Source organism: Phycodurus eques, chromosome 16 (assembly GCF_024500275.1).
Source record: "Phycodurus eques isolate BA_2022a chromosome 16, UOR_Pequ_1.1, whole genome shotgun sequence".
Taxonomy (NCBI): Eukaryota; Metazoa; Chordata; class Actinopteri; order Syngnathiformes; family Syngnathidae; genus Phycodurus; species Phycodurus eques.
Window position 1 is genome coordinate 17,543,178 of NC_084540.1, and position 119,248 is coordinate 17,662,425.

Below are 119,248 nucleotides of genomic sequence, written 5' to 3' on the forward strand. Positions count from 1 at the left end.
CGCGCCAACCAGTTGATCACCGTGCCACGTCTAAATCATCCCCGCAAAATGTGTTCTTTTTTTTTTTTTTTTTTTCCTAAGGCCCTAATGAGGTATGCAAATGTATGGAAAACATTATCATGCAAAGAGATGGTACGCCTTGTTATGTTAGAAAAATGCAACAGTGCCATCTAGTGACACTGCAGCCATTACAGTACAGCAAAAAGTGGGGAAAAGGGCTTTCTGTCGTTGACGATACAATGTTAATGGCTCAAAGAAATTCTTTTTTGGGGTTTCCTAGAAATAAAAAAAAAAAAAGCTTGTTTTGGAGATGCAAGGATTCCGCCCAAAACCCGCAATATCTAATAAATATTAATATAAATCTATTAATCTAATTATTATCTTAGAGTATGAACGACTCATTTAACTTTGAAATGTGCTCCAGATTTATTTAGTTTCGAACCAAGAAAATATCTTGATGCAAAAATGGTGAATATACAGACACGCTTAAAAATACCGTTGATGATTCTAACCTGAAAGGCACCAAAGACAAATGCTTCCTCCAAAACGTAGCTTAAAACAAACGCAAGACAAATTAAGAGCAACACAATAATAATTAGCGTATTTTACTTCTCTATCACATTGTAACAATCTTAATTTGAAAGGTTAAATAAGACAATAGTGGTCTTGTGGGTGCCTTAAGCTATTTTACATAAATACAATAGTCACTACTTTTCGTGTGCATTGATCAGCTCCCTTTTGTGACTACATTGTCCGCTATGTGTGCAAGGTCATAATAAAAAAAACTACTAAATTCAAAGCAGAACATCTGACAAATTAAAAAAAAAAAAAAAAGTACATACACGTTTACAATAAATTACATGTAGTAGAAAACACAGCAAAGGGAACCACTATGTCCTTGCTTTCGGTTGGACGATGGCGATATGCCTGTGATTGTCTGCTGTCAACCAACAAATAAAAAACACACAAGGTGTCACTTCGTCCTGTTCCCACACAATGGAAGTCCAATATTAGACTTTGCTCGTTTTAATGCAGAAGCGAATGCGTCACTGTGTGTTCTTGTACCGTAACGCGATTGAAAATGTGTGTTTTTCGTAAGTGGGATTACAAGAAAGAGCATTTCATGTGGAACACATCGTTAGCACCGTGCTTTTGCTAATTTGGGACTACACTTGTATTAGCCAACCCATTAAACCTACTTCCTGGATGCACGTCTGGTCCCGCCCATAAACGCTGTAGCGTCTTCGTGATGGCTCCCATAGCGACGCAATCCATAACAGTTTTGTTGTTTTTAAGGGAGTCCTCTCCCGTCGCTCTCGCCTGCGTGTGTCATTTATGGAGCGAGATGGAGACGTAGGACGTCGGGATGTAGCCTTCGTCCCCGTTGCTCCTACGGACGCGTGTCCAACCGTCGCCTTTGTCTTCCTCCACAACGGCCAGCACCTCTCCTTCCTGCATGGCGATGGTGCCTTCGCTGGCGCCTGCAAAATGGCCACAACCTTGATGACTAAAACTTCATTGCTTTACAAATAACTGTCACTACATGGCATTCAGAACTTTTAGTTTGATTGTTGTTTTTTTATTTAATTATTTGAATCACAGTGGTTATTTTCCAGACTGACAGATGTCAATTACTTTATTTCTCGACTGTTCTGGAATTTCTTTAGATTGTGTCATTTTGTTGCATCTTTTTTTAGATCTTTTGTCTGACTTGATTTTGTTGGGACAGATTCTGATGAAGTGATTTCTTGATTGAACAAGTCTGGAGGTAATCACGCTTGGGTGTAATCAGTGAAAATTGGCAAAAAAAAACTGTGATTAGCCACAATTAATTTATTACTTAACAAGGGGCATAATTACTTTTTCCACACAGGGCCAGGGAACTGATTTTTTTTCCCCCTCTCTTAAATTAATTTAAAAACAGCATTTTAAATTCACTTGGGTTATATTTGTCTGATATTTATATTTGTTGGATGATCTTAAACATTACAGTGGGGAAACTATGGAAAAATCGAAGAATTTGAAAAGGGGTCCAATACTTTTTCACGGAACTGTATATTATAATAATACAAAGAGAGGAAATGGGCGAAAAGGAAGAAGAGAGTGAGGATACTTCAGAGGGTGTTAGCAATGAATGAATGAACATTGTACTCATGCATTTTGGTGACAGAGACTCCCCACGTGTCACTTTTTAGCTAGAGGTATATATTAAATTATTATTCTAATATCGTTTCAATAAAAGGTAAGGGAACGCTGCTTTAAGAGAAAAATGTGAGCAAAACACAGCACCAGCGACATACCAGGAAAATTGTACATGGCAGTGCAGTTCCCAATGGGAGCCGCCAGTTCCTCATCTTCAAAGTCGTCGTCAAACTCGGCATAGATGGCGTGGGAAGAGGCGTCGGGCGTCCCTCCGTCGGAGTGAGCTCCATCCGGGCTGCAGAGAACGCACACACGCGCACACAGACACACATGTAGGAAATCTCAACGCGTCAAACATTGGTGAAAGGAAGAGGCGAGAGTCACCTGAGCGGTTCGTGAGTGTCATTGTTGCTGAAGGAGTGAGATTTATATCGTGGCGTGTCTCCTCGACCTCCCGCCTCAGCCAGCCACGTCTGGAAAATTGTCAACCAGATTAGGCATTAAATTGCAATTACGTTCAATGCATGTGCATTTGGAGGGCTCGAACATGACACCTTTAACAACTGTGTGGCTGTTGCAATGACTCTACAACGTACATTGAATAAAGTAATCACAAATGTCAACTTATCAAGTTAAACCTAACGAGTAATGAACGTTTCATTGTCGACGTATGTACGGTTAGAATACAAACTACCTGGCTTCTACGAGGTGTAAGGCATTTATTTGTACAAATTCCTCATAAAACAACAATCAAGTATTGTATATTTTGTTTTATCCACAAGTAAACAATTATGTATGTATGTTGCATACATCACTGTCCAATAAAAACTTTTTTTTAATTTTATTTTATTGAAAACACACAAACATTGAGTTTTTCATTATATTGCAGTCCCTCCAAAAAAGTAGACATGAATAGATGTATGAGTAACTACATGTCTTAGATGGATGAAATAAATATGTTTCTTGTATAAAAGCATATTTGCATAGAACAACAAAGGTGATAGCTATTGCACTTGTCTTCGACTGGAAAAAAAATGAAAAAGTAAAACTTAATTAGTTTTGACACATCACATTAAAATATGAGCTAATTTGAGCAAAAGCTGGTAATGTTATTAGACACAATTTCTTACACCGTGTATTAATCTACATTGTGTAAAGGTCTGTGTCAGTCGCTTTCTCCTTAACCGCCACCGTAAATGTCAGCTTTCAACAGATGCCACATCTGCTCAGTTAAAGGGAGGCGTTACTTTGAGGTGCGGCGTCTAATTACTCAAGCGGCTTGTGATTTAATTGGCATCTAATAGAATGGAGGCCACTATTTGAGGAAATACTTCACGTTCATATGTTCCGTTTTCAATTCTGGTTGAAAATCATATTCAATGTAAACCAGGTAAAACAGGTTATTCATAAAAATAGAATTTATTCCATGAAAATGAAATACAGTTTGATTACTTGCGCAGATCTAGTGCAAAAATTTTTTTAAAATTTAATTATTTGTCAATCCATTTCAACCTATATTCAATTGAATACACTCCAAAGATATTTAATGTTCAAATGGATAAATTTAGTTTTGCAAATATTGACTCATTTTGAATTTGATGCCTGAAGCACGTTCCAAAAAATTTGGGACAGGGGCATGTTTACCAATGTCTTATGTCACACCTTTCCTTATAACAACACTCAACAAGAGTTCGGGAACTGAGAACACTAAATGTTTAAGCTTTGGAGGTGGAATCCTTCCCAGTTCTTTCTTGATGTACAACTTCGGTTGCTCAACAGTCCGGGGTCTCCGTATTTTGAGCTTCATAATGCGCCGCACATTTTCAATGGGAGAAAGGTCTGGACCACTGGCAGGCCAGTCTAGTTGTCGCACTCTTTTACTACGAAGCCAGGCTGTTGTAACTCGTACAGAATGTGGCTTGGCAGTGTCTTGCTGAAATAAGCAGGGACATCCCTGAAAAAGATCTTGCTTGGATGGCAGCATATGTTGATCCAAAACCTGTGTGTACCTTTCAGCATTAATGGTGCCTTCACAGATGTGCAAATTACCCATGCCATGGGCACTAACACACCCTCATACATCACAAATGCTAGCTTTTGAACTTTGTGCTAATAACAATCCTTGGATTGTCCTTTTCCTCTATGGCTCAAAGGACACGTCGTACATTGTTAAAAACAATTTGAAATGTGGACTCATCAGACCAAATCACACTTTTCCACTTTGCACAAGTCAATCGCAGATGAGCTCGGGCCCAGAGAAGCCAGCAGCGTTTCTTTGTGTTGTTGATATATGGCTTTCGCTTTGCATGGTAGAGTTTTAACTTTCATTTGTAAATGTAGCGACAAACTGTGTAATCTGACAATGGTTTTCTGAAGTTTATTTTTAAGTTTATCAGTTTGAAGATTAAATATCTTGTCTTTGTAGTGTAGTCAATTGAATATAGATTGATAAGGATTTACAGATCATTGCTTTCTGTTTTTATTTACATTTTACACAACTTCATTGGAATTGGGGTTTGTACTTTTACTTAAGTTGCACAAGCAATGCTGTTAACAAGATGATTTGCAAAATAATCATTACCACAGAACAGCCGTGTTGTGCTACTAAGGTCCTGTGGGTGAACTTAATTCAGAGATTGTAATACGTTGTACCTGCTCCCATCAAACTAAAAGGCATAATAGCCTCTCTCAGTAGGTTGCTCAAAATACTTCATGTTCAAATTAATAATTCAGAGCGCAGCCCATCTACCTTTTAATGGCCAAGGTAAATTATCAGAGCCCTGAAGTCACCATTACCTCATACTTGTTTTGCTCCCCCCTGAGGCGTTCTATATTCAGATTTGTCTGATTGATTTGGGGTGCCAGACTGGCGGCGTCTCCCAGATCCGGATTCTTTTCATACACATCCTTCATCTTCCCCAGGGCCTCACTGACAGCCAGACACACAGAGAGAGAATTTTAAGAGTTTCATTCACAAACACCATTGTGTCACTACTATGTGAATACTCCATTCACTCACAGCCACCAGAGAGGCGCTAACGGAGATGTATGGGCACACATACAAACCTCTGATCTATTTCCTTCTGCAACTTTCGGCCAGTTTCCTCCAGTTTCTCGTGCAGCCTCTTCCTGCGCTGCTCCGGAGGGAGGTGGGTGAAGTCCTCAGTGACCGCGGGCTGCGAAAAGGTCACAGGAAGTCAACATTAACACTCCGGAACTTACAGAAAGAAACAACCCCCCCACCCCCACACCTCTTTCCCCCGCCCTAAGGAAAAAGATTATACACCAAGGCTCAAGTTTGAGTTCAGCTCACTTTCCAAAAAGAATTTGAATCTAGTCACAATTGGTCACTCTATACGAAGGAGTATTTAGGCCACACCGAAAAGAATTACATGACGATCTTGAAGTCATATTTTCAAGATTGCAGTCATAGTATTACCAGAATAAAGTTATTTTCAAAGTAAAAACTAATTTTTGTTAAATTAGTTGTAGTATTACAAAAATAAAACTATTTAAGAAGCTGTATATTTTTAGATGAACAATGTATAATTCCGAAATGAATAGTTATAATATTACAGGAAAAAAGTCATACCTTTTCTTGTAAAATTGCAACTTTAATCTTGAAAATGTAAAAAATTTTCTCGCGAAATATTTTACTTTATTCTTGCAAGTTACAAGTTTAACCTCAGTGTTTTTTTCCCCATTGTGGCCCTTTTCTCCGAGAGAACATTTAAAAGTAATATTTAATCAGCAATATTCTATTGTCACGTACAACAGTGAGCTGAACCCCAAGGTATGGAATAGTATCAGTTTATTGTCAGTCCTCAATATATGTGGAACATGACTATTTTTTTTTTTCCTTGTAATCAGTGTGGCCCTGACACTCTTCTATCATGATCCTTGGTGCAGAAAAAGCACCATTTTCCTTAAGATTGACCAATTGTGTCCTCCTCTCCTCCACCAACAAGTGACCACCTTTTCAATGCAAAAAAAATAAAAAAATAAAACTTAAAAAGCCAGCTGCAGTGGTTTTCCCTCTAGCGTTTGCTGGTCAGATTTGTTTAATCTTTTTGTATCGTATCCAAATAAGCATTTGCATGGGGAAGGTGGCCACTTTATGAGTCACCCGCTTCGCAAACCCGCGCCACTAATGCACTCCATATTACCGGAATCCTCTCTGGTGTGAACTTCTGAAGGGGAAGGAAGCAGAAAGAATATATCGGAACACATTCCTAGTAATTGTAAAAAGAGGCTTTTTCCCTCTGCAATGGTGTCCAATACATGACGGATTTATTAAAGTGTGATGTGTATAACATTCTATATAAAGAATACACACACACACACACACACACAACACAATACATATGGACATTATGGGTGAAGCATGTGAAACAAAACATTTTAAGGATGAATCAAATGTATAATAAAAACATGAAAATTAGACTTTACACCGATTTTATTGGGCTGATCGGTATCGGCCGATATTTAGCATTTTATGCTGATCGGCTTTAATGTCATAATTCGCTGATCCCATCCATGATGTCATTGATCGGCTCCGCAAAAGACATTTACTCCGTGCCACCGCATGTACAGTATATTTGAATCCAAAAGCTAGTTTATTTGTAGCCTTGTCGCGTGTCTTTTGACGTAGTATTGGAACTATCTGACGGACAATAAAGTTATTTTTAAAAAATAAATAAATAAACGTTGGCGGTGTGGAACAGACTAACATGTCTGAGACAGGCAACACGTAATGCCCGGATCAAACTAAATAATAAATAAATTAATTTGCTCTTTCACGATTACACTGTCACACGTTACACTGTTACACGTTCGTTTAAGGCTTGCTTGAGGTATGTATGTTCACGTACTTTTAATATGATACGGCTCACAAGCAGGCAATAAAATGTTATGTAGCCTAGCAAGCTAGTGGTACCACGAACGGTTGGACGTAAACATGCCGCCGTTCTCTCGAATCATGCTCTAAAGTTTCGGTGTGGGTGAAGTAATTTAATTACAATGAAGTAATTTAATTACAGTGAGTAAGCACCCATTATTTCTCTCATGTAATGTTGGTTTGACCTGACTGATTAGAATACACGATCTGACTAGAGCAGTGATTTCCAACCTTTATGGAGGCAAGGAACATATTTTACAATTGAAAAATCTCTCAGAACACCAACAAACAGAAATGTCACAAAAAGTGGATATGTTAATTACGGTATTTACTTCCTGCCATCTAATAGAAGACCATTAATTTGTTCCGTCTGTTACAATGCCTCATTGGCATACATAGAGGAACAAAGATACATTATTTATTGTAAATATAATTTTTGGAGCAATTAAGTATATACAGTAAATGACCAGGTCATTTAAATAGACACATTCCTCCATCTTGTGATCGGATCGGTTATCGTTTTTTTTATAAACTTGCTGATCGGCCCCAAAAATCCTGATCGTGTAAAGCCTAATGAAAATACAACAAAATGAACAAAGTGGTGCTTAGGTAGAGAGACAGCCCTGTGGAGACCCCAGCGAGTGACCGGCTCTCCTTTCGGGAGGGACTCACCGATCTCCTGAGTGTGCGGAAGGATGCGATTCTGGGTTTGACTGTCTTATTGATCTCCTTCAAACAGTACGACAGGGGGTCCCGGCCAAACTTGGGGGACAGGGGTCCGTTAACAGGCGAGGGGGCGGGAGGGGTGGAGAAAGGTGGGAGCGTGGAAGGGGAGAGCTGGTAAGGGGAAGTAACAGCATGACGCAGGCGGGTCGATGTACAGCAGAACGGGTGAGAGAAGGAAGAGGAAGGAGGGGTTGGAGGGATGCGGAGGGGAAAAGGAGATCAAAAGACAAACAAGGGGACAAGAGAAAGAAAAAGACACCGTCAACACCTTAAAGCACAACACGAAGCGAGAAGACAACATGACAGCAAACACACACACAGTCACATACACAAGGCCTTTGAGCTCATAACACATACGCACATAATGAAATAAAAAGAACAACAGTAAGGCAAGCAGCAGTAGCTTCCCCCCCGCACCCCAACTGTGCAGCAACAGCCCAACACCTGCAGTCACACTAATCTACCACTGGAGGCCGAATACACCTCTATTCTTGTATTACAGCTACATTAAAATCTAATGATAATTTTTATTTGGTTTATTTATTTATTTTAGTGGGAATATGCACTAGGCATACACACTTCAATTCTCATGTGCCTTAGGTTGAGAAAGGGTTCTCCCCAAGATGGCAGCATTTCCAGTATAAACGGTCGTCTTCTGTGAGTATATGAATAATATCATAGTCAATATCAATCAGATTCATAAATAAGGAATATCCGTGAATCCAATGAACTAAAAAGCTGTGTTTGTTTAACACAGGTGTGCATGTGCAGTAATGCAATCTGTCACTTAAATGACACAGGATACTTTATAGTCCCAATCTAAAACAGACCCACAAGAGGCCTCGGTATGGACTCTGAAACCCAGACACTACCATTAAGTGGAGGTGCCCGTTACCGCGAGAGTAATGGCGCTTTAAGTACAGTTGAGTGCTTGAAGTGAAGGGCTGGTGTTTTCAGGGCTAGATCCACAAAGTCCCTTCAAGTCAGCCTGCTATTCATCGGGCTGCGGGCCTAATTGGGAGAGCATGACTGATCTCACACACACACACACACACACACACACACACACACGCACGCACGGCCGAGCGCAGCCTTGGAAGACATGCTGAGAGGAGAGAGGCGTTGAACAAGCAAACAAGGAATACAGAGGGGATCATTTAGTGTTGTGAATGGAACGGAGGGGGCACATGGAGTGGTGGTGGGAGGGTGACTAACCATATGACCAGCTGAACACCTATAAGAGAGAGCCACTCTTCGTGCCCTTTGAGGATAATTAAGAAAATGCCCTCCCCATGGTGCAGTTCCACTCCGCAGCTGTAGGTGGTGATAGTGCATATTGCATTGTGAGCACCAACTGTGAAAACTGAAGATAAATTCCTCAACCTGCACCATATTTGTACCACCATAACTTCTAAAAATGATTGGTGGAAGTGGCAAATGTATTTTTTACACAACCCCCACTAACTAACTGTACAATAAAAAGCGCACTCCGAACATAACTTCCCGCTTTTGCACTTGGCGGAGGTAACTAAAAGCGACAATTGACCCTGATTCCCGTTTTCCTGACCCGGCAAATAACATTGCGGCTTGCCCTCACAATGCCAACGATTGTCGCGCCAAGTATAATGGAAGCAGTGTGTTTGTGGATGCCTGCTGAGGAAAAATTCAATGTTGTTCAGGCCCTGTGCTGCTGAAAGCACAAGCGCAGCACAACGTTTGACTGCCGCTTGACCTGTGCGCAGCGAGGGAGGGTTGGAGGGTGTGGGGAAAGGGTAGGGTGCTCACTCATGCAAAGGGGGTGTGTTCTAGAAATAGTCCATGGGGTGCGATAGGGCATAATGATTAAAAAAAATAAATTTAAAAAAGATGCATGCTGTGGAGCGTTACAGTAGAGTGAGGTCCGTCCTGGCTCGGCCCGCCATGCAAGGAGTCACCCACTAGTTGACTGCTGTGCTACTGCATTCATGTTTTGTATACACAGGTGCATCTCAATACATTTGAATATTTTAGAAACGGTCATTTATTTCAGTAATTCGCTTTAAAAAGTGAAAGTTATGTTATATAAAGTCATTAAAAGCCCAATTCATACCAAGTTCATTCCATCCATTTTCTACACCGCTTGTCCTCAATAAGGTCTCCGGTAACCGCAACCTATACCAAGTGAATTTGGGCGAGAGGTGGGGCACACCTTGGATTAGTTGCCAGTCCATTGCAGGGCAAATTCCTACCCAGTTTCTATTTTAAAAAGCATTTAGATTGTGCCTAGTTTAATATTTTTATTTCTTGAGATGGGTAATTGGGAGGGCAGCACTGCAGACGAGTGGTTAGTACATCCACCTCACAGTTTTGAGGATGGGGGTTTGGATCTGGGCTCCGGCCTTCCTGTGTGAAGTTTGCATGTTCTCCCCGTGATTGTGAGGGCTTTTTTATGGGTACTCAGGCTTCCTTCCACATTCCAAAAACATGCAAGCGTGGAAGGTTGTTAGAAGAAAACTGAAAATTGGCCTGTAGTGATAACGTGTGTCTCTCTGTGCCCTGCGCTTGAGTCGAAACCAGTCTAGGGTGTATCCCGTCTCTGGCCAAAGTTAGCTGGGAAAGACTCCAGCTCACCCGCGACCCTAGTGAGGCTAAGCGGTATAGAAAATGGATGGATGGGCAATTCAGGGGTTTTCCTTAGCTGCCAAGTACAATCAAAATTATAAATACAATATTCGACTTTATGAATGTATATAATATAGGTGTTTCTCTTTTTTTAATTGAACTGCTGTACTGAAAAAAAGTATGCTTCACACAATAATTAAATTTATTGATATGCACCTGTATGTAGTCAATCATGTCCGCTTTGATGACATGCAAAATCCTACCTTCGACTTTTTCCTCAAAAGCCAAAAGTTTTTGCCTCGGTTCTTTCCCAAAAGGTCAATGGGGCCCTTGGGGGTCCCCAGACTGCTGTCTGACGACGTCCTATTGATGCCTTGACTGAAGTCCTCAAATTCCACATCGCCCGGACGCTCAAAGCCCGACTTGTTCTGCTCGATGACCACCGACGTGTCCTGGATCACACATCGTGAGAGCAATTCAGTAGTTACTCTGCAGTGCTTGTTTAAAGCCAACAGAAAGCATAAGTGACTCACATTTTTCTCATTGACGTTGGTGCCGGCTTTGGTGATGCCCTCCAGGCACTTGCCAATGATGGGCATCACCTGCTTTTCTGTGTCCGAGAACAGGATGTAGCCCTGCGCCAAATTCTGCATTCGCCGCTCATCCAGTTCTTGCATTTTCTGGTTCACACACACAACATCAACAGTGTTTTTGTGTGATGTGAGAATAGTTTTACATTTACTTAAGGCAAGTAATGTGGAAGTGTAAAAGTGAAAGATAAATGAGAGGTATTCATCTAACTTTTAATATGCTGCACATTAAGCAAGTGGTTGGCACGCCTGCCGAACAGTTCTGAGTTCGAATCTCAGCTCAGACCTGTGTCTTCACCCCATACTCCTCCCACATTTAACAAAACATTTTAGACTTATTGAAAAATCTAAATTGTCCAGAGGTAATCTTTGGTGTCATTTTATCAGGTTTGTAATATAATTTGGGTTGGAAATGCCAAAAATGTCCTTTTTTTGAAAGCTATTCTAGTCAGTCTTTTCCACCTGGCATTTGAGACGGTGAGATTTCTCATTATTATGAGACATGTAGATGAGCTTTGCTCTGACAGGCTCGGTCATCTTCCGCAATTTAAATATGGCTCTGATTGGTTCATACCTCATCGTCTGCTAGCGTCACTCGTGAAGCTTGGGGCGGCCAAGCATTTATAGCGATGTCGTATCCTTCGATGCAACATTCAGACTTGCGTTTGATTGCGGTGTTATTTATACACACAGAATGCACATTCCCATCATGTGCACCACATTGATACGTTCCTCCCACCTCTGGCATCTGCGCGCTTGTGTCCGGCGAAGGTGTGCTCTGCGGCCACGGGCAGCACGAGACAAGTCACCCTGGTTGATTCCTTTGATTTTTTTTTTCCCTTCCCACTTCTACTCCCCATATTTTGAGTTTAAGCTCAACATCCGCTCCCATTCATTCGAACTGAACCTGTCGCGATGATCATCGCTGGCGACGGATGCAAACTTGGATTTGGTGAAGTGGGTAGGCACTTGAATAATGAGTTAACTTTTTAAGTCACAAATGCACTTACATCTGACCTTTATGTGACCTTTAAATAAATACCTCTCAAAACCTTGCACAAATTATTATCTTTCCAAAGAAGCATTCTGACTACAGCTCGCATAGCGAGTTTCATTAAGATGACTTACATTAAAGATGAGCGGCATGTCAGTGAAATAGAACTGCTTCTGTTCCTTGTTGAACTTTTGGAGTTGAGCAGCATAGTCGTTCTTACACTCCTCTGCGACGTGCGCTCTCATGTGAGCTTGTTGCTTAGCCTTCCGAGAGCGCACACAAAGAAGAAACGGTCATTGGCTGGATTGCATGCGACCTTAACATTTGCATTGAATGCATGATAAAGAAAATACAAATAAACTCCACTGTTTTCACCTTTTCGACATCCGCCTTGGTAGCATTGATGTCCTGATCAGTCTTCTCAGCATTCTGCGCTGCACGCTCTGCTTCTCGCCATTCCCGCTCAAAGCGCTTTTTACTCTAGAAAGAGGACCGCAAGGAGGAAGAAGAACATAAGCAATGTGAGCATGCTGATTTAATGATATATGGCTTGGATTAAGGCTCTGCTAATTAACTTTTAGAGAGGACATCATACAGAATGGGTCCTTATTGTGGTTGCTGTGGAACGGACAAAAATTGTTTGGCCGCTCTCAGGCGAGAAGCATATTGCTTAATCCTCGTGTTGGGTTGGGCAATGTAACCTGCAGCATGCAATACAAAGTCAACTCATTTTAATCCTAAAATGTGACTAAATTAACAACAACAAAAAACTACATATGTATGTGTAAATTTGAGCTGTAATATAACAGGGGAGTAAAGGCAAAACAATACAGTGTATGTACACTAAAAAATACAGTGTTGGTGTATGGAAATATATCTTTACAAAAAAAATAACTAAGACTGAAGTCAAATGTTACAGTATATGTATATAGTGGTATATCATTGTAATGATGTATTATGATACATTTTTGGCCATAATTATCTTTCATGGTTGCTCAAGGGAGATCCTGCACGTCTACTGTTGGGTCCATTTTGAACTTTCCATTAAAATATCGGGGCCGGCATGTGGAGGAGGAGACCACACTTACGCTTTCTAGCTGTTTGTTGGTGCTCTCCAACGCCTGCTGGGCCTTCTTGGCCTCCATCAGATACTGCAGACATTTGTAAAAATAGAATCAGCGACAAGGGAAGGAAGGGTGGGGCTCGGGGGGTTCATGTGACAGCGGGGGAAGACGGCCATGAGTAAGCACAGGGTAAATAGTGACAACACGATGGAAAAAAATAAAAATGGAAAGTACAAATGCCAGTTTGTCTGCCTGAGACGTCTGGTCTGCCGTCAATCTGATAATCCAATGAGACGGAGCCAAGGAATGACTTCTCGCCGAGAGACAGCTCATCACTGCATATCTAGTTTGGCTTCAATAAACTCCCACAATGTCCACATCACCATGACACACATCAACCGCCCCTAATATCTACTGCAATGAGGGCTAAAGTAACGGAATATGCCTACAGGAAGGTAACTTTCTAGGGGGGGGGGGGGGGGGGGGGAACCTAACAATTGGCACAATCTCTGTTCAAATACATTCTAAAAGTTCAGGATTGGTTCTTGCACAGCACAACTCATCTAAGCATGCTTTTATGGAAAAGCGCCTTCCCCACAAAGTTGGAAGCATTCAACTGGACTGTAGAAGTCAAGTGAAGAATTCAGACTCAGGGGGAACTAAATGATTTAGTCCACTTAACTGCTTAAGGAACTGATTAAGAGGTTTGTTTCAATACCTTTGTCCACAAACACTCCATGGTATGCTCTGAGGCCTGGTCCATATGTCTTGTTAATGAACTCAAATGACCAACAACAGTGTGCGAAATAATGACAAAATAACTTTTGACCCTAAGTCCACATTAAATTGTGACTATGACAAAGTTGAACAAGACCTCAGCTCCTTCTGCTATTGAGTCAGATGTCATTTGAAATCAGTAGGGTTCTTGCTTTTCTTGCTGAAAATTTTGAAGAGGACAACAGGTTCTAGTAATGCTTTGACGTACTTAACATTCAATTGACTCGGATTCACGGGCATCGTCTTAACTCACCGACTTTCGCTCCTGCTTGAGTTCCTGCAGGTACTTGGTGAGGTTAGCGCAAATGTTCATCAGCATGTTCTCGGCCACCAGCTCCCTCTGGCCCGCGTAGTCGTTCATCTCGTTCAGGATGTCCATAAACGACTGGTAGCTAGTGAGCCTAAATGAGAGGAGGGGAGGAAAGGGAAAGAGGGCAGGTTCAGGAACACGGCGATGAAGCTTACAGGTAACACAGTGCACAGTCACAGGGAAGTCATGATTGGACCTTTGTGATATCTTTATTCCTGCTTCTTGCAGAAGCGTTTAAACCTCTCAGACAGAAAGTTACTGTGCAGTACAATCTTGACGGTAAAACCTCACAATTTTTACTGAACATAACCCCACCGGGTGGTGTACAATTTCTAGTGTTGATCCAAATTAGGATTGTTGGGTCTTTGAGTACGTGCTATTCTTAAATGACTGTGTTTCTAAGTTTGCTCACCTGCCATCTGGCTCATCTTTGCTGATCCGTTTTAGACTGAATTTCTTTGAGAGGTTCCTGAGACAAAACAAAAGTGCATCAAAAATAACGTGACCCAAGGTGCGTCAAAAACAGTGTAGACTGTAGACGTACACAATGCGGAGAAAGGTATTGGGACATTTGGCTATTACACCTGCAGTGGAACTTCGGTTGTCGTGTTTAATCTGTTCCAGACAAAAATAGAATCGTACGAAAACCAAGGCAATATTTCCCATAGGAAATACTATAATTACAATTAATCAATTCAAGTGTCTGGAATTTAGACACCCAAAAATATTAACAACATATATTTTATCGAAAATACCTGTAGTTCTACATACAGAAAACTGTGTGAAATAAATATAAATGACTAATGAAGTGGATAAATGAGCTTTTAACACACGTTTACCTTGATTGAAGACTCTTGCTAGGTTATGGAATATTGCAATGAAGGGAGAGAAAAGAGCCATTTTCGTACTTTGCTAGAAGTTCTCTCTTGAATTCTATCGTGTTTCTCGCCTTCTTTATCAATTGGCTGGCACTCGGAACAGATGGCAAGTTGTATTCCACAATTCAAACTTTTATTAAACAACTCAAGGCAATAAATCCTCCTGGTCTGCTCGGCAACACTCTGGCAAGGTGGGGCAACATTGGCGCAACACATCCTGTCAAAAGTTAGGCCATTCAAAAAAAAAAATTTTTTAAATAGTGCTTGTTTATTGAGTGCGACTGCTAAATAAGCCATGACGTGGCCAAAGAAGCTGGGGTGAAACTGTTATGATACTGCTTGCTTTTATTTTTAAGCTCTGACTTTTGACAGGATGTGTTACACCGATGTTGCCGAACACATCGGGAGGGTTATGTATAACAAAAGAATGTGTATGCTTTGCCGTCTGTTGAAAGCTTTTAACACAACTTACGAAATCATTCTGATGAACATGCAGACTAGTCCAACTTCTGAGGCGTGTCCTAATACGTTTGTCCACTTAATGCACATTGCATCGTAGTACAAACTCAGCAAGAGGAAGTTTGGGTCAATGAAAGCAAAGGTTGAATGACATCATGCAGAGGCACATAAAATTATTTTAAAAAAACAGCCCATCCTCTTCCTGGTGCTGCTCTTCTTCCTCATTTCACTCTTCCTCTGACCACATCCTGTGTCATGTGCCCGTCTGCTCCCACTTCCTCAGCGCATGCTCAGCGAGTGGGAGCAGCGAGGATGAGGAGGGAGCAGTGGGATTGCAGCTGGAGAATGAGGCCAGTGTGTTCCGATAGAGTCATGAGACTAGACAAACATGCCATAAACAGCCCTTTCAAATGTGGACGCACACATGCACACGCACTTAAAAAAAGATGATGCAGGAGAAGGACAAGGCCCACCTCAGCTGCTTGGCATAGTTCTGCTCAATCTCCGTCCTCTCCTTCACAAATTTCACATACTTCTCCACCAGCTCTAGCCCGGAGTGAGTGTGCTTCTCGATGACGTCACATCGGTCCTTTAAAAAATTAATAAATAAAAACGTTTACAAAGAGCACAAGGGACAAATTAGGGAAAAGAGACGCTGCAGGATGTGAATCATGTTGAGATAATGTTCCACTGGCTGGAATGCCGTCAAGAATCTTGCTTCATGTTACATACCAGAAGTTCCCACCGCTCCTATTAAAGTAGCATAGTTACTGTTAAACATGCATATAATTGTACATTTGCATGAGCTGCTTGTCCAATATTCCATTCATAAATGTGTCACTAACCCCGGTGCAATTATAGGTTCACGCCCACATCACACCCTCTGTCACAAACTCACTCGAACACTCCCGCGTGTCCTTTTTCAACACCAGCATTCCAAATGTTCAAATAGTAGCCATTTATGGAGCACAGAACCATATTTGGTTACTTGCAAACTCGACATGGACCCCACACAAGTTGTTATGACGCACAAGAACCATGTGATGAAAGGCCATGATGTTAATGGATGCTAGAAAGAAATAATGACAATTATTATACATAAAGAATATATGATTATCATAATTAAAATACATGCATCAGGGTTTCCCACATTTGTGGCACACCGACACAATTACATTTTGGGCACCACGAATAGATTTTGGCTTTTGCTGAGCGGAAATTGTGCCTACAAACATGCATGGTCCAGTGCTACCAATGGAAAAGATAGTGTAAAGCCCTGTAAGTGTTTATATTGAAAAAGTATGCATGTATGTATTTATATGATTGTATTTTTTATTGAAATATGTTTATATATTATAAGATATTCGTTAAGTCTTGCAGTAATTACTTTTCCCCACGGACTGTTACTGCAGAGCAATAAGCACAAGCCAGGAAGAAAGAAGGTGTAAAAGACAATATTTAAAATTTGGGATCCTTTCACACTAAAAAAAGAAGCCCGTGTGCAATGCGCCTATTGCAAAGCGAAACTGGCTTAGGTTACACAACAGCATGTCTACGGTAAAGTAAACATTTATTCACACTATATTTAATATAACCAACCTTTGTTACTTAAGAACGAATTACAATCCCTGCACCATTAGGATAGACACCACCACCGGTGCACTCCCAATCGCTTGATTGAACGAAGGCAACAAAATAAACACAACCCCACATTTACACACGACGCAGAGTCACTCAACACGCAGAGTGGCTAACGGTTAGCCCCGGTCACAGCCAGCCAACTCTGCACTGTCATTCAGACTCCCACGTCCCTCAACCAGCTAGGCCCTACTTGCTAAAGTCACATGCATTCAGTCACAGACACAGACACAGTACTGTAGAACGTAAGGATGCAACCCCAGTTGGACAAAAAAAACAAAAAAACTTGGACCTCACATGCATATAGTATTGGTGTTATGTATAAAGCTCTAAAATATATATCAATAATACAATAAATATATTGTTGCTACTCCGCAGAGTTCATCTGTCACGGGGGTGGTCTGGAATGTAGCCCCATCTTAAAAAAAGAGAGATTACTGTACATTCTTTATTTATTCTATTTACAGTAATGGCGTTTTTAATTGTCATTTGGTTGTCGTGAATGCCATTAAGTAGCAGAAAAAGAAGAGGAACAAACAGCACAAAACTGTAAACTGGATGTTGCCGTGACAAACGTACTTGCTGAATGGCAGCACAACACTGCCAAAACTCAGATAGAATGAATTAAATGTGTATCCATGTCTACAATAATGCAACTAAGAAGCTTAATGTGACCTTGTTAAGCTCATTGAAATATCCTCTTTATTGTTTTCATATCCTGGTAATAAGGCCGCAAGTTATTGAACGAAACCACTTGCTATGATATGAGGCATGACAAAAGCAAATTGCTAACAAATGTAGCATGAAAAAAGGATTTGTTTATTGTGTTTCATTTCAGCTGGAAACCTAAACATTCTCTGTCTGGTGGAACTAGATATTCAATGAAAATAAAAGAGCACGCACAGACAAGCCTTTCAAGAGTGAGTGACGAGATTGCTGATCGTCTCTCACGGTACATTCCTAAGCGTCATTTGCGTCCAGCGATTGTACTGAGGAGAAGCTGGGAGGTACAGGGGAGAGTAAATTTGGAAAGGAGATCCTGACAAGTCGGGCCAGGTCCTGATGCGCCCTTCCGAAGAGGACGTTTCGACTAATCACAGAACAGAATAAAAGGTTAAAACAAAAGGTCATCTCAGCTGCCTCGCTGAGGTCATCATGCACTGCAATACAGTACAGAGCTTTCTGGGAGGACTAAAAATGAAAATTAAAAAGGAGGCCACGAGTGTGGATGATCCCTAATGCCCAATTTAACTGTCAGCTGACTGGCCCGCCTGAGGCCATCAGCATGAAACATCAAAACGTGGTCATATTTATCCACGGTCCAAATAATTAGGTTGTCTGGAACATTTTTGGAAAACAGGGACACATCATTGTTTGTCACATTTTTATTTATTTTTATTTTTAACTAAAAACAAAGAGTTCACACACTTTTTCCTCTCTGTCCTGTTAATGCTTGTGTGGTATTAGTTTTAGCAGACTGTGTGTTTATTCTTCTGACTTAGATGAAAATCAGACGACATTTGATGACCAATTTATGCAGAAATTTAAGAAATTACAAATGGTTGACATACTTTGCCCTCCCACTGTATGTGGTTTAGAGAGCCCAAATGTTCGGCAGCTCACATTTAACATCATGTCGTCACGACATTAGGTACACCTGCCCAATCTAATGCAGAAGCTGTAAAGAAATGCCTTTACAATGATATTATGTATAATATTGCTCAGTTTTGATGAAAGTATTAAGTTAAGAATACATTTGTTCTTTTGAAAATAGTTGTGTTAAGTGTTTCAAATATTTTGTTTAACACATTTAGCTACACGAGAGGGGCAAAACATTAGAAACATCACTGTGTGCAAACTACAAATCAAGATATTAAATTAATGACAAAACTGAGTATTTTTTTTTTAGACGGAATAATGGATACAGTTTTATATATACTAAAAGAAACATGTTCCCAAGTGACACATTTGTGGTTTCAAACTACTTCAATCAAAAAGAACCAGCATTTGCTTACCAAATGCAAAGAATGAGACCGATTGATCTTTAATCACATGACTTAGCATTGATTGCTTAGTGCTCAAGTACGCAAGAATTACAGTGATAATTATCTCTGCAAGTCAACTGAACAGCTCATCAAGACATGACGATATGTATCCGCCCCCCGGTAGAGGCCCTGTTCGCGCTCGTGATCAAGTTACCGCGAGCAGACACACTGGTTTTGCACACCGAGCACCTTTTAATAGCGGTGGGATTAAGCGTGATTAGTGGACAGGTGCCAGAGAAGTGACTGTCGAGGTAAACCTTAACAGAACCAGTGAAAGGGGAACCTCCAAATTGGAACACGTTTCATGATGTGAGTTGACTTCAAAGTTGTTCTCACTTAAAAAATAATAATAAAATACAATTTTTCCCATGGGAAATCATGTCAAGTGGATTGTTCATTCTCACCATCATACATTTTTTATCTCCGCAGGTGTAAAAATAACTAGATAAATAAATGAACTACTGTATAAATAAAACTAAAAGTAAAAGTAAAACTGCTCACTATTTGACGACAGACGTAACAGAAAGGGAATTTCCAAGCCAAGCTTCTCTGATTATTTTAATGCTGGTCCTTAGCCATTATGCTTTCGGCTATATTCACGTTAGCATATTGTTCATAAACCTTATGCAACATAAAGTGTACCGTCAATAATTCTTATTTATGCACCCACCCCACCCCCGCGAATAGCAAAATTCTGTGAAGAATTGAAGCTCATTATAATTGCTACGACAAAAAAAAGCTTAATGCTTATAAGCGAGGGAGGGGGTCAAAAAAAAAAAAAAAACATAAGCAGGGGATGGAGAAAAAATACCACAAATAAGCGAAGGTTCAGCGAATAACGGCGGATAGGTTCCCAAAAAAAAAATCTGCAAATGCCGAACTACAAATATTTGAACACAAATAGTGAGGCAACATATGTAGACAGACAAAATCATCCTCTGCAAAAAATGACTAACATTACTATTATTGTAACTCACTGAGTCAGTTGTGAGACTCTTCAAGTGTGTTTCTATGCATGTATTATACTGCTCTCTGGTGGCCACCACCCACAAAACCAGAAGCACAAGAGCCGGAACAGATTAATGGCATTCCCATTCATTTCAATGGGGATCATTTGAGATACGAGTCTTTTGAGTTCTGAGCGTGGTCGCGGAATGTATTAAACTCATAAGTTGAGGCACCGCTGTATTTACTTTTCGATGAAACTACAACATTTTCACCAAAATCAATCCTAAAGCTGGAATCAGAACCTCTGCTTCATCCTGCCGCTACCACCATCCAATCAAAGTAGGGCAAAACTAATTAGACTGTTGCACAAGCACACAGAATAGAAAAAGGGACGGAAAACGTGGCCCAAGGGGGGAAACGCTGTAATGAGGTTTCAGTCTCCCAGTCTTTATCTCTGCAATGCAATTTTGCTTGTCAGAGAATGTGCATAAGCAAGTTGCATCAGTTACATCACATATGTGGTTACTATTGGGTCTACTAGTGTGCAGTTGTCTTACTAGCTCCAAGTAGCTGCAGCAGCCAGATGCTGACGGAACCATTTATCTAACCACGAACTAAAAGAATCCACTTTGTGGAATAAATGTGGAAAAAAAAGCGGTAAGAATAAGTGTGACAGCATACCACTCGGGACAAGAGAAACATTTCACATTAAAGATGAGCCCAAGTCATTTCCGCATTTCGTTTCTATATAAAAAAAAAATGTAAAAAGCGGTTAAAGGAATGGATGGATGGAGGGAAGGATGTTTGAAGGTCAGTGCTGATATTGTGCAAATGTGACAGAGAACAATTTTGTACTGTATTGTTGAGATATAGCTAAAAACTTTTTCACTATCTCAGCTGGCTGAATTTTTTGGGCAGGGCTTTTAGCCCTGTGATGACAGTGCGCTGGGGCGTATACTTTCTGGCATGAGGCCCTTCCCCACTATATAACTAATGAGCACGGTCTATGGCTATTCGCCGGAATTGCGGGTTACAATAACATCTTGGCCTATTTCTAGCACAACTACATCATACAGTTAGCCATCAAGCTATGCCTACAACCCGAAAAATGCATTTTCCTTGAAGTGTTTTTTTTTTTTTAAACTTCTCTGTGATGTCAAATTTCCAACACATTTTAGGCCTCTTTCGTGGGTTTTTACGTGCTTTGAGGCCATATGCATCTCAGTTTTAGGCTCTGTGAATAGCAAAGGGAAATGGAAACAGGGCAATGAGTGACTCGACTTACACCTTTTTTGGGAAACGGGCCATGGTTCGACCAATTTTTCTGCTTTGACTTGCAAGCGCGGACTTGACATACGAGCGCTGTGTGGTGGCAGTGACTCCTCAACTCACTTCAACCAGCAATTTGGCAGCTACAATAAGTGAACTATTCTACAACATAGAGGCTTTAAGCTGTTTTTCTGCCACTCCCAGTTAACGTTTACTGTCAACTTAACATAAAACAAAGAAGCACCTTGTGTATTGAAAAACAACACATAGCTTAGCCTTTCAGTCCGCTAGCTTAATACCAATACTAAATAGCATCTATGTAGCTGTGCTTTAACCATTTAAGCAATGGATTGTCCACATATGGTGCACATGTAGACAGACATAACAGGACTTACACATCATATATTCTTTATCCTCTGTGTAGAACGATTAATACTAGTGCCATTCTGACGAGCTGAGAGGGGAGTTGGGATGTCGCAATGAACAATATATCCATCTGTCAGTCCCAAAGGTGGCAAAGATGGGCACACCAGAAAGGGCAGCACAATGGCCATTTAACTGATGCAGTGACAAAAACAGTTGAATTGTATTTAACTATGTCATTATTGTATGTTTTTATAAAGCACAATATTATGGAGTGCTATTTTTGCCACATTAAAATTAATACAAAAATTGTTGTTTTGTTTTTTCTTTGGGGGGGGGGGGTTGGAACAGATTAATGTAATTTCCATTCATTTCAATGGGAAAAGATGCTCTCAGTGTTTTAGTCACGCAGTAATTCTCCCTCTCGGGTTCGAGTCGAGTCTTACAGCGGTTAACTTGGTTTTACACTTGCAGGACAGCTACGATTGTTACAATGCACGATGTCGACTCGCCTTAAGCAAGCATCCCTCTCTCCACTTCTTAATCATTACATCAAAGGGTGAGTGCAGTGGATTCATATAGTTTGATTATACAGCAGGTGAGTTCTTTTTACACTTCTGTACTGTTAATAAAGGATTTATGACAATAACAGTTTCAGGTCACTTTGCAAACAAATAAGAGGAATGGACTGCGTTCGGCCTTGTAGGTTCCACTCCATTCAAAACCGTTCAAAAGCAGTCCCGTGTACAATCACTGTTGTGAATTGACCTTTAGATGCAATTGTTTTATTGCCGCTCATAAAGCATTCCAGATAAATCCAGCTGGAATAACTCACAGAAGCCAAGTTGAATGACTGCTAGTAGAGAACTACAATTATTAACTTTCATGTAAGTTGTTTAAAAAAGAACTACTGCCATTGCTGTTTACAGCTCAATGACAATGATCTAATTTTGGCTACCAGTAATTTCTATTTATTTAATATGCATACCTCTATTGCCATGGTTTTCAGGCTTATGCACCTTGAAAAAAAATTGGATTAAAAATATGTACTACTGTACTTACTGTAATATTTGAGATGTGTAATTTTTTTTTTAACTGCTTCATTGCTTTTACGTCTTTCCTTTATGTTGTTTTTATGTGTTGAGGACCACAATGTAAATAAGCTCTCGGGCTTTATTGTGTTTTTTTTTTTTTTTTATCGTAGTTAATTATACTTGACTGTATGTCGGGAAGTGCTATTGTGCTCTTTTCTGTGCCGTCATCAAATAAATCAAATCAAATGTAACATGGAAGACTCCGGTGCACGCGAGTAATTTACAAAATTGTGGAACAAATGAAGGTTGTTTTCAAATCAAAAACGACGCTGAGCATGCGGATTCATCTCTATGGAAGCCAAGTGTCAACAAGGAAATATGTATTCCCATGGGTGCAACGTAACCCTGCGGGCCAATTCTAAATTGGAAGCACGGAATGGAGCACACATAAAGAGAGGACGTCACAACCTTGATGTGCAACTCCACTGGACGTGATGTTCGGACATAACATTAGGTCCAACCTGCACGATCTCATGAGTCAGACATCACAAAGTGGACACGGATTTTTTATTTTTTTTTGCATCACGTGCACCTAATGAAGTCTCCGGGGAGTGTGTCATCGTGCAAACGTGGACTAACTTTCCAAAACTCGTAAATTTCCAACGGGCGATGCGGTGACCGCGAACGCACCATACCGAGGAATTAAAACAAGAATAGCAGCTAGCGAAACCCAACCAAAAGCTAGCAAGAACGAGTCCCCCTGACCGCGTAACTTAACTCGGCAGCGACTCACCCATAGCTCGGTGCCCCAGTCCATGTTCAGCCCGCTGGCCAAGCCCTCTCGACCGCCCCGAATACAAAGAACTTCTCCAAAGTTGTCCCGAGTATAATCCCCCAAAGGCGGACTGCGGAGGAACACTACCCGTCGTCACACTTCCACAGCGTCGCTCGCTTCCTTCGACAATTAAGTCAAGCAAACCGGTAACATAATTGGCCCATTAAAGCCGTCTGACAGCTGTTAGTCGAGTTTGTCCAAATATTTTTCATAGCGAAGGAAAGAAGGATAAACTAACTGGGTTGCATATCCGCGTCACTCCCAAATCCTTAAAACCTTAAAGGGCCAGCGCACCCAAATTTGACGGCAAGGCCACGTCCCGCCGGCACCGCCGTGCGCGTGCTCGAACGTCCTCTGCGTCAACGCGCACGTCGAACGTCACGTGACACCTGACACAACATTCGGTACATCTGCGCTCTTTCATGCTGTCCAGTGCAGATTTTGTTCAATTCATTTTGTGGCGTTTCTCTTGGCTGCGCTGCTTGCAGTAAGTGGATGTTAACCCGATGTAGCAATGGGACTGTTTCTTTAACCAATCAGATTTAAAAGCAAAGCTGGCCCTTATGGCGTCAGCCTTATTCCGTCCTCTGATTGCTTGGTCTCAGCAATATTGTTACAAAATATACAAAATATACTCAGTGCACACATTAAATGTACATTTTATTTATTTTTTTCCCCTTTTTTTCCCTGTTAGATAAATATTGATTCAAAACTGCTCTGGACTAAATACACAAACAGCCGTTTGGACAGACCCCCCCCCCCCCCCCCCCCCCCCCCCAAAAAAAAAAAATTACAAAAAAATTTTAAAAAAATAAACACTGGGCGCCACTAAACCCTTTTGATATCTAAACTGAGAAGAAGGCTGCATGTAGTTTTTTTTATTTTTTTACCTTGGATATTGTTTTATGTAGTGTGTTGCTTTTATGAAATCATTGAACTGCTACAGCAAAGTCAATTTTATTTCTGCATGTAACAAAAATATTTTGAACTCTGAAAAAGAGGCATTTGGTTGAAGCTTACTTTCAAAGAAATTAGTCAATGTCTATTTGGGTCATCCTATTCATAAAAAAATATTAGTTTGAATTGGTCACAAAAAGTGTATTCTGTATGTTGAAATAATGTAAAACATGTGTAACTAATTTAGTGAAATGTTCAAAATGTGGTATATTTAGAAGAATACACAGTTATGTCTTGAGGTGCGAAAGTAATTGTTTTAAAATAATAATTTACCCCCCAACATATTTGAAATATTTTGGGGTATTTTATAGATTTTCAGACCTCCAAAGCTGTCAAAAAGGATTGCCTTTAAAACATTTCATGCGTAACAAATTACTATACTGGACAATGTGTGTTATGATGATGCTGTTTTGTGTCAAAAATCAAGTAGAAAATACAGTAAAACACATACAGTCATCATTTATTGTGGGAGGAGAAGTAACTACAATAGGCTGCCAAAATGATTTATCCAAAACACAATTCCAAATGTTTAAAAAAAAGAACATATTTTATACAGTTTTTCAGCGCTACAAAGCTGTAAAAGATAGCCTTTAAACATCTGTTGTGTATCAAATTATTGAACAATGTGTAATATGATAATGTTCTTCTTTGTGTCAAATAAAGTGGTAAATTTAGCAGAACAAAATCAGTTATCATTTGTTGAAGTGGTGGTGAATTGTAATAGAGTGGTAATATAATAATTGATCCCCAAAAAAATGTTACACATATTTTTAAAACATATTTTATCAATTTTATTCATGGCTTCAAAGTTCTGAAACACTGCCTTTAAAGATTTGATGCATATCAGATGACTGAACATTGTTTTTGTTTTTTAACAACGATGTTCTGTTTTTTTTTCAAAAATAAAGTGGAAAATTTAGTAGAACACACCGAGTTCTCATTTATTAAGGTGGGAAAAAAACAACTGCAATAATATTTTGTATATATTTTATACAGTTTTCTCAGGCCTGCATAGCTGTAAAAGATAACCTTTTAAACATTTGATGCTTCGCCAGTGACTGAACAACTTACTAGTCTACCTCCAAAGTCAGGTGCAATCAAATAAACTTTAAATACAAAACAGTTATTGTGCATGGCGTCAGCAAATATATGCTTTTTTTTTTTTTTTTTTTGCAATGCCACCACGAGAAGGCAATCAGTCAAGGCAAAGAGGAAAAGTGGAGGCTTAGAAAAATATGAGCATATCAAGCTGAAGTTTGAATTATTAACAATATACTCTTGTTTTACTCAGCATATTCTAACATAAGTAGAATGGTAGAATGTAGCCATAAGCCTAACAGCTCTTGACTCTTAGATAATTGACATACTTCCTGTAGAGCAGCCTTTTCATTTGAACACATACAGAATTTTTTGAGGTACGACAGTATTCAATTTCTTTTACCTTTGAAAACATCTGTAATTCATATTCCCAGATCAGCTTTAACATGTTATTTAAACACACTGCTTAATTATTTAAACACAGCTCAGTCTTCAGTCAGAAAATCGCAAACCATGGAATTAGGCATTATTTATTGAGTTGCTGTATGTATTTATTGTTATTAATGGTGTATTTAATTATTATTCATACAATTATAAAAAAAATAATGCACAGTACAATAATAACAGTAATAGATCATCCACAATTAATTATAATAATATTATAATGATAATCATAACAAGAACGATCATTATTATCATATTTCTTCAAATACATACAAATATTAATTTATTATTGTATTAATGTGTTTTATACTAAAATTGAATTGTTATTTAATTGATCATTGTTTTAATATTTTCACATTAGAATTACATTTTTATTTTCTCTATTCCCTAATTTGTCATAGTTTAACTGCACTTGAGTTCTGGAAGGTTCTGGCATTGTATCTCAGTACCTTGTGCACGTGTGCCTAATGTTGTGGCCTCATAGTGAGCGTGATGGATTTGGAAACACCCCAAAAAAGTTGCAGGCAGTGCAATTGTAAACCCCAACGTTGGTCGACGTGGCTCCAGTGATCACAAGAGGGTTGTGGCGCCCCCTGATGGTCCTCACGTTTGGTGCGCGGGGGATGGAATTCCACAAAATGTTTGGAGCAGGGTTGCCATCACAACTGCAGACTAAAGTCACAGTTTCCCCAAGCTCATACTCAAAGGAGTCTTCGGTCACCATCAGAGTCGGTTCATCTGAGGTTGAAAGTCACATACTTGGACAAACATGGAAAAACATAATTTGCTATAATTTATTTTTATTTTTGGACTTGGATAATGATGACTCACGCAAAACATTCAGAGAGCGTGTGCGTGTGTGGCTGTTCCGTGTCTGTCGGTGGCCGTGATCGTGTATTCCCCGGTGCTATTCCTTGTCAAGATCTGACTATATCTACGACGTTGTGTTCACATTTTGTACTGTACGCAGCAAAACCAATGACTGACCAGGCCACGCACGAAGACTAGTCTCCGAACCCCCGCACTGTGCGACATTTAAACTGGTTTTTGGCCTTGTTGCTCGATGTGTGGCGGTCCTTACATGACTGTGTTACAACAGAAAGTGATAATTACTGCGAGTTACTTCCAACAGTGCTTGGAGAATACCACGACACGTGCTGAAGATGCTGAAGGAGGATAGGCTAGTGTCGCTACTGCTGAAGCTAAATCTCGATGAATCTCGAGGTCCATTGTGAGACACGATCAGGCTGCTGTTATATGATATTTAATAATATATTATATGTTATATAATATGATGTAAGCAAGAAAGCCATCCATATCACAGAAGAGGAAGAAATCAGAATCCTGTAGCTTAGAATCCGCAACAGCTGGAGAAGCAAAGGTCAACTTTATCCAACATATGTACCCCCAAAATGGTCATGCAATACGTTGAAACATGCACATGTCATCATTTGCAAAGCCCAGCAATAACCAAGCTAGCGTCCATTTTTGTAAACTGTAATCTATAAACTGTATCTGTCAGAGTAATTTTGAGCTATTTGTCTTGGTCAGTCAGAGAGATTTGTGTCTCGGGCCTAGTCACATGACTGTTCCACCAAAAAAGGGCACTCACACGGAAGTAACGTTTTAGGAGTGATTCACGCGAGGAAACAACGGCGTTGTTGTAGAGAAGACGCAGAACACTGCTGGCCTCACATTCAATCTACACTATGTTGACCTTACGCACTATGATGAAGAATAGCAACGTCATGCGCTGTCTCTGTGTCTGCCGAGCGATGTCCACATTTCAGCCTACAAGAATCCACATTGGGGTTTTCCATGTTATCTCTGCCTGGTGAGCCTATTGTGCTATTTCGTGAGTGCAAACAAAGACAATTAATTTAAGACAATTCTTGTGGTTGAATTTGCCATTATTATTTTTTTTAATTTTCTTTTAATTTATGTTATTTTATAACGATTTAATTCAGGTTTGCTAGTTAAAGTGATATTGTTGGGCAATATGTGAAGTTGCGCATTCCCTATTTTGTATATATGTGTGTTTGACGTTCACGCTGTGATTAAAAAAAATAATAAATCAATCGTAACTCACCAGATCAGTACTTGAGTAGTTCTTTTAAAAACAAACTGAGTACTTACAGTACTTATTGATAGTTAAGTAAATATTTAGAAGCCTACTATTTACTTTTACTTGAGTCATAATTATTTTCAAGTAACAGTACTTTTACTTGAGTACAATTTTTGGCTACAGTTCTCTACCCACCTCTGGCAAGGACACGTTCCATTTTTGTGCATTTCGGGGGGAGTGGGGGACTGTCAAGTGAGAAATGTATTTTCTCTCAGTGGCACCGTCAACCGCCAGTGCTTGCTTATTGCATAAACCACTTTGAAACATGGAAGAGCGCCTTCATATTCATCCATCCATTTTCTACAGTGTATCGCTTGTCCTCATGAGGGTGGCGGGTAAGCTAAATCCTATACCAACTGACTTTTGGCAAGAGAAGTCAGTTGGTATACACCCCGGCCTGGTCCCTTGCCAACTCCAGGGCACATTTAAACTGTTATGCACATTCATTTCACAACTGAGTTGAATCAGAATAGATTGAGTGTACTTACATTCGACTGTGATGTTAATGGCGGCGTTGCTCTGAATAAAGATATGTGGCTCCAGGTCCAACTCAGCCTGGCACGTGTAAATTTGTCCGTTTTCTGCTCTGTTCACCCGAATGCTCAAGGAATCTGAAATGTTCTGCAGGGTCACTGTGGTATCATTGAAACATCGCTCGCTTACAATTGTGTTGCCCCGTAGCCACACGATGGTCACGTTTCGGACCGGGGCCACGTTGACGATGTCACAAATAAGCCTGTTAGTGTTGCCCGCCAACATGGGAGCAGTATCAGGCTCCACGTAGGCCCTCACATGTATCTCTCTGTGTCGTTCCACAGCCTGTTCCAAACACGAATACCGTTTCCATCGCAGTGTTTGGGCGGGGGGGGGGGGGTCACCAAACGTCTCCACGATTTTAGAGTATGAATGTGTTAAAGGGCAAACTGGCATTGGACAAACAGTGTGTTAATTAGTGCACGGTGAGGAGAGTCGCAACTTGTGATGGCCAATACTGGTTCGTACTTAGTTAAAGTCCCCCAAAACAGAACAAAAAAAAATTCAATGGGGCCTTAATTTAGTCGTCACTGAGGTAACTGGATTTGATAACCGAACCCTTCATCTTCCAGGTTACCTTGACGTCCTTAACTGGAGCCACATTGATGATGTCACACTGTATTTTTGTTTTACCGTTCCTAAAGGTAAAGATTCAGTATGTAATAGCAGCTCGACTTACTGAACACAGTTATTTGAAGAGTTTTGTTACATTCATAAGATGCATTATGCTGATTCAGTTTGATTTGGCAATGCATTTTCAGGTTCCAGTCTGAAACATGAACGATCACGTGCAAAGAACTACATTCCCTTTCCGCTTTCATAGTGTTCCCATTCGCATCAAACAAGTATATCCCGTCATGGTTCTCGACACTGCTGTAACATGAGACAGTGACACGCCAGCAGTATTCAGTACCGTCCTCGACATCATTGTTACTCACCATGTAATATAGCCCAAAGGAGGAGAGGCATAAACATCCCAAGCGACATCCTTCCAGGTAATAAAAACGTGAAGGCAAAATGAAGATTTTCACGAGGTTGAGTTGATGGACATCTTCAGGACTACTAGCTTGTCCTGCATCAGATGAAGCTCCTTGGGGATTCTCCTTATAGTAATGGCTCGGCTGGCTTCAGTTGCACAAGGCCACGCTTAGCGAGTCGACACCCTCCTTCACAGGAAACCTTAAAGCAGATGCGAGCTGTGAGGCAAACGACAATGACTCATGGCCTCTTTTAAAAATAAAGCAACATTTTCAGCATTTATAGGTCTTTTTATTGAATTGTACCAAACAGAAAACAATAAAAATACAAGGCAGGGTCATGACATTAAGTTATCGGTGAATGTGACTGGAGGACTTCTAAAGCAGCAAAAAGAGAGGAAGGATTGTGCAACGCCGTACAAGGCACGGACACGCATTCCCTCCCACGGTTGTGATGCAAACACACTATATGGGCTTGAGCATCATGAGGACCCGCTTGAGTGAGTAGGAGCCTCCGTGGAATTCCGCCCAGTAGACGCCGTCTTGATAACGGCTGCGATAGTGCCCGCCCCGATACCACACGCCATTCAGGTTGGAGTGGGCGCACATGTGATACCACCAGCCTCCTTTCTGGTAGTGGGCACAGTTACCTGTAACAACAACATGAAACTAATAAACCCTCAACGAAGCAAGGAACGTGATAGGGATGTGAACCTGTGTAGCCGTCTTTGTCGCGATCCAGAGTGGTGAAGGCCTTGTTGTTGTGCCACGATAGCGAGTCGCCCGCGTTGCCGCGATACTGCCCGACCCGCAGTCGGTACCCGTCGCTCTCCGACTCTAGCCGGAAGCTGTCGTACTCTGCGAACACCTGCCGACCCTGCCAGTCGTCCAGAACCACACGCAGCTTGTATTTGGTTTGTTTGGCCAGCCAGTAGAGGTGCTCCAGGCCCAGCCAGTACTCGCCATCCAGGTTCCCAAAGCCTTGCTGTAATACATTGCACGGACCAATTTGGTTGATCATGTTGAATTTCATCATGTTAACGTTGTAAACAAGTTATGTGGCATCAAGCATCAAAGGGCGGGATAAACTGGGTTGCTGCCCAAACTGGCTGCCACACAAATCAAAAGTAAACGGGAAGAGAGATAAGTTTACTGCTCCGAGCTATGTGCTGATTGTGTGCCCACTCGTGTGTGCGCGTGTGTTTGTGTGTGCATGTGTTGGCACAATGCATGTCCCGCTGATGAGCCCTTAAACTGCACCCAAGTCTGAGAAATGCTGCTGGTGTTACATCTTATAAGTTGAAGTGTTTTGTGCATATCGATATCTTAAATTATGAGGACTGTACGTGGTCATATTTGATGTTGGTTTCACATGATTACTGCACTGCGTCAGTGCTTCGCGAATACAGAAGGCTATAGGATTAAGAAAAATATGTACTGTAGGGTAATAATAATTGTGCCCACCCCATGAAATGTATGTGCCCTCCTTATGGCTGACGTCTGGCGACGGGTCTGAGTATATTATAAATAATACAAATAATCACGAGAAACATACGGTAGATTTATGGAAAGTGAATTGAGTGAGGTTCTCTCGGTGGTGAAGTTTCCATATAAATCACTCTGCATCCTTGGAACTTCTGAGAACGATTTGTCTTCAATGTAACATTTAGTTTGGTAAAGACTACCTTGTGCATTTAAATGTGAAAGGTTTTAGCTCTGAGCCTCAGGCCTTCCATTTTTCCCGCAATTAACCATTAAGGCAACTTTTAAAGGTTGTAAAATCACCTTATACTGCTCCCAGGTCCTGAAGAAATTGACGGAACCGTCCTGCCTCCTCTGGATGACCGTCCAGCCTCCCTGAGCTTGATTTTGTTCACACCAGGCCTGCAGGAGTCGATTGGCGCTCTGCAAGCGGAGCAGGTAGATGCCGCTGGTCGTCTCGCCGGAGTCCAGCACTTGTTGGCAGTCCCGCCACGGCCCTGAGTCGCAAGGAACACATAAGCGGGCGCGGTCCTTTGTCGTTCAATGTCAAAATTGACTTTTCAGTTAAGAATGAGGAAAGAGCGATAAGATTTCGGTATGAGGGAATGCGCGGGCATATCCACAAAGCCACGTCTCCTACACTAATACATAACGATCATTCCAAGGTAGATTCCAGGCCAGTATGTTAGTAGTTGTGACCATCTGAAATGTTCTGCTTGCTAATTTTAAACATTCTGATAAGGGGTGCACGCTGCTATTTGACATTGTTTTGGCATTCCCAGAGAGATAAGACTCCCTCCCAAGGAGGTCAATGACTCCATCGGCCTTTGCTGCTCGTGCAAGCAATGAAATACATTATGGTATGCAGACAAAAACATTGAGACAATCAACCAATAAGGGGTTTAAGTAGGCTTCGTTATTCATTATTCATCTTAGGGAGACATTTTGGACAATTGTATGCTTCTAACTTGGTAGAATAGGTTGGAGGAGGCCCTTTTCTGTTCCTAGTGTGCAAAGCAAGGTCCACGAAGTACAACAGAGATGGCGAGCCAGCAGTCCGCATTCACGTGCAAAAATGCTACCAGACACACTCCAAAGAAGAGCGGAAACTGGTAGGCGAACACTCAATTTTCTTCCAATTTTACCTCCCCTGCGTTCCAATGCTATGGCAGTACAGCATTTACTGTTTATAAAACAGTGTCGAACTATAAGATTGTAGATACCTGGGGTCTTGGTGACAGGGAAGCTAATGATAGGCTGGGCCGTCAGAGGACTGGCGGTGGTGCTGGGAATCAGAAGCGCTCCCAAAGGGTTGTCTTGCTGCAGAGCATTTTGGTCCCTTTGAAGATCGTTGCTGATTTCAGAGCTGTCATTAAGGAGAGCGCCGAAGCGGCTTTTTGGCGGTTCCATCTGCACCTGTACAGGGAAAAAACATAAAACTCGCCGGACACAACGTACAGCCATACGGAGGAATTTGATATGACACAACGGCTGTTTAAAAAAAAATGCTCAGCTCTGATTGTGTACTTAATATGATGACAGTGCACCTTCTTACCGGGTCAGACTGGGAGGCCTCCTTACATTGGCATTGCTTCTCCAGCCGGGCAATCAGTTGACTTTGGGAGCCCATCATTGACGTAAGCGCACCGTATTTTTTCTCCAGCTCCCTGAAGTTGCTGGCCACCTGTAGCGCCTGATGGAATTTCACAGCTCGCATTAGACGCAAGCGTTTCACGAGAAAATGGGAAAACTGGGACCAGGAAGTGGTTGTTCAGTAAAGGGGGAAAGGGACTGAGCAATATCGCTAATAGCGTAAAAATCTGAGTAATTGACACCCCCCAAAATGATCAGAATTGCCTGTATTAATAGTTGAAACCAAAAATATAATCCCAAAACACTTTAATATCATTTCAAACTGTACTTTACATGGCATACAAGTGGTATAATTAGAGTAAAACGAGCCTACATAAAATTAAAGTAGCCTATAATGACGCTCTGACATTATTACTCAGTAAACTTTGGTGGAGTAGTGCAAATGAAATGTTCGTGAGTGCAAAAGTCAACACTTTACAGGCTGTTTTAAGAAATCTAATGTATAAATGTATCTGCCAGAGACATGTTCCTCTCAATATGCGTTCAGAACTAAGATTACACGATATCACTCCCAGTTCTGGAGACATTGGCACAGCTTTGGTTGGTTGGTTGATTGGTACAACGATCTACTGCCTTGACACCAATTACTACTTTCCTACTTGCCAAGGCTTTGGTGCCATCTTCTGTTACAGAAAGAGCACAAAACAAAACGAAACGTGCATGTTTCAACGTATTGCATGACCAAATCGTTGAGTTTTTGGGCAAATAGCTGAGGATGGGTTCTACAGAAAAAAAACAACTGCGAATAAGCAAGGGTTGACTATACTCACATGCGTTGTCGCGTTAAGCAGGAGGTTCTCCACCCTGCGTTGCTCCAATGCCTGGTCCTTCTTGTGGATGACCTCGTGCAGCAGCTGGCTGTAGAGCTGGGCGATGCGGGAGTTCATGCCGCTGCTCTCCTTGCGCAGGATTCTCATCTCCGTAACGAAGCTGCCCTCCTGCTCCAGCAGGGTCTGCAGGCTCTCCAGCTGCTCCTGCTGGCGCTTCAGCTCCGCCCGCAACGCAGCCACCTCCGACTGGTTGGCGGCAGTGCTGGCGGCCTTCGTGTCCAAGCACAGCGCTCCGGATAGTTTCTGCTGGGGAACGATGAACGTATAGGAGCAACGGCCCGCTTTGACGTCCGAGGAACTTGGCGGATGTTTCTCCGTGGTCTCTCTAATGGATCTCAGGCTATTGACTTGTAGCGGGTCCAGACTTAACGCCAAGAGAAGACTCAGTCCTATTACTGGTGCATACTCCATCTTTTGAGAAGACAGAACAATGATTAGGATATTTATAATTAAATGTATTTATATTTAATGCAGAACAACACTGAGTCAAATAGAAAGTTCACATTGAACAGTACAGCCGATTTCATTTTCCTGTTCCTGCACTCTTCTTCATCACTGCGTCAGACAGCCTTGATTTGTGTCACGTATGAATCCAGCCTTCGCGAACATCACCTTACTTGCTGTTCCTGTCCAATCGTGTGACTCAAATCTACCACACAAGTGTAAATCCAGTAATAGTGTGTGCGTGTCACATGACCACCTCCATCTAAGGGCCACATTGCCGTCAGCCACTTGTGCTGACCACATGTTTCCTTACAAATTGACATAATACAACAGTGGCAGAAATGTACTGATCAGTCAACAGTGCAGGCGCAAACACAAGGTGTCCAGAATCAACACACACCTCCATGTCGCAGGCACCTGGACGCATTGTCAAAACAAGCACCGTCAACGTCGTAAACACAACAATCGTAAAATCTCGACACCTTCTCAACACAAAAAGTCTTCTAGAGAGGGGTTCATGTGTGAATCTGAAGCTTTACTTTCAAAAGGAAAATATTTTAAATTCACTGTACTAGTGGTATCTTTAAATCGGGTAGTTTAAAATATATCGATCCATCCATTTTCCATAGCGCTTATCCTCACTAGGGTCACGGGTGTGCTGGAGCCTATCCCAGCTAAATTTGGGCGAGAGGCGGGGTACACCCTGACCTGGTCACCAGCCACAATGCAGTCGAAACCTAATCTACTCTGTTAAATTGAACATATATAAAACCACATTTTAAAAAAATGTCCCAAAATTATATAAAAAGTAATCTAATCCCAATTAAAAACAATGCCAGATATAATTAAAATGTTTGTTTCTCTGTATGAGGTGTCATTATTTCATGTTAAATAGTTAGTAGTTATCGTATGTTAATAGTTATGTTATCGTATGTTAATGAGACACTTCCTTTTTAGTACACTAAAGTCAGCTGTGTAACATTGAAATTTAAAAACATTTGTGAAATAAAAATACTCTTTGCAGGGTAAATATTTTCTGCCATGCAATAAACGTGATAGCTATTCTATCAGCATCAGACTAATTAAAAACTTACTGTGGCCGTTGCTTCTTCAAAATTCAATTGGCCGAATCAAGACAATCCTCCTGAAAATTTCCTGACGTTATGATCCTGAGGAAAATGTGGATAGATGGGGAGTGGGAGAAGATTAACACTGGGCAGCTCGTCCTGCAGCCCCTTGTTTGTGTGCAGGGGTCATGGCCTGTACAGGATGTTGAATGAGGGAGAGGGCTAATTACAAAGTATGTATGTGTGCAAAATCACGCCTCCCAGCTGCATGCTCACTGGAGGAGGTCTGGGATGCGTCTCCTCCCTCAACATCAACCTGAAAGGCTGAAACACACTCCATTTCCCTTGATACAACAGATATAAATCTGATCATATTTGTTTTGTGGTTCAATGCACACTGATATGTAACGTATTTACAACAGGCTATTGTTGTACAGATTTGTTGAGGAATTTAACAAAAAGTAAATTAGTTCAGTAGTACAGCTGCTACCACTAATACTGCTACTGCTACTAATAATAATAATAAAAATCATCATCACAACGTGTCACAATTGGAAACTGTACTACGAATTAACTAAATGTATTGATTGCAAAGTCCGTAACTGATTATCAGTGGGAGGCCATAAATTTACTGAGGAATCAATTAAGTTAATGTTTTTTTTTTTTTTTGTGTGAATAAAAAGGAGTATTTAAAATATATATAATTGACACTTACTATTAATTCTATCGATACCGCCCCCTTTCTAGTTTGTTAAATATATCTTCTTGTGTATATAATGTATTTTTTAAATAATAATACGCCTTTACATTTTTATTATGACAATAATTAATGGCAAAATCAACAGACCACGGTACCACTTAACTTTTTTAAAACATTTTTGACTGAAATTTGTAATGCGTTTAAAACTTGCCACATGGTTCTACATGCATATTAATCGACGATTGTAACACACATTGTATTATTTCGACTGCAAAACGTCAGCGCGCTGGCACAATGACCTTAGCTGTAGCTGGGAACAACAGTGTAAGTGCAAACGGTAACACGGACATATTAGCGTGTGGCACACAGAGGAACCACGTGGATGGAGTGGCGATGTAAACCTCGGTAGCGTTCTAGGAATTGTCGGTTTAAAAAAATAGTCGCTATACATTTTGTATATTAAAACAGTGAAAGAAGTGATTTTGTCCCAAACTGTACGTTTCGCTTCATCATGGGCAAGTCGAAGGTAAGTAGGTAGCCTCCTTGCCATGTGCTAGCATGTTAGCTCTAGAGCTGGCCGAAAGTAAACTAAGATAAAGGTTATATTTTTATACCAAGCAAGACTTATTTATGAACATACATTCTAAATGTTTGGTTCTTCTTATTATAATCGTGTTGATGGTAAAACAATTTACGAGGTCTGTCTGGCCTAAAAGCATTAATTGTATACCATAAAGTAAGTAAAAGAGGATTATTACGTAACAATGCTTCTTTGCCATTTGCTTGATTTTTAGACCAAAAATCAGAAGAAGTCCCGAGCAGAGGCCAACCATGTGGCCCAGGAGACGTACCGATCCGTGCCCCACTCGTTCGTCTTCCATCGGGGTCAGGTGGGGAAAAACGTGGCTCAGCTCATCACAGATGTCAGGAGAGTCATGGAGCCCTACACTGCAGAGCATTTAAAGGTGTAATTTAATGGGTTCCTATCATTGGTGGCCTCTCATTTGCATTGTCAAATAATAACATAAAATTAATATAACCTGTACCAGGTCAGGAAAAAGAATGTGCTGAAAGACTTCGTAGCCGTAGCGGGACCAATAGGAGTGACACACTTCATGATCTTCGGCAAAACGCCCGCCGGTGTTACTATGGTGAGAGAACACAAAAGAAAGCGTACTTGGTGTTAAAGAGAAAAGGGCAGAATGGACTAATTGGATCGAGTAAGCAGTTAAGGTAAAATGGAGTGCATGACTTGGCTGCAACCAGCAGAGATTCTGTTTTCCAACATCTAAAATGCAATTTATAATAGATTTTAAACAACATGGGCCCATATAGATTTTTTGAGTCTATCAAGCTAATGAAAGGTTGTTCCTCTGCATGCTAACATTTTTTTTTAAATCATATACAGAGGCTCGCAAGACTCCCCAAAGGGCCCACGCTCTACTTCAAAGTGCTCAAGGTAAATACTGTATGTGCTCTAAACATAAGAATTGCATATGGACAGGTGCAAGTGATGACACTTTTTTTCTACTTGATTTCCAAGTGATGTTTTTCAAAGTAAACGCACTGATGCACTCGACTGTTCCATTTGTAATTCATTTTAAATTTGAGCTGGTATAAAGAGCCGATTGTCCTCTTTGCAGTACACTCTGGTGAAAGACGTGGTCTCGTCTCTAAAGAAGCACCGGATGCACGGGAAGCAGTTCACGCACCACCCGCTGCTCATCCTCAACAACTTTGGATCCGACGGCATGCACATCAAACTGATGGCCACCATGTTCCAGAACATGTTCCCCTCCATTAATGTGCACAAGGTATTCTGAGAGCCACATCAGTGAGTTCACGTTTCATGGAAGAAGCGTCTGAACAGGCTAGTGCCAGCCCAAAAACCCAGTTTGCTTGCACCGACTGTTTCAGATCTTTCCTTTTGTGTCTGTTCGGACTTGCTGACTAATATGATGAAAGTATAGTCTTCTGAGTTCCACTGTGAAGATTTTTCAAAAGTAAACGCTTTCTGATTGCTCTGCTCAGCACTTATTTAATGTGCTGGTTTGAAGTAGAGTTCTGATGAGTTGTCTCCCCCCCCCTCCCCCTGCCCGCAAGGTGCTCCTCAACACCATCAAGAGGTGCGTGTTGCTCAACTACAGCCCGGAGACCCAGGAAATCGAGTTCCGGCATTAGTAAGTCTCTTAACAAACTTGACTTCCTTATTTCATCACACCATTTAAAGCCACAGACAGTCTAAGTTACAGATATATTATAGTGTACTACGAGAGGATGGTGACTCTAAGTGCACAACATTAATACCTGAAGCCCACATGTTCATTTTGTTGTTCAATAAATCAAAATCAAATTATTTGATTGTTATATTTAATTCTTAACATAGTTGCTGCCCTATTGTATAGTGGCATTTGAATAAGGCCTCTGTATTAACAACACTGACTGAAAAGGGGGGTGGGCGGACTGACACAACAGATTGTCCTGGAAAATAAGGTTTAAGACTTTACTCATTTTCATTTAACAATACATATTTTTTTTGACATTTATTAACAAAATTAAACATTTTAAAATGTTGAGGAAATAAATCCCCTCATCCACTGGATGGGGAGATATGATGCATCTAAAGTAAATATATGTTTTGCTTACAAATATAGGTTGTTGTCCAATGAAAAGCACCATCTTTTCCCCGCTCCAAAACACAACAAAAACTCACCATTTGGAGACGAATGCTTTTCATTGGACAGTGACAAATGTTGTGTGTGTGTGGCCCAGATGATGACAAACTGCGGACTTGACTGCTCAGTGATGTATGTTCAAAGTAAACGCACTGATGGGCCCCACCGCGATCCAAGAGACATTTTTCTGACTGTTTCAAAATTGGAAATGTCAAACTGTCATGGTTGTCTTACCTTGCAGCAGCCTGAAGGTGGTCCCGGTGGGCATGAGCCGCGGTGTCAAGAAGCTGATGCAGGAGAGGTTCCCCAACATGAGCAAATTTGAGGACATCAGTGAGCTGATGATGAAGTAAGGGGAACACAATTCTCTCAGGTTTCTTTCAACGAGATACATGATACAGATATGAGATACATGAGATAACTCCAACCATAGAAAAGGAAAAGGTTTGTTTGCTTGTGTTGTATCTGAGCCATTTGATGCACCTTCCCAGAGGGGCAAACCTTTCGGAAAGCGAAGCCGAACAGGACGGCGAGCACAACATCACCGAGCTGCCGCAGGTGTATTCGGGCCGAGGCAACATGGCGTCCGAGCAGAGTGCCATCCGTTTGACGGAGGTAGGCTCATGCGCATCGATGGGGTTTTTGTGTTTTTAAAACTGAAAGTCTTTCTCATCTGGAGCTCTTTGTGCGTAGATCGGGCCTCGAATGACTCTGCAGCTGACCAAGATACAAGATGGCATGGCGGGGGGGAATGTCATGTATCACGCCACAAGTAAGTGCGCTCGGCTGTCTTGGCCCATCTGCTCGTTTTGGTGCAGAGGATGACGCAGTCTCGATGAAATCTGTGATTTCGCTAAGTAAACGCTTACTGATGCACTTGAAGCTATTTCATGTGGATGTGGAGCCAAGGGAACATACTTATTTAAAGCTAACTCTCCTCGTAGTCTCAAAAACGGAGGAGGACATCCAGGAGATCCTACAGAGGAAAGAGGCCCAGATGAAGGCCAAAGCGGAACGCCGGAAGAAGCAGGAGAAGAACGTCGCTCAGAAGACAAAGCAAAAGGAGGAACACAAGTACGTTATGTCCTGTTTGCCAATTTTTTTAATATGTGAGACCCCACACATGTCGAAAACAAATTTGGGGTGAATTTGTACTGCTTATCATGTGTTATACTTAAGGTGACCAACGTGGTACAACACTCAAAATGATATCTCCAACAATTGTAAGTCTTCTGTCCCAAATCAGATGTCTGGTGTAGTACCTAGACCACCTATGAGAGGCAACTTAGTGCCAATAGGCATCGAGACTGCCCCCAAAAAAAGGGCGAGCTCAATGCCAACATACAATGGGAAACGTCATAGGAACACAGGGTAGCAATTAGCATCTATAACTATCTGAACACAGAATGGTGCAGCTACACATCTAGACAGATAATATAACAATACTCGGTGATATTTCCTTTATCCTCTGCAGAAAAAAAACTTAAGGTGAAACTAAACTCAACTTTTTTATTTTGTTCGGCAACAATACGATGTATGAGCCAACACTAGTCCAAACACAGTATTCTGATTGATATTGTTTTCCTGGAACACAAAATAAACAGGGCGGCACGGTGGCATCTGCCTCACAGTTCCGAGGACTGGGGTTCAATCCCCGGCCCCACCTGTGTGGAGTTTGCATGTTCTCCCCGTGCCTGCGTGGGTTTTCTCCGGGCACTCCTGTTTCCTCCCACATCCCAAAAACATGCATGGTAGGTTAATTGAAGTCTCTAAATTGCCCCAAGGTGTGAATGCGAGTGTGAATGGTTGTTTATGTAGACCTTTATGTGTGCTCTGCGATTGGCTGGCAACCAGTTCAGGGTGTACCCCGCCTCCTGCCCAATGATAGCTGGGATGGGCTCCAGCACTCCCACGACCCTTGTGAGGATAAGCGGTTCAGAAAATGGATGCGATGTTACCCTTTAACATGTCTACACCACAGGATAGTTAATCAGGATCAAATTGGGCCTGTGCTGATTTGGGAATATGTTCAAATCTGGCCCAATTTTAAAAAGATATTGCCTGCAAACAGGAAGAAGAGCTTAGCAGGCATCAAAAGGAAAGCAGATGATAAGGACAAGGACAACGAGGTGGAGGATCCGGGCGTGCAGGGCGATGGAGCGGGGGCGGCCGTGGAGTCAGATGACGAGGCCGAGTACTACAGGCAGGCTGTGGGAGAGGAGCCGGATGAAGGTTAGAATCCATACACCAAAACAAGTGCTCTCTTTTAAGTCAGTCCTTTTGACCAAACCCTTCTTCTTTAGATATGTTTCTCAAGAAGAGGAGAAGCAAAGATGGACCTCGAGGGCCTGCCAAAAAGATGAGGAAACTCTCTGGCGATAAAACATCTCGCCAAGATAAAGGTGCAAAAAGAAGTGTCCCGGGAGGGCGGTACAAGGATAAACAGGCAAAGAAATTTGGCAACCAAGAGAAGAAACCATTTGGAAAGAAACAGTCGCCTGGAGGAAAGCCATTCCGAAAGAAAACCAGCGACAGGGAAAATAGGTTTGGGGGCAAGAAGAAATTTGAAGGAAAGAGAACTTTCTCCGGAAAAATAAATAAAGGCAAAGCGTTCCAGTCCAAGAGCAAGAAGAGCAAAGTGGTCTTCAACAAGAAAAGTGGCGGGGGAGCAAAGCAAGGCTTCAAACACAAGAAGGGAAAAGGATGAGCGCTTTGATTGTTGATAGACATTGACTGTTTGCTGGAAAACTGCAAAGGCGGATGGACAACTTTATTGCAATGTCACTGTACGATTATGGAAATGCTCATTTCTAATAAATTGCTTAAGAAAAATGTATTAACTTAATTTGGGTCACTTGTAATGTAGGGTGTTGACCTGGTGATAAGTAGGTAAGTAATACATCCAAATTTGTTTTAATTCAAATCTAGTGTATTTTTTTTAAGTACAGTACAAATCATACTACTCACTAATATGGAGAAGTCTATAGTTTAAAATATGGCATCTTAGTGACGGACTACATCTCGTTCCGACTTAGAAATTCGGTTTTGCTTTAAGCCGTACCGACGATGCTTGACAATTTTACTGTGAAATAGACTTCGACATCTGCGCTGTTTTTATTCCGAATTTCTAGCACCGGAAGTGATGTCGACGTCATGGCACGTTTTCTAGCACTGTTCCGGTCTTTGCCGTCCTCAAGCTAAGCTAGGCGACCACTCGGGATGCCGTCGATCGACTACGACGAGTGAGTGGTTTACATTAAAAACGTCCACTTTCTTCCTTTTAATTTTTAACCCAACAACATTTTTCAATCTCTCTATTAGCTCCAAGCCCAGCTGGGCCGACCAAGTCGAAGAAGAAGTAGACGAAGGTAAAACACACTCACTCACGTCGTTGTAACTCGGTGTCTTGCGGACGGATGAGGCCAGCTAGGCGGCTTGCGAGTCCACGTGTTTAACCCGGAGCTTTGCGTGTACTCATATTTTTGTTTTAGGAGCTTTGTGTCTGTCGCCAATAAACATGAAAGTTGCACAATTGATGGACGTAGACAAGGAAAAAGGGTCGACCGTCGACATGCGTTTTAGGTTGTGACGTAGGCTACTGTTGGGAGGAAGCTAGCCGGTTAGCATTTAGTTTCACTCTGTAGTGTCCCTCGGTCCAAGCGTTTTGACTTAAAAATAAAATTCACATAATCCGATTTTCGATTTTAATTCATTGTTTTTTTCGCTTATATATGTAAAAAAGAAGCTATGAACAATGACTTTAGAACCAAGTTTTGTTCTCCTGAAAGCTGTGAAACCAAACAGGCTGTTTTTTTTTCACCCAGTCATTAACTCATATAAATATTAATAATAATATTTTAAATTATTTTCTTTACAATGTGTAAATCAGTGCTTCCGCTTGAAAAAAAAGTCCCTTTTGTTCCAACATGTAAACAAGGTGCCTCATGATTTAACATCTAAAAGGTTCAATAATATAGAGGTGCAACAATTAATCGAAAGCCAATTGATTATCAAAAATAATTGACAGCTATTTTGATAATAGATTAATCATTTAGAGGCGTTGCTTGACTTAACATTGTCAATCCTTGCAATTGCAGCTTCTCAACAGTATTCTTATATTTTGTAGTAACTTTGTTATTAATCAAAATAAGACATTTGGAAAATAGTGTTTTGGGCATGCTTATGGCTGACAAAAAGCGTTTGTTGTTTTAAAGAGATACTAATTGTCATACATACTGTAGACAATATTTTGCCATGGGGTGGGAAAGGCGACTATTTTTGCCAGGTTTCAGAAAATCACAAATAGGTGAGTTTTTCCATGAATAACAGGATAGGTTCCAAAAAAATCTGCAAGTAGGTGAATTGGGAACTGCAAAAATGCGGCGGGTCCAATGTAGTTGGGTGCCGTATCATTTTAGAATAATCTGCCAGATTGAAGGCACTCCTATTTGTCTTTTTGACAGGAACGCTTCCACCCCTCAAAGAAACCATCAAAGGAAACATCAAAACTATTACAGAGTACAAAATCGACGACGATGGAAAGAAGTTGAAGGTACTTTCGACTTGTTTTTTAGTAGCATCGCTAAGTAAAAAGCGACATTAATTTCATTTTTCTGTAGATTGTGCGGACGTTCAAGATTGAGACCAGGAAAGCCTCCAAAGCTGTGGCGAGGAGGAAGGTGGGATTTTAAAAGGCTTGAGTTGAGTAGAAATGAAGCACGAATGATGTGCAAAACGTTTCCCTGTCTCCTCCAGAACTGGAAGAAATTCGGCAACTCCGAGTTTGACGCCGCGGGACCGAATGTGGCCACCACCACCGTCAGCGACGACGTCTTCATGACGTTCATCTCCAGCAAAGAGGTGAGGGTCGGCTCTCGCTCTGAGGAAACGCCGCACGATGGGTCTGACGCGCACCACCGCCTACTTTCCTCCAGGATCTGAACTCCCAAGACCAGGATGAGGACCCCATGAACAAGCTGAAGGGGCAGAAGATCGTGTCTTGTCGTATCTGTAAAGGCGACCACTGGACCACCCGCTGTCCCTACAAGGACACGCTGGGCCCCATGCAGAAGGAGCTGGCCGAGCAGCTCGGCCTCTCCACCACCGACAAGGACAAGCCCGCCGGCTCAGGTACCACGAGTGCGCATGGCGCTCGGGTTGCAAATGGGTGGAACATTTTCATGGGAAGTTAGAACATTTTTGTTATCCCCCCCGCAAGTGGTCAATGAGTGCACTTTCAATCATATTATTGGGGGGGGGGGACTACTCAGCACATTTATACATGAGCTTTCAATGGCCACAACTCGCACAGAGTCACTCGACGGGGGGTTGAAAGCAAGCCAGTTCTACTCTCTCATTTGCTGACACCCCGGACCCAACACATTTGAAAATGAACAAAAATGCCCCACCCCCTCAATCAAAAAATATTAGTCAGTACAACAAACCTTCATGCTTACATTGTGACGAATAAGAGACGAGGTAAATGTCACATGGTTTTTTTGTATTGTATTTGTCAAAGTCAATTATAGTGAAATAATGTGTAATAATTATGGAATTTTGTATGTCCTCCATTTTGTCAAATCAGCCGAACCAGAGCCCGTGCAGCCTGCACAGAGCAAGACTGGCAAGTACGTGCCCCCCAGCCTGAGGGACGGTGGCACGCGCAGAGGCGAGTCCATGCAGCCCAACCGCAGAGGTGAGATCAAGAATTTCATTTCAAAAAGAAAAATATTGAAGTTCTCATGGTGGATGCTGCTTCTAAATAAACCCAAATGTCTGTAGCTGACGACAACGCCACCATCCGCGTGACCAACCTGTCCGAGGACACCCGCGAGACTGACCTGCAGGAGCTCTTCAGACCCTTCGGCTCCATCTCCAGAATCTATCTGGCCAAAGACAAAAACACCGGGCAGTCCAAGGTGAGCCGTCACACGGTCACCGTTTGTACTCTCAGCAGAACACCAAAACTAAATCAAACGTGTCCACGTGTCGCAGGGCTTCGCGTTCATCAGTTTCCACCGTCGCGAGGACGCGGCCAGAGCCATCGCGGGCGTGTCAGGATTCGGATACGATCATCTTATTCTCAATGTTGAATGGGCCAAGTAAGTCAACACTGCTCAAAATGTCCAGGATTCAAACTGTGAAGCCTACTGACCACTTTTTTCTTTTGCAGACCATCAAACAACTGAGAACTTCAGAATATTCCATCACAAGGCCACATTTTATTGCTGTGCTAAAATATGGCTGTTACCTTAATAAAGAGAATTAATTAATTTCATCACTTGTCACTTTTCTTTAAAGGATAAAGTACACTTGTTTTATTTCCCAGGTGTCTATCACATACATTAGTCAAAATACATCAAGGATCAAGCATTATAGGACACTTCACTTCAATTCTTGCCTTGCTGAAGTTAGATTTGATAACTGCTCGCGCGTTAGATATCTGGACTTAGATTGATTGTCCCTATCTCCAGTTTGAGAGGGCTACAATTTGATTTCGACTAGTCATGATTCCGGTGACAGATGTCTTCATTTGGATTTCGCCTAGTCAGAACTTGATTTTGGATAGCCGAAAATGGACACGTAGATACCTTGAATTGAGGTGAATTAGAGATATCTTGAACTGGAATTATGACTAGTCAATCAAACTGTAGATCTCTCAAGCTGGAGTTGAGAGAGAGCTACAGTTCCGTTGTAGATATCTGTAATTCACATAGCGGATATCTGCAACTGAATTGGAGATATCTCTAATGACGAACCCCCAAACACAATGAATGGCAACATGGCAATATCTGAAATGCTCATTGTTGATTGGAGGAATCACAATAGGGATATCCCTTATGTTCTTTTTGACTAGGCGAAATTGAATTACAGATATATTCAACAAATATCCAGTCTATTCATTAAATGTTAAGGCTTGCCATAAATTGAGTTTAAGGAAGCTGTGCGTGCGTCTGAGGCTAGGGAAGTCTCGACATACGACGTTTTTAACGGTGCGCCGTGAACTAGTTTGTTTAGCTGCGCAAGAATACGTGAGTTGTGACGTCACGTGGCACAAGGAGACAGTTACCACCGGATTACGTTTTCACCATTTGCATGTTTATTTTTTCCCCCATTAAAATATTTACTATTCGACACACGGCGCTTTTATTCTGAATTTCTAAATCCGGAAGTGTGTCATAATCGCGCTGTGTTCGCGCGCTGTTTCAATCTTTGCAGTCCTGAAACAGCACCTGACACGCCGTCCATTGAATACGACGAGTGAGTGTTTTCCACTAAAAACCTCAACTTTTTTTTTTTTTAAACCCAATAACATGTTTAAATCCCTCCCTTAAATCCCTCCCTTAGTAAGTAGATGAAGAAGGTAAAACACACTCACGAGCGTCGTCGTAACTCGGTGCCTGACGGGCGGCTTGCGCGTTCACGTGTTTGACCCGGAGTTTTAGGTGTATTAATTTTTTCATTTTTTTTTCTTTGTCTTAGGAGATTTATGAATGCCACTAAAAAACATGAAAGTTGAACAATTGACGCAAGTAGACGAGAAAAAAAGGGTGGACCGTCGACGTCTTAGGTTGTGACATAAGCTACTGTTGGGAGGAAGCTAAACGTTTAGCATTTAGTTTAGACCAAGCGTTTTGGCTTGAAAATAAAATTCATAAAATCCTATTTTTTATTTTAATCGATTGTTCTTTTCGCACATATGGAAAAAAAAACGCTATTAACAATGACATTATTAGAACCAAGTTTTGTTCTAATTAAAATTGTGAAACTAAACAAGATTGTTTAGAGGCCTTGTTTGACTTTTAGCCTCTCAATAGTAAATATTCATAATTTGTGGAGCAGACTGATTGTATTTAATCAAAATAAGACAGTTGGAAACATCTGCTTTTACTTTGGAAAACAACGACGGACATTTTATTTAACCATTTTATGACATGTTCAGGGCTTTTCACACTGCACTTGCTCAGTGTGAAAGGCGCCAAAGTGCAGCGACAATGGTGATGGCGGTGTGGCCATCCCATATTTGGAAGTGGTGACGCAGCAGCCTAGAAGAAAGTTGGAAGTGGAGCTGCTAAGTGGACCTCAACTCTGCAATGTTTGTCATTGTTGGAAAAGAAAGCCCTAACTTTGCTTTTTTTTTTTTTTTTTTTTTTTTTTTTTTAAGGAGGTGACACAGCAGCAAAAAAAAAAACAAAGCAAATGGGAATAGCCCATACTAATTTCACGGCAGCATTCCGGAGATTAAATTTGTTCGTGATCATTCTAGTTCAAGGAAGAGTTCTTCGAGGTGTATTTCAAGCTGAGCGAGGATCTTTAAAAAGGAGTTTAAAAGCCTCCCGCAGAGACTTCTTGGTGGAGGTAACAGTGCAGGATGGGTCTGATAAGCACATCTTCCTACTTTCCTCAGGATCTGTACGCCCAAGACCAGGCTGAGGACCCAGAAAAACAAGAGCGAAATGTCACATGGTTTGTTGTGGTGTATCGCAAATTCAATCAAAGATAGTGAAATACATTTGTAAAACGTCCTCGTTTTTTTTTTTGTCAAATCAAGACGAACCAGAGCGCGTGCAGCCGGCGCAGAGAAAGACTGACAAGTATGTGCCCCCCTGCCTGAGGGACGGTGGCACGCGCAGAGGTGAGATCAAGAATTTCATTTCAAAAAGATTCATGGTGGATGCTGCTTCTAAATAAACCAAAACATCTGTAGCTGACGACAACACCACTATCCGCGTGACCAACCTGTCCGAGGACGCCTGCGAGACTGGACTGCAGGAGCTCTTCAGACCCTACGGCTCTATCTCCAGAATCTATCTGGCCAAAGACAAGAACACCGGGCAGTCCAAGGTGAGCCTTCACACGGTCACAGTTTGTACTCGCGGCAGAACACAAAAACTAAATCAAACGTGCCCATGCGTCGCAGGGCTTCGCGTTCATCCGTTTCCACCGTCGTGAGGATGCGGCCAGAGCCATCGCAGGCGTGTCAGGATTCGGATACGATCATCTTATTCTCAATGTTGAATGGGCCAAGTAAGGCGACACTGCTCAAAATGTCCAGGATTCAAACACTGAAACTGACTGACCACTTTTTCTTTTTGCAGACCATCAAACAAATGAACTTTTTACCACATTTTATCACCGTGCTAAAATATGGCTGTTACCTTAATAAAAGAGAATTTCATCACTTTGCATATTCTTTTCTTTGAAAGGAGAAATTATGCTTGTTTTATTGCTCAGGTGTCTAACATGTCTATCACACACATTAGTCAAACTACATCAAGCATTATAGCACACATTTCTTGCCTTGAAGTTAGTTTTGTGTCATGCAAGTGAGTCAGCCCTCATTCCGCCCCAAATGTGTTGGCAACTGTTAGAATTTCTGAAAACAATTCATCTTTGAGCAAGCTTAAACATCCCCAACAAGTGCTGGCATCCACATATTAGTTCAATCGTTGCATCATACTCTTAAGTGATTCCAGTCTCAACGAGTCATAAAATCCAAATGAACACATGACCCATGTCATAAGAGCTTTATTTGAAATATTACATATAAAAACTACATACAATTTCTCCAACATGTTAACTGGGATTAAAAGCACATTTTAAAAATTCTGATCAGTAAACGTGTGCCAACCCGGAATTAAGTCATCCCCACTATGGTCACTTATTGCTGGGAGGAGGAGAACTAGTCTGACACCTCCATCTTGTCTTGTTTGATGTTCTCTGGAAAAACAAAGGGTATGTTAAGTTGCAAGATTTGTTCTGATAATAGACGCAAGCTCAGACAAGCGTGGGCACCTGCTGTCTGTTCTTCCTTCATCCTGTCAATCACGCACTTCTTGATCTCCATTCCGATGGCTCTGGAAAGGGGCGGGGGGACGGCGTTGCCCACCTGCCAGGCGACGACGACGACAAGATGCCGCTTAACACGCTAACCTTGTCTACTGGTGCTCAATGAGTCAGCGTGGCTGCTCACCTGTCTGTGTTTGTCCAGGATGTTCCCGAAGAAGCGGTACGTGTCGGGGAAGCCCTGAGAGCGGGCGCACTCCCTCACGCTGACCACTCGGTGCTGCTCGGGGTGTAGAACACGACCCTGTAATTTAAAAAAATACAAAATGTGCCAAATGGAAAAACATGGGATTAGAGCTGCAGCTCAGGTCTCTTTTTTTTTTTTTTCTTGACCTGTTTTCCCATGGGCTCGGGGTTGGTGACGGTGGTACTGAAGAATCCATCCCACTCCAGCCTTCCGTAGAGTCCCGCCCAGTGATTGTGGCGGTTTCCGGTGTGAGGCAAACACCACGGGATCAGTGTATTAAACTGCCGGTCGGCCGGATCGCAAGGATTTCCTGCATTGGCGGACAAAAACTTGTTCACGTTCGAGCAACTTTACCAAAGCGTTATTCAAGCCCGTGCGCACCTCCGGCGCAGGTGCAGACGCCTCGGAGCGCGCCCGTGCCGCTGCGTCCGTTCTTCTTGTCCCGGTGCGTGTAGCGCAGTTTCTTGGTCATGGTGCCGTCCCTCAGGCGCACCTCGATGTTGGGGAGGTCTCTCCAGTCCGAGCCGGGAGCCAACGGGATGTGACGCATGCGGCCCTCCACCAGAGCGCTCATGTCCTACACACCCAAGGAAGAAGGGGGGGGAAAAAAAAGGCAGCCTTTTTTTGGGTATACAGTTCCACTCTCGTGCTGTATCTTTTTTTTTTCTTCTTAATTATTACCATTTTTATTTTTTTTAAATCAGTCTTAGTCTTGGTTCATGGGAAATGACTAAATACCTTAATTACTGATTCGCACCAAAATTAAAGTACCTTAACTGAAACTTGCACTGGATTTCAATTTTTTTTTTTTGGGGGGGTTGAACAGGTGAAACTACATTTTATGTAATAGTTTGAAAAAGTTTGAATACAAAAAAAAAAAAAAAGATAGCAAGGAGTATGGATTTTTTTTCCCTCCAAGGGCTCCATTCTGAAAAAATTAGATGTAAGGGCCACTTTGACCAAATTAAAAGTCGAATAATTTCAAACTAAAATGAACCCATCAAACAATTATAAAATCGGTTAGTTATTTTGAAAAAGCGCAACAGTGAATATAGAGACTCACCTTGCAGACGTGATCCCTGAGGATGGGCTGGTACTGCGTGCCGCGGATCTGCCTCTGGAACCACGACTGAGGCTCGCCGTTGTAGGAAATCTCCAAGGCGGCGGCGCCGTTGCGGATCTCGGGCAGGTCGGACATGGCGTCGCGGACCGTGATGGTTCTGTAGATGCCGCCATTGCCGCTGTACGCAGGACGCCATGTTACAACACTGTTTGATGAAGAGAGTGGTGTGTGATGCCAAGCTTACCGTGTGACGTTGCTGACATATTTCTTCTCGTCCACCACCACGCTGAGGGAGACCGCTCTGGGAGCGAACACGTGCAAAGGCTCGGGATAGCGAGGCAGCTTCTCTCCGGGAGCGGCGGCCAGGATGATGGCTCTGCGACGAGTCTGGGCCACGCCGTACTGACCCGCCTGATCCAAAAAGGACAACATAACCAACGTGAGACGACGAACAAGAGCACACTGGACACACACAGTTGAAAAACCATTACACTCAAAGCAATAATATTGCTGATCCATAAACTAGAGCTGCAATAATCGAAAAACAATTTGATTACAAAAAAGATGAAAGCAAAATCTCTGCTTCGAAGCATTGCAGGAGTGTCCCCCTCCCCCCCAATGTTACTGAAGTGCGGTAAGCATTACTTAATCGATAACACGATGGGATAATCGGTACACTATTCGATTCTAAAAATAATCCTATGCATAATAATTCTAGTTTGGCTCTTGAAATTTACACATTACTATATTTGACTGTTTTAATCAGTTTATGTATGAAAGACTTGTGGAAAAAGCTAAAAATGTACGCAGAAGTATGACACTGAAATCGTTCCCCCCCCCCCCCCCGAAATATAAATTTAACAGGTTTTAAGCTATATAAGCTAAATGGTTTGTTTAAATTTTGTATCATACAAGATAAATCTACAGTACCTGCAGGACTCCAAAGGTGCACTGGTATCCCATTCTGACAAGGCAGCGCAGAGTCAACTTGAGGACCATGGATTTTTTGAAGGAAACAAAGTTCCTCACATTCTCAAGCAGGAAGAACTTTGGTCTGTAGTAGTCACAGTAACTGGACACAGAAAGCCAAAAGGTTAGCCATTCATCAACATCAAACAGTAATTCACTTTAATCAGCGTTTGCCTTGTCACCTGAGGTAGGAGACCACCAGCGAGTTCTTGAACTTTGAGTACGTGCGCGAGTTGAAGCGATTCATGCCGCTGAAGCCTTGGCACGGGGGGCCACCGCAGAGCATCTCCACGTCGCCCTTCTGCGGCAGCTTCTGGCCCAGAGAGTTGGTCTTCTCGCCGGACATGACCAGCTTGAGTAACACGTTGCAGTCTTCTGTGAACACGGTAGTGCCCGGGTTGTTGAGCCTGAAGGCCTGCGCCGCCGGCTCCCACATCTCGATGGCCCACTCCGTTTCGGAAATGCCTTCAAAATAAAAACTGACGTTCATTTGGTAACCTGTGCGGGTTGGAACGTTTCACCGTGTGGGAAGGAGATCTTACCAGCCTGGTGGAAGCCTTCAGAGAGACCGCCACAGCCTGAGAACACGTCCAGTGTGCGATATTTCTGCACTTTGGGAATCTGTGGTCCAGGGGGCTGCTCTGCTGTTTCATGAACAGCTGAAGCCTTGCCTTTGCCTTGTAAATAAAAAAATAAAAATAACCGTCACATTTCCACTGAGCCATTAGGAACCGCAGACCCTCAACTAGCTTTTTACATGCATCTGTGTGGCTAGAGCTACGAAGGACAACATTTCCAGAAGGAAGGTTAATTGAAGACTAAATTGTCCATAGGTCTGACGTTGAGTGCGAATGGTTGTTGGATTATGTGCCCTGTGATTGACTGGCGATCAGTTCAGAGTGTAGCCCGCCTCTCGCCCAAAGCCAAAGTGACCCTAGTGAGGATAAGCGGCTCAGAAAATGGATGGATGTTTTATTTACCTTTCCCTTTTCCCTTTCCTTTGCTTTTGTGTGTGGCAGAGCGAGCATGGTTTGGAGGATCCTCAAAAGTTTTGGTTTTGGCATTATAAGCCTGCAAGAGAAGATATGGAAAATTGAATTTGATAGGTAGTCCACAAATATTTGGGTCACTGTGTTTTTGAAGGAATGTTTGCATGTTTATTAAGACACCTAAGAACTGTTTTCAATCATCATCAAATATGTTTCTAAACATTATGCACACTATACCTCTAGGAAGTAGAAGCGGTCCGGTCCCCCGTTGGAATATTCTTGGACCGACTCGTTGAGGTCCTCCCCGTATTCTACATGACAGCGCCCGAGCACGTCCGACATGCTGACAGTGACCTCCTCGTCGCTCCAGTACAGTTGATTGACATCCGTGTGGTAACTGGCTTTCACTCCTTTGTGGGTGTTCTCGGGCCTGGCAGAGGAAATCCAGAATCATACTCCATTTTATTTATTTATTTAAAGTCACAGGAGAGCAAAATGGTCCATCTATTACCTGTAGAACTTGTACAGTCGTAGTTTGACCTCCGACAAGTCCACCTTGCCGTTGCTGCGCCGGTGACTGAAGATCTCCTTGATGCGGCCAACGCGGAACGGTTCTGGGGCGTCCTGGTTGGAGCCCTTGATGTAGTCCGATGACTTTCTGTAGTATTCCGGATACAAGTCCTCGTCCACGTCTTCTTTCCTGTGGGAGCGCTTCACAGGGCTGACTGCTTTCACACTGACAACAGACAGAAGACCGTGAGAAATAATAACGCTGCCAGACTACTGATGATCATCACCATTTCTAAATAACATATGCAGAATATTCATTTCTACATTCTCAAATTTTATCAATCTGTCCGCGCTGCTATCTTGGAGCTGTGTAGGCAGAATGAAAGCAGTTTAATTGCAGGACCTTTTTTTATTTTTAGATTATTTTTTAATTACAAAAAATGTATATTGTATATATATATTTTATCATACTATATTTTATATTGAATGTCTGTGTCATTGTCTTGAAGAAATAGAGGCTGAACGGAAAAACATTTGGTGCAGGACCATTTTATAATTTGAAATGTTATTTTTTTTTAATTACAAAATATATTTTAACTATATCCTTTATCATTTACGTTTGCTGCTGCATACAAAAAAAATATTTTGGTCAAAGTAAACTGTTGCTCAGTCAGCCGCCATGTTGGGACCCTTCGTTTTCATCTGCTGGACTAACGGTCAGCGGGATGCTTAAATGTTGTACATGTCATTCAATGATTTTGTTAAAAAATTTCCTTTTAAGTTAGTAGGTTTAATGGAAATTGTCTCCAATTACTGACATCTCGGGAAAGAAACACTAGTATTTTTAGTCGTCTTAATTAACAATTGACGTTTCTTTGAAATTTGAGCATCACCTGAAGTTAAAGGCCTCATGAGGCATGTAGACGCCGTCTCCGACCCGGAACTGCTCGCCTCTGAAGCAGGCCAACACATAGAGCGCCTTAGAGTCGTGCTCTTCGTCCAGCGGCTCAAAGGCACGTGGATTGTCACGCTCCTCGCGCTCTTTAATCCTCACGCAGCTGCTACAAAACCTATTACAATCATTACAAAAACCAAAAATGTGGATTAGAGTGGAGGAATGCTAACGTCTGAATAGAATAAATGCTTGTGCTCACTTGAACTTGCAGTCGTCCGACGGCGTGGTCTTGGGCGGTGTCTCAAAGCGGGCAAAATCCGTGTCGTACCAGAACTGATAGAAGAAACTTTTGCCGTCGTCTTCGATCACCTTGACGCCCACATCCATCCCACCCTAACGCGCAAAAGCGGCAGTGAGCATCAAAAAGAGGAGACTCCTCAGCAGCAAGGTGGACTCACCTCCATGCACCAGTTGTTGGAGGGCGCCTTGTAGGTGACGTTGACTTTGCCTTGGATGTAGCTGAGCGATATGTCCTCGCAGTCGTCCACCAGGAGGAGCTCTAGGGGGTCTGACGACTCACCGAGCACCGTTTGAGTGCCGCGGAGAAACCAGTGGGCGTGAAACATCTTACCGTTGTTGTCCTCCCACATGGCCGTGATCCTGGTGGACAACAAAAACATTTGAGAAAACAGAAAATAAATATTCCTTAAATTTGAAAAACTAGTTTCCGGTCTTGAACCCTAAACCTCCTAACCCAGACTATAAATCCTAATTTGAAGCATCACTGTAATTAGTCAAACCATATCATTAGTAAACGTCTGTTATCTTAATGCTAACACACAATGGAAAAAGCCATAGACTGGCCACTGAAACAAGCTTTGATGTTACAGTAGTTGTAACTAAGCAACAGATATTTGAACACAAACGGTGCAACATGAAGACAGACAATATAACAATGCGCACTCATACAGTACATTCTTTATCCTCTGCAGTCTGTTGTGAAACACTTCATATAGTACAGAATGCCTCTGTATTATACCGCCCCCTGGTGGCCATGGCATGCACACTAAAAGGCGTTCTATCGGTGTGCAATAAAGCATGAAACACAAAACAGCTTCATTCTCCACATTCTATGTGTTTTACTGTAGCACAATACTGCAGAGTGCCATTTTCCTTAGTAAAAACTATATTGTTGGTGTGGCTAGAATGAGTCAAGACACTGCTGTACAGGCTTTTACCCCAATTGGGAACACAAATCCAGTTGGAAAACTATTCTACTAACTAACTATTTTACAATCCTAATGTAGGCTGGCAAACCTAATCCTGGTTTTAAAATCTACTTTGTGATCTTAACCTTATTTAAATAATAAATAAATATTACTTTGAAACCCTAACGCTGGCATAAAATGTCTCTTCAGAGAAGGCCATATGCAAACAGTAAAAGGTGCAGTAAAGCTGTTTAACGCTGGCTTCAAAGCACAAATAAAGTTGGGGCAAATGAGTTAAGTGCTGAATAAGATATCAGCGTGATCAATGTTGCTGTGGCCGCTCTACAAAGTAAACCATCTTTTTTCTTTCCCCCAAATATGTGTGGATTAAAAATAAGTGCTCTACCTAGCCAGGTACAACGGAGTGGATGGATCCTCTGAGGATACCGAGACACAGTCGCCCACCTCCAGCTCTTCCTCATTCACGCAGACCTTTTTGTAGTACTGCTTCTTGTTCTCGCCCTGTAAGGAACAGGAGACCGACTGAGGATGGCTCGGTACTCTCTCTCACACACACACACACACACACACACACACACACACACACACACACACACACACGCACACACACACACGCACACACGCACACACACACACACACACGCACGCACGCACGCACGCACGCACGCGCGTCAAACAGCCAGTACCTGAACGGGCTCGCCGATCCACGTCAGCTTGCACTGGGTCTGCTTCTTCCTCTTCACCCGAGATGCTTTCTTGCTCTTCACGGGCACGTCTTCCTCCTCCTCCATGTTCTCATCATCCTCTGCCTCCTTCACGGCCAGGTTCGGGCACCTGAGCCAATGAGGAAACATTAGAAATGACAGCGGCGCAGCGCTCCTTAAAAAAAGGCGTCTGAAAGGTCATCTTTGCTTTTTGAAGCTACAGATATACTGTATGCAGTTTAAAAATGCTGTGGAATTAACTAGTTTGCAGTGTGGGCACACAGCACAAGGAGGCATACGCAGTTCCCCCCCCCCCCCATTTGATTATTTTATATTTATGGTCCAAGTGTTTTTTTCATATAAATATTTACTATAATTATGACTTCACTGTGTTAGGGTAGGTTAGTGATACACCACGGTGTGTTCTCGTTCTGCCATTACATTACAGGGATGGTCATATAATGTATAAACATTTAAATTAAAATATTCCTTCAAAATGTTTTAAATTACTAATTAAATTAGGACTTTTGCACACTCACCTTCTTTGCTTGCACGCCTGCTTGCTTTTGCCACTTCCTCCAAATTTGATCATGTCCTTGCAAGCGGCACACTTGCCACAGTCAGGAGATTGACAAACCTAAAAGAAGAAGAAGAGAAAAAAAAAAAAAAAAAAAAAAAAAAAAAAACATGGGTAAAGATTTCAACGTACAAAATTTAAATGCAGCAGTGGAGTCTCAGGTTGGGTCCACCGTCTTGGTGCAGTAAAGGCTCACCTCGCAGACGCCGCAGCGCTGCCGTTTGGCGACGCTCTCCTTGTCGTCCTGCTCAAGTTGCTCCGAGAAGAAGGTGTCGAAGATCAGGTAGACCAGCTTAGTGGTGGTAGCTTTGGTTGGACCCTTGCTGTCCTTCTCAATCTTGGTAGGGTGACGGATGGCTTGTCGTCTAGCAGCTCGCCTAGTTGTTTTTTTTTTTTTGAGGGAGGGGAACAATTTGTGTTCAGGTGTTTTATTTAGGAGCTAAAGGGCTGCTGGTGGTCATGTGATGCAATGTCATGATGACGCAACTGGCCAATCATCTAAGGCGTCCAGCCATGCAACACGAAACAAGCGACACAGTAAAGCCGTTGAATGAAGAGCAAAGTGGGGTACACGCATACCGATAATCGGGGCCACAACAAAGTCAGCAAAAGCCAGATTAGCGCAGATATACCGTTTAAAAGATTATCCGAGTGTGGGATCTATTAAGTTATTTTTCCTCCTCAATCCGCTTGGAAAACTGTGTGCGGGCCGGCAATCCTAAACCGGCAATCCTAAACGTTAACGTCAGTCACACGACTGACGTTAACGCTCGCCAATTTGTAAATTTTCTCGCCAATTTGTAAATTTGCTCTCAGGCATAACAAATATTACCAAAAGATATATCAGGTTGTACGGTCCTTTTACAAAGCTAAATTGATACAAAAATAAGTAAAATTATACGCATCATTTTGAGAACATTTATTGTGCAGACATCAAAAGACAAAATAAAAACTCAGCACTTTAATGTGCAGACAAACAAATAACATTGCTGATATAAATATGTAATATACTAATATATAGTATTAGTATATTACATTAATACTATTTCATCATCGTATCATTTTAAAAATCAGCATGCATGTACCCCTCTTTGTCAATCAAATGAAGACTATTACATTCAACTGTTAAAGGAACAAGAGTTTTGTCTATTTGAAGCGTAAATAGTGTACGAGTTAAGTATATAGAAAGCTTAACTGAAAATGGAAACCACCCCTCACTAAAGATAGTCAAACTTGGAATGCCTGCCAACCAATTAGCAAGGCATGGTAATGCTCATGAAAGAAAAGTATACATCTGGAATGTTCCACAACAATGTTCTGGGGTTACAACCTTGACTTCTCGAAGAAAATCAATGAATGTCACACAAACAACGGAGAAGTGAGAAGGCGCTGACTGCAAATTCAAAATGTACGTACTAGTTTCCATGGCAACACTGGGCCGACCACCTGAACCGTCAAAGCACATCACTTCCCATTATCCTGTCTGCTACATGTGTTCTTTACGTGATTTATGTAATCAAAAGCCATTTTCCACACTCAACCTAAGGATCTTTATCTAAAACGCTTTTAGAGGGTCATTGCTCAGCTTCTTTGTGAAAGGCAGAGAGAGCCCTTGCTTTGGATAACACGACATTTCCGTGAGCATTCTTCTGCACCACACCGCTTATGGAGCGACTTGAAATGACAAACCAGATGGCGTAATGACACTAGTACACACAAACTACGATGTGAAGCCATACAAAACAGTAGCAGGGACTTTTCCCCATCACCCAAGCCAACGATGCATTCAGGCCTACCTACCAGTACAGCAGCATGCTGCATTAGGAAATGTCAAAGGAATGGTAGACGTTAGCGAGCGCTTGAAGCCATTTCTTTGACAGAAAAGCTAAAACTTGAAGCAGCTGGAGGAGCCGCAGCGTAAACGGCGGCTGAGGCAGAGCCCTCACGTTAATGGAAAAGCCGCAGCGAAGAAAGTCGTACCTCTTGCCCAGCGTAACGCCGGCCAGATTGATGAGGTCGCGCATGCAGGGCGTGACGATGATCGGCTGCTCGTCCGAGTCGCCGGCCTCGTCGTAGCTCTCCACCTGCTCCACCACGAACTGGGCGTGGCGCAGCAGCGTGTCCTCGGTGAAGCAGTTGAAATTGAGGCCCGGCGGGGGCACAGTGGTCTGAAGGTGGGCAAAAAAAAAAAAAAAAAAAAAAAAAAAGGCACACTAAACTTCAAGTTCATTTTGGTTCAGTATTACAATGTGTAGTTCCTTGTAGTACAAGGAACTATATTTGTTAACTTTAAATCAAAATAGACACCGCTCAACTCATGATAAAAGGCAATCGGCAAGAAAAGAGTCAGGCAAATTCTAATCTAATATGAACGAATTGTCCACCATTGTAATAACTGATTAAAAATGTTGATTTTTCCTACTTTTTCCCCCGCCAATATAAAAATGTCTTTACGGGAACATGAAAATTGAGTATATGGTAGCTGCGCACACATTTGGTGAACATTGCGCTGGAGGAAGCCTCAGGTTCTCTGATAATGCCACAAAATGTTGCTAAATGTGTTTTTACATTTTATTTTTCTTCATAAATGTTGGCCTGATTGGTCAAGGGCTAAAAAAATTAAAATGAACAACACTAAATATAGTGATAAAATACACACTGAACATTTACCCCTTTGCACCTCAATGAACTAAAAATAATAATAATAATAAATAAAAAAATAAAATAAAAAATAAAAAAAAGGATTTGCCAAGTTCCTGTTTAGCTAAAATGGCCAAATAGGCAAGAGTTAAGGCCCCGCAAATGAGATTGAGTGGGGATTTATTTTTCTCCTTATCCAAAGTAGCATTAATTCATCAGTCTCGCCTGACACAAACAGCAGTAACATTTATAAGTATCGAGAATTTGGGAGCCGGTAAAATTCCAAAGCACCCTCATCCCCACCTCAATCTTGTTGAGGAGGTCCTCGTAACTGGCGTCCGGATTCTTCTGGAGGAACTCTACCACTATTTTGCTCATGTAGATCTTCTCCTGCATCAGCGCAAAGATGGCCGAGTACTCCTCGCTGGGATTCATCAGGATGTAGTCGGCAAACGCTTGACAGGGAGGAAACCGGTTACGATCCGTCGGAGAGGAAATACATCATTCTGGTTGGAACAACCAGAACTGTTGCGATACCTGTGGTGAACCCGATCAGAGCTTTTTCTCCTCCATCAAATCCTGTAATCCACCAGGCGTTAATGGGTCCAAGTTTCTTTGCAGGAACGCCACCTTAAGAGGGAACAGGAATTCAAAATACTGCCATGTTTACTTACACCTGTCGCCCACAACATTAGGTACACCAGTGCAATCTACTGTAGTAAGAGGTTCCTCCATCCATCCACTTTCTTTACCGTTTATCCTCACTAGGGTCGCGGGCTGCTGGAGCCTATCCCAGCTATCTTCAGGCGGGAAGCGGGGTACACCCTGAACCGATCGCCAGCCAATCGCAGGGCACATAGAAACAAACAACTATTCTCACTCACATTCACACCTACGGGCAATTTAGAGTCTTCAAATCAACCTACCACACGTTTTTGGGATGTGGGAGGAAACTGGAGAGCCCGGAGAAAACCCACGCAGCCACGGGGAAAACATGCAAACTCCACACAGGCGGAGCCGGGTTTTAAACCCCGGTCCCCAGAACTGTGAGGCAGATGTGCGAACCGACTAGCACATCAATGTCAATATAAAAAAGATAAGAGAAAATATGAATGTCTTAACTGCAAAAACTTTCAAATGTTAAAAAAAATTGTTTCATTTAATTGCCAACAAAAAACAATGTAAAACTGATCCTTTCATTAACCATTTGAAAACGTGCTGCCCCTAGGCGTGCCAAAGCAAATGTCCAGTAAGAGCACGCGAATGTCCGAAATGCCAGGTCTTTACCGTCCAAGCAGGGGTTGTCATCGTAGATCGGTTTGACAACGCAACTGAAGTAGAGCTCCACATTCCTCTCAATCAGTCCAGCATCAAAGGGACAAAGATGGCCATGCTTGTCGTATACACTGCAGGGGCGATACAATACAAATATTTCTTGTTTATAAGTCCACGTGAAGAAACTTCAAAATGATTTTATTATTATTATTATTTTTTTAATATCTAGAATTGCCACCTAAAGTTGGTGATCCTGTGCTGCGGCAGATCCTCGTAGCTCTCGAAGCCGTCCTCGTTCGAGTCGAACAAGGAGAGGCGCTCGTCTGTCAACATCTCCGGCTCGTCCAGCTGAAGAAACCACCGCATCGCTTCCACACGTCATTTAAAAAAAAAAAAAACATTTTTTAATCAAATCTCACGCTTACCGCATTGTCTGGATCCCCTTGAAAGAACTTGAGGTCGGAGTCGTCCAAATATTGCCTGCAATCTTGACATTTGGGAGGAGGAGACTGAAAAGCACAACAAGTTTTAGTGTATAAATCTGTGGAACCTGTAGATGAATAATTATCTGTAGGTGCAATTTGCTTTTTGGGACACTTATTAAAAGGGGGAGATGACTTATTCAAATACTCTACGTGCCAGAGTTAAGGTAGAGAGTTACAATACGGGTAACTAAAAGTTCAACTAGACTTTAACGAGGACATAGGGAAAATTGACCTTTGAGTGGCGTTACCTTTGCAGCAGAAACTGTCTTAGTCTCAGTCATGACTTCTTCAGGAGCAGCCCTGTCAAAGTTTTTCTTTTTAGAGAAACAAATTCAAGGGAGTTCCATCTCAAAGCGTTTGAAGGACTTACTTGTCATCAGACTCCACTTTCAGACGCTTCTGCTTAGACTACAGTATTTTTTTTTGGGGGGACGATAAAAAAAACGATCAGGCTGTTAAAAGTGTGAAAGGGTGAGCTGTGTGAGCAAAAATTAAGAAGATTCACCTCTTCAGTGTCATTATCCTGTTTCGCTTCAGTTTCTCCATTTGTGGCTTCTCCATTCAGGTCTTCAGACTTGCGCTTTTGACTGTAAGAGAGGTGATTTTTCAAATACTTGAACAAGACAACTTTAGCTCAAATTCTCTCTTTTTAATATAACTACATTCACATATATGAAGGAGCTGCTGAGGCAGTTCTACACAGCAGTCATCAAATCAGTCCTGTGTTCTTCCATCACAGTCTGATTTGGTGCTGCTACAAAAAAGGACAAACTCCGACTGCAACGGACAATCAAAGCTGCTGAAAAGATTGCCGGTACGCCCCTACCCACCCTTGAGGACTTGCACGCTGCCAGAACTAAGACAAGAGCGTCCAAAATCCTCTCAGACCCTCCACATCCTGGTCACCAGCTCCTTCCCTCAGGTAGGCGCTACCGATCAATGCAAACTAGAACTAGCAGACATTGCAACAGCTTCTTTCCTCTTGCCATCAACTTCTTAAATGGCTAACCTACAATTCCATTGGAACATACCGCCAATTTTTTTATTTAATTTTTTGTCGAGTTTGTTGTCACATTTCTGTCGGGCCAATTATACATTACTCGTGAAGACACTGTTGTAGTCTTGCCATGCTGCACTATTTGCATATCTGTTGTTGACCAATACTGGCCACTCATGCCAGAGTAGCATCTGCACCACTTGCACAACGACTGAGGAGTATCTGCAACATTTGCACAATCAACATTGTCCCAGATTATCACGCTACTAGTCACTTTAAACTGCATACACTCCTTGAAGTCTCGGCGCCCTTTGCACAATGGTCATTGCACCGGACTATTGCTATATTAGCCATTCAAACTGCTCTAAATGCTAGATGACTCGGCATCTTTTTGCACAATTGTCAAAAAAATAATAATTGTACCGGCATTACCAGATAACTAGCAACCCTTTATTGCTCGGTGACTGTTTTTCTCAATGTCTTTATGTCTCAAATGTGTTCTCTGTCAATTGACTGTCTGTTGCCGTACGAGAGCGGGTCCAACTACCGGAGACAAATTCCTTGTGTGGTTTTTGGACATACTTGGAAAAATAAAGATGATTCTGATCAAAAATTACTTTTTTGCATATCGCATGAGATTGCATTATGATTTGGGCCAAAAAACTTCAAAAACAGCACACTAAAAAAAACGATAATTGGCTTAGACAGCTAACAATCCGTGTTGGACGTATCTTTTCGGATTCAAGCATGTGGCAAGTCTGTTAAATGCACCAAAAAAAAAACGCACACTTTCGAGAACATTGACACGATGGTTGGTTGCTTGCCGCCACTTCTCGTCACCCTGGAGCTGGCTGGAGATGCTGGTGGGGGAAAAGATCAAGAATAAAAGCTCAAATTGACACATAAAATTGATGCATTCAAAAGAAAAGTGCTTTGAACTAACTTTTTGTGTCAGCCTTGCTCTTGCGACCTTTCCCTCGAGCGCTGGGCGACCTGACAGCGTCGTCTTCGTCCTCGACATCCATGCCGGCGTCCTCATCTTTGTGGGAGCCGTTGCTGAGGCCGTTTGTTGTGCCGTTGGACTCCTCGCCGTTCTCCAGATCTAGCTCCTTTCCCAGCAGGGACTTCACCTTGGAGACGTAGTCCTCCTGAGGAAGGAGCGTAATGAAAACACATGAGACACTTGCCAGTTAAGGTCTTTAACGGAGTTAAAATAAAACAGGCTGACCACGGAGATTTCTGAGCTTTTCATCTTTTCATCGAGACTACAGAGGGCGTCCTGAGTCTCAGCGTGCAGGAAGTCCTGCACCAGCTTGAGCTTCTCCTTCACGTGATCCTGGACAAGCAAAAAGTAAAATGAGCAAATTAAGTAGGAGTTAATTAATTTCAAGGTCCCGAACGGTACGCAAGGAACTAGTTTGCGGAGCAGTGTAAGAATACGTGGTGACGTGGCACAACCAGGTTTAGTTACTGCGGTACACAGCGTTTTTTCATTTCACTGTTTTCATATTTATGGCCTAAAAGCATTTTTGATACAAATATTTATAATCAAGAAATTTCAAGGCTACAAACAGCCTGCAATGAACTTGTTTGTATACATTGTCACAAGATGTCAGCCAATTGCAAAGCAGATTTAACAACCATCTAGGATCAGGTCAGATGTTCTCAAATTTACACTTTTTAAGTTGATAAATATTCACTATTCAAACTCTTTGCAGTATGCGGATGTGGAGGGGCCCATGACTAAATATGTCCCTGCATCAGAATTAACCTTCATTTTGAGTGTTTATCATTCAAATATTTACTGGAATTCTGACTTTTGCACTGGCCGTGTTGTTTAGTGATACACCACAGCGCTTAGTACATACAAGTGGGTGTTAGGGCACCGACGTAGGAACGGAATTACGTCGTAAATCGAGGACCCACCTGTAATGTACACCTCTATGAAATAGAACTTACAACTGACATCATTTGCTGACACTTGTGGAAGCCATGTCATTCACGGTTTGACTCTTACCGAAAATTGACGTTAAACGAGTTTGGCACATCGCTGCTGCTTTAAAATAAAAACAACAACACTGCTTTAGCAGTGTCCTGTGACAAAAGAGGTAGACTTTACAGCCGCGTTCCAACTCACCTCGTCTGAAGCTCCATCTTCGTGTAGCACCTGCAGCCTTTAAACGAAGGTAAGAAAAGGAGTCAAATGTTAGTTCATCTTTTGTTTACCACTAGGAGACTGCTCATAGTGGCGCCAAATCCTTCCCCCGCGCGCGCACACACACACACACACACACACACACACACACACATTGACAACCTGCATGCTAACGACGCGAGATGCTAACGATAGCAACAGCGAGGTAGCAGTAGTCGAGCTTCGCTAAGAGCCCAACAAAACTCAAATAAAGACGCCGAAACATAATACATGGTTGTTATTCGAGCGCGACGGAGAGCGTTAGCATCCAGTCTTACCTTTTCCTGACGTCCTCTGGCAACGACAGGGAAGTCCTGGCTGGCATGACGCTCGGCGGGCGATTAAAAACAACGTCGAAGAGCGGAGCTAAAAGGGTTTTAAAAGCGTGTGTGTGAGAGAGAGAGAGAAAGAGACAGCGCTGCTCGTCAGCCTGCTAGCATGTGCCGTCCTGTAACGAGCAACGGAAGGACGTGAGGAAAGCAATTGGCGCGTCTGGGCCGTCTTTTTCGCGCGGAAACCTGGGCGTTTCGGACTGTACCATTGCAAAGCCTCACGGGGGAGTCACCGCAAAAGTAATTAGGTGTTATACCGCAAATGAAAAATAATATGCTATAATAAAAACACAGTATGTTCCATAAAATACCCCAAGTATTAAATTTGCGCGTTTTATTCCCTTTATATCTGATATTATAGTCGTAAATGTGAATTTGAAAAGAAAACATCCCGCCCCTTGTTTTTAGCGGAAGTTGAGGACCACAGCGCAAGCGGAAACGGACAGAATTGCAAGGTAACAACAAAATAATAGAATGTGTACTCGCGTTTTTTTTTTGTTTTGGTTTTTTTTGGGGGGGAGGTGAGTAGTGGAGGTGCATGGAACCCATACTTATATTCGTACATAATAATTCATAACAATTAAAGGTTGAGATGTAGGGCATGCCAACCTCCGTCCAGGGGCGTCGAACGACAATGTCAAAGGGCCCTGACCATTTTGGGGGGCACCGGGTTTCCGACACTGCTTGAAAAACTGATATTGTTACACACCGCAGTGGTTATCTTGTTTTCTAGATATTTTAATGCTAGAAACAAACCCGCTCCTTTGCAACAAAGTAGTACACAATACAATACAAAAACAATGATATAGTACAGTCTAACATCTATACCGAAGAAATAAAACGTAATAAATATATCATTGCAGTACATTATATAAAGTCATTATATTGAACAGTTGAAAACTATATTATATATATGCTGCTGTAACACTTGAATTTCCCCTCTGAGGATCAATAGAACATTTAGCTTATTTTAAATTGACTGGACGTAATACATAATCTGACCACCAGGTGGCAGTGTGACATTAGGATTTCTGCTCCTTTTCGGCGTGACCACAGAACATCAATTAGATCCAGCTGCAAACCTTCATTAACTGACACTTTCTAATGTTTAGAGTTGATATAAACATTATGTATATAATATTGTATATTACTTTAAGTTTGATTTTATTTTTTGGACATTATTTTCACTTCAGATGCACTTGACCACTTTATACACTTGAGCTCTTAGTGCATGCAGTTATTCTGCTGATTTGGTTTTCAATCGACTTCCCCTTACAGGTTTGAGCGTGTGATGTCACATCCTACAAGGAAAAAGGCTGAGCAGAGATCTGGTCGGCTTCCCAGCCCAGCGCAGCCTCCTGGGGCTGATTCGGCCAATGTTCCCACCCAGGAATCCTGGACGTCTGACAGGAAACAGGCCCAACTCTCCCGAGACCGCTGTAAGTCAAAACTCGCCCGAGTCTCCCCCAGACCCAAAAAAATATCTCCGGGGGGCATTTCTCAGATGAGCCAGTTTACAAATAGACATTCTTGGTCACACCCCGAATCTCACTCGCTTTGCTTGCCCTCTGCCCGGCTTCCCATCAACGGTGCCTTTGAGGAATTGAACAATTCTATTGAGTAAGACAGCCGTGATTAACCGACAAGCAGTTTGGCCCAATTTCATGCTTTCGTGTTCTAGCTCGTGTTTTCCCAAACCTTGTTGGAGCTTGTTCAATTTCTGCGACTAGTTGTCGTGTCCCCTGCGATTGGCTGACAGCCAGTAGAGGGTGTACCCCGCTTCTCTCACCAAAAGTCAGCTGAGGTTAACTGAGGACAAATTATCCATAGGAATGTGTTGGGTACTGTAATTATGACTTTACAGCTGCATTAGTGTTGGTTTGTGATAGACTAAGGCGTGTGTGTTAGCACCACTTGCAGTGACATTTAAATGAAAGAAAACACAACTTCTTTAGTATTTCATTTATTTTGTAAAAAAAAAAAAAAAAAAATGCAATAAAACTAAAACAATGTACCTACATTAGTGTTTCAGATTGTACCAAATGGACACAGGCGGCGTGCTACAGGACACAAACAAAAGGCTATTGCACACGAGACACATTTTCATACACAAACACACGCATATAAACTGTACATACATACATACATGTTCATATATTTATAGTCAGGCGACACGACAAAAGTGATACACGTGGCAGACGCCTAAAAAAAAATAAAAATGACATCACTGAAGCTGCCAAAGTGCTTTTCACCATTCCGACTGGGCTGTGTGAGTGTGAATGACTGGGATTTATTTTTAAATTATTCTTTGTAATAAAAATAAAACACACAGGAAGAACGGGAGTATGATCCTGAACAACAGGAACCGGACGATGGGAATAAACCAACACAACAGGACTTCCTACGGCAGCAGGAAGTCGTAGAGAATGAGGATGATGCTGACCTCCCAGGCTCGCTCGGTGTGGTTGAAACCAGATCTGGTCCCACGTTTTTTTAAACATTTTCTTAGTGGAGGCATTTACAGCTCGGGTTGCACACGAGACATATGGCGAGCAAATGAAACCGGGACGCTTTTTCTTTTATTTTAAGACTTCACAGTGAGCCAGGATGAGCAGTAATACTGTCGACTGCGGGACCCCTGCCCCGAAACCTCCTCCTCCTCTTCTTCGCCTTCTTCTTCTTCTTCTTCTTCTTCTTCATGCATACATTCAGCCAAAGTCCCAATTGGGACAGCACAAACAGAGAGACGTTGCTAACAACACTGTCAGAAAAATAAACCAGTTAAAGCGTATCACTGGAGGAAATGTGCTTTCCCTTAAAGGAAACCATTAAGATACACAAGACGAGCGTAAAAATAAAAAAAGGAAAGGGGGGTTAGTGATGCAAGGCTGGAATACATCATACACATGTAATGAGCTACAATTCCATGCATTACAAGGAAGAAGGTTATGGTTAGTCAAATGGGTTTTATGTAAGGTTATATTGGGACTATATAGCGCTGCTTTTAGCCGATGGCGTGCATTGTGGAATGGTTTATAAATATGAAGGCCTATTATGTCCTGTATTCACGTTTTTTGTTTTGGCTACATTTTTGTTTTGTTTTTTAAAGCGTACACGAGTTCATATCTTCATCAAGTACAATACAACGCAGAGAAACAGCAATCATATGGCTCGTGTTACAATCATAGCATCGTCAAGAGTTTTTACTTCTCATTCATTAATTCAGAGGAAATCCCAAATGTAAAACACGACGACGTCGGGCGTCAGGAGCTTGGCCTACAAGCTACAAAAGTGCAACGCTGCAAGCTTTGCGTTGAAGACGGCGCGAAACAACACACTTTCAAATGTGGTATTAAGCGTGTCTTTTTGTTTTTGGCTTCTAAGGCTGGATTTACACTGCAGGTCCAAGTGCTCAATTCCAATTTCATGCACATATGCGTCTATATGTACACACATAGCCCATATGGTAGTGTCTACACGGACAGAACACATGCACAGAAGTAACAACACAAACGTCAACACAGGGCAGTGGCAACAAAGAGCTAAACAATAATTGATCAATGCAAACATTAAACGTTACGTAGCGTTTATGGCCTGCGGTGCCTCTTCCGACCCATTAATTTTAATGCGTGTAACCTTAGCATCACTCAACTGGACGCCGTTGTTTTAAATCCACAACGTTAGTGTGACGGTGAACTTGAACTGAGAGTAGCATTAAATAGCTCTCAGCCTCTTTTTTGATGCATTGTTTAATATTTGTCAAACTGCTGCTTATTGTGAAGTGAGTTGAATTGAGTTCACTGCCACCATACGGCGCTCGTATCTCGAGTTGGCGCTCGCGAGTCGTATCTCGAAAATCTCGTCCGTCGGGTCACTCCTATTTCTAGGCAGCGCTGTACTTCAAAGATGTCGAGCTCACCATGCTATAGCTGATCTGTGCATTAACACTGCACTCGCATTGTCAGCTATCGAATACCGATTGGATTTGAATCCACAGTTGGAAGATTTTTGGAAGATTTTCTATTGTGCTTTTCATCGTTGGGATCGCAGGTGAGCCGGAGCCTGTCCCAGTTGACTTCTGGCGGGATACAGCCTGGACTGGTCGCCAGCCATTTCCAGGCCACGTATAGACAAACAACCATTCACACAGACATTGAAACCTAGTACACGAAGAAGAAATGTCACACAAGCACACAGGAAACCGCAATTCGAACCTGGACCTCAGAACTGCGAGGCAGATGTGCGAACCACTAGGATATCCAATTCTATTTATTTATTTCTATTTAATAACCCAACTGTGCCACTTGAGAGTTAAAACAAATAATAATCATCATATTTGTGTCACACCATGCAGTGTAAATCCAGCCTAACAGAGAGAGGGGAGCATAAATATGATTTCATCAGAGTACCCATGAACAGTTTCACATTTCCAAAGCACCCCCAATTTGTTGGTGTTCAAAAGTGGTCTCACACCCCAACACGGGCGCCATTTGATTGCGAGTTCACACGATTGCATCCGCTCTCTTTTTGTTTCTTTTTTTCGGGCCGCCGTCACACGCAAGTGGTGCAGTCTTGCATGATGGGGGTGGTCTGGTGTTCGTGTTTGTGCGTGCAGTGCTCCAGAGAGCTGGAGCTCTTGAGCGGCACCATGCAGCGGTCGGCGGGCCGCCCGCTCTGTAGCACCCCCCAGCAGCAAAGCACGCGCAGGAACTCCTTGCGCATGTCCTTGCTCCGCAGCGTGTAGATGACCGGGTTGAGCGCCGAGTTGAGCGTGGCGAAGCCGAAGAAGATGTTGGCCTTGTAGAGGATGGGGCAGGACTGGATCGTGCACGACGAATCCAGGAGGAGGATGGTGAAGGCGGGCAGCCAGCACATGATGAAGACGCCCAGCACGATGGTGACCGTTTTCAAGAGGGCGTAGGCGGGGGAGTTTGTGGCTTCCTGGTGGCTGGAGCGCACGATCAAGTAGATCTTCACGTAGAGGATGACGATGGAGAGCAGGATGAGGCTGAAAATGGTCACCACGAAGAGGATGTACTTCTTGGAGTAGAGTGGCAGCACGGCGGAGCACACGGGGAGGTTGTCGATGCAGTTCCAGCCGATGATGGGCAGCCCACCCAGCAGGATGGACGTCACCCAGCAAGCTCCGATGAGCAGGAACATGCGGCACGTCTTGGTGGAGCCGTACACTTTGACCTTGGTGATGGCGATGTAACGCTCGATGGCGATGGCCAGGAGGCTGAAGACCGACGCGGCCAGGGCGATGAAGGCCGTCCCCTCGCGGATGAACCACTGCACGGGCACCAGGTCGAAGGTCCGCGAGCCCGACAGGAAAATGTTGGCGATGTAGGCCGAGCCGGCCAAGAGGTCGGAGAAGGCCAAGTTGCCGATGAAGAAGAACATGGCCGAGTGGAACTTCTTGTTGCGGCACACGGCGATGAGCACCAGCAGGTTCTCCAGGATGATGATGGTGCACAGGACCACGATGATGATGCTGGGGTCCGTCAGTACCTTCTTGTCCTCGTAGCGCTTGTCCAGCTCCTCGATGGTCATGTTCTTGGCGAACACGTAGTAGTAGGGGATCAGAGTCCGGTTGTAGTACTGGGAGTATCTGCTCCTCATGGCGACGGGCTGGCACAGCACGGCGGCTTCACGGAAAAAATTCATTCACTCGGCGAGGTCGTGCTAGGGAATACGCCGGGACTACGAACATCGCCTTGAGGGAAAGTGCCGGAAGAAGGGGCTGGGTGGGAGAACGCCTGTCCCACAGTCACGTCTCAGGAGCTCTATGTGGGTCACCTGTGGACACAAAGAGAAGACAACGTTAGGAATTCTGGCGCTTAAAGGGAGCATATGATGGAAAAGTGACTTTTTCATGGCTCGCATACAAATATTCAGTCGTGTCTTTGGAGTGTCTGCCCAACCATCAAGTGTGAAATTAAACAACCAAGTAAACATTTACTTCTCTGCCCAAATTTTGCCAAACTTTCTTGTCGCAAGTTTAGCTAATTTACAAGTACATAACAACCGCCACACAAGTGGCAGTTTTCTCACAGTGTGTCTGTTTGGCGCAATCTCTGCTTAACGCCCCCCGCACCCCTCCCCCCCTCCCCCAACCCACACACACACACAAAGCTTTTCTGATGCTTTTTGCATTCTAGCAATAGTCCAATGGCTCGTAAGAGACCTTAAATGGCACTTTGGGGTAACATATATTATTCTGCGGAACAGTGCGTTCCCAATTTCAGATGCAGATCTCATCTTCAGGTAGATGAATTGAGTTCAAGATGTAGGAAGAGTGCTGCCAGCTGGACAAAGAGGACTCTTCTGGCTGACTGAAGGACACATTCCACTAACGCCCGGTACGAATGCGCTGCTGTCAACATGAGGCATTGTTGTTGGAACTAAACCATTCCAGCCTCCGCAGGCCTGTGCAAGATCTCGGAAGCCAGATCCAAATTAATAAGTCACAGTAAAGTCATTTTTAAAAAAAAAAATAATTAAAGAGCATCAAATTTTGAATATCTTAAACACAAACATTCAACTAAAATATAAAGACAAATATTACTGATTGATGGTCACGCCCTTGTGGCTAAACAAATATTAGATCCACACCACAAACAACCACAATAATAAACATGTTGTCAAATAATTTTTTTTATAAAATATTCTTAAATTTGAAAAGGGAGACTTTTTTGAGTGGATCATTCAAGGGTGTAGATGTACCTAATGTTGTGGCCAATGAGTGCATGTTGGCATTCTAACTTTTAAACAGCTCCCATGCACCATTCTATACCCGCACATGTGTCATTCAAATATATGTTGATGTATTCTACGTCGGGTTGAAAAACAAGCGTACTGGTGTGAAATCCACGCAGGTGAACTTTGAACTAACAGGGTGTCGGATTTTATGGTTGCGCGCATAAAAGCAATTTGCAAATATTCCCATGACTCTGGAAACAGAGAAATATGTCAACTGAATATTGAGGAAAAAAAATGAAAAACTGGCTCGCAACAAAAGGGACGATCTAATTAGAGGAGGAGTGGCCGGCCTTGAAGCTGTCATAAGTAAGACAACCCATGTGCACCAGCGCCGCTACTCCGGAGGTAATTTAACACTAATGCGTCTCACTTCCACTCGATTGTGAGAGCGCAATTCTGCAAGGAAGAAGAAGGAGTGAGTGAGGGGGGGGCTAAAGCCACACGAGCATGCATGTGGAACGGTATCTGACACAATGGCAGGAATCTGAAGGACCGCACACAAAAAAACTGGCACATCCTGTGACATGCGGAGACCCAGTGAAAGACCAATGAACATTTTCTTCATGAATATACAGTAATATGGACCGAATAGCCAACAAAACAAAAACAAGCAATTCACGTCCCCGGCCTAAAATATTTTATAATTGCTGTATTATTACAAACCCCAATTCCAATGAAGTTGGGACACTGTGTACAATGTAAATAAAAACAGAATACAATGATTTGCAAATCCTTTTCAACCGATATTCAATTGAATGCACTACAGAGACAAGATATTTAAGTTTCAAACTGATGAAGGTTATTGTTCTTAGGCAAATAGTATCTCATTTTGAATTTGATGCTTGCAACACGTTCTGAAAAAGCTGTGGCAGTGGCAACAAAAGACTGGGAAAGTTGAAGAATGGTCACAAAATACATATTTGGAACATTCCCACAGGTGAAGAGGTTAAATGGAAACAGGTGAGTGTCATGATTGGGTATAAAAGGAGCATCCCCGAAAGGCTCAGTTGTTCACAAGCAAGGATGGGGCGAGGTTCACCACGTTATGAACAAAATGTGTGAGCAACTAATCCAACAGTTTAAGAACAACGTTTCTCAATGTACAATTGCAAGGAATTTAAGGATTTCATCATCTACGGTCCATAATATCGTCAAAGAAATTGAGAGAATCTCCAGAAATGTCTCCAGGTAAGCGGCAAGGCCAAAAACCAACATTGATTGCCCGTGACCTTCAATCCCTCAGGCGACACGGCATGAAAAACCGGAAAAATAGGCTCAAAAGGATTTGCAAATCATTGCATTCTGTTTTCATTTACATTTTACACAACATCCCAACTTTATTGGAATTGGGGTTTGTGGTTTAAACTGTAAATATATCACAAACTGTGATGCTAAAACAGTTTTATTATCAATTAAAATTCAACTTACGTTACCCTTACAAAGAAATGGCTTACAGATGATTTAATTTTGAAAAAAAAAAAAATGCACATACACGCACATGTGGCGAAAACTCTCAAACTTCCAAACAACCCAGACTAATAACATAATTAAATAGAAAGTAAAGAATTAAACAGTTTGTGCTTCATAACTTTATTCCGCAATTCATTTCACTGTATTGCTCCTTCGGGTGTGCCTGCTTTGGCCACCAGGAGGCAGTAAAATACTTTACAGTAATGCAGACACAAACAAATAACAATAGACTTCTTCGACTACGACTGTAAATGACCCAGTAAGACGCTGTAATGTTAGTCATATTTCACAAAAGATAAAGAATATATGCCTGTGAGTATTGTTATAACTGTCTAAAGCTGTTGCTCCACCGTTTGTCTTCTAAAATCTGTTGCTTCTATTGATGTTGTGGAACAACACACGTGTTGTTGTTTTTGTTTAGTGTGGAAGTAAAATTCAACTTGGTGTGGCATTACAGAGCTTTTAGCCTCTTTTTGATGAATTGTTCAATATTTGCCAAACTACTGCTTATTGTGAATTAAGTTCAGTGTCAAAGTTCAGAGCGCTCGTATCTCAACTTTGCGCTCGAACCACTGTACTTCCTTGACACCAATTCCAATTTTGGCAGGGCTTTGCCGGCGGCATTTGGGCTCAATTCAACGAGAGCGCAAATAGGTAAAATTTTGAGCAACTAGCTGGGGATAGGTGCCACACAAAAAAAAAAAAAAAAAAAAAAAAACCTGGAGAGGTGAATTTGTGAATATTGAAGCGCGAATATGCTCAGGATTACTGTACTGCTGGATGTGTGCACGCAGGGGCAAAGCACAGCTGCATTACGGCAATGCCAACAATAAACGGCTCTGTGTTTCCTCAAGCGGCAATGAGGAACAATAAAGTCCTTGAGCGCAGCGGCCAGACTTCACACCACGGCCTGCGGCGCTCATAATGCCGCCGCTCACTTTGTTGAGCCTGATGATGCATCTGCAAGGCTGGCACCAACGGACATACAGCTGCGAGGAGCCAGCCCACCGCGTTGCAAGGAGTCTAGTCAGTCCGCATCAGTGTCTTAGCTCTGTTAATAGACACAAACAAGAACGCCCGAGATTGAGCACATGTGCCAGCTGCAGCGGGCCCATTCACATTAGGTCTCGTTCTTGCAGCGTGGATTAAGTCAGCCAAGTTAGAACAGCATCGCGTGACCGTCGGCTTCCATGTAAGCCTCGCGCACACATACTGATTCTCAACATCTTAACCATTTTCTTTTAAATGTGTGATCCACACATTTAAAAGGGGACACACACACACACACACACACACGAGTATGTGCTCACTGCTCTCATAGTGTGTGGCTTACTCGAGAGGACTAATACAGCACACCACATGCATCACCATATCTCCATCTACAAACCACAAGTCTCCTGCCCTAAACCCGAAGTCTGATGTAGTAACAAGACTGACCTGTAAGAGGCAGCATGGTGTTACAGGGCATTCAGACTGAAGGCAAAAACAAAGAAGAAGAAATCGAAGAAGCTAGGCTAGCTGTTACCTTCTCTTCATAGACATTATACAAACACTCAACTCAACCAGTTTCTCCTCTATTTGTGTCCGGCAACAACTCAGGACTAGCAATCATGAATATTGAACACGTTGAACAGTTGTGATTATCGATAGGCTACTGAGTGTTTTCCGAGCAGATTGGCGAGGAACAATCACTCTAAACACACCCCACACCACAGGATAATCACTCAGGATAAACTTTTAGAGACATCTGATAATCAGGCCTTTGATGTCCTTGATCGAAAAATGATCAAAAGTGTCCCAATTATCGGTAAAGGTGTACCCCACTTAATTGGCTCTCGTTCATTCAATGTCACAACCACGGCACGTGGTTCGGCCGAGGATTTGCGATCGTAAATATTGAACAGGTTTAACATTTACTAGTGTCAGCTCCGCATTTTTTCCGAGATCAGCAGATCAGCGTTGGTGTAGCCAATATCCAAGGACGCTTAGCATGCATTTAGCTGTTATGCAGCCCAAAAAACAACAACAACAAAAACCCACTTCCTCTTTAAATGTGTCCATGCTTAAACTATAACAGCGTGTCTACATTTTTCTTATTGCATTTTGTGGGCCATTTTCTTATCGTGATCACATGATATTACTTCCTTTCTTCTAGAATGAGCATGACACGACTTGCATATTTATAAAAAAAAAAAAAAGAAAATCTCATCATGCCTTGCACGAGGGAATTTAGGAAGTTTCTCTTTTTCTCTGATCTCCGGCAGGCAGGTCAGCACATGACTGACTGCTCTCCTCACATGTGTTGTGGAGACAGCTCGCAGGTCCTCCTGTCACCAAGATGGCATCTGTCGTGGGGAAACCTGATGCGCCGGTTTCTCCCGACACACACACACACACGCCCTCAAAACCCGCCCTGTCCCTCCTCCACGCGGCCCCGCCCCTCTACCTGCCGAGTGTGGTTCGCGAGGCCACGCCCATTATCTGATGGAAGGCTTGACTTCCTGCTATACGACACCTCGCTGCCAAACGGTGACCCCGGGTTTGAACAGACACACACACAAACATTGTCATAAAAGCTATAGTTTACAACTTTAACTATAAAAACTGCCTTTACAAAGATAATAATGCTCAGTTTTGATTGACACTGTCAGGGAGATATTCACTTCGCTCGTATATGTTTATTAGTGTAGTTGTACTGCATCATAACTATTTCAAGTACATTTTTACAGGCGGAATCGTTGCATCTCCAAAGTCACTCATTTTCAGGAAATAAAAAAAAAACAAAAATGTAATCTTGCTTGAGTTACCAAACACCACATCGTCCGAGTTGTCTATAATACCTTACATTAATAAAAAAAATTTTTTTAAAAAGGCTAATTTATCACGCTGTCATCGTATTAAAATGGTAGGGCACGTCCACATCAAAGTCTGCGCTCACGCCGACTCGGGAGACGAGGCAAAAAGCTTTCAATACTTCACAAAAGCAAATGACTGCAGTGACATTATCTTCCCAAACTCTTTCTCAAAGGTGTTAGCAGGGATCCGGGTGTTTTCAGTTTTTCCTTGCCCAATTGGGGGATTAAGATCAGGGGATGGCGGCAATCTTTGTCAAGCTCTGTGAAGCACTTTGAGATTCTTTCGTGATTAAGGGCTATACAAATAAACTTTGACTGGACTTAGATCCATGAGTGATGTAATAAATGAAACAATGAGCTGACAAAGCAGTTTGTTGGCGGAAATGAATCTGCATGGCTGACCAGTTCCTTCTGCACGGACGCATTACACAGAGTCCATTTTTAACTACATTACACACCAATCCATTTTTAACTAAACAGTTACAATAATAATATAGTATATTTGCCTCAGTCAAAACTACACTTAAAGAGGCCGGCTAATGCATACAGAGCTGTCTTGCATTCTCGTTTTTTTTTTTTTTTGACAGCAATCTTTTGTCACGTTTTGTTTTGCTTGACACGTCACCTTGTGGCTTTGCAGGTGGGACATGCAACGCAGAGAGCTCACACAAAGACAAAACAACACGACATGCTGTCTGGATTTGGGGCTTAAAAAAAAAAAAAAAAGAGCGCTTACGAAAAGCGTCACGGCAGCGAGCGAGCGGGCGTGTTAGGACGGGTGACCGACAGACAAAAACAAACCAGGCACTGTCACCTGGCACTCATTACTGGTGCACACCATCCAAATGTTCAATATCATGCTGAAAACCGATGCTTAACTTCTAAGTCCTAACAGTTCAAGCTCCCCAGTGACAGCTTGCACAAAAGCCAACATGCTTTTTTTCTTTTTTTCTTTTAACCCCTCACCTACCCTTTCAAACACCTGATAAGCTTCAATTAGCACTGCACCACCTGCTAACTGTCACTGCTTAAAACTCCCACACTTTCTCTTCTTAAACAAAGAGCTTCACATGCCCATTGTTCAAGACAGGAGCGATGCCTTACCTTTTTTCTTTTTTTTTTTTTCTCATTTCAGGAAAACCTTGATTGCGTGACAGGGTTTCAACTGCTCGGTGGCTGCGCAGACGTTTGTGGTTTGGAACGAACATCCTGTAACAACGTATGGCCAAGGGTTTCCCCATACTAAAAGAAATGTCTTTTTCTGCTGTGACAATTGTTATTTTTAAGAAATTTCTGAAACAAGTAGCATTTTTTTTTATCAGTCAATATCAGTGGGGTTCTATCTGTGCTGTTGTCGGCCTACAGTAATTTTTTTTTTTTTTTTTTTTTTTTTACAGATTCGTTAAAATCAGTCTGACTCTTGTTGTGAACATAATTTTGAGCTCGGCTACCTCTGTACTCTTGATGAGTTTAAAATGAATGGTATTCTTGATTTGATATGGTAAAACAAAGTGTGAAAACTGGCTACTAAAACACATAAATACTAATCTGACTTTTGACGACCTCGAGCATTGTAGATTTGTCTGAATTCTTTAAAGATGAACAGAGTTGTATATATATTTATATATAATATTTTTTTTCCTTGTTCCTTTGTGGTTTGCTATAAGTGAGATGAACAGCAGTGCAAAAAGCACTACAAGATTTCAACAGTGCAACCACTTCAGCTCTAATTGGACTGGGATGACATCGATTGACCTTCTTTGAACAACACGAACACTGACGCGCTTGTATCACAAAGCCACCGCACACATGAACATGTGGTAAGTGAGATTCTTTTGTGCAGGACCTAAACAGGAAGCGCGGGGATGGTCCGCTGGCATGTGGCCATAGTCTCTCTACATCTCTACCCTGAGGCTTCATGCGTGTGATTTATCTTTTCCACATCTGACCCACACCACAATATTGATATGCGGTCAATACACGGGGGTTGAAAAGCATGCACCAATAGCGGGATGATGAGAATCAGCGCTGCGGATCTTTATGAATGACCCTGGTTGGTGCAGACCGGGTCAGGAGCCCGCACAGTGTTGCTGGTTCAGTCTACCAAATAAGATCAAAATAACAGCGCGTACATGCCTTTGGTATGTGACGGCCCGCACGTATGCGACGCTCCTTATCTGCGGTACATGCTGCCAGAACAGCAAAAGCTGAGATCTGATGTAAAAATCATCTATGCGGCAATTTAGCCTAAAAATTCAGTATGCCTGCAATCTAAACTGATCCAGTACAGGAAACTCTGTGTTCTAATACGGTCGAATGCTCCAAAAGTGGTAACATTTCTAATAACATTTCAACACTTTCACCATTACAAGTGTTTACTCCAACACCTTAAAGTGTGATAAGGAGGGGACCACAGACCAGCCTCCCCCACACACTCCCATGATAGTTTACTCATACTAGGAGGGAGCTCAGAGGCAACAACTGTAATGTCTTCACCGTATTACCTCATAAGTAGCTGAGGTTTTTTTTCATGATTATATTTGTAAAACGGTCATTATAACTTGACAAGAGTACATTATGAAAGTAATTTGTGCTTTGTTCTGACCTGTTTCCATGTTACCCCAGACAAGGACCTTATTCGTAATGGATTGTTACTATAACACTAAATGTTACCGGTTTGAAGTTAGATTTTTTTTTTTTTGCGAATCCGCTTGGGTGCGCCCGTGATGAGTGTGCTTGCAAGTGCGCAACAAATGATTGACACCTCATAAGTCACACTTTCTTTCTCTGATAGGTTGTCTTTCATCAGATGCTCTGGTTTTTTTTTTGTGTGTATCAAATTACAGACACAGAGATGGCTGATTTTTTCATTTTTTTTTTCACAGATCATATTTGTCAAATACTACTGTCAAGTCATAATGACTGTTTCAACAAATATGAAAAATGTGGTTTTAATTTTTTTTAAATTGCAAACTCCCTTTTTTTACTCTTTATTGTAAGTTGCCCTGCCTGTTTTTCTTGCTGTCTTTTTTCTTCCTGAGGGGAAAACATGAGTTGTCTATATGGGGATGGGTGCTAAATGGGGGTTAATTAACTAATTAATCTCAGTTACCTAGCGATTTTTGGACTATTTGAGGACGGGTGCTATTTGAGAAAATACAGTATATTTGAATACATTTCTAACTCAAAAGCACCTTTCTCACTTCCAAAATGATGTATGTTTTAATGTGTGTTTTGCATAACTGATATTATTTACTCTCAACACCATTACAAGTGTTTGTTCCAACACCTTAATCCAAGTGTGATAAGGGGTGTGTGTGTGGGGGTGGGTTGGGGGGGGTCGAGCACGTAGGAGTACGACGAAACTGCCAGGATCTGGTTTTGAAACAGCAGAGATTCACAAAGTCGTCATACTGAGAGATGACAAGCAGCGCCTCGAAGGGGAAGTTCAAACGAGGAAGAGGAGAGGTGTGCGGGCCGCACTAGCTCCTTTTCTGTCACCGAGAGGAACTCGGAAAAGCTTTGCGCAGCTCCAGCACATGAATAGATTTGAAACAGATTTCCAAACAAAGGTGACTACAGTTTAAAAAAAGAAACGGTAGAAACGTGACCTTAATAGTGCAAATTAGGTATATATACGTTGTCTTTTTGTTTGACTTTGTAAGACAAATAAACTGCTCTTCACTCGATGTACAGTATGTAAATAACTAGTGGGGGATGAATACCTCTCTTACAGTGTCAATCAAAACTGAGCAACAAACATTTTCGATCAACGGATTGGATGTATGCAGTATCAGTTCCATGATTATCTTTACGTCACCAAATCATTGAATGACAGCAGACAGAACAAAAAAAACAAAACTTCGTCTTTTACTGGCAGATAAAACACTTCACCTTTTTTTTGTGTGTGTCTTTCTTTCTTTGTCTTTAACACCAAAACCTTTCTTGGTCTTTGTTCCATGCAAAAAACAAAACAAAAAAAAACCCCACATGCTTCATCAAAACCTCCCATAAGTGTCTCGATATTCGTGGTGGCAGGGTGGGGGTGAAAATGGGTGCCCTCAATTCGTAGAGGGGGACGGGGTCTCGTCTTTTAATTAGGGATTACCCTTTTCGCTTGTCAAAGAGTCTGACAGTTTGGGCACAGTCTCTTCCGAGGAGTCCGCTGTGCGTGTCAATGCGGTTCAGTCAGTCCGGTGACAGAGGTGGACTTGCCTTCCTCACTTAAGTCCAGCTCGGGAAGTTTGCAGTGCTTTATTTATGGCAGATGTTCTTGCTGTGTGTGGGTTGGGGGGCTCAGGAGACAAAGAGCTGCGTAAACAAGGGCATCATAGAGCCTCGGGAGCCATAACACACACATGACTGGACCAGACACCCCCTGCCCGAAATCCCTAATACTGGGGGTAGCGAGGAGGGATGAGGTTTCTCCATTGGCGGCAATTCAGAGGCATAATCTTCCAAATGCTTTCTCAAAGGTCTTACAACCACGAGGGATGCAATAAATAAATAGGAAGAGCTCACTAGACAGTTCGACAGGCGTAAATGAATGTGCATGTCTTTATCTTTGTGGATGACCAATTAATTCTGCACCAAAGCATGACAACAACAAAAAACAGGCCTACTTAAATGCCTCTAACCTCACGATTTTCACTCATAATACCGCACGGCTGCCGCAGGGTGAGGAAGAGGCAGAGTGTTACGACACTTCTCGTAGTCAGTTGGCTGTTCGAGAGAGTAAATAGATTTGTTCTTCAGCTAGTTCAACACTTGAAATAGGTTAATCATGTGTAAAAAAAATAGCGGACGACGTGGGGACAGAACAATCGTATCGATTTGTGAAAAAAATATTAACTTGACCATTGTTGGATATACGGGGTTTCTACCCTACAGCAACGATATAAGACGAACATTATTTTTACTGCCAACACAATTTTCATCCATTTATCCAGAAAAAAAGGGTCTGAAACTGCTCCTATATCCATTGTAGTTCAGTGCTTTGTGGGCATCTTTCACATGAAACTATTCCAAGCATGCCTATATGAACCTTGCTATCACTGCCAAAATCAGAAAAGAGTTATTAGTGTGTCATTTTTAGATGCAGGGTGCATGCATGCATGAGTGTGGGGGAAAAGGAAGTCCGGTCAGGTCTGCCTGCCCTGACGAAACCACAAAAAAAAAAAAAAAAAAAAAAAAAAAAAGGTTTCAGCTTATACCTTCCTTGTTTACATCTTCCCAAGCATTTCTTGCAATCTTCACAATGAGCTCAAGTTAATGAATGGCTTTGAAGTCTCTTTTTGGGACTCTATTGTCCCCTCTCCTCGCTCCCATTCTCTGAACTCCAGACTTTGAACTCCACCCCTTCTCACGTTCACACGTGAACTTTTTGTCAAGGACACGGGAAAGCGACGAGACATATTCGGAGAAGGTTTCCATGCCGTGACTGCGAGCTTCACGCTTGTTTCACCGCATGAACTCTGCGGAGGAGGAAGGTGAGGAGGAGAGGTGATGTGTTGACATCGACACGAAATGGAACACGATACCATCTACCCAGACTTCTACTGCCGCTGCCTAGCACCCGCTGATAAGACACTGCACTGATGGAGGAACGTCCATCCATCCACACACTCCAGCAAAAAGACAAAGCTCTTAGACTCCCCATGCAAACACAAATCCATTAAAACAGGGAACACTGTAATGGAGGGGGGGGGGGGGGGGGGGGGGGCGGGGGGAGACAGACACAACAACAACATGGTTGCCTAGGAAGGGAACATGGCTGTGCTCTTTTAGCGCTGAAACAACCTCTCCATGTCTTGGATATCTCTCTATGATGTCAACTCTTTTCTCCTGGACAGCTACAATGTACTATTAGTCACCGGTGCATGAGTGCATGGAGAGATTTTTATGACAATACCATAAATCATGCTGTCGCCTGCCAAAAGGCGAGCTTGCTTTTAGGGGTGATTCGAAAACACACTATATGGTCTTTACTTGAGACACGCCTCTTGATCAAGTAATTAATCAATCATGGGTTGGCTCGGAGCTTTACTACTTAAGTCATCGTCTTTATAGACATTTTGGACCATTGTATGCTTCCAACTTTGTGGGAAAAGTTTGGGAAAGGCCATTTTCAGTTCCAGCATGTGTATACTAAAGCCAATAGGGCATTCTCAGAGAGTAGTGGTCTGAAAGAACCCCATTCCAGCTCATCTCAACACCTTCGGGATGGCAGAAATTTGAGAGCTAACAACGCTACCCACTTGATGTTTTTCTGGACGGATGGACAAAAATTCCCCACATGTACACTCTACAATCTTGTAAGGATTCTGAGTGAGTGAGAGCTGTAACAATATCTCAATACGTTTGTCCATACGCTGTATTTTTGGATCGAGCAGCTACTTGACTTTGACCTGGCCAACATTTAAGGATCCATTTCCACTTGTCAGTCCGTTCCAGTGGAGCAGTCTGGCCTCAAATCGTGACCCCGGCTTGTGTTGAGCTGAGGGTTAAATCCCTCATGTTTAAAAGCCTGGAAAGCGGAGGCAAGCTTAATAGCCGTTTCTTAACAAAAGAGGCTATACTGGCTAAATAAAACAGGTTGTTGTGTGTGTGTGTCTGTGTGTGGGGGGCATTGTAATATTTGCACATCTTTAGAGCTCAGAGCTCCAACCGGCTGGACAATTCAAAACCCAAGGAAAAGATGCATGGCTTACTGCTGGATTGGAGGTAACCCCGTTGAGTTTTGCAGCTGCACAAACAAAGCGGATTGGGTAAGAAAGACTCCCAAGTGGGAGGAAGAACGAGGAGGAGGAAGAAGAGGAGGAGGAGGAGGAGGAGGTCTTTTCAACCACAGCATCAATCGTGTGTACCTGCTCTCGCACTTTTCCCGTCATATGTGGCACCCAGAAAAAAACGATGACATGACGACACTGATTAAGCCGTTGCCATCCACTTCATAAATCACTCAGTGCGACCAAAAATCTCACCTCCAAATGCCGGACAGTCTAAAGCTGCTCATACACTGTAGAATTCTAAACATCACACTGCCAGAGCAGTTTCAAGCTGTCCCCGAAAAATCAACACTCTGTACTGTTGTTGCCATTTTAGTCAATCAGAAGCCTGAAGAAAGTCATATTCGGAAAAGGCCGGCCCAATATCAAAGGCTGGCAGAAGCATATGTGCAGAGTGCCTATGAAGTTATTCTTGTATATCACAAACCAAAAAGCATTAAATCTGCGCACGTAAGAAGATGGTGGTAACGTCATGCAGAGGAGAAGGGCCAATAAAAACGTCGGTTTTCCCCGACTACACACAAACGCTGACAACGGTTTTTGGAAAGTCTTCACGCTGGTTTTCATTGACCTAAAAAAGTGGATGAAAGGCCGAAACGTTTTTTAAAAATACTCGCGTCAGCGCGGACTGCGCGTAAAATGTCTGGCCTGGCATGTTGTGGGATTGACTTCTGGAATGAAACGTGACAGGAGCCGTATCCCCGCTTTAGCAAGGGGTCAGGATATCGTGGCATGCCGCTACAAGAATCTGCGCCTGGTCACGGTGTGTTGAAGTTCGGGGAGGAAGGAGGGGGTGGGGCTGCGAGGGGAGTTCTTATAGTTTGCTCAAGTCTCTGAAGTGGAAAAGGAATGTAACAGGAGTTAAGGGATTTTTCATTGACTGAGACACCTCCAGCCTGCGTGGATGTCTAGATGATCACCATAGCTCGCGGGACGCTGTGTGGAGCGATCTCTAAAAGAGGCTAAAAAAAATATATATATATTTAATAATCACAAGGCGCCATATATTTCTCCAATGGGCGACACTCCCTGCTCTTAGCTGTGAATCAGAAAGCAACATGCTGCCGGTGTTGTGTTGTGACTTGTGAGAACAGAAGGTGTTTGGTTTGTTTTGGTTTTTTTCTACATCTGCCACACCCCAAAAAAAGAGTTTGTCAGCCTCAGCGTGGGGGCAAACCGGTCAGAACTGTCAGAACACTAACACTGAAAAGCAAAAAAAAAAAAAAACTCTATAAGCAGCTAAATATTTTCCTGTGATCTGTCACGCTTCTTTTCTGGCCTCACGTACTGAGTTGTGGTTTCACTTGACCAGGTAGAGGCCTCTGGCAGCGCACTCCTCAGATCTACTTAAGGTGTTGTTAGCCCGCCAATCGCGCTGCATAAAGTGGTGTGTGTCTCCGACAAAAGACGGATCGCTCTCCCAAAGGAAAAGCCGTCTCACTGCGTCCTGTTAGCGGACCGCTCCCAGGCCTCGGCTGAAACCCGAGCGTCCTGCGAGGGGGGATCGACACCACCCACCCGCTCCCCAGTCCCCGCCTTCACCCCCAGTGACCGGTTTCAGAAAGGGGAGGAAAAAAAAGTCCCTCGCAAATCCAGTTCCCACCGCTCAATTGTTATTTATTTATCCACGCATGCAGTTAAACATCTGTTGATTTGTTTGAGAGACCTATGTCTGTCATAATGTACCCTGAATATGACAGGCTACAAAACTTGGGGTCCAATATTTAGCCCTAAGGGGTTACACTGGTGAAAACTGCATATTTAGGGGTAAAATGGCGTTTTCCCGAAAGATACCGCTGTTGTACCCTTGTCTTTCACAGCTTGGAAACATATATGTACCTTTTTGATACGAAATTAGGAGAACCCTATACAGTATAGAGACTTTCCATTTAAATGGTATGGTAGCTTGTCACTGGGATATTACTCAAAGATACTGTTTTTGTACTTTGGACGCTTGACGCCGTTTGGAAACATTCCTGTACTCTTTTGGCCCTGTACCAGATACTGCATTTGAGGGCCAATACTTTTAAGGCTACAACCATTTACTTTTACAGCTTGGTAGCATACCTCTAACGTTTTGACCCAAAACCAGGTCCAAAATTTGGAGTGCCTAACTGTATATGATGATGTCACTTTCAAAGGTGACCATCAACACCTTTTGAGAACATACCTGCACCTTTATGTCTCACTGGGTTCTCTTAAATTTACGGCTTTTGTGCCCTTCATGCTCACTGTCCTTCTACCCTTTCAACCTTGGGCACAGAATAAAATTTGGAGTTCCGATGGGCAACGTTTGTGTAGATTTGACCTCGAGGGACAAAAATTCTTCCAATTCCGCACGTATTTCTGGCAACCCATATCTGCTCAACAGGATTGCGAGACCAAACAGAGAAAGAACAAAGAAGGAAGCAAAAGTGTTTGTTCTGATTCAATGAGCCCCGCAATCACGCAACACCAAAATGCAGACGCACGATTGGCGTGTCGACTCCGGTCGGTCCGCGGCATGCTGGGATTGCCCGAGAAGCGGCACCCAAAACAAACTGCGCGACTCTGGCGCGACACCGCCAGCAATGAACCTGCTGACAGGGCCTTCGACACTTGATAAGCCCTCATCCGACGCTCCTGAGAGTGTTTCCTCCTTACTCACGTGCGCCGTGATGTTATCACAAGAGTGTTTTGCTGTCTTATTCAAGCCGCATCGCAGCATTCATATGCTTTTTTTGTTGTTGTAGAGTTGCTTCTTTGCTCAGGCCTGGAACTTCCTATAAGAACATTGCCACACTTGCTTCTGCTTCCCCTACCACAGCAGAGCAAATGATGGATCAGGGCTGTTATCTGGGCAATAAACATTATTTCCTCCGCCTTGTCATCTTATCTCGCAGTGATTTGGCGCTTCGAGTCAAAGTGCTGCTGACACCTCCACGCCTGTTTTTTTTTTTTTTTTTTTTTTTTTTTCTTTAACAACCTGCACCAGATGAGGCCTATTTTAGTGGGAGACAGTAGTGATGCCTTTTTTTAAGAAAGTAGTGCCGGTCTTTGTGTGTGCTTTCAACAACAGGAGTGTGTTAAGTCTGCCATTGTTTGAGCTGTGAGTTGCCTTTCTCTGGGAAGAACATCTCTGACCCAAGAGATTTAGCCCGAACATTGGGGGGGGGGCTGGTGATAATGGAGGCTTTTGTCTTATTAATACATCCTTTCAATACAATGCCTTCTTTAGAGTGACGGATGAGCAAGCCTCAACAACGTCGGGGGGGTCATAGCAGTAGGGTGTGGGGGGGGGGGGGGCACAGCAGGCTGAGCAACGGCTTTAAGGACCCCCGCCCCCCCTTCACTCACCCTTCAACACCACCCCATGTACGTCCATGCACAAGACAGCAAATCATGCATTGAGCCCACTGTACACTTATCGCCATCTATTTAATGTTTAACCCCACCGTGTTAGCCATTAGACACGCACGCGCACGCGCGCACAGCTATAATTGAAGTGGTTGCCACATCTGCGCTGCAAATTTCACTTTCACACCAAACTTTGGCAAGGAAAAGAAAACACACAAAAAAAAAACCCTCTTTGTTAGAAGCATATTTTGACTGTCACACTCTAATGTTCCAAAACTTACCCCATGGGAGAGAAAAGATAACTTCGGTCCCCAGTGGCGCTCACATGTGGTCACCAGCTTGCAGAGCAAAAACAACAACAAAATCGCTCCCAAAAAAATACAATAAAAAGGATTTCAGCTCTCCGGCTCCGATCCTGCGGATGACAATCACGACTGTTTTGGTGGCAAGACGCGCCGTCTGGTCCGCGCTGGTAGACGATCCATAGCGGACTAAACGTAGCCGGACTCCTGTGCGAGTCGAGTCAACGAGTAGTAGCGATGCGAAGTTTCCCCAAAAAGAAGACGTGTCCCGCAGCGGTCTCACTTTCTCGGATCCGGCAGCACGTCTGCCTGCCTGCCTGCCTGCCTGCTGCTGACTGAAGTGAACACACACAATCACACGCGCACACACGCGTACACACGCTCCAGAGACTGGGGCGAGCGCGCATGACGCCATCAACACGCTCGCGCGCGCGCGCGCAAAACACAAACACACGAAGAGGCGATGTGACCATATGATGATGTGGATGCGGATTTGTGAACACAGATTCATGTATTCCACGCCATAAACGGCTGATTTGGGTGAGCAGCAATGTTAGCTAACGAACTAACTAACTATCTAACTAACGTTTAAACCATGTGGAAGTGCTACTCTCTTCTCTTATGGATCACAACAATGAAAACAGTAAAACGTTGGTGTACAGATACGAGAGCCGTATTAGAGCCGATGACCTCATAACCCCACACGTGCTAAACCAAAGCTTGAGTATTCACTAGTTTCATCAGTTCAATGTATTTACATCAGCTTTTTGTTTTTTTTTGCGTAATACTGCATGTAAGCAACTAATATCTTAAATAAGTCATAGAATGGCAACTCCACCAAGGAAAAATTATCCTTCACACACTTTCATAGAGTCCCACCTCCTAATTGATTGAGATTTGACTATGAAATGGGGAAAAGGTTTGTGTTTAGGACCTCTTAACTAACAAACAAATAAACACACTCCTTGGCGGAGGTTATGCGTTTTTTATGGCCTATTTCTGGGTCTGTTTCCCCACGTCGCAGCGTAGCGCAAAATCAAGTCCAGATGTTCCACCTCTTCACTTCCTCTCCCCCCTGATGCAGATCCCAGCGTGCCACCGAGTCCTCGCTTTTCCCAACTAATCCCGCTTCCTCTGCGAGCGGCCGAAAGAAGCATCGGGGCCCTCTGCACTTTCAAACTATTACCCACGGCAGCGTTTCACACGCCAATTCAGCTTACTTACTGACCAAACATTGTGAACATTAGTGTGTGACCCCGGTGATACTGTGCTATGTTCGCCATTGGGCCTGCAGGGCTTGTCAGTCATCATCATTCACTGGAGCAGGTGCTCCTTGTGTTCCGAGCTATTAACGTCTTCGTAGTCATTACCGTGCGAGTCATGCCGAGCGGCTGTGATGTCATGTCTCGGGTGAATTGCGTTTACAGATTTTGATCATGCTCATAAGAAGAGTTCTGTCTTGCAGTTGCCCGAGGAATTGGATTCGTGTTACTTGAGGCCCAAATTGTGTCAGATTTAATGTGATCTTTACTGGTGTTTTTACACTTAAATCAACAGAAAGGTCTTCCCATTTCATCCCAAAGGTCTTTGACAGCGTTGAGGTCTGGGCTCTTGACTCCTTCCGCATCCGAGCATGTATTTACTTCTTGGCATGCAACCTACAATAAGGAGGTGCATTTTATTCAAGGGGAGACTAAAAGCAGCAAGAAAACGGAGCACTGCTGCAAATTGGACGCTGTGGAGTACAATACTGGACCATGCGGCAGTTTGGTGATGAAGTGTTGCCGCTATGAGTGAAAATACGATCCACGCTTTTACTGTCTTTGCAGGGGCTCGTGTACATTTTTTCTTAGACTTGGGGACCCTGTTCGTCATAGTAGTGTATTGATTCAACAGGAGAGAGGGGCAGTGTGAGCAGTGGCTCATTTGCATGAGATTGGAGCACCCCCTCAAAATGGGCTAGTTTCAGCAAAGCAAAAAAAATGGGGGTTAAAAGTGTGATGTAAGTCTTCATCTTTGGGGTATTTTGACAAAAACATGTCACAGACAGGTTATTAAGTTACCTGGGAAAATGTTTTGCGTTTATAAAAATAAATGCATAATATTACACATACATTTTTCCATTAATCGTCAATGCTGGGCAGTGACAACAGAAGTAAACAATAATATAAATATTAAAGGTTACATCACATTTAGTTAACCTGGGCTGACTCCCCCCCCCCCCCCCATTTATATAAATGAACATTACTCCACTGATTGCTGCAGGAAATTATTTTGCTTATCTAATGATCACATAGACTTGCAGACGCAATTGTGCCACTTGAGAGCAAAAAAAAATAAAAAATCGAAATTGTGTCATTTGACCCAGGCAGTGTAAATCCAGCCTTATTAATTCATGGCGAAGTGTTGTGTCCCTGCATCTTTACTTTGTCTTATCATTGGGGTAGTACCATTAATGGCACCCTTGACACTTGACTTTGACAGTTTGATAACGTACCAATAGCTTTTGTCCCTGGAAAAGGTGCAAATCTGGTTACATTGGAGTCTAATAATCTGCCATTGTGTGGATTCCCCCTAATTATGAATGCATATGGAGTTTTCCCTCCGAGACAGGCGGTTTGCTCATACCTGGCTGAGTGACATCAGAGCGCTTACACGGGGGCCTACAACCGAGCGTCTACCTGCGGTGCTGAGTGAGAGAAAAACAGACAAGTCTGTGCTGAGGCAACGCAGCAAATTTGACTCATGTCGTGGCTGCCCGTGGTTAACTCGGGGGAGAACGGCAACGAGATTGTGAAAGTCTCCCTCCCTGCCGCCCCCGCAGCAGCTGGTATGTGGAACGTAGTCAGGCTGCAGAGAAGCTTTTTTTTTTGCTTTTTTTTTTTATAAAAAAGGACTCTTTCACACGTTTCAGGTTGCACGTACAGCGGGAAGTGTCACATCGGCACTTTACGGAGCGTGTTTTTACGACGGGACACTCTCAGGAGTTTGTCCACTGGAGCCGCCTGCCGCGGCACTTATACTTTAAGGGAGGGGGCACGAGCCCTGACCTCACTTCCTGTCGGGGTTCCTCACAAACATTCCATTGTCTGTGAGAATGTGCACGGGCTCGAGGGACTGTGAACATCTGGCAGCTGTTATTAGCAGCCTCGTAGCGCAACCAACCCAGCAGCACCAGCACCATGAGAGAAAATGGTGGACATGCACCTCGGGTATGCTAATGTTTCATAGGCATGCATTTCACAACACAGGAAGATGGTTTTATTTCACTTGTGACTACGAGGAGAGACCTCATGGGGAATGAACCGCAACAAACAGTCATTTGACTAACCCGTTTGACACTTAAAGTTAAAGCCACTTAGCTTAGGTTAGCCAGTTAGCTTAACTTAGCATCATCTTGAGTGGGGTACGCACATCGATTTTTAAGACAACTATTTCAATGTGAGCGACTACACGCATGAGACATGTTATACAGACAGTCAACACAACCAGCTGCTCGATCTGTTTGACGTCACAATCACGGAGTCAGTGGCTCGGCCGATTTGCTATCGTAAATATTGAACAGGTTTAACGTTAACGATTGTCGACCCGGAAACAAAGACTCCATCCATCCATCCATCCATTCATTCTCTGTACTGCTTATCCTCACTAGGGTCACGGGGAAACAAAGACTCATCTCCTTCAATTCCCGTACTCTGACCGTGAACATTCATCCATCCATTTTCGAGAGTGCCTGTCCTAACACATTAGAAGATCTTTCCAGAGTAGTGCTGCTGGTGTAGATCAAGGGTGGGCAAACATTTGGCATGAATGGTCAAATTTTAACATTTCAAAACTGACAGATGGGCCAGTGAAAATGTGTATTTAAAATAGTTAATTTTGCTAATGAATTATTTGTATTATTATTAACCCATTATTTCATAAAAATAAATAAAAGTTAAATCTATATGTCACGTTGTTTATTTTATGAATACTTTAATTTTATTACAATCAATCAATTATCCAATTACTTCAGAAGACAAATGAATAAAAAAATAAGGAATAAATATGTTTTATTTAACCAATTTTAGAAAAACTAATTCATGCAACAAATATTACAGGACTCTTGATAATGTAAATCCTCGGTGGGCCAGACTTAAGAACGACGTGGGCTTGCGGACCATACTTTGGCCACCCATGAGGTAAGCGCATGACCCATTTTTTCCTTGCTGTTGCTTTAAAGATTGCAAAATCGTTTCAAGGCAATTAATGAAAACACTTGGGCAACAACGTGGTTCAAGAGTGTCAAAAGTCAATGAGTCAGCGACAACACCTGAAGGCCTCAGCAGGTTCTTCAATATGGGCGCTAAGGGAGGGGTGATGGACGTTCACTGGGTAGTCATTCTACAGTGTAACTAATTCCTTTGCTCGGGACATTCAAGGAATAGTTTGGCCCATAAAGACGTTACACTGTCTGGTTAGAGAAAGTTTGCAGGGGCATGAAAGCATCAGTCACAGGATGCATCTCAACAAAACATAACATTTATCACCAGCGGCACATGATTTCGTTCTTACTTCAGCTTCCCTGCAGAAACGCCCTAACGACCTGATTGATTATGTCCGTAAAGCTGTAAAATTCCCTTACGGCCACTCATGTGAGCGAGCACAAGACGGAGGTGGCGTTTGTCTCACCTTTGTGAGTCACTTGCCTTGCTTTTTGTGTGCAATAATCAACATGATGGGGATAACAACTGGTTAGTGTGTGTGGAAAAGGGAGATTTGAAAAAAAAAAAAGTCCCAGATGTGGAGATGGTGATGCGTATCACAAAAGCGCCTCAACGGTTTTTTTTTGTTCTCGTGGCTTGGAGTAAGGCTGGCTTATCTCTGTCTGCACCAAAACAGCGGGCTAAGAGCTGGCTGTGCCACATGTCTCTGCTGTTCACAGGTTTTCGGAAGGAATCCGTGCACCCACGCACCCCCACCCCGAGACTTTGCAGTGTTGTCTTACCACTTATCTTTCCACAAACTTTTGTTCTCTCTCTTTCCAGCACAAAAAGGATTGAACTGTGTACAGAGGTCTCAGCCTATTTAGAAATCACATATAGGGCCACTTGACAGAAATGTGTTCATTACAAAAAAAGAATATATTGCCATAAATGGGGGAGACAAAATATCTTACACAAATACTGTAAATTTATTACTATTTACATGTGGAAATGTGTCAAACGTTAAGCAATGGAAAAAGTGCAATTAAACCAATTACACTTAAAAAAAAACGTAAACATTGGATGAACTTAAAATAATTCATATAATCCATCACACCTAATGCTTTAACCTTTACTCATGTAAAACATTCCGTGAGAGAAACCTGAAATGTTTAACTTCTTGAAAACTAATTTCTTAAGGTGAAGCAAAACAGCTCTTTCAAGTGGTCCTGAAATTAGATAATTCGGTTGGCTTTATTACTTAATGCAAATAATGATTTCAGTATAACCTGCACATTTACATTGCAGTAAAGTAAAAAAATAAGAGAGATTCAACCACCACTCTAACTTTGAAGGTTTACTTCAAATGAGCAAACTAATGTTTTTCAACGATGGAATAAAAAAAAAAAAAAAAAAACACACACAAACAAATGACAGCTTTATTATTATAATTATTTTTAAAAAATCCAGGGTTGTATTAATAATCCTCCCTTGACATACAGTTGATTATAATTATCAACTGATTGATAAGTATGAATTAAACAATATGTTTATCATTGTGATTGTAGCTGACTGAGACCTGTTTCTAATACAGTATTTGGATTTCCTCATTCTGCTAAAAACCAGCCAAGACATGAGAAGTGGGTCAAAATATCATATTCAATCAACACTTACTGCTTGCCGTGTCCAATTTATGCCTCTGTTTTTTGTCTGTGTCTTTTGAATACCCTTGTGTATTTTTGTTCATTTGAATGAAGACCTTGTTAAGAAATACAATTGATAATGTAGCACAAACTCTACTTACAGCGGTTGCAAAGTGATGTATAACACACACCGATAGTATGAGCATTTCCCCCCATTGTTAAATATGTTTTCTAAATTTAACACACCACAGAGAAAAGTGTCGTTAAAGAGCATCCATTTTCTACCGCTTATCCGAGGTCGGGTCGCGGGGCAGTAGCTTTAGCAGGGACGCCCTGACTTGCCTCTCCCAAGCCACTTCATCCAGCTCTTCCGGGGGGATCCCGAGGCGTTCCCAAGCAAGCCGAGAGACGTAGTCTCTCCAGCGTGCCCTGGGTCGTCCCCGGGATCTCCTCCCGGTGGGACGTGCCCGGAACACCTCACCAGGGAGGCGTCCGGGAGGCATCCCAATTAGATGCCCCAGCCACCTCATCTGGCTCCTCTCAATGTGGATGAGCAGCTCCTCCTGTACTCACCGAGCTTCTCACCCTATCTCTAAGGGAGAGCCCGGACACCCTGCGGAGGAAACTCATTTCGGCCACTTGTATCCGGGATCTTGTTCATTCTGTCACGACCCACAGCTCGTGACCATAGGTGAGGGTAGGAACGTACATCAACCGGTATATTGAGAGCTTCTCCTTTCGGCTTAGCTCCTTCTTTACCACAACGGACCAATACAAAGTCCGCATCACTGCAGACGCCGCCTGTCGATCACCCGCTCCATACTTCCCTCACTCGTGAACAAGACCCCAAGATACTTGAACTCCTCCAGTTGGTGCAGGATCTCATCGCCGCCACCCTTTTCCGACTGAGGACCATGGTCTCAGATTTGGCGGTGCGGCTTCTCATCCCAGCCGCTTCGCACTCGGCTGCGAACCGCTCCAGTGAGAGTTGTCATCTAAACAAATGACCATTTTGCATTAAAAATAGTCTTGTGTAAACAGCCCTCAATATGTTGCTTTTACCATATTACACCCCCCTTGGCAGGAGCATCCTGCTTGAGTATTGGATGGCGGATGTGTTTATTGTATTCTGCGCCGCTAAGGCAAAGGAGGGGGTCTTAGAGGATAGTAAAGCGGACCACATGGTTTGAAGAGGATGGTATGAGGGGGAGAGTCATGACTTTTGCGGCTTCCTGCAGATTAGGCCCTGTTTACAAGGATCTCGCAGAAGTAGCCTGAGCAAAACAGGTTCAAAATCCACACTTCCATCACAAGTCTAAACCATTATCATTGCCATAATGACGGCCTGTGTTCGCAGTGAAAGTCGTTGGAAAGAGCGCTGCTAACGCTTGTTGGCCCTGCGGTCAAACAGTCATTAGGTGGTCACAGAGTTTGTCTTTTTTTCTTTTAAAGAGGTGCAATAACACTACAAAGGCTTCAGTGTTGTGACACAATCGCACACATGCAAGTTGCTCGGCATTTAATCTTCTCGGGCATCACCATATGGCTCCCATCAGCGGCCAGAAAGCGGAGCCTTGACGTTTGTGACGCTAAATCATGGAGCAAAGAGGAAGTTCAAAAGGTGAGTCATTGCCTTGCGCGAAGCATTGCAGGACCCTCGAACGTAGCAATGAAGTTTACTTTTTTTTTTTTTTTTTTTACTCTAATGACAACAGCATAGCATAGCATAGCTGATAACAACACAACAATGTGAGGGGAACCCAAATTTGTTTCAGACAAGGTGAAAATGTAACAATTTGAACGCTGCGAAACAAGTATTCACACCAAGTAGAGGGGAAATGTTTTGCTTCCAATAGCATGAGTGTGAATGCTTGTCTCTCAGCCTTCACAGAACAATGAGATTTTTTTCAAAGTATGATTTCTGGAGTGTGAATGCTTGTCCCTCAGTATTCATATAAAATTAATAAGACAATACTTTGATACTCGATAGCCTAAATTAGCCTAAAAGGAAAGGAGGCACCTGAGAGGTAACGATCGTACAAGAAAACAGAACGATGTGCAGAAGGCAGAGGAAGTGAAGTCAGTCGGTAGAGGGTAAAATAAGCTTTGGGTAAACAGGTCAAGCGTGCGCCCGATGGAATCTGGCCCGAAGAGGCCAGCATGCCGCCTGCCCGGAGGACTTTGTCTGCGTTGATCTTTGTGTATTTTTGCTAGAGGCACGGCGCTCGCTATTTGTTTAAAAACCAGTGAACAAAAGGTAGTTTGTGCAAACACATGCGTCAAAGGTGCACATTTCCCCTCTTCCGCTTCCCAAAGTAATGCCGGCTGCCACTTGGCTGCTGGGAGGTGGTCAATGTTGGGGGGTGGCGGTGGGGGGGGGGGGGCGTCATCAGATAAGAAGGATCAGGGTCAGGCCATGACTTTAATCCAAGGTGTGTATGTGTTTGTGCGTGTATGTCTTTTGTTCGTCTACCAGGAATCCTCGCCACTGCCTCACTCTCAAACCACAAGGCACACACAGACATAAGCTCATGGTCAAAGCGGTAAAATGTAGCATTGAAATAGACAAAGGGTGTAAAGGGATGACAGGAGGACAGCGGTGGCCTAAAAGTCACACTTGTCTGATATAGCCCAGAGCACAACACAGATCACTGGACAGCTAACACAGGATTACAACGAAACAAAACATCAATGCTCAGATAGCTAAGCAGCTAGATCATAAGTGATATCAAGTTTAAACTAAATACTAGGATTGATAGCTATCTGTCACTAATAGCTAATAGATAGATAGATAGATAGATATATTATTCATAAATTCCACCACGTAGATTTGAATCTCACAATACATCATTCACCCATGCCAAAAAAACCAAAAAACATTTTTTTTTAAATCTATCAAGCTAGCTAGTGAAATAGCTGATGCTAATTCTAGCTGTGGTAAAGTCACTATCTCGGGATAACTCTATCTATGTTGTCTGTCTGTCAATCCATCTATCAATTGACATTATCTAGCTATGTGGTTGGCAAATATGTAGACACGAAATAAGAAAGAAAGAAAGAAACAAAGGTAGGAGGACTGGCTAGCTAACTGGTTAGTTAGATAACTATATAGATAGACTGTAGTACTGTAGATAGATACAAGTGACACAGGAAGTCCAACCAATGAACAGGAAGTGGGACAGAGCTAAAAGGAGACACAGGTGAGAAGATCAGAATTGAAGGCCCGTGGAGCAAAATGTGCCAAACTAGGAGGAAGATGAAGAAACAAGCTTTGAGTTTGTAACAAACTGGCTGATCTATGGCCCATGATAGGAATAACATACTCCTCTCTCTCCTGCTTGGAAGCTATTTCCTGGCTGGGAATCATCCCGCAGACAAGCTAAGTGTTGTTCCTTCTGTCCCTCTCCTGACACAAACCTGTTGTAGCCTTCAACTATTGATACTTTTTATCGTGTGGTGGCCATTTTGTGCCAAACCAAATCTCAGCTTCTCTTCCCCACACTTCAACACATTTGAACTCTCTTAAACACCCCAATTTTAATTTAAACTTTTTCTTTGTTACTGTAACTGTAAAGATGTAAAATATTTGTGTAAATTAATATTTTTTATATATATGATCATTTAAGTGATCTTTCTCTAATGAAACTAATGAAACATTCTGCGTTATAATACCATCATTTCTTTAAACCATTGTGGCATTTCTGATGAATGAAGACGTTCAACCTTTAGTGATTAGTTATCCCATGTTGCAATGTGGTTTGGATGAACCTATATGTAGCTAGTGGAAAATACTGTCATATTTGCAGTATTATTTATCAGTTTGTATTTGAATATACTGTATTAAAGTCATTAAAAAATGTTCCTGGGAGAATGGTGGACTAGTCATTATCACAGCCGCCTCACAGTTCTGAAGTTGGGGGTTTAAATCCCACTTCCAGCGTTCCTGTGTGGAATCTGCATATTCTTCCAGTACTTGTGTGGTGCTCAGGTTTTGTAGGTCAATTTAGAGACTAAATTATCCTTAAGTGTACCCCCTAGTGAAGAAAAGCAGTACAGATGATGAAAAATGTTTGCAATACATTGGACAGGATTTAAAATAAAAACATTCAAAATAATGCAAAAATAAATACTATGAAAGTAAATTACATTACATTCAATGAAAAACATAAAATTTATCATGGCAGAAATTATAACTACTTGCCGTAGGTGATTGCCGTTACATGATGCAAGTCCAGCTTCGGTTCCATATGAACCGATGTGCGGTTCACCGTCTTGCCCATGTGGTCAAGCTTATCACACCACCCGTGAACCAACGCTTTGATCCGCATCCTGCAAGCATTCTTCACATCACTGTCTGAATTCCCCCGTCTGATTTTTTTTTTTTCTTTTTTTTTTTTTATTGGCTGCAGCTGGAACACATCCTGGGCCCTCACTCCGACTTGAGCCGGGATGGTTCACCTCTGTTTGACTGAACCTGAAGTAATTTTATGCAGGCACAGCAGCACAATGAGGGGAATATTATGTATGTGTGTGTATAATATAATATGTCATAATGCAAATGTCTGCTGAAACCTGGCCAACGTGCTGCATGCCACGCCGGATCATTTCTCTCCTAAATGAGCTTTTAAAGTGGGTTTGCCTTCCTGCAGCTGCAATAAATCTTTTCCTTTTCCCGTAACCCCTGACCTCTGCATGAGAGGGGCACAAGTGATAAGGCCTCACGCTGAACCTGAGCAGGTCCACGGCTCTCTCGCAGGAATCAACTTGCATAAGGGAGGAGAAGGAAAGAAAATAGACTGCAGTATGTCATGCTCTTGAAGGGACAGCTATATGCATTGGTACACCTCCAAATCATTTGTCAGAGAAAATAAGGTGGCACCCTATGAAGAGATCATTCATTAAGCTTTGATTATAATAATAATAATATCCATCCATCCATTTTCAACACCGCTTATCCTGGTTAGGGTCACAGGGCGCTGGAGCCTACCCCAGCTGACTACGGGCGAAAGGCGGACTACACCCTGAACTGGTCGCCAGTCAGTCGCAGGGCACATAGACACGGACAACCATTCGCACTCACATTCACACCATCACTGAGTGGGAACTGAACCCACGCTGCCCGCACCAAAGTCAGGCGAGTGTACCACTACACCATCAGTGACTGATTGGGAATATACTTGAAATGTAAAAAGATTGGAAATACTTCAAAACATATCTGAGCTGTAGGGCTAGTGGAACCTTGGTTCACGTACAATTCGTTTTACAAACAACATTTTCAAAGGATGATTGCCTCGGTTCATGCATAGTTTAATAACCTTGCCATTTAAGCGTGATATTCAGGAGTGAGGCCACAGTTGATTCCTCTTTTTTCCCCCTCGATTCACCATCGTTGTTATTGTGCCTTTTCCAGAAATATATTACTTAAAGATTCTGATTGGCTACAATAGCTTTATACACTACTTGGCAATCACCGTGCCTCTTCTCACATTCCTCTCCTTTGACTTCCCTGTTGAAACCTTTTTTGGAGTGTCACCAAAAGTCAAAGAAAAAGACAAATGCAGGTTCTCATGGTATAAACAAAATGTTTTATTTTACTTTTAGAGGTGTATTTCCCTGGTATTTTACCCTAGTTTGAAAACCAAGGTAGAAGGTGGCCTGCTGAAATGAGGAGTGAGGGGAGTTTAGTTTTATTGATTCAGCTGCCACAGTGACTGCGTGTGCTCGATGACCTCATCGGCCACATCCAATCAATGCCATCGCACTCGCTGCCAGGCTATAATAGCCTCTTCAATTAAAGGCGAGTTAGCATGTACCACAGATGGGTTTGCACTTATTCCTTTCATGCAAATAAAAAAATGGGGACTGCTGCAGCAGAAACTCAATACAACATGATTATTATAATTGCTAAGCAACCGGCAACATCCGATGGCTAAATAATTCCGAATGAAATCCAGTCTTACTGAAGAGCCACAGTGACTCAAGAGCGCCACCCTCCATTATGACGAATCTCGCTTGCCGTAATATCACCGCGTGAGCTTTTCACATGATGATAAATCTGAGCGCACGCTGATCCTTACCAGCTGGGGCTCGGCCGGCTTCGACGTGTGCGTGAGTCACACCATCCGAGCCTTGAGCTTCATTATCTCAGCCCGTGGAAGGAGCAACATCCGCCTCTAATACAGTACAAACAATTTGCAATTAAATAAAGGAGTCAGTTCTAACATGCTCACATGGCAACAATGCAGCATGCAGATGCTCAACATTGTAAAAATCAAAGCAGTTTATCAATCAGGTACCTGATTCATCCATCCATCCGTTTTCGATAGCACTGTATTCTTGTTATTGTCAAGGGTTACCTGAAGTCTATCCCAGCTCATTTTTGGGCAAGTGGTGGGGTACACTCTGACTGGTTGCCAGCCAATCGCAGGAAAGGAACTCCTGTCGTAAACTGAGGAACACAAGTATTCTATGAGCAGCAGCCTTAACAAGTGTTAAGAGAAGAGGAATGTGAGGGGGAAAAAATTGTCACTTGAGGTAGACAGCTTGGATTTTTTTTTTCCACGCTTTACTCTGGTTACCTTTGGGAACGGTTGTTTTGTAAAACCGAACAACTGGGTGGTCAACCACTGATGATCTCATACAGTAATGCAGGTGCACCTAATTTTGTTTCCAGAAAGAGTATGTTTCCATTACCCTGTGGTGTCACCTTTAAAACTGTTTGTCATTTTTCACCTTTCTCCCGCTGGAAAAGAGCAGCAGGGTTTCTTGTATAAACACTAAAACCTTGATTACTGTTTAGAACTTTTTACCCCGTCATGACTTCCAGTTTTCTTCTTTCACTTTCTTCATCTGGCAGTCACCAAATGATTTGCAACACCGGCTTCAAAAAATTCCAATAACACTGCTAAAATTGCGTGACTCCCGCCTGGAGAAACAACCCTTTGACCATTGTCAAAGTCAGAGTGCCGCAATAGGAAAAGTCCATTTTGTTTCCGTTTTCCTTCCTGAAGTAGATTGATGTTTGAGGTCCTAGTGAAATATTGCTAATATTGCAGCCTCTGACTACTCTTGCCCTCTGACCCCTTCCACAGTCATCTGCCCCCCTCCCTCAGAAATGCCCCAGATTCCAGGAAAGATTTGCAGTGAAGTTCTGGCTTCCATAAATCACCCTCCCTAGACCACTACCTTCAGAACATGAAGGGAGAAACATCATGCCCTTTCCTTTTCTTGAACCCCCCTCCACCTTCCTCCACCTCCCTTTCAAAGCCTCCCCCACCTCTCTGACTCTTTTACTGCACTGGCAGATGAGAACTTCCTCACTGCTTTACCACCACCTTTTATCGGAGTCTCTGTTTCACTGTGAGCCGCACGGCGTGCGTTCAGATCTTTACGGCGCCGTCTGTCACACCACGTTGGCGTCAAGTGGCACTGCTTCAGCCAGCCCTGCCGCTGCATTTACCTGTCAGTGTTTTCAGCGTTTGGTCTGGGTGTTGTTTTGCTTTTATAGCCTGCAATACAAGGCCCCGGTGCCAGTCAGTCAGTCAAGTCTAGGTGTCCAAGACTGTAAAACACCACAAGAACGTGACCACAAAAGTGTTGCTCGCTCATTTTTGCAAACAATGTGCAAAGTGCAGACGACGGCGATGTGTCATTTGGGGGTGAGAAAGTTACCCTTGACAAGTGGTTTTACGTAAGAGCTGTCTTTTTTTTTGTACAAGGGCTGTGGAAAATCTTTTTATTGATTGGCCCAACCCCTGTGAGTCTTCTAGGACATGCAAAGGGTAGCTCTACATATTGTACATACTCAGAAAATAGACCATCACTCTACCTTTATGGCGTCTTGTCACTGTGATGGTCTCCTCAAAGATATTCTTTTTACACCCATGGGAAGAAAATTGTAAATTTGGGGGCCATAATGCCCTTTGAAGGGGAGAAACTGGCTAATTCTCTACCTACTACTATTTATATATATATATTGCATAGAAGGAAATTATCACATTATTCCTCTCTTGGTGTCACTGAGGTAGTACCTACTAAGATGTACATTGTACCTTGGGTTTACAGAAATGGACCACGTCTGTGCATCCCTTTCTGTAATTCTCACTTGTCATCGATATCATTTTTTGTATCCTTGACCCTTTTCAGCTCAAGAACATGCTTGTACCTCCTCAGTTATGGAAAAGTATGTGTTGTGCTTTTTAGAGGTACAGTGCCTCAAAAGTTCTGCTTCTGTACCCTTGACGTTTATTGTTTTGCCCCTGGAAAAAGGTACAAATGATTAACTTTGGGTTCCAGTAATTAGCTTTGTATAGAATTGTCACACCATTGTGCCTTTGCAAGTACAATATCTTATCTTTGGGATAGTACATTCAAAGATGTAGATTGTTCCTCACGGGACAGATATGGACTGCTTGTGGACATTGGACATATGGACATTGATGCTTGAGAACATACCTGTACCTTTTTAACTCTGTGCTGTTTGTACTTTTACATTGACTGTGTACATTAGTGTAAAGATCGATTGTTCCTTGAGGGGCAGGAATGAACTCTCGCTGTATCCCCATTTCTGACAGCTAACAAATTTCAAATCGATCACACGGCTGAGTTTCAGGAACGGCAAGGCCCAGAGCTCTGGAGGGAACTCCATCACATAAACAGAGAACATCCGTAAACAGTTTCGAAAAGGCCAGTTTGGACTTCCAGAGGGGTGGTGGGTGGGAAGGAGGAGAACTGGGACAAACTAAGGGGGTGAGAGAATGAAGCACTGCAGCTGATATTCGCTCCATGGCGGCCAAGTTGGGAGGAGCAACAGCAGGCCGCCTCTGTGTTCCCCCTTTGGGACTTTCTGCCTGTACAAACAAAGTGAACCAGGGCCTCTGGTCTAATGGGAACCAGACCTGCTGAAGGACCAAAACTCTCCCCTTTGGTCCTCTCCTCAATCGCCCTTCTCCTTATGACCAAGCTGAAGGACGCACTTCGATTATCCCAAACAAACCTGAAAATGTCACCCCCCCCCTTTCCCCAACCCGTCATCCTTTTCCAGGCGTTCCCACACGGCAACAGTTGATGATGTTCCTGTCTGAGCGCTGACCTTCTTAACTTGCTGAGCAGCCAGACTCCACTGACCCGCACTTATCTCCACGTTCTCTCACTTCTAAATGCTTTCTCTATCACTACTCCCCTCTCGCACTTTCTATTAATAAAGCACTCATGTAAAGCTTTCAATTGACTTCTGATCATCCTGATGACCTTTAGCTCCCCAATCCTTAGCTCTGGCTCTTCAATCCACTTTTAAAGCGCCATGCTTTCCAAAGAAACATACAACAGGACCCTCGGTCCTTGAATGGCTGAGCACGCAAACAAGATATGTTCCACAAAGATCAGAAACCTGTCCATCAGTTGATATGGCCTTTCTTCTCAGTTCATAAAATTTGGTTAATTGTGCTTTGTTGGGGGAAGCTCTTATCTGTTTAGTATGTATAATATATGCTTTCATCATGGAATTTGACAATTGATTTAAAAGCGGAACTTATTGCTGAAAGCAGTACTGTAGACTCGCAAGTAGGTTCACAACAAGATTATTTGATATTAAGTTTAGCAAATCGCAAATTTCTACTTGTTTGACAATTAGCTATGCTCAAATGTTACTTAAAGGGACACTTTGTAGAAATTACTCCCATCTAGCATTGAAAATGAGTATTGCATCCAAACGACTAGTGCATTCTAGACCCTCAGCTCTTCAAACACGTATTGTAACAGTGGTAGCCGTTGTATATATAAAAAAAAACTTGAACAACAACACTGTCTAACAAAATGTTAAAATGTTAGCTTTAGGCTAATTTAGGCAGTGTTGACTTACTTGTCGAGGAGAAAGCTGGCAACTTCAGTTTCAAAATGGCAGACTGTCATGGCACTCCCCTACTGGGTTAATAAATCTAAAATTCTTTGCTACGAAAATGTATCAGATTATTAGCAGAGGTCATAATAAACAAACGATAAAACATATAAATGTAGACATCGATTTTAGCCAGTAAAACACTGAAAATGTTACATAGCCCATCCATCCATTTTCTGTACCGCCTACCCGTTGTTGAATGGGGTGCCTGGATCAACAGGTTTGGGAAAGGCTGTACCATGTAAAAACAACATAGCTGGACTCTAAATGAGCTTGGGTTGGTGAGTTGATCGGAGAGGGAATTGTGGTGTTGGAGCTAGGGGCACACAAACTATCTGTCGTTCAAAACTGGGTATGTGGCTTAAATGGTTGGGTCAGGCTATTCTACAATGTAAAATCAACCTAGCTCTAAGCTAAGCAGATGTTGTAGTATCGGGATAATGGTGCACCCAACTCTGTAAAGGTTTTGAAGGGGGCACGTAGTTTAAAAGGGTTGGGAAATTATTTTCTACGACCTACAATCAGTGTGGCAACTGACAAAACTGTCAGTTGCCACAAAAAAACTGTATCACATTCAGTTGACTAAATTGTCTCGTCAAGTTCTGTTCCATGTCCAAAGGCTTCATGGTGTCCCGCTCATCCCAGGCTTCGTTTGATGTCATTGTGAGAGGGTTCAGAGTTTATCAGTCAATGTCCTCCCAGTCTTCAGTGGAGGCTCTATCTCGCTGAATGTTCTGTTTCACCCAGCTACGAATGCTCAGACGGAGGCACACACAGCCCATTGTGATATTGCCTGGTGACAGTGGGCCTCTCAGACATATGGTGCTGTTAAAATTTCACCACTTTATCTCTGCATTCTTTGTTGCTTTGTGATAAGTTGGAGATAAAACCCACCCAAAAAAAGCATGTTAACGCTTCCTTATGTTGCTGTTTTCTATTTTGCTTTATTTTCCCAGAGGGTGCGCTAATGCTATTGCAAAAACCTATTTGTGTGTGTGTGTGTGTTTTTTTTTTGTTTTTTTTTGTTTTTATGTTTGTGTACACACTCTTTGCAAGACTTTTTATAAGATTTTGGAGTCCATTTTTGTCCATTCAAGAGGAACCCTCACAGCACATACTGGCTGTGGACACTTTTCCTTTGGCAAAAGGAGGTATTATTTCTAGTACCTAGTCAGCTGGGGGTCTAGGTGTGGACATATAAACTTGAACGCTAACATAACAACGTCAGCTAAGCTGACCTACGACTGTATTGACTGAACTAGACTGTATTTTACGCCACAGTCTCCACTTACTGAAGCTACAGACCTCCATTTTCACTTTGCCCTTGTTTTCCTCTTGAATAGAATTTGTTTCTTTGAAATAACAAACACATAAGCTAACATTAGCATACCCTAGATGCCATACCTTTGGTCTGGACACTGCAGCATTATACCCCATATTCTCCACTTTCCTTCAGCCGTTTGTTTTCCTTGCTGTCCTGAGTTTCCTCTTTAATACAATTTGTCTCTTTAAAATGAAAAACAACCAAGCTAACATTAGCTTAGCCTGGTTGCTGTGCCAGAACTGATGACCTTGCAGTTTTATAATCCACAGTCTCTACCTTACTGCAGCGCTCCATTTTCTTTCCACCCTTGGTATCCTCCAGAATAAAAGTCTGGTTCTGGCTGATGCATTCAATGCGGTGTGGTTTTCATGGTTTACCACATGAAATGGAAAACCGACATTACAGTTGGTACTGTGCAGTTGATTGATCAATTATTAATGAGGTGTCTCTCATCACTTTTGTCCATATAAGTGCTTGACACGTCAGCAGTGGCCAAACGCAGGCTGTGTGTTTTTTATCTGAGTCATCATAGGGCTAACAAACTTACTCTTGGCTTTTCGACTGTGTGCGGTAGGTGGAATAAATTAGATGGGGAACGCGTTTTCTTCTACAGCCCGTCTTCGGAGCGCAACATGAGCTCCTTGGACGCCGGCGGGGAGGTTGTGTGCGCTTTGGGTAGTGTGCGCCTGTGACCCTGTGCGTGATGTTGCCCTGGGTTACGTCAAATTGTTGCTATTGATTCACTGTAAACAAGTCCTTCAAGTTTCTGGCCTGAAATGAAAATAGAGCAATGCCTGAGGCACACACTTAAAACAAGGAACAAAACAAAGCAATATTTTTTTTTTCCAGTTTAGATATTTTGATATTAAATCTACCATACAACACCTCTAACATGCAACCAGGTGGGCGTGCTGTGTTTGTGTGGCTTTATATTCCCACTGATGTCATCGATGCAGGCCACAGGAAGGAACAGACAAACAGACAAGGTCGTTGACCCATTGCAGCAAGAATAAAAAAAAACTCCAATCGGTTGTGTGTCCCTGATGTTTCACATTAATGATTATTCCCTGATGTCATGAAGTGGGGGTGGCTTTTGTCTATGAATGGTCACATACAGGCAACATCTTTGTCCATTAATGGTTAAATATACATTGGTCAAAGTGCATCGGCCCTTTCCTCTTCCTTCATATTGTTCCACTGCCACGTTGCAACCATTTGGGAGCCGGGAAGTTGGAGACACCTGGATCCAGCTGGTTTCCCTCTTGAGATTGTTCTCCTTCGTCCTTGTGTTACATAAGCCGTCGTCACGTGATGACAGTGATGATGTGGCAGGGTCTCTCTGCGAGCCCCCAAGCCCTCACCCCATTCTCCCTTTCTGCGGGGCTGTGTGGGATCGCTCTCGCAAGCGGAGAACTTGAACCCTCTGACTTCCTGCCCGCTGATGAGGTCACTCGGTCTCAGCGGGAGCGTCTGTGAAATTCCTGCTCAATAACAGCAGACTTGACTGTAGGGCACAGTGGGAGGGAGGGGAGGCTAAGCAGATGATGGTTTGATGTGAGGGGGTGGAAGCATGGTGGGGGGGTTATGACCATGTAGTGCTTGTCTGTAGTGAGCCCCGGGGCACTTTGTGCAGCACAGCATGTGCTCTTGTTATGGAGAGACTGCCTCCCTTTTAACGAATTAGTGGCGAGGGGGCAAAAACTATATTGCCTACAAAATCTTACATGATTGGCAAGTTTAAAAAAAGTACAGTTGACCAGGTATGTGGTCCATTAAGAGTACAGGAATCAAATTGGAATACTGCAGTTAGATACTTTATATCAGGGGTATTCAATTAAAATTCGGAGGGGTCAATATTATCCATGACACAAATTATCTTTATTTAACGGCAATTGACTGTGGGTCCGTATGACACCTCGATTCGGTCCGGACACGGACCTCTCTTCGCCATTTGGAAATGTCTGCTTCATATAGTTAAATAGGCAGCACAGTGACTGGTGACCAGTCCAGGGTGTATCCTGCCTCTCGCCCCAACGTCAGCTGGGATAAGCTCCAGCTCACCCTTGACCATAATGAGAATAAGCAGTATAGGACATGGATGGATAAAGTTAAATGGAGAATAGAAATGTTTATAAATATCTAGAAATATAATTTAAATAATTATTTAATTTATTTCAAGCCCAAAACAAATAGCCACAAGAATCTCAATCTGTGGATAAGAAATGCAATAAAATCCAAATGTGCAATAAAGTTAAGGGAACACAAACAATAACATCTGCAGTTAAACTACTGTGAATGTAGCAGTTCCCCAAATTTAACCCCGACTTTGAAATGTGGTTCCTTCCTTGGAGTCAAATTTGACCGAAATATATCATGCATTGCCACAAGAGTGACATGCACTCATATAATTTAATGATTAAGACCAGAACAGACGTAAATTTATTACTACAAACATGAATCAAATAGAGCTTTGCCAAGCACAATATGTAGCTGTAGATCAGTGAAAATTCCATCCATTTTATTTTTCTTTAAATTCTGACAACCCACCACCAAATTAAAAGTTAGGGACACTATAATATCGTCTTATTAATCACAAGACAAGCTGATTAGTAAATGCCAACCAGGGCTGTGAGTCTCATGTGATGCACTAATGTAGCTTCAGCTAAGGAGCAGGACTTCATATGCTCTCCTCTCCCCTGAGGCTCGGCTTCATTTATGACCAACAAAATGAGGCTCTCAACAAGCCAGATGATCGTCACTGGAGCGTTTAGAGCGGTTGCAGCGTCTCATTAGGTTGTTGTACACAAACCTCTTCGGTAGTTCATGTGCGGTGCGAGAAACAAATTTGTGGTATGCTTTTCTCCCTTGACTGTCTCCCGCCATCCTCTGGCTCATGTCACACACTTGAAGGCTTTCGTGAAGGTCAGCTTGAGGCTGAAGTGACTTGTGGTTGTGAGCGGCGGGTCCCGTGAGGGCGAAGGGAGGTTAGCGTGGGGGTTCTGAACGTAAGACGCCCGAGGCGGTGGCGGAGCCCTAGGTAAGTTGAACAGGAGGAAGGGAGGGGCAGCGCTGATGAATGCACATACAAAGACAGCTTGTTTCAGACTGCCTGGTCCTCAAACAAAGAGCCATACTGTATGAAGCAGGCTTACAGTAGGGAGTTAATTTGTGTTCCCCCAGGCCACTGTCTATACTCATGTATAACATTGGGGAAAGTGATTGAAGTCCAGGATGACTGTTTGTACCATTCCTACAACATTAGCGGTAGGTAGGCTACAGTATGTTCAGTAAGAGTTTAATTCTTTTGTTGTAGGGAGGGTACCAAACATTGCACACTTAAAGGGAAGGTATTCATTGGCTCTCTTAACACTGTGTCCAGCTTAACCAATCACTGTAGCCTGAAAAAAGTCTATCCAGCCATACATTTTCTACCCCGCTTTTCCTCATTATGGGGTTAGAGTCGGGGTTTACTTTGGATTGGTCCCCAGCCAATCATAGGGCACATAGTACTGTATAGACAAAGAACCATTCCCACTCAGATTCACTTAATTGGACAATTTAGAGTCTTTAATTAACCTAACATGCATGCATCCAGTATTTTTGGAACGTGGGAAGAAAATGGAGTTCTCTGAGAAACCCTACGCAAGCAAAGGGAGAGCATGCAAACGCCACAAAGGAGGGAGGGAGCAAGGATTTGAACCTACGACCTGACAACTCTGAGGCAGACGCACTAACCGCAATTCCACCAGGCTCCCTCTGTAGAAGGCCATTTCCTGGGAAAGGCACAATGGGGAATCAAGGAAGTGGGGAATCATTCACACACTGGGATGGTAGTCCGAGTATCTCACAAGAGGTGTTCCCATCTACAGTATGCACAAACATTCACGATAAGAGTTTTGTAAAATCTTCACCCTTGATGGGGTTTTCCAAATAGTGTTTTTCAGAGACCTGAAATAGACTGAGACTACTTATAACCAATGGATGGGCAGTACCATTGGTGGAACAATAACATCCACTGCAAAATACCCAAATTTAATGGGTTCTGGAGTGAATGGACAGATGGGATTGTAACTTTCCCATTTGCCCTGTTGGACTGTACCATTTTCACCAAAATCCCAATTTCTCAAATGAAACACAAAGCCCTGCATCTTCACCTTTTTTTTCCGGATCCTTCACAAACTTCAGTGGGTTCATCCATGGTACTTGTGGCACTTCTATCAAAGTTCTGGAAATTGGCTGTGTAGTTTTTGCGTAGGGTAGTGCAGTTATATAGTTACCCACTTAATGTCCCATTATGTGATGCAGGATGCAGTCAGCTGGTATCGCATCGGTCCCTAGCGTGACCCTGAACAGGATACAACGTAATAGAAAGTTGCTTTTTGTGTAATCCTGCTTACGAAGAAAGCAATGGTAATCAAAAGAATACTTTTTGCTTTCGTGCGAACATGGTCCGCATCTCCTGTTTTCTAATTAATTGCAGATGCCAACCTCAATCGACTCGATTTGTTCCAGAAAGTTTCTGAAAAGCGCACACTCACACCCGCACCATCATTCTGGAGTTTCACCTGCGGCCAACAACAGCTTGATGCCTTCCAGATGTGCACACGCTGTACTCTCCGCTCTTAGCAAACCTTGAAAGTTGGTCACCCTCTCTGCTGGTGTTTACAATGCCCAGGATATCTCCCTGAATATCTCCCTGAATGGATGGAGAGGGGGTTGGGAGGTCTCCAGACCGTTTTAAGCTCCTGCTGAGCCAACTAAAAAAGAGGACCTTTACATCCTTTCCCTTTCACATGTTAATGGATCATTTATCTTCCAGCAGAGTCAGGAATAAAAAGCCATCCGAAGAGCACGGGTGTGGTTTAAAAAGACATTTTGGTGCTTCGGTCCAGATGGGTCGAGGCGGGTCGTGCTTTTAGGTTTTATTGGGTCCTCACGCTGGGCCTGTGGGTGTCTTGTGTCAGCCTGTGACAGCCGTACATGAATTATATTCCCTTCCCCTTCTCTTAGCCAGCACATTAAATCAGTGACTAGATTCTCAGGACTCAAAGACCCCGTGTCCCACAGTCAAACTTGCATGATCCCAAGTTTCACGGGTCATGCGGACCCTGTTTGTTTCACAATAAGGAATCTGGAATGTCACATGCTTGTCTTCAGTTCCTCCATCGTGGCTGCTGGAATATTGAAAGAAGAGACTAAAGAGTTTTGTGTTGTTTGCATGACACAGGGACATCTCCGTAGCGTTTGTTTGTTAGCAGGATTACAAACACAAAAATCATCACAATAGCAATGTGTGGTATTCGTGCACTGATGCAGCTCAATGTATTTACTTTAGTATGGCGTGAATTGTATAGTCCACTCCAGAAGAGAGACAAACAACTACCTAAAGAAAGGCCTGGCTAGCTTAATGCTAACGTTAATTAGTATCTATGTTGTGGTGCTTTCACCTTTTAAGCAACGGATAGAACAAAAATAGTTTAGCTACAATGCATAGACAGACACTATATTAACAGTACTCACAGTCATACTCGCTATCCTCTGTGTACAATGAATAATATTAGTTCCGTACTGATGACTCAGAGAGGAGTTTAGACTTTATCATCCATCCTACTTAAGTTTTAGACAGGACATGCTCTGCTGCAATATGCAGAAGGAGTTTATCGATGCAGTGTGACAAAAACTGAAGAAAAAAAAAAGTTTGAATTCTAATGAATTATGTCATTGATGTATGTTTTTATAAGGCACAATATAATAGAGTGATTGCGATTGGGTGGTGACCATTTCAGGGTATACCGTAGTTACTGTAGCTGAGATATAGCACTTTAGATTTGACCTTTTTGAGTTACGAGCATGGTTACGGAACAAATAAACCCATATCTCAAGGAGCCACTGTGCTATATCTAGTACTTGATGAGTCAATGTACCAAGTGTTATTAAACACTGCTGGTTCCCCATTGGTAGGATATACATCTAGAAAAAAAAAAAAAAAAAAAAACACTTATGTTAATGTTGACTTACTCTGTTGCTGTGTCTTACCTGTGGCCACTGCAGTTTTCATGCTGCCCCCAGTCTCCTCTCATCTCCTTATCGTAAAAGGCGAGTTTGCAGTGTTGAAACCGCTAGCAAGGTTTGAATGTAGCATCCCTTCACTAATACCTCGATTCCTTGAGCTTCTGACCAAAGCCACGCCCCTCAACAATGTGCATGAGTGCGATTCTCAAAACATCGCCATTCATTATGGCATGTGATTATGAAAGCGCATAGTCGTGTTAACTAGTCACAGAACGCATATGCAGATCACTACCGATCAACGCAAACTAGAACTAGTAGACATTCCAACAGCTTCTTCCCTCTTGGGATCAACTTCTTAAACACCTAACCTATAATTCCATTACAACAAGCTGGCAATTTTTTGACTTGAGTTCGTTGTCACATTTCTGTGGGGCCAATTATTTATTACTTGTGCACTCACTGTAGTTGTCTCGCCATGCTGCACTATTTGCATATACTGGCCACTCATGCCAGAGTAGCATCTGCTCCATTTGCACACTGATTGAGGAGTATCTGTAACATTTGCACAACCGACATTGTCCCAGATGATCGCACTACTCGTCACTTTAAACCGCATACACTCCTTGAAGTCTCAGCGCCCTTTGCACAATGGTCATTGCACCGGACTATTGCAATATTAGTCGTTCGAACTGCTCTAAGTGCTAGAGGACTCTGCATCTTTTTGCACAATTGTTTTTTGTCAATGTCTTTATGTCCCCAAAGTGTTCTGTAAATTGACTGTTTGTTGTACTAGAGCGGCTCCAACTACCGGAGACAAATTCCTTGTGTGTTTTGGACATACTTGGCAAATAAAGATGATTCTGATTCTGATTCTGATTCTGATTCTGATTTGACAAAATGGTAGCGCTAGCAATACTAAGCTAGCATTAGCACTGTAAACAAGTAGACGTTAGCCACGACTCCTACGTAATGGAGTGTTACGATAACACTAAACGTTATCGGTTTGAAGTTTTATTTTGTGGGATGTGCAAGCGATTGAAAGTCAAAAAGAGATGATAAAAAAATATTGCTAAATCCACATCCCTTCTCAATCCCCTCAGCTGCCTAAAGTTGCTTTACTCTGCTTCTGTTTGCTCGTCTCTTGCCCAGTTGTTAACAAACAAGAGATGGGCTTTTTTTTTTTTTCCCAGGGTGGGTATTCCACCAGTGGACGGCTAGTTAGCACGTGTGCCTAACGGTTCTGACGACCCGGGTTCAAATCCGCCCTCGACTGTGTGGAGTTTGCATGTTCTCTCTGTGCCTGCGTGGGTTTAAAAATAAATTGCCCATAAGTGTGAATGTAAGTGCCAATGGTTGTTTGTTTATATGCGATTGGCTGGCGATCAGGCCAGGTTGTACCCCTCCTCCTGCATGCCCGCAACCCTAGTGAAGATAAGCGGTATGCAAAATGGATGGGTATTCCACCATAGTTATAGGAGCTAACAGGTCAGTCATCTTTGAGTATGCTTGCGAGTGTACTGCAAATGATTGACACCTTGTCAGTCATGCCTTCCGTTTCTGAAAGGTTGTTTTTCCTTGGCCGCGTTGGTTTCATTAAAATAAAATTAGAGGCACAAGATGGGACTGATTTCTTTTTTTTAAATTATTTTTATTTTTTTTCCCCCACAGATCATTTTGGTAATTATTACTGTCAGGTCATATTGACAAAGAGATTTTTTTCTTTAAACTACAAACCTTCCCTTTAAGTCAATCAAGGAGTTCTCGTTCTCCTCTGTTTTTGTTAACGTGACTTTCAACTGATGTTGCGTGTTTTTCCAGTTCCCTGACGTGGAGTTTTGAGGTGAACGATGTCTTGTCATCCTCTGTAAACCAGGAAGTAACCTGGTAACCAACAAACAGATGGACACAAATATTTGTTTCCAATTTTGTTTACAGTTTGGCCTTGGCAGAGCTCAAAACTCTTCTAGTTTAGGTCAAGTTCTTTGTCGTAGTTTGTTAACATTGGACAACAACATTCTGGCTTCCCAGCAGGTCCGGTGAGACCGAACGCGAGCGCCCCACTCCGACCCTGACAAAGATGCTGCTAGCTGGAAAAAGCTCCAGACCTCTGTGAGAAAGTGCCCATCTGCAGCACACTTTGGAGGCGGCCCAAAGCAAACAAGTTAAAATTAAACCACAGAGCAGACATCCAATAGTTTCCATGTTTAAAGTCCTCTCAAACAGAGGATTTTTACTATTTCCAAGGGTGGAGAAATTGTCAGTTTTGTGGTTCGCTTCGCCACAAATGGACCGATAATGTCTGCAACAGCTGCAAAAGCTGAGGCATAACGGTGCAGAACAGCTGATGGAGGTTTGGATGACATTAACTTGTCCACAGGTGGATATAAGCTCCATTTCTTGACGCCCAATATTATTGCGGTTGTATTATATACTGGTGGAGAATTGCACTATATCCAATTGAGTGCTGTTTTTTCTATATATTGTCCTTTTCATGTAGCTAAATAATGCAGAATACTGTATATATACTACAACAATGCATCTCTTTTATTGGATATTATTAGATTGTTCATATTGAGTAGAATGTTTGAAACTTGTCATTACATGCATACTTTAATCAGAAACATTTCTATACGTGGAAAAGTTATTTGTTGAAACTCACTTCTCATTATCCAGAATCTTGCCACTCAAAGCTTTGAGGAAAAAGTCCCTTCAAGGCAACAAAAGCAGAAAGAAATGGGTCAATTCAAAAGTTTTCGGAAAAGTCCGCCCGAAAGTGTGACGTTGGTTCAAAGAGTGACACAATGCGTCGTCACATCGGCGCCTGACTTACATTTCCTGCTAAATGTGGCTTAGAAAGTTTAACCTTCCTAGTGCCGTGTTTCAGTACTGTAAAGACTGTCAACCAGATCAAACCTATTTCCTATAACAAAGACCGCAGTCATTTCTGATTCGGTCAATGTTATGTCTAAAGCAACATTACAATTTATGCCTTTTGACACACATGGGTTCACATGTAGACCTCCTATAAGCTCTATTGACATTGGCATAGGTCAGGACTTCCCATGTAAGAAAAACACACATTTTCTTTTTTCCATTTCTAGGTAATAGAAAAACAAAATTGGGATTTCCCTCATTTCATTTCAACACAGAGGCTTTTTTGGACCTTGTTAATTGACATGCCCCAGTAGTCCTGCTAGGGCCGCAAAGTGAGTATGTGGTCGCTGTGGTTACCGCCCCTCATCCGTCTGGTACCTGTTTGAAGCAGACCCCCCACCCCCTCACACCCACCTTAAATATTCTAGCAAGGGCAGGGTTCTGAGGAGATGACATTTTTAGTTGGAGTCTACTTTATGAGCGCATGAGCATGGTTTTTGGCTTTCTCATTTGACACCATGCTGCTATCTAGTGGTGACCAGCCAACCGTGTGCACATAAAACACTAACACGGGACTATATACATTTTATCATACAGAAAACGAAAGGGCACCACCTGATAAGGAAATAAGGGCAGGTTTTGCTAGGTATTGTAATTTTAATATAATATAAAGAATATATGGGACTGGTTGGCATGTTTAGCCATTCAATGGGCAATGAAGCATCAAATTCCAATAGAGTCAAAATGGGTGGCTCACGAAAGGTTGTAGAGCCAATCAGCCAAGAAAGCTAATGGTAATTACATAACAGAATAGAGATATACAGTATATTTTTAAGGGGGTATCCTTATAGTATTTTTTTTAGCATAATTGTTTTAAAAAAAGGAAAATACAACTCAAATAAATCTGTATTTCAGAGGTACCTGTAAAAGGATAATCATCTGTGGTCACAGTCTCATACTGTTGTGTTTTATATGCATTTTAATTAGCGTACATTATTGCACTCTAGGAGTTGACCCCGTATGTAGTGCATAACTGTTTTATAGATGTATTTAGAATAGTATCAAAGATGACCTAAAAAGTGTGCATAATAATAATATTAAATACAATAACCATTAAGTGCATTTTTTAAATGATCCTTGATCTGGCAACTCTGACAAAATGTTCTGAATTCTTTTTTTCTCGTTTTTGTTGAACTTTCTTGAATTGAACAGGTGGTGGAGCAATAGAGTTTACCATGACAACATGCAGTCCAACAAAGTCTGTGCAGTGTGCACACATCACAGCAGAAGCCAACAGATGAAAACACTCACATATGCTTCAAACCTCGTGAGCAGATGTCACTGCATTATTTCTCCTTGGAGCACACCCCCCAATCGCCATTCCCCCAACTGGAAAACATTGACCATTTGTGACTCCCAGAATGCATGATATCATCCATCACGCAGTGCTCACCCCACCTTAACCCACATTTCTCACACATAGTCAAACACAGATTGGCGAAGAAATCACGCATTGATGGTTTCCCCCATTCGCTACAAATAATCTTTTCCAGTGTGGACAGAGTGCCCCTTAAATATTCACAGATGCTGATGATGTCATTACTTTATACTCCTCTACACCTACTATAGGACTTCAGTACATGTTTAATCCTAGTGTGCTGTCTGGAAACATCAAACGAGAGCAAATGCAATTCTGCCTTTTATAAGGTGACTATTACTAAGTTTTGGGGTCTTACATATTATGGAAAGGTGACAATTGAATTGCTTTTATACAAATAGTTGGGTCTCTGGAGTACCTTCCCACCTGTCAAGTGTGAAATTAAACAAACGTACATCTTTTATTTGCCTATTTCTGAAGCCAGATTCATTATGATCCAAACCATTGTAGGATCAAAAAACACTGTTCAAAAACATTTTGACAATAGATGGGTGCTGATGAAACATCTGGACGATCCAAACGAGTCATTTTACGATGAAAAAACAATGTCCAAAAACCACCACTACATAACAAAGCCTACTAGAACATCTAATATTTATTTGGGGTTAATCAGAGGCACTTTAAATGGTGGCAGGTGTGTGCGTACTCCTATTTAACACAAGTTTGAATGTGATTGGTTCATTCAGAACCCAGCCTCATCCCAGTTACAAGAGGGTGTGCACACTTTAGTAACCACATTATGTCAGCTGTTTATTTTTGCTTTCCCTCTCAAATTTTTAAAAAATTCACTTGGGTTGGACAGCTTATAAGTCACATTAATGGTGGAAAAGGTTTTGAAATGATTTATCTTGGTGTCATATTTTGACGTCACATAAACCTGGCATTTAAACAGGGGGTGTGTACACTTTTGTATGTATCCTTTAAAAATACCATTATCATTGTGCTTGTTAGTGGTGCAGAACTACACTGCGTCGTAATGAGAGACGTTTAACGTATTGGCCCATTCATCTAGTCAAAGTAACCAAAATATTAGTAACCCCCCCCCCCTCCCACCGCCGAGACTCAGCAGGAGAGCACTGAAGAAAGAGCGCACAACAATTCATTTACAGTGAAATGACCTCTTTCTGAGTCTCGGAACTAACCCTGGCCCATTTCCATGTCAAGAGAGTGCTCGCATGAGAAAAGGAGGGCAGAAAGGAGCAGACAGAAAGTAAAAGAGAGGAAAGGAAAGACGTGGGGTGCATTAAAACAAAATTATAAGCAGGGGAGTCGGGGGTGGGCTTAGGTGCTGTTGAGCCAACAACAATTGAACACAGGAAGCCTTTGCAAATAAGCAGTCGCAACCTAGCGTTTGCAAGCCAAACACGTTTGGATTACTTCAAGTGAAGTCCTTCCAATCAGTCAGGAAGCGAGAGCAAAGGAAGAACAGGGATTGGGGGGGGGGGGGGGGGGGGGGGGGGGGGGGGGGGTTGTTTGTTAGCCTGCCGGACAGGGTGGCCAGTAAGCAGAGCAGGAGGTCATCAGATAAGAAGATGTAATATCAGGAAATCCAACTCTCACATGGAACACACTTCCTGCTCTTTTGTGTGTGTGTGGATGTAATTGTGGACATTTCATTATGTCCTGAGGAAAATCTCACATTTACAGAACGGAGACTGGACAAATGTTTTTCGGGATGAATGGACCAAAATCTTGTGGAAAGTCTTCCCAGAAACCTGCAAATCTGTGTCGTCTTCCACTTTTACTTCCTGTGGGGCTATAAGGGGTGTGCGGTCAGGGGAGGCAAAGCCGCACTTGCATGTGGAGAGTAAAAAAATAAAGAATTACATAAAATCCTATTCCACTTTAGTTCTCAGGTCAGTACTTTATATTGATGTTCTTTTTTAATCCAATAATAACCATGATTTCCTCATTAAAATAGCTGAATTTGGATATTTCCTGTCCAAATATACAGGTGAGACGGGAAGTGTGGCAGCGAGCAGCCAGCCTCACCTCAGATTGAGCAATCCTTTGCGAAAAGCAGATATTGCACAGAGCAACGGCACTGTTTGTTGGTAAAAGTCCTGTACTACAATAGAGGAGGCTATTGAAAAGTGCCTATTTGAGTCTCTTCAGTTCTCCTTTTTCAACATTTACTAATTTAATGGGTGCCCTTTTAAATAAGTAAGAAATTGCAATGCCCGGTATGCTCTCTGAACCGCTGTAAAAAACCTTCCTTATGGCCAAATACTGTATGTGTGTGAAAAGAATGCCGATGTAATTTTTTTGACCTTTTTTTTTTTGTCTGACTGCTAATGAATGCTTTAGCAAATACACTACTCTTTACGGATCATAAATTCCAATAAATCTGACTGTAATATCAGTGCCTCACCAGCCATGACCCTCACCGCCTGTCATTGGTTAGCACTGTTGAGAGTTTGAGTGTAAGTGTGATTTTTTTTAATTTTTTTTTTTTTAAATTTTGTATTTTATTTTATTTAAAAAAAAATGTTGTGGCCTGTGATTGGCAACCAAACCAGTGTAGATGGATGGCCCACTGGGTGTAATACCCATGTCCGCCATCTACAGTATATCACCTGCTGTTTTGAACACACATGGGAGAAATCAGTGTTTTCGGGGCGAATAGACAGAATCTCCTAAATCTTGTTGAAAGTCTTTCAGGAAGAAAACAATTTTTTCTTCACTTTTTTCTCCCTGTGGGTGTAATAGCCATGTCACCCAATACTGACCTATCTATATGCTCCCTTTCACATTGCGACATTATGAGAGTGTAATCTATGGAAAGTGACCTTTCCTAAAAGCACCCATGCATTCCAGTGACGGTTCCTCCCCACTTTAATGACGGATAGCAACAATGGAATCCTTTTTGGCAAATGGGCTTAAATCATTCTCAGTATTGTAAAATAGCGATCCAGGAAGTCTTAGGCCAAGAAGAGTCCGCAAAGAATCACCGGAAATGCGCTGAATTAAACAAACTATGGATGGTTTGGATATGGATAGCATTGCACAACTCTTTTTGTGACTGAAGTGGTTCCACTTTCCCTAAACATGTCAAAAGAAATGATTTACAGCCCACAAACGTATTTACGAATAAGGCCCCAAACGACCAAGACGACAAAGAGGAAAAATATGACGATGGAACAGGAATTATTTAAACTTGTCGTGACAGATGAAAGCGTAACGTGTGGCTCTGTCCTAGCTGCTCCTTACAATATGCCTACTTGTAAACGTTAAACCAGTTCAATATTAACGATGGCAAATCCTTGTGTGTGGTCAACACCGACTTGGACCGATCCAGTGACTCCGTGATTGTGATGTGAAATGTCTGAATACGAATTGCCACTTTTTATACTTTTGTCTATTTTCTTCTGGACCCCCTGTGGCACCATTCTGCCTATCACAGGTCAGTCTTGGTACTATAATAGTCATCTGATTTGGGGGAGGAGATTCACGATGATTGAGATATCGTAGAACACCACACACAATGAGAGCAGTCAGTATACATATGCCGATTCTTACTGTAATTATTACTTTGCTCCTGTGTTAGCAAAAGACTATTGCGCATTCCGATTTGTGTACAAATTTGGGTTACGTCGCCGCTGTAGGAACAGAACTCAGTCATAAACCGAGGAATGTACTTTTTCTTTGTTTTTTTTCAAGCTGCCATGCCTATCTGAAGAGCTCTGGCACCCCCTGGTGTACACTTTCTTATGTATTCTATATTGACAGGTGTTAACTTATTTTTACACCTGCAGTGCACCTGCTATAAAAACTACTTAAAAGAAAAATGCCAGTAGAAGTTATTAACAATTATTTGATGCAGTCTGATCCTGGAATTGATGAATTATTTTACCATTATTTCCTCTGAAGTGCGTAAACCAGTGATTCTCAAGGTGTGGTACTTACACATGCTCCCTCTAGTGGTATGCAAAAGCACCACTGCCTAACAACAGTACTGTTGTACTTACACTGTAACTATTAAGTTCAATACATTTGCATTTAACCTTCAAGAACTGTTTGTTGTTTAAAATATTTTGCGCCAAAAAATGAATTTTTATGTGCAATACCTTTTAATTAGATAATTTTTACACTTCTATATTTAAGCGCCAAGGTAAAATTGAAACGGTGCATAATGTTACAGTGGCTTATCACAATTTTAAATACACTTTTTTTGGAATAAAACCTCTTGTTTTTGATAAACACGTAGACCTACTGTTTACTGTTAATCATGATGGCGGTACTTGGAGATCTAATTTTTTTTTTTGGGCGGTACTTGGTGTATAAAAACAAAAAAAAGAACCATAAGCATAAAGTAATTGGAAGTCAACCAGCAATCCTTCCACTGATTGTTTGTCAAAGGTTACATTGTTGTTCCAATGTCTTCACCAATTTGGTTATCTGAAGATGGCACTCTCGCACTCTGATGTTTGTAAGGGGGGCTGTATATATATTTATCTGATATATGAGCCTTTTGAAAAGCTGCTGATTAATGGGAAGCCGTACAGAGTGATTTATCTAGCAGTATTTACAGCGGTTTGGAGAGCAATAGAAGGAAAAAGGGAGTCAAGAAAGACACTTGGATGAGTTCCTTTCTTGCACAATAAGCTCAACAGGCACTCAAGAATGTGCGCACACAGAAGGAGCACTGTTGCTACGATCACATTACACTCAGACTTGCTTCACTAAGTCACTAGTGTTCTAGATTTTTTTTTTCTAGGGGGGGGGGGGGGGGGTTTGGAGAAGTTGCGTGAAAGAAAGCATCTGGCCACCAAATGCTGACGTCAGTCTAAAACATAGAAGTTTCTTGGGTTGAGGGGCCACGCTGTCTGACAAAATTACTCATTCGGGGTCTGCACTCTGTTTTGCTCACAATCATGTGAGTCGGTTCCATTGTACTTTCCACAACCCTTTAAAAAAAGTTTGTTCCTTGACAACACTTTCACAACAATAGCTTGGTAACCTGGCGTGTGCATAAACGGAAAACATACTTTTTATTAGGATAGTTTTTATTATTACTGCTAGTCACCTAGTATAATTTTAGCACATTTTCCTCTGCAGCTAAAGAGAGATCATTATGATTCATGATAAATATTAGGAACATAGCTTAAGCTTTATTGGTACCAGGACTGTGTAAAGAAATTCATTGATTTAATTTCCTGCCTCATCTCCTTGTCCAGTCAGTGTGGTGTGGTGCAGGTGTGGGGCAGGGGAGCCCTCTGCCCCAATTTGCCAAGGAAACCGCATATTGGACTCTTTTCCAACAGATTGGTCTCAAATTCTGCCTAGTAACAAGCGACCGTTACTAGGAGAACAAATCAGCTCTGTTTGTTTTTGTTGCTGTGGCCGCTACAAGTTTAATTTATGAAGTATTACAACCCCAATTCCAATGAAGTTGGGACGTTGTGTTAAACATAAATAAAAACAGAATACAATGATTTGCAAATCATGTTCAACCAATATTTAATTGAATACACTACAAAGACACGGTATTTAGTGTTCAAACTGATAAACTTTATTGTTTTTAGCAAATAATCATTAACTTAGAATTGTATGGCTGTAACACTTTCCAAAAAAAGCTGGGACAGCTGGTAAAAAAGACTGAGAAAGTTGAGGAATGCTCATCAAACACTTGTCTGGAACATCCCAAAGGTGAACAGGCTAATTGGGAACAGGTGGGTGCCATGATTGGGTAGAAAAGGAGCTTCCCTGAATTGCTCAGTCATTCACAAGCAAAGATGGAGCGAGGTTCACCTCTTTGTGAACAAGTGCGTGAGAAAATAGTCGGAACAGTTTAAGGACAATGTTCCTCAACGTACAATTGCAAGGAATTTAGGGATTTCATCATCTACGGTCCATAATATCATCAAAGGTTTCAGAGAATCTGGAGAAATCATTGTATGTTAGCGGCAAGGCCGAAAACCAACATTGAATGCCCGTGACCGTCGATCCCTCAGGCGGCACTGCATCAAAAACCGACATCAATGTGTAAAGGATATCACCACATAGGCTCAGGAACACTTCGGAAAACCAATGTCAGTAAATACAGTTTGACGCTACATCCGTAAGTGCAACTTGAAACTCTACTATACAAAGCAAAAGCCATTTATCAACAATACCCAGAAACGCCACCGGCTTCTCTGGGCCTGAGCTCATCTAAGATGGACTGATGCAAAGTGGAAAAGTGTTCTGTGGTCCGATGAGTCCACATTTCAAATTCTTTTTGGAAATTGTGGACGTCGTGTCCTCCGGGCCAAAGAGGAAAAGAACCATCCGGACTGTTATGGACGCAATGTTCAAAAGCCAGCATCTGTGATGGTATCGGGCCGTGTTAGTGCCAATGGCAATGGGTAACTTACACATCTGTGAAGGCACCGTTAATGCTGAAAGGTACATACAGGTTTTGGAGAAACATACGCTGCCATCCAAGCAACGTCTTTTTTATGGACGCCCCTGCTTATTTCAGCAAGACAAAGCCAAACCACATTCTGCACGTTACGACAACGTGGCTTCGTAGTAAAAGAGTGTGGGTACGAGACTGCCCTGCCTGCAGTCCAGACCTCTCTCCCATTGAAAATGTATGCCGCATTATGAAGTGTAAAATATGACAACGGAGACCCCGGGCTGTTGAACAGCTGAAGCTGTACATCAAGCAAGAATGGGAAAAAATTCCACCGACAAAGCTTCAACAATTAGTGTCCTCAGTTCCCGAACGTTTATTGAATGTTGTTAAAAGAAAAGGTGGTAAACATGACCCCTAACGTGTTGAAGCCAAAAAAATTCAAAGTTAATGATTATTTGCTAAAAACAATAAGGTTTATAAGTTTGAGCATTAAATATCTTGTCTTTGTTGTGTATTCAATTAAATATAGGTCGAACATGATTTGCGAATCATTGTATTCTGTTTTTTTTTTATGTTTAAGACAACATCCCAACTTCATTGGGATTGGGTTGTATAATGAAAGAAAAAGCCCATAATT

The 119,248-nt window shown here is 42.4% G+C and overlaps 8 protein-coding genes across 13 annotated transcripts; 3 read left to right on the top strand and 5 right to left on the bottom strand.

The window, feature by feature from the left end:
* Positions 1–407: 407 nt before the first annotated feature.
* On the bottom strand, positions 408–23,831 carry trip10a (thyroid hormone receptor interactor 10a). Of its 6 annotated transcripts, XM_061699814.1 has the most exons (16): positions 23,529–23,831; positions 15,912–16,027; positions 14,514–14,570; positions 14,045–14,192; positions 13,039–13,101; positions 12,326–12,430; positions 12,085–12,213; positions 10,900–11,046; positions 10,630–10,818; positions 7,712–7,876; positions 6,309–6,332; positions 5,209–5,318; positions 4,939–5,071; positions 2,527–2,615; positions 2,301–2,437; positions 408–1,481 (listed from the first exon to the last, which is right to left on the bottom strand). In XM_061699814.1, exons 1-16 carry the CDS (start codon positions 23,550–23,552, stop codon positions 1,330–1,332), a joined length of 1,788 nt encoding a protein of 595 aa, XP_061555798.1. In that variant the 5' UTR covers positions 23,553–23,831; the 3' UTR covers positions 408–1,329. The 6 variants fall into 6 exon arrangements, with proteins under 6 accessions (XP_061555798.1, XP_061555803.1, XP_061555801.1 ...); XM_061699819.1 differs by lacking the exon at positions 15,912–16,027; XM_061699817.1 differs by lacking the exon at positions 7,712–7,876.
* Positions 23,832–26,404: 2,573 nt separating this feature from the next.
* On the bottom strand, positions 26,405–29,781 carry si:ch211-66e2.5 (cell adhesion molecule 4). Its single transcript, XM_061701651.1, has 3 exons — positions 29,607–29,781; positions 28,623–28,745; positions 26,405–26,747 (listed from the first exon to the last, which is right to left on the bottom strand). Exons 1-3 carry the CDS (start codon positions 29,653–29,655, stop codon positions 26,488–26,490), a joined length of 432 nt encoding a protein of 143 aa, XP_061557635.1. The 5' UTR covers positions 29,656–29,781; the 3' UTR covers positions 26,405–26,487.
* Positions 29,782–30,020: 239 nt separating this feature from the next.
* Positions 30,021–35,601, bottom strand: angptl6 (angiopoietin-like 6). Its single transcript, XM_061700696.1, has 7 exons — positions 35,149–35,601; positions 33,551–34,021; positions 32,683–32,820; positions 32,351–32,543; positions 31,431–31,624; positions 30,360–30,630; positions 30,021–30,295 (listed from the first exon to the last, which is right to left on the bottom strand). The coding sequence occupies exons 2-7, from the start codon at positions 34,019–34,021 to the stop codon at positions 30,111–30,113; spliced, it is 1,452 nt and encodes a 483-aa protein (XP_061556680.1). The 5' UTR covers positions 35,149–35,601; the 3' UTR covers positions 30,021–30,110.
* Positions 35,602–36,170: 569 nt separating this feature from the next.
* ppan (peter pan homolog) lies at positions 36,171–41,355 on the top strand. The gene is made up of 12 exons (XM_061701203.1): positions 36,171–36,347; positions 36,616–36,786; positions 36,871–36,972; positions 37,230–37,280; positions 37,465–37,635; positions 37,925–38,001; positions 38,738–38,845; positions 38,988–39,111; positions 39,190–39,268; positions 39,441–39,570; positions 40,568–40,728; positions 40,800–41,355. The coding sequence occupies exons 1-12, from the start codon at positions 36,333–36,335 to the stop codon at positions 41,201–41,203; spliced, it is 1,593 nt and encodes a 530-aa protein (XP_061557187.1). The 5' UTR covers positions 36,171–36,332; the 3' UTR covers positions 41,204–41,355.
* Positions 41,356–41,638: 283 nt separating this feature from the next.
* Positions 41,639–44,773, top strand: LOC133415275 (eukaryotic translation initiation factor 3 subunit G). Its single transcript, XM_061701204.1, has 10 exons — positions 41,639–41,738; positions 41,818–41,864; positions 42,960–43,048; positions 43,116–43,175; positions 43,252–43,356; positions 43,431–43,626; positions 44,081–44,191; positions 44,278–44,414; positions 44,491–44,597; positions 44,669–44,773. The coding sequence occupies exons 1-10, from the start codon at positions 41,716–41,718 to the stop codon at positions 44,682–44,684; spliced, it is 891 nt and encodes a 296-aa protein (XP_061557188.1). The 5' UTR covers positions 41,639–41,715; the 3' UTR covers positions 44,685–44,773.
* A 932-nt stretch (positions 44,774–45,705) lies between these two features.
* On the top strand, positions 45,706–47,677 carry LOC133415366 (eukaryotic translation initiation factor 3 subunit G-like). Its single transcript, XM_061701356.1, has 6 exons — positions 45,706–45,756; positions 46,904–46,962; positions 47,048–47,131; positions 47,204–47,340; positions 47,417–47,523; positions 47,595–47,677. The coding sequence occupies exons 2-6, from the start codon at positions 46,953–46,955 to the stop codon at positions 47,608–47,610; spliced, it is 354 nt and encodes a 117-aa protein (XP_061557340.1). The 5' UTR covers positions 45,706–45,756; positions 46,904–46,952; the 3' UTR covers positions 47,611–47,677.
* Positions 47,678–48,014: 337 nt separating this feature from the next.
* dnmt1 (DNA (cytosine-5-)-methyltransferase 1) lies at positions 48,015–63,564 on the bottom strand. Its single transcript, XM_061700995.1, has 34 exons — positions 63,335–63,564; positions 63,000–63,036; positions 62,091–62,198; positions 61,806–62,010; positions 61,650–61,722; positions 60,371–60,452; positions 60,236–60,273; positions 60,114–60,165; positions 59,806–59,889; positions 59,619–59,728; positions 59,393–59,511; positions 58,643–58,735; positions 58,409–58,560; positions 57,446–57,633; positions 55,662–55,842; positions 55,428–55,525; positions 54,871–55,018; positions 54,570–54,685; positions 53,414–53,615; positions 53,215–53,348; positions 52,954–53,130; positions 52,062–52,286; positions 51,788–51,980; positions 51,542–51,632; positions 51,104–51,238; positions 50,744–51,026; positions 50,523–50,664; positions 49,837–50,003; positions 49,593–49,770; positions 48,911–49,106; positions 48,676–48,839; positions 48,470–48,586; positions 48,292–48,385; positions 48,015–48,216 (listed from the first exon to the last, which is right to left on the bottom strand). Exons 1-34 carry the CDS (start codon positions 63,379–63,381, stop codon positions 48,179–48,181), a joined length of 4,467 nt encoding a protein of 1,488 aa, XP_061556979.1. The 5' UTR covers positions 63,382–63,564; the 3' UTR covers positions 48,015–48,178.
* A 1,825-nt stretch (positions 63,565–65,389) lies between these two features.
* On the bottom strand, positions 65,390–85,260 carry s1pr2 (sphingosine-1-phosphate receptor 2). Its single transcript, XM_061701154.1, has 2 exons — positions 84,881–85,260; positions 65,390–69,187 (listed from the first exon to the last, which is right to left on the bottom strand). The coding sequence occupies exon 2, from the start codon at positions 69,053–69,055 to the stop codon at positions 67,940–67,942; it is 1,116 nt and encodes a 371-aa protein (XP_061557138.1). The 5' UTR covers positions 69,056–69,187; positions 84,881–85,260; the 3' UTR covers positions 65,390–67,939.
* Positions 85,261–119,248: the final 33,988 nt, after the last annotated feature.

Bases quoted from the DNA above. Each gene is read 5' to 3' on its own strand.
- angptl6 (XM_061700696.1), bottom strand. From the start codon at position 34,021: ATGGAGTATGCACCAGTAATAGGACTGAGTCTTCTCTTGGCGTTAAGT. The intron at 32,821-33,550 runs GTGAGTATAGTC...AAATTCCATCAG, and splicing joins TGCTTAACGCGACAACGCAT to GCGCTACAGGTGGCCAGCAA. The intron at 30,296-30,359 runs GTTCACATCCCT...TTGTTGTTACAG, and splicing joins CGACAAAGACGGCTACACAG to GTAACTGTGCCCACTACCAG.
- s1pr2 (XM_061701154.1), bottom strand. From the start codon at position 69,055: ATGAATTTTTTCCGTGAAGCCGCCGTGCTGTGCCAGCCCGTCGCCATG.
- trip10a (XM_061699814.1), bottom strand. From the start codon at position 23,552: ATGGACTGGGGCACCGAGCTATGG. The intron at 14,193-14,513 runs GTGAGCAAACTT...CCTCTCATTTAG, and splicing joins AAAGATGAGCCAGATGGCAG to GCTCACTAGCTACCAGTCGT. The intron at 13,102-14,044 runs GTGAGTTAAGAC...AAATGTCTGCAG, and splicing joins TCAAGCAGGAGCGAAAGTCG to TATCTGATGGAGGCCAAGAA.
- dnmt1 (XM_061700995.1), bottom strand. From the start codon at position 63,381: ATGCCAGCCAGGACTTCCCTGTCGTTGCCAGAGGACGTCAGGAAAAG. The intron at 60,453-61,649 runs GTGCGTTTTTTT...CCTCTCTTACAG, and splicing joins GTGTCAATGTTCTCGAAAGT to TCAAAAGCGCAAGTCTGAAG. The intron at 60,274-60,370 runs GTGAATCTTCTT...AAAATACTGTAG, and splicing joins AGGATAATGACACTGAAGAG to TCTAAGCAGAAGCGTCTGAA.
- ppan (XM_061701203.1), top strand. The intron at 38,846-38,987 runs GTAAGGGGAACA...GCACCTTCCCAG, and splicing joins ATCAGTGAGCTGATGATGAA to AGGGGCAAACCTTTCGGAAA. The intron at 39,269-39,440 runs GTAAGTGCGCTC...CTCTCCTCGTAG, and splicing joins TGTCATGTATCACGCCACAA to TCTCAAAAACGGAGGAGGAC.
- LOC133415275 (XM_061701204.1), top strand. From the start codon at position 41,716: ATGCCGTCGATCGACTACGACGA. The intron at 41,865-42,959 runs GTAAAACACACT...TCTTTTTGACAG, and splicing joins CGAAGAAGAAGTAGACGAAG to GAACGCTTCCACCCCTCAAA. The intron at 43,627-44,080 runs GTACCACGAGTG...TTGTCAAATCAG, and splicing joins GGACAAGCCCGCCGGCTCAG to CCGAACCAGAGCCCGTGCAG.
- LOC133415366 (XM_061701356.1), top strand. The intron at 47,132-47,203 runs GTGAGATCAAGA...AAACATCTGTAG, and splicing joins GGACGGTGGCACGCGCAGAG to CTGACGACAACACCACTATC. The intron at 47,341-47,416 runs GTGAGCCTTCAC...CATGCGTCGCAG, and splicing joins AGAACACCGGGCAGTCCAAG to GGCTTCGCGTTCATCCGTTT.
- si:ch211-66e2.5 (XM_061701651.1), bottom strand. From the start codon at position 29,655: ATGTCGCTTGGGATGTTTATGCCTCTCCTCCTTTGGGCTATATTACAT. The intron at 28,746-29,606 runs GTGAGTAACAAT...AGAACATTTCAG, and splicing joins CCTTTGGGCTATATTACATG to ATTCCTTGAGCATTCGGGTG. The intron at 26,748-28,622 runs GTAAGTACACTC...TTTCAACCTCAG, and splicing joins CATTAACATCACAGTCGAAT to ATGAACCGACTCTGATGGTG.